The following is a 129,823-nucleotide window of genomic DNA, read 5'->3' on the forward strand; positions in this document are numbered from 1 at the left end:
TACAGCAACAGCTACCATTTGTTATGTGCTTGCTTTATGCTTGACATTCTGCCAGGCACTGCCCACAGGGTACTGATGTCAGTGATGGCAACGGTAGTAGCTGACTTTATTGAGCTCTTACGTGAATGGTGTCATTTAATCCTTGCACCAAATCTTTGAGGTAAATAGAAATACGTCTATTTTACAGATTGAGAAACTGAGGGTCATAGGCATTATTTGCATACGATGCCTAGAGTTGCTGTATCCATCTTCTGGCCATAAATCGAGGCATTGACGTCAAGCTGTGAGGGACAGAAGGAGAATATGGAAAGGACCAGCTATTGATGAGATACCGAATTAAAAACCAAATAATAGGGGTGCCTGGGTGGCGCAGTCGTTAAGCGTCTGCCTTCGGCTCAGGGCGTGATCCCAGCAATCTGGGATCGAGCCCCACATCAGGCTCCTCCCTTGGGAGCCTGCTTCTTCCTCTCCCACTCCCCCTGCTTGTGTTCCCTCTCTCGCTGGCTGTCTCACTCTCTGTCAAATAAATAAATAAAATCTTTAAAAAAAAAACAAATAATAACATCCACCGCCACTTTACTAGCTGACATTGATTGAGCACTTAACAAGAGTTATATTGTTAGTATCACAGCGGTTCTGGGGCGCCTGAGTGGCTCAGTTGGTGAAGTGTCTGCCTTGGGCTTAGGTCATGATCCCAGGGTCCTGGGATCGAGTGCTGCATCGGGTTCTTTGCTCAGCAGAGGCTGCTTCTTCCTCTACCCTTCTGCTCTGCTCGTGATCTCTCTCTCACTCAAATAGATAAATGAAATCTTTAAAAAAAAATCACAGCATTTCTTTGAGGAAGAACATTCTATAACCCCACTGTGAGGCTCAGAAATGTTAAGTACTAAAACAAACCTTATTGGTCCTTTCCACTCTTCCTCACTAATAGACCTTCGATTTGTTTCACCTTCCTTTGGGTAGTCGTGATTTTTGAGGGGAGAGGGGAGCAGAACTCCTTCCAATCCTGAGGAGGTGAATTAGGATTAATTTTAGCCAATCAGGGATCTCATTCCCCTTGCCAATAATTGGTTTCTGCATGGAAATGGAAATAATCCTAGCCAACGGAACTTGAACAGACGTCTCCTGAGGGGCTTCCCGGAGATATTTTCACCGAGAATAAAAAGACACTCACGGGCAGAAAGGTCTTTCCTGTTACTTAGAGTGGATGGTTCTGCACATGATGCCTAGACCATCTGTGACCCCATGGCTCAGACAAGTGGACATTGATGACAGACTGGGGAGGGCAGAGGGAGTAAATGCAAAGCACCGGTTTCCTGATGAGCCACTGAATTGAGAACCCTGTAATTGTCCCCAGATTTGTTATTTAAGCCACTTTTCATCAATTGTTCTTTCACTGGCAGCTAAATTCATCCTGTGTATTTATCTAAATACATAGGTAGGAAATGGCAAAGCCAGGAATCAAACCAAGGTCTTTCTGACTCCAAAGTTCATGAGCTTACTCACTTTATAACATGTCTCTGAATAGGTAGGATGTTTCTTTTCCTGTAGGGTAGAAATCATTTTGTATTGGCCAAGAGTATGTGTATAAATTTAGAAGAGAAACATAGAATCTTAGATGTCCTGATCCAAACTCCCACTTGGTGTAGGACTTCCCTCTTTAGCATCTCTAACTGACGATCCTTCCAGTCTACTTAAATATTTCCAGTGGAGAGGCAATAATTGTAATGGAGAAAAGTTAGACTTTGGAATCTGAGCTGGACTTGAATCCTGACAACTACTACCTTGGCCTTTTGGAGTCAAATCTGTAAAATGGGTGCAATAATCGTCCATCAGGGTTGTGGTGATGGTTAGTATGATAATAAATATAAGATTTCTGACACGAAATAGATTGTAGAGAGGTAATTATCTCATAAGGAAGTCATTCTTCTGTTGATTGTACAGTCATTTCTAATGACAAGAAGTTGAGCTCCTAACCAAACACCTGGGAAGAGGAAAACAAAATCCCCCTTTTTTAGAGCTAAAGAATTTTGAAGGGTGCTAGCCGATACTAAGAGTAGCAATTATACCATTCTATAGGCAGAGGAAGCCTTGGGATCCCATCTGACATTTGCTCTTTCAACTTCCAAATTTGGATTATATGGAAGATTGTATTTTCCCACAAAACCGCAACAGTGTCTCTCACCTCATATGTCCTTAAGCTATGATTATGATCTCAATAGTCCTCCCACGGACGAGGCTTTATGGGCTTTGTTTCTTTCCCTCAAGTCTAGGTAGGGGCTTCTGACTGCTCCAATCAATTACATACAGTAGAAGTGAGGTTATATTATTTCTGAAGTTAGTTCATCATAAAGATACAGCTTCTTTGACACGACCACCATAACCAACTAGCCCAAGTAGGGAGACCACATAGACAGGTTAATATGGAAGGGACCTGAGGCCCTTAGGTGACAGGCAGCATCAACTACCAGACACGTGTGAGTGAGTGAGCTAGCCTAGAGGTGGCTCCAGCCCCAAGCCTCTGAGTATTCCAGGTGAGGCCCCAGACATCATGGAGCACCCCTGCTGTGCCCTGTCCCAATTCCTGACCCGCAGAATCCATGGCCATAAGAAACGGTTGCTTTATGCCGTAAGTTTTCATGTAATTAGCTGCGTAGCCATAGCAACTGTGCTAGGTGACATACACACAAAAATTCAATAACATATCTGTAGGGTAATTTTTAACCACAGCTCCATAAATCATAGCTAGTATTTAATATCACAACCTATGGGCTCCGAACTTAGTATCTGTTATTTCATTTAATTCTTGCAAAATTCCTACAGGGTTGGCCCTGTTCGTATTTACATTTTGTAGCTGAGTAAACCGAAGCTCAGTGAGATTCAATAACTTGCTGGGAGTCATGCAGCTAAAGTCTATACTCCTTCCACTATGTCACGTGGCTTCTTAAGGGAGGAGTATATTTTAAATATGCAACAAAAGATAGAATCTCTAGGGTTTGATGACAGAAACCTTACTTAGATTTCACATATTTGTCCTTCCCAGCTTCCACAAAGCCACTTTCACTAAATGCCTGTAAGTACCCGCGTTAGCTTCTAGTTGGTTTCTCTGCTTTCAGATTTTCAGGATGCAAAGTCCTCCTGTACTTTCTACCACATTGAACTTCCTAAAATGCCAACGTGGGTCTGTCTCTCGCCCATGTTTATGACTTACTAGCTTCATCCGAAATCCCCCTTCTTTTCTGAAGGACTCCATCAGGAATGCCAACTCTTCAAAGACAAGGATCTTCCACTTCCTCTGTCTTTTTTTTTTAAAGATTTTATTTATTTATTTGAGAGAGAGAAAGAGTGCACAAGCATGAGTGGGGTGGGGGAGAGGCAGGAAGAGAGGGAGAAGCAGACTCGCTGTTGAGCAGGAAGCCAGAGAACGATGACGACAATGATGATGATGCCACCGCTGTGGGACTCTATCCCAGGACCCTGGGATCATGACCTGAGCCAAAGGCAGATGCTTAACCGACTGAGCCACCCAGCTGAACCCCCCCCCCTTTGTCTTTTTCATCATTGCTCCTTTCAGTGTCTACACAGAGACTGGCAGAGCGGAGGCTCAGGAAATATTTTGTGAAATGAAATCTCTTGAGAACACTATCTTATAGGTCAGTTTTCTGCCTTCTTTCATTTTGCTCCACACAAGGATATTTTAGACAAGGAATGGATCTCTTTCTAGAGTTTGTTTCCTGGGATTTAAACTAGGCCAGTGACCACAGACATCCCTCATGCCCTTCTAAACTTCTGGAAAAACAACCTAAGCATTCACATTCCCTTTGTTGATGTAGAATGAGAACAGAATGTTTTGCTTGGTTTGAGCAAAATTTATGGGTAATACCTTTCACTGACCTTACACTTGTCAAACCTTCTCCCAGGTTGGAGATAGGTTGCATCTCATATTTTTACAACAACTAATTCTTAATTCTATAAATAGTACATACATGATTTCACATTGTTTCCTTAACACCATTTCTTTCCACAAATTATGTTTCTTTTTGCCAAAGTGTATTCTCTAATAATTATTTTTAAAAGTTTCTGTGGTTGGTAAGTGTTCTGGGTTCACCTCTGTCCAAAATGGCTTTATTTCTCTCTCCCAATTATATAGTAGTTTGACTTGGTATTAAGTCCGATGTTCATTATTTTCACTCAACAATTTGAAGATATGCTTCACTGCTTTCATGTCTGATGTTGCTAATAGCAAGTCTGATGTTAGACTTCTTCTTGTTCCATTGTAGGTAATCTTTACTTTCTCTTTCAAGGTTTTTAGTATTTTCCTGTTATCCTTGATGCTCCAGAATTACACTGTGATGTGTCTAGGTTTCAGTTTTTTTAAAAAAATTACCCTTATTGTTTTTATAAGTCCTCCTCCTTGTCACTTAAAGAGTCCTTTCACTCTGAATATGCATGACTTCAATTCTAGGAAGTTTCTTGTTTTTGTTTTTTTGTTTTGCTATTTATTTTTCAGAGAGTGATTCTCATCTATCCTCTTAATTTTTTTTTAGATTTTTTTTTAAAAGATTTTATTCATTTATTTGACAAAGAGAGAGACAGCCAGCGAGAGGGAACACAAGCAGGGGGAGTGGGAGAGGAAGAAGCAGGCTCACAGCAGAGGAGCCCGATGTGGGACTCGATCCCGGAACGCCAGGATCACGCCCTGAGCGAAAGGCAGACGCTCAACGACTGAGCCACCCAGGCGCCCCTATCCTCTTAACTTTTATTCAATGGAACTCCTATTAGACAAAGGTGAAAATTTCTTGATTGGTCGATTCTTCATGCATCTTACTTTTCATTTACTATTTTCTTTTTTCTTTAATTTTTCTTATTATGTTATGTTAGTCACCATACAGTACGTCATTAGTTTTTGGTGTAGTGTTCCATGATTCATTAGTTGCGTATAACACCCAGTGCTCCATGCAATACGTGCCCTCCTCACTACCCATCACCAGCCTATCCCAATCCCCCACCCCCCTCCCCTCTGAAGCCCTCAGTCTGCTTCCCAGAGTCCATAGTCTCTCATGGTTCATTCCCCCTTCGTTTATCCCCCCTTCATTCTTCCCTTCCTTCTCCTACCGATCTCCCTGCTATTCCTTATGTTCCACATCATTTACTGTTTTCCACCACTCTATCTTTTAGCCTATGCTTTGGGAGAATGCTTTAGCCTATGCTTTGGGAGAATGCATCAGTACAATGTTCCAGCTCATTGATTTGATCTCTGTTTGTATCCATTACAAATCTTTTTTCAGTCCACTTACTTACATTTTAATTTTACCCATGGTATTTATTTCTTAAAAATTTCTTATTTTTTCATATTTACCTGTTATTGTTTCAAAACTACTTTTTCTTTTATAGATGTGATATCTTTTCTTATCATTTTAAAATTATTATGATCATTTTATACTTACGTTCTGAGTAATTTTTCTCTCAAGACCATTTGTCTGAAGGAAGTCTTTATTTGTTAAGTTTATTGTCTGTATTTCATGGTATTTGTTTGAATGTTTGATGATTCTCTTATTATATGCTTCTCTCTGTAGTTGAGATGTCTTTTTAGACTATCTGTTCCCTCTGTTTGGGCAATCTGTTTCAGAGAATCAAGGGAAGAGATAGAGCTTCTCTTTCCAATCAGAGTGGGTGAGCTGGAGAACATGCCATGAGAAGGGCACCTTGATAAATCTGTGTGCCTCTCTATTTTTCATGAATCCTGCTTGGCCATTGCCTATCACCCAAGATACTAGACTATCTCACTGCCTTAAGCTCCCATACTCATTGCTTTCACTTGAAGAGAGATACCTCTGTTACCGCATGTGGGGGCAAAAGTGATGGGAAAAATTTCAGTCTTCTGGCTTTTCTTCCTGGGATACGAGTAATTGCCTCTAAGACAACTCCTTCATCCTAGTTTTTACCTTTTGGCATGGAGAGCTCCTGTGGTGCTTTCATCATCTATAAGAATACTCTACTGTGCTCTTCCATGTGCGTCCTAGGCTGTGATTTCCTTCTTTACTCAGAACCCATCTCCTCCCCATCTTTCACACGTCCCTCTCAGTTTTTGGCCTGTCAAGAGTGATTTCAAGCATGACTATGTGTTGAATAATTTTTGTTGTTGTTGTATCAGGTATAATAGAGAAAGGGAAGAAACTGTAAACAGCAGTGGCTGAAGAAGATATAAACTTATTTCTCTATTACATAAACAAAGTTTGTAAACAGGTTTCTCAGGGCTGATGTGGTTGCCCCATGATCACCAGGCTCCAGTCTGTCTTTTCGTTCTGCCATTCTCAAAACCTGCCTTCCACTTCTGGGTGCAACATGGCTGCTTCACACAAATCATATCATTCACATTTCAGCCAGTGGGGAGGAGGAAAGGCAAAGAAGGGTGTCATCCCTCCCTCTATGGATACTTCTTATACTTTGTACGTGATACTTGTATATTCTGGGAGTCTGATAAATGTATTTTTATACCCACCATGCATACTGCAAGGAACTTTATATATGATGTTTCATTTATTCCTTAAAACAACCCTTATATTATCCCTATTTTATAGATAAACTCCACTAATTTGCTCAAAGTCATACAAGGAATAACTGGGATCCCAAGTCAGATCTGACTCCAAAGTTTACCTTATTAGGTTCTTTCCACTATGCCTATGGTTCTCAACTTTGGCTATAATAGGACAGCTTTGAAAAATACTAATGCTTGGGAACTACACCAGATCAATGAAATCATAGTCAAGAATAGTTTGTAAAAGCCTCCCATTTGATTCTGTTGTGAAGGCAGAGTTGAGTATTACTGCATTTTCTAACTAGTTTTTTTCTTCTTTTCTTTCCCTCTGTGTGCTTTATATCAAATATTTTGATTATCTGATGGCTAACTCTGCTTATGTTTTTACTTGTCTGTGTAATTTTTCATTATTTTGAAGAAATACTGACAATTCATATTTGATTCAAACTAAAAAAGTTATTGAGAAATATATCAGGCATGCAAAAGTACACAGGTTTTGAAAATCTATGTACTCAATCATATTAACAGATTACAGAAGAAAAAATCACATGATCAAATCAATACATGCAGAAAAAAAATTTGACAAAATTCAATATCCATTCATTATTTTTTTTTGAAAGCCCTCAGAAAACTCTAAGAATAGAAGAGAATTTGCTCTGCTTGATACAGAACATGTACCAAAAAAAAGAACTTACAGTTAATATCACACTTAATGATGAGAGGCTAAATGTTTTCCAGCTAAAGATTAGGAACAAATTAAGGATGTTCATTTTCACCACTGTGCTTCAATATAAAACTATAGAAGATTCGGCCCCAGGCAATAAGGCAAAAAATGAAATCAAAGGTATTCTGACTGGAAAGGAATAAAGCCATCTCTTTTTGCAGAGGACATGATCTACAGAGAAAATAACAAGATAATTACAAAAAAAACTTATGGAACTAATAAGCGAATTCAGCACACTTGCAAAATGTCAGGTCAATACACAAAAATCAATTGCATTACTATATACTAACAACAGACATGCAAAAAGTAAAATTTTAAGTACAATACTCTATACAATCCTTTAAAAAAAACCTAAGGTATATCTCTAACAAGACATGTATAGGATACGTATGCTGAAAATTATAAAACATTGAGAAATCAAAGAAGATATAAATAAATGCAGACACATGTTATGTACATGGATTGGAAGACTCAATATAGAAAGACGTCAATTCTCTTCTAATTGGTAGATAGGTTTAACACAATTCCTATCAAAAATCTTGCTGACATATTTGGTAGCTACAGACAAGATTATTATAAATTTTCTATGGAAAGGCAAAGGACCTAGAATAGCCAAAACAATTTTGAAAAAGAAGAATAAAATATGAGAAATCAGTTTACCTGATTTCAAAACTTTTTTATAGCTATAGTAATCAGGATGGTTTGATATTGGAGGAGGAATAGACACACAAATCCATGGGCTAGAATAAAGAACACAGAAATAGACTCACATAAATATATTCAATTGACTTTTGACGAAGGTGAAAAAGCAACTCAATGGAGGAAAGATAATCTTTTTAAAAAATAGTGTCGGAGCAACTACATATCCATAGACAAAAAATATGAACTATAATCTGGACTTCACATCGTATATAAAAATGAACTCAAAATGTGAAGCATACATCTATAAAACTTTTAGAATATAACATAGGAGAAAACTCCAGGACCTAGGCTTCATGCAGAGCTCTTAGACACAACACCAAAAACACAATCTATAAACAACGAAAGCCTTCAAATAGCCAACACAATCTTGAGAAATTCCTGGAGATAAGAACAAAGCTGGAGATAGCACACTCCTGGATTTCAAACTATACCAGATAGCTAGAGTAATCAAAACGGTATGGTACTTGCAAAAACACATAGACTAATGGAACAGAATACAGAGCCCAGAAAGAAACCCATGCTTATATGGTCAATTAATCTATGACGAAGGAGGCAAGAATATACAATGGGGAAAAGACAGTCTCTTCAGTAAATGGTGCTGGGAAAACAGACAGCTACATGCAAAGGAATGAAACTGGACCCCCTTCTGACACCACACACAGAAGTAAACTCGAAATGGATTAAAGTCCTAAATGTGAGACCTGAGCCATAAGGATCCTAGAAGAAGACAGAGGTAGTAACCTCTCTGACATTGGCAACATTTTTCTTTCTTCTTTTTTTAAAGATTTTATTTATTTATTTGACAGACAGACAGACAGAGAGAGAGAACACAAACAAGGGGAGTAGGAGAGGGAGAAGCAGGCTCCCCGCTGAGCAGGGAGCCCTACAAAGGGCTTGATCCCAGGACACCGGGATCATGACCTGAGCTGAAGGCAAATGGTTAACCGACTAAGCCACCCAGGTGCCCCTGGCAATGTTTTTCTAGATAGGTCTCCTAAAGCAAGGGAAACAAAAGAAAAAATAAACAAATGAGACTACATCAAAATAAAAAGCTTCTGCACAGCGAGGGAAACCATCAAGACAAAAAGGCCATCTAATGAGTGGGAAAAGTTATTTGCGGGGCACCTGGGTGGCACAGCGGTTAAGCGTCTGCCTTCGGCTCAGGGCGTGATCCTGGCGTTATGGGATCGAGCCCCACATCAGGCTCCTCCGCTATGAGCCTGCTTCTTCCTCTCCCACTCCCCCTGCTTGTGTTCCCTCTCTCGCTGGCTGTCTCTATCTCTGTCGAATAAATAAATAAAATCTTTAAAAAAAAAGTTATTTGCGACTGATATATTCAGTAAGGGGTTAATATCTAAAATATATAAAGAACTTATGCAACTCAACACCAAAAAACCCTCAAACAATCCGATTAAAAAATGGGCAGAGGACCTGAATAGACATTTTTCCAAAGAAGACATCCAGATGGCCAACAGACACATGAAAAGACGCTCAATATCACTGACTGTCAGGGAAATTCCAAGCAAAACCATGATGAAGTATCACCTTACACCTGTCAGAATAGCTAGAATAAAAAACAACAACAACAACAACAAGAAATGAAGAGCTTTGGTGAGGATGTGGAGAAAAAGGAACACTCTTGCACTGTTGGTGGGAATGCAAGTTAGTGCAGCCACTGTGGAAAACAGTGTGGAGGGGCACCTGGGTGGCTCAGTCAGTTAAGCGTCTGCCTTTGGCTCAGGTCATGATCCCGGAGTCCTGGGATCAAGCCCCGAATCGGCTCCCTGCTCAGCGGGGACTCTGCTTCTCCCTCTGTCCGTCACCCTGCTTGTGTTCTCTTTCTCTCTTGCTCTCACTCTCTCTCATATAAATAAATAAAATCTTTAAAAAAGAAAACAGTATGGAGTTGCCTCAAGAAATTAAAAATAGACCATATTCCAATAATTCCACTACTGGCTATTTACACAAAGAAAATGAAAACATTTATCTGAAAAGATAGAGGCAACCTTACATTTATTGCAGCATTACTTATAATAGCCAAGACATGGAAACAACCAAGTGTTCACTGGTAGGTGAATGGATAAGGAAGATGTGGTGTACACACACACACACACACACACACACACACACACACACACCGCTATAAAAAAGGGTGAGATCTTGCCATTTACAACCACATGGATGGACCTAGAGGGCATTAGGCCAAGTGAAATAAGTCAGACCGAAAAAAGACAAATACCACGTGATTTCACTCATACGTGGAATCTAAAAAACAAAACAAATGAATAAACAAACGAAAAGCAAAATCAGACCCATAAGTACAGAGAGCAAACTGATGGTTCCCAGAAGGGAGGGAGATGGGGAGATGGGCAAAATGGGTGAAGGAGAACGGGAGATACAGGCTTCCAGGAATGGAATGAATTAGTCACGGGAATAAAAGGCATAGCATAGGGAATACAGTCAATGACACTGTGACAGGGTTGTGTGGGGACAGATGGGAGCTACACATGTGGTGAGCAGAACATAATGTATAGAGGTGTTGAATCACGGTATCGTATACCTGAAACTAACGTAACCTGTGTGTCAACTCTACTCAAATAAAAAGTCTTTTTAAAAAGCACAATCCATAAGACAAAAAATAATTTAAGACTTTTGCTCTATGAAAGACCATGTTAAGAGGATGAAAAAACAAGCAACAATCTGAGAGAATATATTTGCAAACCACATATTTGACAAAGGACTTATATCTAGAATATATAATAAACTCTCAAAACTCAACATTAAAAAAATGGGGGTGCCTGGCTCACTCTGTTGGTGGAGCAAGAGACTCTTGATCTCGAAGGTTCTAAGTTTGAGTCCCATGTTGGGTATAGAGATCACTTAAAAATAAAATCTTCAAACAAACAAACCAACAACCCCCCACAATTCAATTAGAAAATGAGCAAAAGGTACAGAGTCATCTCCCCGAAGAAGATACACAATTGGAAAATAAACACATAAAAGATATTCAACGCTATGACACATGAGGGGAATGTAAATTAAAACCATAAAGGATATCATGACACAGCTAGTAGAATGGCTAACATAAAAATCCCAAACGCTGGTGAGGATGTACGGAAACTGGATCTCTCATACATTGCTGGTGAGGAAGTAAAATTTTAAGCCACTCTGGAAGAAAGTTAAGCAGTTTCTTATAAAATTAAACATACAAGTATCATATGACTCCGCAATTGCTCTCCTGGGCATTTCATGACCAGAGAAAGGAAAACTTCTGGCTACGCAGAAATCTGTGCACCACCACTTGCACTTAACACCCATTTATTCTATTTCACTGTGTATAACATTCCACGTATGAATAACCGCTAATCAAATTAGAATGCCGGTGATGGGCGTTTGGGTTGTTTTCATTGTTCCGCATTTCAAAAATGCTTTTATAAATATCCTTGTAGCGGTCTCTTTGAATCCATGTGTGAGCATTCCCCTAGCACGGGTATCTAGAAATGAAATTTCTGGGTCATAGATAGATACATACTTTCAACTTTATTAGCTATTGCCCAAAACTGCTCTCCAAAATTGTACCAATTTATGTTTCCTCCAACATTGCATGAGAGTTCCAGCTGTTTTTTTGTCTTTCCCTGTACCGGCTATGCCATATCTTAAAGGTTTCTACCAACCTAATCATTGCAAAATATGTAATTTCTGTTTTAACTTGGATTTCCCTAGTTATGTGTGAGGTTGAGCATATTTTCACATGTTTATTGGCCATCAAGGTTTCCTCGCCTATGAACAATCTGGACTAATCCTTTGCTCATTTTTTTTCTATTGGAGTTTTGCCTTTGCCTTATTGATATAACTTTATATTATATGTTTAAGGACATGAATCCTTGTTAGTTATATAAGATTCAAATATCTTTTCTCAATTTCTTACTTATCTTTTAGTGTTTCAATACTCTTTCACTTTCAGAAGCTTTAGATTTTCACATAATCAAATTTACAAATATTTTCCTATGAGATTTCTGCTTTTTCATCTTGGTTAAAAAAAAGTGTTTTTTTTTTAAACCACAAAGATTTGAAGAGAATCTCCCATATTTTAGTCTAATAATTGTAAAGTTCTGTTCTTTATATTCAGGACTTCAAGACATCTGGAGTTTATTTTTATGTATGGTGTGAGGTGTGGATCTAATTTAATTTTTTTCCATATGAAAGTTAATTGCCCCAATACCATCTATTGAATATTCCATGCTTCCCTTACTGAATCCAATTTAAAAATACCCAAACCTACTATGTGTTAGACATTGTTCTAGGCATTTTGAATACAGTATTAAGGGGTGCCCGGGTGGTTCAGTCAGTAAGGCCACTGCCTTCAGCACAGGTCATGATCTTAGGGTCCTGGGATCGAGCCCCACATCAGGATCCCTGCTCAACTGGGAGTCTGCTTCTCCCTTTCCCTCTGTCGCTCCCCCTGCTTGTGCTCCCTCTCTCTCTCTCTCTCTGTCAAATAAGTAAGTAATAATAATTTTAAAAAAGAATTATTGAATCCAGGATTAAAAGCAAATAAGGGTGCCTGGGTGGCTCAGTCAGTGAAGTGCCTGACTCTTGATTTCGGCTCAGGTCACGATCTCAGGGTCCTGAGATTGAGCCCCACATGGGGCTATGCACTCAGTGGGGAGACTGCTTGAGACTCTCTTCCTCTTCCTCTGACCTTCCCCCCCTCTTCTACACACCCTCTCTCTCTCTCAAATAAATAAATAAATCCTAGAAAAGTAAAAACAAACAAAAATATTACTATTGGTATGGCGAATTGTATTTCATTAAAGCTGTTAGACTATTCCTGCCCTTGTGGAGCTTATATTCCACTCAAGATATATAATAAACATCATAAATAGGTATATTACATAGCATGTTGGAAGATGATAAATGTTATGGAAATAATAAAGCAGGATAAAGGAAATCGGGAGTGCTTCCTTGAGAGAGAAAGTTCTAACTTCAAATAGGGTGGTCTGGGTTGGTCTTGTTGAGAAGCTGCCCTTTGGGCAAAGACTTGAAAGAAGTGAAGGAGATGCCCTGTGAATACTTGAGGGAAAGTAAAAATTTATACTTGTATCGTATATACTATGTGCCAGGGATTGTTCCAAGCACTTTACATATATTTACTCATTTAACACTTACAATAACAGATACTTCACAACAGCTGGTATTTATGAATTTCACAAAAATTTCTGTTGGGGTTTTTGTTGGAATTTCTTCATATATATATATATAGATTACTCTGTGGAGGATTGATAGCCTTACAGCATTGCCACTTGCCATCCATAAGCATGGTCTGGTTCTACATTTATTTGCAGTTTCTGTTATGTTCTTCAATCATTTTATGATTTTCTCAGTAAAGGTCCTACACATACTTGTTGGATTTATTCCCATGTACTTTATACTTTTGTGGTCCCCGTAAAGAGTTTGTATATATTTTCAAAGTCCCTTCCTGTTGCTTACGCTGCCCCACCCCAGATCCTGCTCTCTGTATTTTTGTTAGATAATGTATTCTAGTGACTCTGTGTGTGTGTGTGTGTGTGTGTGTGTGTGTGTGTGGTGGATGGTCTTGCTACCTGACCCTGATCTTTAAGCTGAGTTTGATTAACCCAGACCACAACATATCAAGCATGATCTAAGCCCTTCCCCTTCTTGATTTTGGTCCTATCTCCTCAATGAGTCTTCAAGCTCCCTGGGGACAGTGAATGTGAGCATGTGGGAATTACTCAAAAAGGTCTAACTGCTACTTCTCCCACAATGAGGTTGCTTTACTTTTTCTTCAATCTCTTCACTCCATTCAGCCCTCAACCATGACTCTCCCTTGATCTTCACAGTTGACTTCCATACATAAAGATGCACTTTCTCCCTGGACTCACGTCTGAGCTCTTGTTTTCTGCTAGCGATTCTTCTCCTTTAAGGAAGTGAGAGAAAAATCCTGATGGGTAGCTGAGAGCTCTTTGAGAGCAAATATGTTTGTGAGATGATCTAGCCCAGTTTTTGCAAAAGGTTGATCCACAAAACATTAGTCTATGAAATGCTCTGGAAAAAGAGGTTCTGAGCTTTTAAAAATTTTATTTATTTATTTGAGAGAGAGAGAAAGAGAGCACAAGCAGGGGGAGCATCAGAGGGAGAGAGAGAAGCAGGCTTCCCTCTAAGCAGGGAGCCTGATGCAGGGCTCAATACCAGGACCTCGGGATCCTGATTTGAGCCAAAAGCAGATGTTTAACCAACAGCCACCCAGGCGCCCCGGAGCTTTTTTTTTTTTTTTTTAAAGCAGGAAGCCTTTATACTAAATTGCATTTTTGAAGACACATGCCATATTTTTTGCATATTAAAGGAGAGGTTTCATGGTAAAGAAAACAAATTTTGTTTATCCCCCCACTTTTTAAACATTTTTGACCAAAGAACCGTTTTTGTTTGTTTGTTTGTTTGTTTTTAAAGACCACTTGTTAACATCCACATAGCTCACATGGGGGAAACCTTGATCTTGTTCACCCGTCTGCTCTTTGATGGATATAAACAAACGAAATCATCCACCCCAGACTGTCTCCTAAAGACATTTGGTGGCTTCCAGAGTAGTGTTGCAAAGCCTATAACATGAGGAAATCCCTTCTAAAATCTATTCTAAATCCTTTATTGTTTGTTTTATTATCTCATCCATTCTATCCTCCTCCCCCCAAAAAAAATTTGAGTTCCGATACAAAACCAATCGCCGTATATTTATGAAACACTCATGATGTGCAATAAAAAAATTAAGACATTGACCTTGCTGGACCGGGAAGTTACAACCACTGTCTGGAATTTCCGTATGTCCCTGCCCTTATTCCTTGATAGGGTCTGCCCTTGACCTGAATAACCCTAATCTTTCCGGAGATGGTCAGAGTGTAAGGTAGAAACAAATGGAAGAGGACACAACAGACACATGCGGTCCCCTGAGGTAGTTATTTAGAAGTCAGAAGAGCAGCAGCAAGGTGGGCAGCCTTGACTAGGCAGGTTGCACACAGAGGCTGTCTACCCCACTAACACAGAGAGCTTAGGCTTGCTTTGCCAACACCTTCCCGAGAAGGAATACCATTTTTTAAAAAGATTTATTTATTTATTGGACGGAGAGACAGCCAGCGAGAGAGGCAACACAAGCAGGGGGAGTGGGAGAGGAAGAAGCAGGCTCCCAGCGGAGGAGCCTGATGTGGGGCTCGATCCCAGGACTCTGGGATCATGCCCTGAGCTGAAGGCAGACGCTTAACGACTGCACTACCCAGGCGCCCCAGGAATATCATTTTTTTTTATCCTACTCTGAGGCATCTTACAGTAAAACACATGCACCAAAAAATGCTTACCAATTCATCAACAGCTCTATCTAAAAAGAAGGGTTAATTGTGTTAGGAATCAGATAGAAGATCATTACAGAGCCTGCTATTAGCTCTGAGCTTTCTGAAAGCCAAGTGACAATGGAGTCATGGTAGTTCAAGACTCTACCTGTTAATACACGTGGCCTCAGTTGTGAAGATGGTAGCCCGCCCCTCCTTTACTCTCTCACCTTCCTCTTCTCTTGTCTTACAGTCTGACATGATTTAAGAAAGTTAATGTGGTTGTTTCCTACCCTTTTCTAACATATTTGATATAAAGAAGACATTTTATAGCCAATAGGAAATTTGAGGAGCCATTAATATTTATCTTGTAGCCATCAGACTCACTTCACATGGAAAGGTCTCTGAGTTGGATTTGAACTCACAAACTCTCATAGGTAAATGCCACAGATCCCATTAACCAGATTATTACAGCAAGCTAAAAGGTCTTTGGGGTCCTTTTTCAGACATCATCTGCCATGAAATTCTGGAACTCTTTTCGCTTGTCTTGTCCTTTTTATTCTCCCTCGTAGTCTATTCCATTGACCTTATTTCAAAAACAACCAGTTGTTGGATGCATGAACTAAGGATGCCTTCAAGAACGTTCGGGTTTGATTGTTTTGTCTCAAGAAGGTGAGAGGAAGAGAGCTACAATTTCTAAGAACTCTGGTTTGCCTGCCTGAGTCTGGTCCCCAGGCAGATCAGGCGGAGGTTTTGGCCAAGTGAAATTGCCAATTCCCTCTTAAAAAGGGGGTGGGGGGGGCTAACACGTTGCTCATTAGAACATTCAGCACTTGCCTGTGCGATCGTTTTGCTACCCTGCAATTTCCTGTTGGTTATAAATGAAACCTTTCTCGCTGTTAATGCAGCCTGTGAACTGAAAAAAAAAAGCATATAATTAATCATAGGAGTTGGGGGGATTCATTAAGCCTGAGTTATAGGGGAGAAGCTGGACAAGGCACTAGGACCTAGAAGGCATCTATCCACCCTGGCAGGAATTTCTTGCTTGGAGCTCAGACAACAAAGGCATAGAGAGATTGGTTTTCTTTCTCTCAGCATCTCCACCCAACCAGCAGAAAACCGGTGAGTGGGGCTTTCCAGTGATTTTCAGGCAGAATGTAACAGATGCCAAGCGGGAAAAGCACAAGGCAAAGCGCTCGCTCTAGCTCTCTCTCTTTCTCTCCTCCTTCTCCTTTTCTTTTTTTTTAATTTGTTTTGCCTTATTCTATCGGATTTTTCCTTAAGCCTCTACCTGGGATTTTCCTTTGGAAAAGTGAGTTTGATGTTCATTTGTTTTCGCTGTGATGTTGATTTAGAATAATACCCCCGTGATCCTGAAGCAAAGCCAAGTGTTACCGGCATGCCTGGGGAGATGCTTGCTACTTGTCCTGAGGAGGTGGGGTCTCTCACCACTGCAGGTTGCCTGACAGAGACAATGCTGAGCTCAGCACAGGTCATGGTGACATTGGAAGAAAAGGGGGATCGAGTCTGGCCAGCCTCCTAGGCACCAGTCCTCCTTTATCGGCTGTCCTCCTGGTCCCTTGCAAATATCTCGGTGTGGCAGTGTGTAGCAGCTGAGCCCTGTGTGCTCTGTGAGTCCTTTTATCCCCATCTGTGAGATGCATGTTAATAGTTGGGTTCCTAGGCTGTGGTCACTACCTTTGCTAGTGCTCGAGGCTTCTGTTGTGTTTGGTTTCATGTTTTGATTTCTCTCTGTCTTTTCTCCTTTCTTCCTTTCTTTCTTTCTTTCTTTCTTTCTTTCTTTCTTTCTTTCTTTCTTTCTTTCTTTCTTTCTTTCTTTCTTTCTTCTCTCTGGTTCAGCAGAAGGGGAAAAAGCAAATCTGACAAATGACCATATTTCACCTCAGCTAATGCACCTGGGCAATAGACAAGTTTGGGGGTGAATTGTTGCTGTGAGGGGCAAAATGCTCCTTCAGTCAGGGTAGAAATCCAGAACAATGAAAGGTGTGCTTGTTTCGAAAAGGTCCCATATGCTTTCCAGGGACTCATTTGGGAATCTTTCAACAATTAAATTATTCCATTAAGAGGTGGGGCTGCCTTGTTGGGGAGGGATAGAGCACATATAAAAAAAGAAAGAAAAAGAAAGAAAAGAAAAGAAAAGAAAAGAAAAGAAAAGAAAAGAAAGAAGAAAGAAAGAAAGAAAGAAAGAAAGAAAGAAAGAAAGAAAGAAAGAAAGAAAGAAAGAAAGAAAGAGATTTTGTGACCAAATGGTACCAGGGGGAAAGCAGAGCTAATAACTTGTTAAATAACTGATTTTTCTAATCCCTTTTTTTCCAGCTTATTTCTTATGAATGTCGGATAGCTGCACCAGCTTGGTGGGGAAAGGGTCTGATGAATAGCACAAAGACACTAGCTATTCCCTGGAGGCTGTCCCTTTAAAGGAGAATCCCGGTTTATTCTGGGGGGCAGGGAGGGGGTGCACACGTTAGAGTAGGAGAGGGGGTTTGGAATAAAATGAAAAACCTTCCCCTCCGTAGTCATTTTACTAAGGCACAAAGATTGCTTCCTAAACTGGAGATGCTAACCTCAGCCAGCGCCTTCTATTCTCTTCAAGGGGATTTTGTCAGGCTATGGATTCATTTACAACTGTTAGTCATGTGGGCATGTGTGAGGGAACAGATGCCAGTTTTAATGTATTTAGCCCGAAGTTACAATTTGATAGGAGCCACTGTCAATAAGTCCCAGGATTTCAAGCGATTTCAAAATCCCTCCCTCTCCCCTGTTTGGAACAGTGCCCAGAGTGCCTCCCTCCCTATCTCTCATCCCAACCCCCCACCACCACCAGCATCCCCCGGCCCCTCCTTCTTCTCTATTAAGATCAATATTCCTGCAGGTCAGGGGCAAGCAGCAGATGGGTCACGGGCTTTTTGCAACCAGTTCCTTTTACAAGCAGCAGATTGCAGAACTGGATCTGGCTAATATTTGAATTCCTTTCTTTTTTTCCCCCTCCCCTTTTTTCTTTGCCTCTTTTCACCCCCTTTGTCCAACACTCAGGTCACTGAGGTTCCACCAAAATATGGAACTTGATTTTGGACATTTTGACGAAAGAGATAAGACATCCAGGAACATGCGAGGCTCACGAATGAATGGGCTGCCTAGCCCCACTCACAGCGCCCATTGTAGCTTCTACCGAACCAGAACCTTGCAGGCACTGAGCAATGAGAAGAAAGCCAAGAAGGTACGTTTCTACCGCAATGGGGACCGCTACTTCAAGGGGATTGTGTACGCTGTGTCCTCTGACCGTTTTCGCAGCTTCGACGCCTTGCTGGCTGACCTGACGCGATCTCTGTCTGACAACATCAACCTGCCTCAGGGAGTGCGTTACATTTACACCATTGATGGATCCAGGAAAATCGGAAGCATGGATGAACTGGAGGAAGGTAATGTAAGGGTGGTGGCTCCTGGTGGGGGGTGGCACCCTTGGCTGTGCTTACATTTCTTGGAGTACCCTGAAAAAAAATTCGGGGATCGATTTGTCAGAGCACCAGCTTGATGCTGCGACTGCTGAGTCTATAGGCAGTGATGGGGCCATTAGCCATTATCTTTCATGGCCTTCAGTTTCTGCTGGCGTTGGAGCATGGATGGTGGTGACAATGCATTGTGCTTGTCTGCCAGGGTGTACAAAGGAACATCTGAATTGTGTCACTTTCTCTAGATCTTGTTCATAATTCATTCTAAGTAGCATTACTGAGGCAGACCACGAACTCATTAGGGCTGCAAAATGAGGAAGGAACTTTGGTTGGGTTCACAGAAAGATAGCCAAATATCCTTTGAACTGCTGAGAGACTATTTGTGCATGGCAACGCCTGGACATATGCCCCTTAAAAGCAGGACTTCCTGGTCATATTCACGAAGGACTATACTTTTAGGTAAGTGGTCACTGCTCAGCTGTCGCTTCTAAAAAGCCCACTCCAGGGTGTGTCCCTAAGGCTGAGGTCATTGAGAGAAATACCAAAGGAAGCTGGAGGTATGTCTGGTATTTTAATAAAGACTCTTCCTATTAGAATAGGAACAGACTCACTGTACCTAAATCCCTTTAAAGCCTCTCTAGACTTTGGTATTACAACTGAATGTTATGACAAGGTTGTTGAAAACCCAACAACCTGTGTACCCATTCAAATATAAGGAAAGTCTCAGCTCTTACCAAAGCCCGCTCGTCCACGATGCCTTTTTTGTGGTTATTTAGAAAATAGATCTTGGGACACGTGCTTAGTATTTTACTTTGTCAAGTCAGTCATATTGTGGATGCCTCCCTATGCCCACTCTCAAGTGGCTATGACATGTAACCAACTGATAAGGCAAATGGCCCTCCCCCAGACCTCTCCCTGACTTTCTAGCCCTCCCTCCTCCCCTCTTCCATTCCCTGAGCACAGGTGAGTTTAGAGCAGGCAGATCTCTCGGGAAAGCAAATTATGAAACAGCCCACAGGGAACGGGAATCAGCACATTAAATGACTTGGTGTGGGAGTGCCCTGCCTCCACTTCACTGCTTCTAGGTTTCTTGTGCTCTTAGACAAAGGAGCATGAGGGCTTCCCTTGCACGAGACCACGTTCTCACACTTAGCTGCTGTTTCTCAAGTCAGGTCAAGTGATTTGGGGCCAGTTACTTATAAGTGACAGTGTCCTTATGGCTACAGGATCTGCGTCTCAGGGCTCAAGCCTGAGGTTTTTCCACATAGCTGACCTTGAAAAACAACGCTGAGAAGGCTTAGACTATTGAATTGAGTGCTGGATGGCCAGGCAGAGGTTAATCCTAGGCTTTTTCTGCACATTGAAGGATTGACTATCCTAGCCCATGTCTTGAAGGAGAGTCAGGGCAAACTGGATGGACTTGGAGCGAGATTGAGGGAGCTGTCCAACAGAGTAATTGATAGGGTGTGTGTCTTTCGTCACCGTGAAATCCATATCTCGGGTGAATTTGAGGGGTGTCTCTGTAATAATTGTCACAAACAAAGCACCTTGAATCACCCAGTGTGTCCTCATTTCCCCTAGCTGTGATTTTTTAAAGAGCGTGACAGATGACAGGACAGAATTCTGGACCCGGGGACATTGTATTCGGAGTAAGAATTAGAATGTTCTTGTGTCTGATATAAGAGAAGTATCATGCACACATTTCCCCCCACAAGTCCATTTTTTAACATACCTTGCTCAAGGACAAGCCCTTGATATTGATTTTTCTTCCTGGATATGTGTGTGTGTGTGTGTGTGTGTGTGTGTGTGTGTGTGTGTGTTTTGTGATAATCTCAGTTCAACATAGATAATAAATGTAATTTTGAAGACTGCACTCTTTCTCCTGACCCTTTTGAGTCCTGCTAGATTGGATCCCTCCCCTGGGTGCATGGTGGTACTTCCTGGGTTATGCAGAATGTAAATGAGGTTCAGTTGCATTTATTCATATACGATCTACAACCACAAGCTGCAGTGGGCCTCAAGCCCCTCCCAGTCCTGAGTACTGCCCATGCAGTCAAGGAAATTCTGCGGTATCTCTAGGATAGTGTTGAGGAAAGTGACCAATCTTCCCACTTCTGCCGAGTCAAATGGGAAAGGGCACTGAGATAAGGCAGATAAAGAGGAAAAAGGTCTTTTCTCTCCTGTTTTGTCCTTTGGAATGACTTTTCTAGGAATGAAGGACAGAAGTCCCTCACTTTGTTCACCATTGGAAGAGGTTGCCTGAAAGATTAAAAACATTCATACACATTGCTCTCCAAAAGACTTCACACTGGAGAAGTTTGGAAAGAGCCCTGGTGAAGAGTAAGAGGCAGTGGGTTCTAGTCATAGAGGCAGAAGGTTATCACAGGAAAAGAAGTCTTTGGAATGGGATTTGTTGCCAATCCAAGATCTGCCACCTGCTAGCTCGTGTGACCTTGGGGGAAACCGTTTAGACTCCCCGAGTCTCAGGTTTTCATCCGTAAAGTGGGAATAATTGCTTTGAGGATTCAATAAGACAATGAGTATGAAGTATTTACTATTATTTCTGGCATACAGTAACACTCAGTAAAGGGTATCTATGACTGTTGAGTTGTCCTCGTTTATAGCTGGTTAGCCACATGACCATAGGTCTGTCCTTATCATCTCTGTGAATAACCTTCTTTTTTTTAAAACAGCATGTTTGATGAAAACAACCCTTTTAAGGTGTAATTTGCATAATGTAAATATCACCCATTGAAGTGTACAATTCAATGATTTTTAGAAAATTTATCAAGTGGTACAACTAGCATCATAATCTAATATTAGGTCATTTTATTCATCCCCAAAAGGAACCCTGTACCAATTGACTATCACTGCCCATTTCCCTCATTGTCTCCAACCCTAGGCAACAGCTTACCTACTTTATGTCTCTACAGATTTGCCTATTATGGAAGTTTTATATAAACTGAATCATACACAGTGTGGTCTTTTGTGACTGGCTTCTTTCCCTTAGAAAAATGTTTTGAAGGGTTATCTGTGTTGTACTTTGTATTGGCACTTTGTTCCCTTTTATGGAGGAATAACATTCCAGTGCATGCATGGAACACCTTGAGTCTCTGTTGTAATATTCTTATCTGTAGAAAGAGACTAGTAACACCTGCTTTCTTTATCTGTCAGGGTGGTTGGGAGGATATAATGAGATAATAGATATAAAAACCCATTGACAAGGTAAAACTACAGCTACAAGGTATTATTGTTAATGATGTAAAAAAAAGTAATATGATAATGATGATGCTAGCGAGGGATTGGGATGGCCAGAAGTTCCCAAACCTGATTGCCTTTCAGAAACTTTCAGAGATTTGGGAAAATATCAATTCCTAGGTCACACCCCTGATCTATGGAATTAGAATCTCTAAGGCTAGGGAGCCAGAATCTGTCTTTTTATAAATCTTCCCAGGTGATTCTTATGAGCACTTACACTTGAGAAATACCAGATTAGGTGATCTTGATGGTCCCTTTCAGATAACTACAGTGGTGGGAGTTCCTAGGAGTGCAGAAGGCCTTGTTCTTGTGTTTGCTTTTTTGTTTTGTAGATCTTAAAGGAATGATGGAGCATAGAACATACTATTTCCAAATGGCCACGTTGTTAAATATTTAGACTAAAAGAAAATGAAATAGAAAAAAAATCACTCTGGCCTGTGATACTCCTTGTCTAATACCTCTAGTCTCCTGTCTGCTAGATACTGAAAGTCACAAGGGGAATGTTTTGGGCCCAAATAGGTTTATTTATGTCAGCTTTCCCACACTCCTTGGTTACACAAAGAGTCTTGGCAAAGCCATGAAGGCTGTGGTTATATATGTATTAGTCATATTCCCAGTGGGTCAATGAATGAAACCCACCACTGACTTTTCCTTTTGTCTTGCTTAGTCTTCCATCACTAAGTCATTCTCCTTCCCTTCCTGCCCAATTCCTGTCCACACTTCCTTGTTTGTGAGTACCCAGATCAATCTTAGGGCTATTGTTTTGAGCATTATTACGTGGACCACAGGACAGAATATTTCCAATTGGGACAGTCTTGTTGGAAAATCTGAGTTGAATGGCGACCCTAGTTATGATCCCGTTCCTTTGCCATAGCTCATTTGAGATGAGATGAGATGAAACCACTTTCTCACTAATTTATCCTCTAGCTATTAAAGCAGGCACATCGCCAAAGAGAAGCATTTAAAGATACCTGGGAGACAGATGCATCATTAATAGATGTGATGATACAATAAAGTATCATTTAATATTTTCCATCTTGAGTGAGGAAGCTCTGGCAAAGAGGAGAAAGCCCAGGCAGAAGTGTTTCTGCGCTGAGGAAACATGAATGCACTTAATGTTTTTGAAAATGGGGTCCTCCTGAAAGTGAAGGGAGGTAGACATTAGATCATCTGGAGCCCGCAGCTTGCTCCCTTCCTGCCCTTTCAGCTGTGCTTCCATGACTTCATTTCCTTACCTCCTCATCCTGAAGCAGGTTGTCAGTTCCAGCAAATTGTCACCTTCCTTGGCTCTGAAGCTAGCTTGCCTTCTAGACTCTCAATGGGTGGGAAATGGCCCCTGGAAGCTGCGGCAGGGTGGGAACCCAGCTGTGTAAAGGTGCAACACACCTCATCCAGCTCCAAGTGCCAGGCAGCTGGGCGTGCAGGAAGCACCGAGCTCTGGCAGCGGACACTGCAGAGGTTTGCAAAATCAGAACGAGGAAGCCTTGGTCTAAAGAAGTAACACGTTTGATGTCTTTCCAGTAGTACAAGTGGAGAGTCCTCAGTAGTGGGCCCCTATTTCTTTAACATTTAATGACCATAACAACTTTACCTCCTACAGCTTTGTGGGGATGGAAAAGAGAAGCAAATTCCTTCTTATAGACCTTTAGGGCTGGAAGGGGACTGAGATGTCGCCTAGTGTAATACCTTCAATTTATAGATGGAAAAGCTGAGACTCAGAGATTAAGTGATTTGCCTGAGGTCACACCGCTCATAAAGGCCTGATTGGGACTGGAATTCAGGTCTGTCTGACTCCCCAAGCTGCCGCCCTCAACCATCATAAATATCCTGCCCTCTGGTAAGGGATGTTTGTTTACGGGGGTGGCTATGCATGTGTGGGGACAGGGGTTGTGTGGGAAATCTCTGTACCTTCCCCCTTAATTTTTCTGTGAACCTAGGACTGCCATAGAAAAAATAAAGTCTTACAAAATATCTTGCCCTCAGTGTGCATCAGCAGGGGCAGCAAGTGGCTTCGCTGGGTGTTAACCATAGAGCTCCTGCGTGTGGCATTTTCAGCAACTGGACACCTCTTAACCAGCAGGAAATCGTTATCTTTAAGCATGAGACCTGCGCAGTGGTCATGTTATGTAACGATCATAGCTCAGTTCCAAGATGGCTGCCCTTGCTTCTTTCTTTTTTCTTTCCTTGGGCTTTTGTTCCTTCTCTTTTCATTTCGCTCCTTTCATTTCCTTTCCTTTCTCTCAGCCCTTTCTTCCTCCTTTCCTCTTTGCTCTTTCCTTCTTGTTCCCTCTCTGTTTCTTCAGATTAGGGCTTTAATGATAACGAGAGGTAGAACTTATTAAGTGCTTAGCATGCATCAGGCTCTGGGCTCAGCACTTTATATCCACCATCTGATTTGTGCCTCACTCCAACCTTATGAGGTAGGTACTGTTACTATCATTCCCACTTCGCAGACAAGCAACTGAAGCCAAGGGAGGTTAGGTAACTTGCCCAAGGACACACAACTAGGTATCGGAGACCCCATTCTGACTGACATCACATCAGCTGTTCTTTTTCCATTGCTCCATATTGGGGCCAAAAGGAGAGAGTGGAGAGACTAAAATGTACTGTTGGAAGGTGCTCAACATAGATTTGGCCGAGAGCTGGGCCCTCTGGAAAGTTCTTGGTGCCATATGATACTATAGCTGTCTACCATCATGTTCATTTTCATCTGGGGGTGGTTAATCATACTCATAGTTCAGAGGCTTAAGAGGTTTAAGACATGGGAGCAAAATAAGTCCAGAGTCCTAATAGGGCTACACAGCTGACTCTCCAGGGGAGACTGTAGATGAGTGAAATCATAAATATATAGCCTCACACATTTCTACACCACCAGTTGTCAGAGTTTTAAAGTACTTGACAAGTTCTGTAAAACATCTGACTCAAAGGCACTAACCTCTTGGAAGATACCCGTGAATCTGGTGGAGTGCTAAGGTGAGGGGTCATCTCTAGGCTGTGGGGGATATTGGCTCTGACTAGATGGGGGAATTGAAAGGGCTCCTTCACCCTTTGAAGTCACAAACTAAAGACCCTAGCCTCTAATCACTTGGGTTAGGTTGGATTAGCCAGCAAGGGAGCCAGAGAAATTAAGGTTTCTTTTGGTTGAGTTCTTTGACTACTCCATCCTGGGGGTCTTTGTGTGTGTGTGCGCGTGTGTACCGAGTGGGAGAAGATGCCCATGTTCACCTACAAACTGTCTCCTCGTCCCCCTGTCAAGACAGAAGACTAACAGCCTCTGGGACTCAGGGCAGTGTTGGAAGCCCCTCACCCTTCCCCTTCACACATACGCATAAATGTCCTCAAAAGTGTCCTTGAGAATCTGCCTGAATCTTCTCTCCGCACTGAGAAATTTATTAATTAACACGACTTAAAGGATTTGATGCTACAGCAAAACAATCAATATTTGCAAAAAGAGTGAATTATCAACCGGTGTTTCTGAAAGTCCCTGCATGGTTCTCCTGCTGAGACCAAAGGAAGAGCCATCAGACTATAATTGTGTTTAATGCTTTCTTTGCCCTGGCCAGGGTTGACTTACTTATTTCTTTAGAGTTATTACTGATGAGTTAAGCCTGATTAACTCACTCTAGTTTTCTGCAGCTCGACCTCCGGATGAACTTCTGTATACCTTGAGGCTAATGTGTTTTACGCAACAAATGCAGCCTTTTCCAATACTCTCCCCCCCCAGGCTGAGACTACCTCTCTTCCTCTTTTCTCCAGCTTCTAGTCCCAGGTGTCTAATCCCCCCCACCCGCTGCCCCTTGCCTCTGGCCCCCGTGTTTCTTCCGCTGCATTAGTCATTTCCTCTAGCCCAAGGTGAATGTGAAAATTATGCTAGATTCCTCCAATCTATAAATCTGGCTGTATGATGTATTCTCACATCTCCACCTCATTACTTGTGGCAGCCAAGGGTGAGCCTTGGAGAAGATGGCCTTGAACACACAGATCGAGTGTGTAGCGTTTAGGAAAATGGAAAGATGAGGGGTGGGTGGTGGAAACAAGGCAAAGTATTTCTCAAGGAACGGCTAGATTTGCAAACACAAGCAACAGTATGTGTGTGTGTGTGTGTATGTGTGTGTGTGTGTGTGTGTGTGCATGTTGTTATTTAGATAGTTTTTCCACTTGGGTGTGGGGGTGAGCAATAGAAGACACAACTACACACACACACACACACACACACACACACATATTCAACACCCACATTTCACATTTCAGTAATCTACTGCTAGCCATATACTCTGTGCAAAGGACAATCTGGCTTCTCGACAAGTATGTACTCTATGCCCAATATGCAAGGACACTTGGGTCACTTTAACTTGGATTAAACTGTATTCATTGTGAAAGTTCTCCTTGGTTTATACTATAACCATGGAATGGGGCTGTGAGTTCAGAAACAGGACAGGAACATTAAGAAACAGAGACATGTTAAAAACACTCCAGTAATGCCCCCTAGATATTAACAAACATCCGAGAAATTGACATAGGTATTTCAATTGCAGTAAAATCCTATGAAGCTTGAGAACCCGGCTTGTTAGATTATATTTAGATGTGTTCATTGTCCTTGAAACCCTTAACTTTATAGGATTTGTCAACTTAGGTATGCCATTATAATGAAGAATGTTTTGCTGATGACTTGCCCTTGAATTTGAATGAGCTGAGTTGTTAGAGAGAGAGCCCAATTAGAAATTGAGCCTACAGCTGGTTATTATCACCATATCTCCAAAAGTCCGACTCCAAGGTCAGTGTGCGTTAGTTTGGTTAGAATAGTCCATATATCTGCTATTCAACTAATGACTTCTTATTTCTTCCCTTAGGGGAAAGCTATGTTTGTTCCTCAGACAACTTCTTTAAAAAGGTGGAGTACACCAAGAACGTCAATCCCAACTGGTCTGTCAATGTGAAGACATCAGCCAATATGAAAGCCCCCCAGTCCCTGGCTAGCAGCAATAGTGCCCAGGCCAGAGAGAACAAGGACTTTGTGCGCCCCAAGCTGGTGACCATCATCCGCAGTGGCGTGAAGCCTCGGAAGGCCGTACGTGTGCTTCTGAACAAGAAGACAGCCCACTCTTTTGAGCAAGTCCTCACTGATATCACTGAAGCCATCAAGCTGGAGACCGGGGTTGTCAAAAAACTCTACACTCTGGATGGAAAACAGGTCAGTACTTTTTTTTTCAAAGTACTTTTCTTCTCAGTTGTTCCAAATACCTGGATGCCCACCCTGTGCCTCAGGCATCATTTCTGGTTGGAGGACTCTCCCTCCACCTCTCATCATCCCTACCTGAGATTTTCGGTCTCACTGGGAAGAAAGGTCTTTTCGGCAGACCAGGCAATGGACCAGACATCTGAGGCTTTGAAATTCAATCTGCTTCCATCTTATCAAGTCGGATGGTAACTTAGCCTCAGCTTTCTGATCTGCTAAGCAGAGGACCTAGAACCTAGGTCCGACACAGTCTTACAAATATCAATGTAGCTCTTATGTGATGCAACCTTGATCTTTCGATGCACGTGACTCAAAAAGAGATTTGCTGGCTCCTTTCTTCTTAGGCAGCCTCGTGTTGGTGTTCAGCGTCCTTTCTGGTGAAAAGAGATTGAAGTAACCCCTCATAGTCTGTGAGAGGACTCAGATACAGGGGAAGCCTTGAAGTGTCTGGTTCGTTGTCTTTGCCTCACGCTAGACCACGTTTTTTCTTTCCCCATTTTCCATGTGACATAGCTGTCTTAATTTGGTTCCACTGATGGTTTTGTGTGAGAAAGGGACTATTTCAGGATCCTAAAATTAGCCCAAGAAAGATGCTGCCATCTGTTCCTCTCCAAATCAGGTTCTTCATGTCATTGGTTATGCTACTAAAGTGCCACCTATATTAATATCTGGGAAAGAATGCAGCCAGGCGTCTCCATCAGACAGATGCACCATTCTCTTGAGCATAGGGAGCTGTAAATGTGTGACAAAATACGTTCCAAAGGAATTGGAACAGTGGTTGGTTCTGTTGGCTCTAAAGGGAAGCCTGGTCCCTCATCAGAGAAGACAACTGTGGATTATTATCAGTCCATACTTTCTACCCCTTAAAATACCTTTGGTGTTTGAACAACTAGATAGATTCTAAAGAAGCAGACTCACTATACATCAGAGTGACTGATGAGTGTTCAAATGCAGAACGATGGCTCATCCCGCAATTTCTGATATATACCGCGTGTGTCCAGATTTTAAATTTCTGGTAAAACTCAAACTCACGTATGTGGGAACTTTTCTAAATTTGTGACCTCTATCTGTTCCTCATTTTGTGATCTGAGCGACACCTGGAGGCATTGGTTGTATGTGATCTGTGTTTGTTGTACCAAAGCAATGAGTTTACCTGCAATGGGAAAAGCCCCAACTCACAAGCATCTCTCAAAGAGTATCTCTTTCCTGAGGACCAAGCACATAATAGGAGTTTCCCAGGAACAGGCTTAATCACTGGAAACCTCATCTTGGAGAAATAGAACCTAGAAATTTTGGGACCATTGGATCTTAACATTGACAGGGACCTGAGAAGCCATGACATTTAATCTCCCACCTGTGGCAAGGATATACTCTACCACCATTTTAATTTCATAAGACAGCCTATTCCACTGTTGAAAAGCTGTGAGTTTTAGAAAGATTCTCCTAATATTGGGCATAAGTCCACTTCTTTATACCTTCAGCCTCTTGAAGCAATGCATGACAAACACAAACCAGAGACATAAGACTGGGAATCGGAAGACTTGGTTTCTAGTCTTAATATTGCAACTTACTATGTGACCTTGGGCTAATCAATTCACTATCCGAAGCCTCCTGCTTCTCTGTACAAAGGGGCTGATCACACCTGCCCTACTCAGGCTCACAGGACTCTCCTGAAGATCCAAAGAAATAATGGATATGAAAGCATTCCATAAATTGAAACACAAGATGTAAATATGTATGCATATAATTCACCATTAAATGAGACAATTGCTAGGCAATTTACCTACATATCAATAAATGATAGCTCTTTCCCCTCCACTCTACCGCCATCATTCTTTTTTTTTTAATGATTTTTTATTATATTATGTTAGTCACCATATAGTACCTCCCCGGTTTCCGATGTAAAGCTTGATAATTCATTAGTTGTACCGCCATCATTCTTAGCATGAATTTCCAATGTTTTGTGGAGATATACCACTTTGTCATTTAGTGATAAATGAAGTGACACCCCTACCTCCCAGGTAAGCAAGCTCCCAGTCCAGTGATAGGTGGATTTTCATCCTACAGCAGTCCACACAGAACAGCATGTTATCTCCAATTCCTTCAAGCATTGGCTTCCATTTCTTTGGGGGACACATTACAAAATGTCAGTGTATGACATAGTGAGTATACAGAAACATTGGGGGACAGTGCTCAGGGGAGCAAAACAATGCCTTGGCAGGCATGTGTGCCTCTCTACACAGCCCACTCTCTTTAAAATGTCTCCCTCTGGGGGTGCCTGGATGGCTCAGTCGGTTAAAAGTCTGACTCCTGATTTCAGCTCAGGTCATGATCTCAGAAAGAGCCCTATGTTGGGCTCTGTGCTGGGCGTGGAACCTGCTTAAGATTCCCTCTCTTCCCCTCCCTCTGCCCCACATCCCTCCCTAAAAAAAATAAAATGTCTCTTTCTGCCTACTTGGACCCCTGGGGGTTATCTTTTAAGGCCTGTTTCAAATATCATGTGATCTCTCTAAACTTCTCTGTCTTCACCGTGCAAAGTTAAAGCAGTCTTAACTTTTATTTTTTTAATATGCAGCTCCTGATATGTTGTGGAATCTCTATAAATGATTGTTGATTGAATGGACTAACATAGATTCTCACATGGCTCAGGTAGATGTTCTGAGATGTCCCGAGAAGCCCTCTGCTCTCAGTGCCCCAAACACTCTCCTTATTCTATCAGAAAAGATAGGAGGCTTCCAAAGGAATATGCATTCCACCTGGGGAGCTCCTTCCTATTTGTTACTTAGTGGAAGTCATGGAGAGCAGAGTTTTAAGACAACATTTCCCAGAGTATATTCTAAAAATTGTCCCCATTTCCTGCTCCCCAGCATCTTTTCATAAAAGGGTTCTGTGGTCAAATAATGTGGTGAAATGCTGCAAATTATATGCCTTCTTAGAGATTCACAGTGCTCGTTGGCACATTAAATGTTCTGAGAAGTCCTGCAGAAAGGAAACCCATTTAATTTAGACCCAGGATTTCCCAATTTTATTTAACCACAAACATTTTTTATGGACTATACATATATATATTCTCCAGAGCACATGAGGAAATGTTGTTTACAGAATATGCTGAATGATTAGGAACTAACTACCCTAACCTCACTGGTAAGATTGGTATGCATGGGGTAACCCACAAATCAAACATTGTTGTGTGGTTACAGCAAGGACATTAAATAACAAAATTTGGGGGTACAGGGACTAGCCTACTAATTGCAAAATAGATGCTGAGTATACTGAAAGTTAGCCAAACTCAAAATTTTGGAGCCCAGCCCGTTCCCCAATTCTGGTGGTGACAGCTCTAATGTCAACACCTGTCAGTCGCTTTGATCACTGGTGGGTATTCTTACTGCTTGGGAATATGACCTTCCTCCGTGCGGGCTGAAGGCACACGTGTTGCAATGGCTTGGACTTGCCTGGATATTCCATGTCTGTCTTTGGCTCAATGTGGCACCAGGCAGAAAGGACAACGTATGGTCAAGGCTCTTTGTTATGGAACATTTTAATCATGAAATCAAGTCCATCACTTGGTTTCGGCCTTGCTCTGACTGGATCCCCAATAGACAAAAATTACGTGGTTTTCTCCCCCATTGTTTGAGTAATGATCAGTTCAAACAGCCCAGTTGATGATTCCAGATTTACTGTTGCTTCTGTCCTTGTGTGTACCATCTGATTGATTGGCTTACGCTGATTGACAGGAAATCTGCAGACAAGGCTGTCGTCTCTTTCTCCCTGTTTTTATTTTGTTTGGATGGCTTTTGGAGCCCTTGATCTTTTTAGGGCTTAAGTTTTGCCAGTATGGAAGACAGATTTCCTCAGCCATTGCCTCTGAGATATTTGTGGTCTGTGTAGACAGGGAGACTAACCGTCATTACTACAGAGGGGTCCTGATTTATTCCTCACCTCAGTAAGAAGCTGCTAATGAAATAAGGAGTAGTTGGCAGGGCCCTTGCTACTCCCGTGGGCTGTAAGGGATTTCTAGGAGATCAGGGAAGATATGAAGGTTTAGATGATGATGCATATTGGTGAACTCTCCAGTGAGATTGTTCTTTTGATTCTTTGACAGCTGGAGTGGTTGTTGCAGTGTGTTGACAAAATTAACCAAATATTAATTTTTATAAGCAAGCCACACATTTATGCTTAAAGATCATGGGTACATAAAAACTAGAACCCAAATTTCTGGTTCACTTGGTAGTAGTAGCTCCATAGTCTAACCTTAAATTCATTTCTATGAAGCACAAAGCATGCCTCCATTAGAGATGCAGAGCTTTAATAATAGACTCCGAGCTTTTTGGCATCTTAAACAGGGGTGCAGCTGGTCCGCACACCATCCATATTCATGCTACACATATTGGCATCTCTGGTTTCGGTTTTGTCCACATTCAAGGTCTGTGCAGTCAAAGATTTATCATTGCCTCAAGACACATGCCTAAGGGATAAGTATGGCCTTTAGTATGTGTGTTAGCTTTGTTAGGCCAGTTTTCAACTGGATGAATTCATTTCGTGTCTCGGTCTCGGTCCTTCTAGTACCAACTACTTGGACCGGGAATTGCAGGTCTCAGAATAACATGAAAGGGCTTAAAGCTGATTCCAAGATTACCCATAGCCTTGGAAGCTAGAACAGGAGTTTTTAAGAAATGTTTTGAACCATAAGATGATGAAATAGGAAAAATGAGAGCACAGAGGATGTTTGAGTGGCTGTTAAGTAGTCCAGAAAAAACTTGCCCATCTTGCTCTACTAAATAACTGGGTGCTGCAAGCACAAAGGTAATCACAGGAAATACAGGAAGACAAGTTGGATTTAACCTTGAAAATGTTGAGTGCATTTCCCAAGGTGAATGTGTCTTTACTTTGCCTGTGTAGCCAGTTTCTCTCTCCCCTGCCCCCCATCGTCTCTGCTCCCTCCAGCCACATCTGGTCTTACTTATATTCCCTGCCCTCCGGCTCTCCCAGAGCCAACCTCTCCCTCCTCCTAATGTTATGACCCTTTCAGCCAACATTGGGCTCAATAGAAAAGGCCACGTGGCCATAAATTATGCCCCAAGAGGGAGGTCATTTACCATTGACCTTCTCTTGAGCCAATCAAGGCTGGAAAGGTGATGTTTGTCTTACCAAAAGATCCCCCCTTCCCCAACCTTCCACAGATTCAATTCCTGGAGACAGGTTTTGAGAAGATTGGCTTGAGCCCGAAATGGAAAAGAGCAAAGATGGGAAGCCAGGCCAGGCTCTGTGAAAGGAGACAGTTTGCAAACAACCTTGCCATATATAGTGTATACTTCGAGGTGTCTCACACTGAGGTAGATTCTGTACTTTAAAAGAGGGACTGTGATGGAGGTAACCAAACATCAAATATGCCATCCTTCAGGAAAGAAAGGACTAAGCGTAGCCTGGCAACTGGTTATTTCTTCAGTAATTTATCCTCTTAGAGTTTTATTGTTGATGAGACGCTCTTGGCTCTGAGCAGTGAAGAGTTGGGGCTTGGCCATTTCATTTGAAAGCTTTGGCACAGAATTCCAGTCTCCTACACTGACTAGTCTGTCGATATCCAACATTCAGCCAATGCAAAGAGCCCTAAACTGGGATTCAGAGACCTGAGTTCTAGTAGTCACTCAGTTCTCCACTATGTGATACGGGGTCAATCACATCTCTTCTCCAGGCCTTAGGTTTTGAGATAAGTACATGACCTTTAAGAGTACTTCTAGCTCCATGAGAACAGAGTATTTATCTCACGGTGTTGTTTCTGTCTAGGTATTTTTCACCAAGCCACTAGTCTTCTCAATGCCCTTCAATTCTCTGGGCTCCCAGGATCTCCAATGTGGTGAAGTACTCACTTGAGTGGGTATGTTGTTTCCTAGGAGGGTCCCTATTGTATTTGCACCGTTCTTATGTTCAGATCTTTCTTGAGACTTCTGTGATGGCATGACCAACGAATATTTTCAAACTTACCATTTTGCTTTGACCTCTTTTTCTTTCCAGTGGATGATATGAGGAGTAGAGGGTAGAGGAATCATAAAACGAAACAAGCGACAAGCCAGCCTGCCAAAACTGTGACAGGGGTTGACGGTGCCATTATTAAGGTGTCTCCACCACCGTGGTGCCATTTTCAATGCTGGGAAAGATCACTGCCAATAAGGAAGGTCAGCATCAGAACTCTTTCTTGAGTAAACTGAGGAGGATCATCCAGTGTGGATTGATCCAGGGATGCAGGCCATTCTATGACCACCCTTTGAAGTAACTAGCCTTCTGTCCCTCACTCTTTTCATCCTTCTCATTGTTGTCATTCCCTCAAAGTGGCAAGAAAAGCACTGTCTCCAAATATAGTGTTGAAAATACGCTTCATGAGATATAATTCCAATACTATACAATTTGCCCATTTTAAGTGTACAATCCAGTGGCTTTTAGCATATTCACAGAGTTGTGCATCTGTCATCATGGTCAGTTTTAGAACCCTGTCATCTCATCACCACACGCACACGTGCGCACGCGCACACACACACACACACGCACACACACACACACACAGTACTCCCTGTGGACATCATGCTCCAGTTCCCAATTGTCCCATCCCTAGGCAATCTCTTATCTACTTTCTATCTCTGCTGATTTGCCCATTCTGGACATTTAATATAAATGGAATCATACAATGAAGTGATTTATTGTGGTTTACTTCTTAGCATGTTTTCAAGGTTCATCATGTCGTATCATAACAGTTCTCCATTCCTTGTTATGACTGAATAATATTCCATTGTATGAATATATCCCATTTTATTTATTAATTCATTAGTTGATGGACATTTGGGTTGTTTCCACCTTCTGGTTATTATGAATGATGCTGCTGTGAACATTCATGTTCAGCTTTTTATGTGGCTTTCATTTATCTTGGGTAAATACCTAGGAGTGTTATTGCTGGGTTGTATGTTTAAAATTTTAAGAAACTGCCAACACGTTTTTTGAAATAGTGTCACCATTTTATATCCCTATCAGCAATGAATGAGAATTCCATTTTTTCCACTTCCTTGCCAACAACGCTGGTTATTGTCTACCTTTTTATTAGGGTCATCCTGGTAGGTGTGAAGTGGTATCTCATTGTGGTTTCCATTTGAATTTCCCTAATAAGTAATGATATCAAATATGTTTTCACATGTTTAATGGACATTTGTATTTTGTATTTGTATTCTTTGAGAAAATGTCTATTTCGATCCTTTGCCCATTTTTAAGTTGAATTATCTGTTTCCTTATTATTGAGTTATAAGAATTCTTTATATATTCTGGATACAGGTCCTTTATTACATATGCAATTTGCAAGTGTTTTCTCCTAGTCTGTAGCATGTCTTTTGATCTTTTGAATGACTCTCTTAACTTTACAAGAGCATTTGTTCCATTTTGATGAAATCTAATTTATTAATTTTTCTTGTATGCAGTATGCATTGGTATCATAGCTAATAACTCTTTACCTAACACAAGGTCCTCAAAATTTTCTCCCATGTTTTCTTCTAGAAGTTTTATAGTTTTATCTTTTATATTTAGGTACCTGATCCATTTTGAGTTCAGTTTTGTGTATGGTGTGAGGTAAGGGTCAAGGTTCATTTTTGGTGTGTGTGTTAGGGGCAAACCTATATCTAATTTTCCCAGCACCATTTGTAGAAAAGAAGAGACAGTTTTTAATTTAATTTATTTTTTTTAATACTAACTCACTCCAAGACTACTGCTATAACAATGAGGCTGGCTAAGCCTCATAAGTTGAAAAAAACCAAGAGGGCTTGATAAAAGATGTTAAAAGGAACCATTATTCCTTGGCAGTGTCCCCCCCACCATGCTCTAGACTACTGATGTTCTCATCCCAGACTCATCCAAACTTGCTTGTCCCATGTCTTATTTCTTTAGGGTAGTGCTAAGCAGGACTGGGGCAAGGGATGTAGGGAAGCACCCTGAATTGCTTGGGTTACTTTTTTCAGTAATAGTTTAATTGCGATATACTTCACCCATTCAAAGTGTACAATTCATGATTTTTAATATATTCATAGATATGTGCAACCATCACTATAGTTAATTTTAAAACATTTTTATCACCTAAAAAAAATCCTGTGCCTTTTAGCTACCACCTCCTACCCCATATCCCCCCTAGCCCTAAGCAATCTCTAATCTATTTTCTGTATCTCTAGATTTTCCTTTTCTGGACATTTAATATAAACAAGTCATGCAATATGTATTTTTTTTGTGACTGGCTTCTTTCACTCAGCATATGTTTTCAGGGCCCAACCATGTTGTAGCATGTATCCGGACTTCATTCCTTTTTATGAATGAATAACATTCCATTGTATAGATCTACCACATTCATCCATTTATTCGTTGATGAATATTTGAGTTGTTTGCTTCTTTGGGCTACTATTAATAATGCTTCTATGAACATTTGTGTATAACTTTGTGGACATACATTTTCATTTCTCTCGAATATATACCTAGTAATGGAATTCTTGGGTTTGGGGGTTTCTCCTGTCCCCTTACCATGAAGCCCATGTTTCTAAAACGTGTGCCTCAAGGGATGCTTCAAACAAACAAATTCACTCTTCTTTCTGTGTAGAGATTTGGCCCACAGTTCTTGCCTAAACAATACGGAAGGAAACATGGATGTCTTTTTTGTAAGCTTTCTTAAATCTAGAGTAAATACAAAGAAGTCATTTCTTTTTTCTTTTTATCTTAGTCCCTTCCTGGCCCTTCTAATTCTCCAGAATCAAAGATGCCTTCTAAACAGAGGGGACTCCTAGTACCAAGGGTCACAGACTATCCCCAAACCACCAAAGTTACTTACCTTTAAAAAGGTATATGAAATGGGATTCCTGAATCCCAGTCTATTTTTCCTAGATTTAGAATACTTTTATTCTTGATACCATAAACCCTACCCTTTCCAGGTATTGTGATATTAGCTCCTGAAAAAAGTCAGCGTGAGTGTAGGGAACCACAGAAGGTCTCTCATGGTCTTCAACCAGGCCAGTTTTCTCCCCAGGGGGCATTCGGCAATGTCTAGACACATTATTGGTTGTCATGAATTGGAGGGGTGCTATCAACAACTAGTTGGTAGGAGCCAGGGATGCTGCTAAGCTTCTTACAATGTACAGAACACCTCTCCACAAGAAAGAATGATCTGACCTAAAAGGTCAGTAGTGCTATGGTTGAGAAACCCTGTGTTACAGGATAAAGAGCAAGGCATATGTGGCAGAAGATGAAGCTGAGAGGAAGTCAAGGGCAACATCCAGGAACAACCTTGTAAACTATGTTACAGAGCTTGGATGTTATCCTGTAGGGCTAGAAGCCACTGCAGGGTTTAATTAATTAATTAACTAATTAATTAATTAAAAGATGTTATTTATTTATTTGAGAGAGAGCATGAGCAGAGGGAAGGGCAGAGGGAGAAGCAGACTCTCTGCTGAGCAGGAGCCAGACTCTGAGCTCCATCCCAGGACCCTGAGATCATGACCTGAGCTGAAGTCAGACACTTAACCAACTGAGCCACCCAGGCACCCCACCACTGAAGGATTTTAAGCAGAAGAATAACATAATCAGATTTGCAGTTTGGGTATGTCACTCTGCTGCTTTGGATTAGAAGAAGACAAGGCCAGTAGGGAGACCAAGTAGGAGGCTGTGTGGTATAGTACAGGAAGGAGAATAGAAGGATCTAAATCCAGGCAGTAGTAATGGACATAGAGAAAGAGAGAACAGATTCAAGAAATATTTGGGAGGTAGAAACTGGAGAGCTTTGTGGTTAATTGAATTTGGGTACATATTAGTTTTCTACTGCTATGTAATAAATCCCCACGAACATAGTAGCTTAAAACAGAATCCATTTATTATCTCACGATTCTGTAGGTCAGAGTTAAAGCAGACTTGACTGGATTCTCTGATTAGGGTCTCACAAAACTGAAGTCAAGATATCAGACAGGCTAGGCTTTTATCTGGAGGTTCTGGGGGTGAATCCAGTTCCAGATTCATTCAGGTTTTTGTCAGAATTAAGTTCCTTGGATCTGTTGGTCTGAGGTCCCCATTTCCTTGCTGATTGTCAGCTGGGAGCCATGTCCAGCTTCTAGAGGCTACTGACATCCTTCTCACATAGTTCTCTCCATCTTCAAGCCAACAAGGGTACAGCAAATCCTTCTCATGCTTAGAATCTCTCTAACTTCCCCTTTTGCCACCAGAGCAAACTTTCTGCTTTTAAAGGGCTAATGTGATTAAATTGCTCTCACCTGGATGATTTTCCTTTTGATTGACCCCAAGTCAACTGATTACTAACCTTAATTACATCTGAAAAGTCCTTTTTGCCATATAACATAACATAATTGAAGGAATGATGTGCTCACAGGTTCCTACCACACTCAAGGGGAGGAGATTATACAAAGGCAAGGGTCGTTCTTAGAATTCTGCCTACCATAAGCAAGGGAGGGGGAAGACTTAGGCGACTCTGAGGTTTATGGCTGACATGTATGGATGAATGATAGGGCCATTCATTGAGGTGGGGAAATCCAAGGTGAGAAGCAGAGTTTAGATATATTGAAGTTGGAATGCCTTGCTCATCTAAGTGGAGTCTCCAGAAGGTAGTGGTATACATGGGTCTAAAACTCGGGAGACAGGTCTGGGATGGAGATACAGATTTGGGAGTAATTTGCAAACAATGGAAGTAAAAATCAGGCAAGTAGATGAGCTCACCAAGGGTTCATGTGTGAAGTTGCTGCAGGAGAATATGGCGGGAGCTATTTGCATTAAAGGGATGGGTAGGAGGAGAAGCTCAGGTACTCTTAGAGCCATAGAGAGCTAGATGAGGCTAGGTCCAGAGAGGTTAAGAGAATAGTTTGAGGCAGGAGTGTGCAGCTGTGTCAAATGTGGCAGACAAGGTCTGTTTCAGGTGAATATTTAGGCTATGAAGCCAATCAAATCCAGGTTGTTTGATTGCCAGTCATTATCACCAGAAATAGATCAGAGGGCCGGGACTGGCTCAGGAAGACCCTCAGAGGCAACCAAGCAGACAGAGTCATGACTGGGTCAGGCTGTGGGATTTAATGTTTCTTGGCGGCTCCCCATGCTCCAGATCTACCATAACTTGCCTGTCCAGGGTCCCATTTTCCTAGGGCCTTACTCTCCACTAGCTCTTGTGTTAGACATGGTTGCTCAAATGCCCTTCTGAAATAGCTTATGTCATACATGCATTTTACTATGCAGTGCCAGTCATTTGTCCACTTGTGCTCCACCGTACATTAACATTTTAAGCTCCATACCCAGATAAATCAGTTCTTTTTGGGGGTCTGATTTTCTCAGATCCTGGATCTCAGCTTATGGATTCAATTGGTAAGGCTCTAACAAATCAGTCCTCACTATCATGTTAGCTCCTATCAGTTTAGAGCACATTTCCCAAAGTGTGTTATATGTAATACTAGTCTGATCAAATGTTCTTTGATCAAATAAGTTTAGTAGCATTACATAGTATATTCCCCTCTTAGAAAAAAACTCCCATGAGCCTTTTGTAAAGAAACCCGATTGATTTTGTGTAGTCCAGTGTTCCCCAAACTTGTTTAAACACCAAATCTTTTTTAAAAAAAGAAAAAAAAAACAGTGACCATATGGTGCAATGCACTTTGGGAATCATTGCCCTCTGCCTCAGGTATTTATTTGCATTTTAATTAGGAAATCTTGAAAAGAAAAAAACGCTTCAAGGCCCAGAAGAATAATTAAATGGAAAGAAAACAGGCTCCATTATGTTTTGACAGGGGTGATAAACCCGGGCAAGAGGGGCTTTGTTGCTAGAATATCAACAATCACCACCAAGGTAACACCTATTCATCTGTGGTCAGGGTAGGGCTTGAGAGCATCTATCCTGATACGAACTCTAGAGAGAAGAGGGGAAACTGATCAGAAGGGGAGATTTCTCTAGCAGATGTTTTAAGAGCCCCCCCACCAAGGTTGTAAGAGATTAAGAGTCCTTTTGATTACAGGCATTAAAGTTGGGCTTCTCCAACCACAGTGGTAAGGAGGCTGAGATGCATTGCCGGATTTAGAACCTTCACAATAGATCTAGTCCTATAGAAACCAGCACTCCTCCCACTACCCCATGGGGCGCTGTCTCACTGGAGGAATCAGAGCCAGGTTTACTAATTAGACTTAACTGCCATAAGTAGTGCTTGCCGTATATGTCCACTGCGTGCTCTCTTTTGCACCAAGTCCATGCTTCTCCAGCTGGCAATGATTTGGCAGACCCTAGGGGTCTGAATGGCTCGCCCAGCATGCTAATATTCCTTGCAAGAGGTTTTGGGCCAGAGACCAGTACCTATTGAAGTCTCTTTGTGTCCGCATATACATGCCTGTGCCCCTGTTTCTCTTAAGTATTGGCTGTCTCATCTGATGAAGTCGTATATAAATATTTATATGTCAGGACATTTCTGGTCTTACTCACCAGAGACATCACAGCCTTGATAAAAAGCTTCCCTCTGGCAGTCTTTGACTCCACAGTTTATTTAATATGGCAGTTGATAGGTGAACTTCCTCTTGCTGTTTGCAAAGAGGATGGAGCCTTGCCTTGCTTGGAGTTCCAAGTGTTCGGCTTGTCGCCTGCTGGGAATTGATACTTGTGCTTTCCCAGGGATTCCCTGGTTAAAAGAAGTATGGGTTCTCTAATGGGCCATCCTACCCTTTAGATTTTGGATCTTCAGGAATAGTTGATACACTTCCAGATGCACCATGACTTTTGTGGGCCCTAGGTACTTTTGCTTTTGTGGACCCCTTCCTCCACTAAAATAATAATAATAATAATTTCCACTGTGTTTGTATAAAGAGGAATATATTAACATTATACATTTAAACATTTTCTTCAAACTAAGTGTTTTTTTCTGATTTTAAAAGAAATGAAATCATTTTCATGGGTCCATAAAAGTACAGTGGGCCCCAGGCACTGTGCCACTGTAGCTAATGGATAATCTGCCTTGGATATACTGGGCTGTTTCCTGGGTTAGTCGTGAGCTCATGTAAGCCGAGCAGTGAATAAGAATGCTGTGACTCAGGATTCAGATCAAGAGAGCAGTAGTTACTTGGACCTCCCAATGACTAGTTGAGAGGTAGCAAGTAGGACCCTGAGTTTGGTTCCAGCATATTTCACCCCCAGTACAAAGCATGACAAACGCCATCAGTGTCAGTATTTCCTCTGGTTTGGTGGATTCAGGGTTGGGAAGAGGGGCCCGCTTCCTCATCATCTTCAAGGAGAGACTTCTGCGATTGATGAGTGGTATCATTCATTTCCAGGCTGAAATTGCAGCCGAGGGAAAGGGGGTGTGGAAGCTGATTAGCAATGAGATAGATTTACTGCAGTTCATCCAGGGGAATCAGGGTGGGGGCTGGTTTTAATCTATGTCTATTTTTAGTGGCAGTTAATGTAGACACCACCATCTCAACCCCAACCATAATCTTCTTTAGCAATAGCTACCCACCCCAGAATGGGGTTCTGAATGTTCCTGCTGCTGTAATGTTGGCTACTAAAGAGTCTGTTGGCTAAAGGTCAACCAATAAGCCTCACCTGGAAGTTGGTGGTGGTTGGAATTGGGGATGAACTGATGTAGAAGGTAAGAATTTAGAAGGGTCCCTCTCATGGGGTTTACTTTACATAGCTGCCCCTGCTTTTGGATTTTCCTCCAACTGGGACTAGGGCTAGGACTCCGACTCCAGGGAAAATAGCTGTCACTGGGCAGGCTAAAACATTCCCAACCTCCCCCACCCCACTACTTGGCTTAACAGTCCTGGCTTTGGTTCAGTTCACTGAATGGTATGGGGTTTGGCTACTCCTCAGGGACCTGGCCAAGACCTTGAGGTCAGATTGAGTAATCTCTCTCCCTCCTTTCTTGTAAAGCAAAAAATCTGTTTAAATCAATATGTTTCCTTCCCCCCAGCTGAATGTGGCTTTCAAGGATGACAGCATCTGCTCCATACTGCCCTTGCCCTTGTCAAGTGCTAGCCTGAAGCAGAACAGAACGGTGTGGGGTAGCTGGGTTTGTGTATGTAACACATACAGCACAAATGCAAAGATACAGACCCTGGAAATCTTCACACAAAGGCAGAACTAGTGGTGATACAAAGCAAGAGTGAAATATAATTGGATAGAATTAAGGTTGATCAGAGTTTGCAGTCTCTAAGAAACTTTCCTTGGAATTCGAAGGAGAACTTGGTTTTCCATTACTCGTAATACAATAGATCAAGGGTCAGAAAACTATGTATAGGTCTAAAAAAGAAGAAGAAAAATAAGCAACAGAGACCATTTGGGATCACAAAGCCCAATATATTTATCATATGGCCTGTGTTAGCCAGTGTTCTTCAACAGAAGAAACAGAAGCAAAAGGATACACACACACACACACACACACACACACACACACAAACACACACACACACACACATTGGCCTAGGTGATTATGCAGCCTGGCAAATCTGAACAATGCAAGCAGGCTGGTAGGCAAGAGACCCAGAGAAGAGTTAATGTTTCAGTCTAGAGCCTGAGGGCATGACCCTTTATAGAAAATGTGTGCTAACTCCTGAAATAGAGGCAGGTGTAATGGAGAAGACCCTTAGGCAAAGGGCATAGAGACTCTTGCTCTTCCACTAAATAGCTGGGTAATCTACAGTAAACCACTGCCCCTCATTGGATCTTATTTTCTACTTTCATAGAGTAGATTACTCTAAGAGTTCCTTTCCACAAAGCAAACATTGTATGCACTTTACTCCTGTCTATATGTAAAGTTCTATGATTCCATAACTCAAATCTGGAAGATCCCAAATAGGCTAGCTTAAACTGCTTCCTGTTGATGTCTAGAAATGACTCCCCACTGGCAAGAATCCCAGATATCAGTAAGTTTTCATTATAACCTACAGAATAAACAAAACGCTCAATCTTTTTAATTTATCAGTGGTTTAGTTTCTGTTAAAGGTAACTGACTGTGAGAGTTCTCTATAATCATTAGAGACATCTGTTATTGGTATTATACAAGGCACTTTGGGGTACTTTAAATAAGTACCAGAAAACAGAGTATCTAGTCTTGAGGCGCTTATAATCCAGTTAGGAAGACATATGCCATAACAAGAATAAACTCTTTAATCTTTTAGAGTAGCACACAAACACCTGTTGGGGGTGGAGGCATTGGCTTGTTTATAGCTGTATCCTCAGGACCTAGGACAACGCCTAGAACATGGTATGCATCCAATACATATGTTGAATGAATGAATGAGTGGAGGATGGCTTAGTGAGTAGTAAGTACTAAAGGAAGGCAGGCATACTTAGATCAGGGCCATGTGGATGCTGATTTGGGAAGGTCTTCTAATGGAGGAAAGGGTGTGGTGAACTCAACAGAGGAATCCCAATAGCTCAAGAGTGATATTTCTGAAATACCGGGTTTCTGTACACAAAGATACACAGGGCAAAGTCCAGGTTAAGGACCATGCGGGTTTTGGACATTAAGCAGACTAAAAGTTGCCTGAAACAGAGGTCTGAGCCATGGAGTAGAAAGACATAGGATCCATCTACTACCTTACAACTGACTTAGCTTTTCCCATTGGCAGTCATTAACCTCCCTGTGCCTCAGTTCCCTCATCTGTAAAGTGCAAATGATATCTAGATTCAGAATGCCATAGATGGGAGAGAACTTATACCTCTTTTGGTCTGCTGGGTTTCAGTCCTGGATGCCCATTAGAAACACTTGGAGAACTTTCAGAGGGCCCAGTGTTCAGGCCTGGCCCCATACCGATTGGGTGAAAAATCTTTGGAACTGGAACCCAGGCATCGGTTTCAGTATTTTCACAATTTCCCCAGCCAAGTCAGTGTTCAGCCCAGGTTGAAAACCATTGTTCTAGCATGACCTTTTCATTTCATAGACAGATAAACTGAGGCCCAGAGCGGGTTGAGGAACTTTCTTCGACCAACCTCACAGGACCATTAGAAGGATAATATGACACTATAAAATTTTAGCGCTAAAGGGACCTTAGGTATCAAAATACCTGAGAAAGTGCTCTGTATAACATAAAACATTATTCATTTGTAAGAGATTATCACACCAACAGAACAAGAAAGTATTAATTGGCAACTGGGCAAAGCATCCTCTTCATCTTAAAATTACACTAGAAGGACAATGGATGAAACTTGCATCCTTTTTTATTATCCAGGTCTCCCTGAGTTGGCAAATGAGTAGATGTTCCATTCCAAAAGCTAAGATATGGATTATTGCTTTGCATTCTTGGTAAATAAAGATGGCCTACATTGCCCTAAAACTTCACATTTTCTCAGGGAGAAACATTAGCATTTTGTAAATGTAAGAGGACATGGAGCCGTAGCAGGAAGTGTTGTTTAGCCTAGTTCTCCCGTATTTCTAGCCTAGACCATCTCTTTGGGGCGCGGTCATGGCTGGAGGCAGAGGGACAAGGTTTGGAAATGTTAGCGTGCTATCAGGCATTTTTGCTTGGAAGGGCCTTCACTTGCTCCTGGCTTGAGGGACTTTGGCTTGCATTGAGCTTAAAGATGCTTTGCTTTACAGAGGAAGAAAAGCCAGGGTGATTTCCATTCAAGATACATTTCCCCATTCCTACCCTTTCCTTATTTATCAGATCCATTCTTTGTCATTGGTCCTTCCAAACAAGACTGTGAGGTTGGTTGTAAAGTACATGTTCTAGTTCCCCTGTTTAGCCCCTGTTTTTGACATATGTTTATTCTTTGTCTGAGAGACTATTTGTTGAATTATTTCCTGGAAAAAAAGTGATAAGAATGCAAGATCATTTTTTATGCAGGCCCACTGCCTGCCCCTTTGGGGAAACTTTCTGGACTACTCCAATTCACATACCTTTTTTCAATATCTATTATACTGAGAATGCCAGAGAGTTTATTGTTCACTGTTTTGTAATTATTTTGTTGTGTTAGGTCTATCTCCCCAGTAGATCCTGACTTACACTTGATCTTTCAGCCTACCCCAGAATCTAGAATATTATTTGTTTCAAAAGCAATGCTTGAGCCATGTATCTGAGCAATTACCCATTTTGTTAAAGGCCTTTTAGAAGCTCGGTAAATTGCTTCTCTGCTGGGGGAGGATAAGATGTGGGGGTGAGGGTAGAGAAGGTGGGGCAGTTGTAATAAAAATATGTTGGGATAGGGGGTGCCTGGTGGCTCGGTCGGTTTTGCGTCCGAGTCTTGATTTCAGCTCAGGTCATGATCTGGGGGTTGTGAAATGGAGACCCACATCCGGCCTGTGCTGGGTGTGGAGCCTGCTTGGGATTCTCTCTCTCTGCCCCTCTCCGTCTGCCCCCACCCCCCACTCCTCTCTAAAAAAAAATTATGTTGGGATATGACTAGTCCAGAGCAAGGTTTCCCAAAATTGGCCGTGCCTCAGAACCACCTGGGCACTGGAATTTCCAGGGGCCTGAGACTATATATTTCGAAACTCGCCCAAATGATTCTGATGAACAGCCAGGTCAGGAAAGCGCCGGCCTCGTTGTTCTCTGGTGCTCCTCAAACTTTAATTTATACAAGATTTTGCATTTTTAACAAGTTCCCAAGTGGTGCTGATGCTGCCAGTCAGAAGACCAAACCAAGCTATAAGGTAGTGGTTCTCAGCATGCGGTCCCTGGGCCAACAATATCAGTATCACCTGGGAACTTGCTAGAAATACAGATTCTCAGTTCACACTCCGGACCTACTGAATCCAAAGCAATCTGGGTCCCAACAATCCTTGTGGGTGATGTTTGTCAGAGTCTGAGAGCCACCACTATAAATAACAATAGTAATAAGGTTCAAGAGAGCAGTACGGTGGATTTGAAAAAGTTCACATCTCAGCTCTGTCGCCGGGCTTTAGGTTTTTCATCTATAAAATGGGAGTAGAAATCATACACGTCAATTCAACAAACATTTGTTTTGCCGGGCATTTCATCAGGTGTTGGGAATATATTAAGATGAGTAAGCTACATCCTGTGTTGTTGAGGATTTCACTGTTGCTTTGCCTAATGAACAAGGCTATTATAGATCTTAAATGAGATAGTGTGTAGGGAAGTGCTCTGTGAACTATGAGGTGCGTTGCAAATATGAGTTACGGTTCTAATCAAATCTGCCCCCCTTCTTTTTTTACATTTTGCATTTGTAATTGTTCTCAGTGGTCCTTGAGCTTTAGCAGACATTCCACTGGTGAAAGCTGAAAGAAGGGAGTTGAGTAGTAATCAAAATACTTGATTAGAAGAAAATATGTGTTTTCTAGTATTTAATTTTTTAATACTTCAATTTATTTAAATAAAATATTTTACGCACATACTTCATGCTTTTACAAATTCTTTCACTTCTTTTGTATAAAGATTTTATTTATTTATTTGAGAGAGAGAGAGAACAAGCAGGGGAGGGGCAGAAGGAGAGGGAGAAACAGACTCCATGCTCAGCAGGGAGCCCGATGTGGGGCTAGATCCTGGAACTCCGGAATCATGACCTGAGCCGAAGGCGGACACTTAACCAACTGAGCCACCCAGGCACCCTGAGAAGTTCTTTCACTTCTATTTACCCTTTTTAATTGTCACCACAACCCTGTAAGATAATCTAGGTTGATATGATTATCTCCATTTGACAGATGTGGAATCTGGGATTCAGTGAAGTGAAGGGACTCTCCCAAGGTCACAGGACTGATCAGTGGCAGGGGCATAATTAGAATCTGGATCTCTTGGGGCGCCTGGGTGGCGCAGTCGTTAAGCATCTGCCTTCAGCCCAGGGCGTGATCCCACAGTCCTGGGATCGAGCCCCACATCGGGCTCCTCCACTGGGAGCCTGCTTCCTCTCCCACTCCCCCTGCTTGTGTTCCCTCTCTTGCTGGCTGTCTCTCTCTGTCAAATAAATAAAATCTTTAAAAAAAAAAAGAATCTGGATCTCTTAACTCCCAGGTCAATGATCTCTCTCCCATTCCATGTTGACTAATTAAGTAAAAGTCCTTTCAGATATTCCCTATATGCTCATAAGGTTACTGCAAGCACAGATGTGAAACCAACCGAAGCCTTCTTTCAAAATCTTAAACCTATCCGGCTTTTACTCATCTGCTTGAGTTAAAGCATACAGCCCCTGTCAGAGAGACATAGCTAAACTCCTCTGTTTTGAATATCTATCTATCAGGAGCCTTATCAACTGCTGGCAGGCAGTTGGATTACATGTACATTTCAGGAATCAGAGGCTTGTATTAGATAGCTACGTTAGGAAACCAGAGTAATATTCTTGCATCATCGAAAGCCCTTTAGAATGGATTACAAATAAGAACTTACTTATATCTTTTAGTGCAAGCTGAAACTGGAGGCCTTCTCTCTGCCGTTGAATTTTGGGTTTTTTTGACACATAGCCTAATTTTCAGAGTTAAGTAGATGTTGGGGAGTTTCACCTTTGGACAACCACAGTTACTAGGACTTACATCTAAACATAGTCATTTCCTATTTGCAAATCAATGCTAGAGCATGAAATATTTTGCTTGAGCAGACAAAACTCAAAGATCAAATATGCTTGTTTTCTTTTTTTTATGGTGTTCACTTAGCCAACATATAGCACATCATTAGTTTTTGAAGCAGTGTTCAACAATTCATTAGTTGTCTATAACACCTATTGCTCATTACCACACGTGCCCTCCTTAATGCCCATCACCTGGCTACCCCATCACCCCACTCCCTCCCTTCTGTAACCCTCAGTTTGTTTCCCAGAGTCCAGAGGGGAAAACTGAATGGGAAGAACCATGAGAGACTCTGGAAACCGGGAAATAGGCTTGTTTTCTAAAGGAGATGCTTTTGAGATATGTTCTGGAGAGAGTCGTCTTCTTCATATAACAGGCAGAACAAATGGCTGCCTGCTGGTGTCTTGAGGGCATTTCTGCATTCTTCCCCAACACCCCCATAAAAACCTTACTAAAAGGATAGGGTTTCTTTTGGGGATGATGAGAATGTTCTAAAATTGCTGTGGTAATAGTTGCACACCTCTGTGAATATACTAAAAACCCAATGAATTGGACACTTTAAATGGATGAATTATATGATATGTGAATTACAGCTACATAAAGCTGTTATTTCTTTTAAAGTTTCTATTTTTAAAAATTTTTAAATGTTTTTTTAGAGGGAGAGAGAGCGTGGGGGAAGGGGCAGAGGGGGAGGGAGAGAGAGAATCCCAAGCAGGCTCCACGCCCAGCATGGAGCCTGACACAGGGCTCAATCTCCCAACCTCCAAATCATGACCTGAGCTGAGACCAAGAGTCAAACGCTTAACCGACTGAACCACCCAGGCGCCACTAACATTTCTATTTTAAAGATATTCAAATTCAGCAATATAGTTCATGTATAAACTACAATGTACCCCTATCAACTAAATAATTGTATATCACAGCTTGCGATGCTTGCTTGTTTTAAAATTTTAAACACAAAATCTCCAGGTGGCCACATAGAATAACAGAATCGAAGTAAAAAATATTACATAGGGACTGGAGATGGGCGATAGGAGAAATCAGAAAGTTTTCTCCTGCTTGTGAGGTTGGGTGTAGAGTGCCATGTGAACGTGCCTGTTAGCGGTGGCTTCTAGGAGCTGAGAGTGGCCCCCGGCTGACAGCAAGAAAATGAGGACCTCAGTCTTAGAAGGAACTGAATTCTGATGGCTTGGAAGAGAACCTGGAGCCACGTGAGAATGGCATTATAGCTGATACCTTGATTGCGGCCATGTGCAACTCTGAGCAGAGGACCCAGGGAAGCTGTGCAGGGACTCCACATCCCTGGAAACCTTGAGACAGTGATGGCTGTTGTTTTAAGCTGCTAAATTTGTTAAATCACAATAGAAAACGACTACACAAACTTGCTGTGAGAATGGGACAGGGCAGCCGAGATGTAATTGGGGGTGACCTCTTTGTTTTGCTTCTGAATTTGTGCCTTTTGCCATAGCTTAAAGGGCTGTGGGCTGAATAACCCTAGCGTAACCAACATGAAGTCTCTAAATGGGCAGTGTGGTCAACTCCAACCTCGTTTCAAGTCAGTGGACTTGGAGACGGAGACAAATGGATGCTTACTAGACAGACAATTGCAGATATAGTAGTAGAGCAAGCTAGTCATGCCCCATGAAGAGGCTCTCCTTGTCCAGAGACAGAAACTGGGCCACTAGCTAATTGGGCATATGAAGTTGGAAGACAGTATCTGTCAGGAGAAATTGGTGGTGTGGAATGAAGAATATTATTTGATTACACAAAAAATTTTGAAGAGTGCTTTATGACGAAAGATACTATAAACCAATATTTTGCAGTGTTGCACATAGACCCCATGCTTATGGGGTGGTTGTTTGAAATGCAGATTTCCTGGACCCCACCCCAAACCTACTAAAACAGATTTGCTAGTGGGTGGGGCTCAGGACTATGTTGGATGATTCATGTACGTGCTACTGTTTGAAATCAACTGAGCTAATCTTTCACCTTTTGCAACACTGGGAAGTGCTTAACACCTGGGGCATTAAAAAATACAGATGGTAGGTCCCCTCCATCTGTGTTTTTTTTAAGTGAGAGGAAGAGAAAGAGGGACAGGGATAGATATCTATAGATAGAGATAGAGAGAGAAAAGAAGCAGAAACAGCCAAAGAAGAGGAACAAGAGGAAGAAGGAGAAGAGGTGGAGGAGGAGGAGGGGGTGGAGGGTGAGGGTAGGAGGGGAAGGAGAAAAGAAATACCCAATTATTGAAGATGTGTATTGAAGATTAAAGATGAGCTCCATTATCAAAGAATAAAAGCCATGTGCATCACACAGAATATTTGACATTTCTGGGAAGCATCTTCATTCCCACTCCTCCCTCAACCCTACCATTTTCACACCCAGGGGTGACTGCTAGAGCAGGTGGAGGTGACAGGAAGCTGAGCCCAACCAGCTTGATCTGGCAATTGAATCAAAACAGGAAGGGGGCTTCAATTCCTGCTTATCGTCTTTTACTGGAATATAGTATTAGACCCCAAGACAAAGCTCAGATTGATGCAATCCCCACCCCACCCTTCTTCTCCTGGCTTCTTTTCTATAAGTCATGCTCTCAGTGTTTGGAGTCTGGCAGCTGCAAGGCTTGGTTGCTAGGTAACAATTTCCCAGCACAAAGAACCCTCAGCTGGGTAGGTTAGGTCTGTCAGTGTGAAACAGCTGTACAGAATTTTTATTTGTCTTCCTCTTGTTTTGGTTAATCACAGGGCATGGAACCAGAATCAAACTTTTCATAGAAATGAGAAATGCTGGAGGATACTAGCTCAGCTGCTGCTGCTTTTTTGCTGCTCTTCAAATCACAGCCTTTCTACTCCGGCTCAATAGAGCTACAACAAGCCTGGCAGGCTGCAGGTGGAGGAGGGTGATAAAGGGGTCAGGTGTTCGTTAGCCTCTTTAGCATCTGGGCGGGGGAGGGCAGAACTGAACCATGAGCCAAGAAGTTAACTCCCTTTCTTCACATTGACCATCATGTTCTTAGGATAAGAGTCGCTGGATTAAGTATGGGACATCCAGTAAAATTTGAGTTGCAGATAAATGATGAGAAATTGAAATGGAACTGGGCATCTGGAATTTGTGTTTGCTAAATCTGGTGACCCTACTTAGTTTGCAATCAATTTGTTGTGAATTTGGTGTGGGATGGATACGAACAGAGTAGTAGAAATAGGGAAGGACTCCATTCTGGTGCTGTCATGGAGGATTAAACCTCAACCCTGGCGTGGTATGCTAGAAGCTCAAGTTGGAGGCAGTTTTGTATAGAGTCACACAAAGAAAAGGCTGAACCCATTTCTATTGTTGTCACATTTCCTTGCAGTTATCCGTCAGATGCTAGTCCAGTGACTAAACCTGGGTGTGGTGTTCTGGGATAGAAACACATTATTGGAAATCAGGAGGCCTGGGATGTAGGACTCGATGGATGGATGGAATATTAACCAGCTGTGTGATCGTGGACAAGTCATTGCTAGTTTCAGCCCTAGTCGCCTTTTCTATACCCTAAACAGGTTGTATTAGAGCATGGTTTTCAAAGTGTGCCTCCTCCTCCATCGGCAGCATCAGCATCACCTGGAATTGTGTTAGAGATGCAGATTATCAGGCCCACACACATCTTCTGAAGCAGAAACTCTGGGGTCAGGGCCTTGCAATCAGTTTTAGCAAGCCCTCCGGGTGATTTTTTCTTAAAACCCTGTTTCCAAAAGCCCCTCCCCTGCCCCATTCTTGGTTTTTCCTATAGAACAGTGTAGAACCCCACCGCACTGTCTTCATAAATATCTGATTACAAAGGGAGGGAAGCAGAATCAAGAGGAGAAACTCAGGAAACTAAAGAGCCCTGTAGCCGGTTTCTCACAATAACTGGCATCCTGTGCTGTTGTCCATGGTGCTGAATGTGGTTGTTGAGCTTAACCTTGGAAGTCTTTGTGGGAAATGTCTGCAAAAGGAGAGGAAGTTGGATTGTTGTAGTACTCTGACCTCTGTTTCATCTCCCACTGGAGGCAACCTTATGAATTTGGTAATCACATTATGCAACTTAGTTAAGGTAACTAGGGCAATTATGTTGTTTTATAGGCTAGTGCCTTTCCTCTGGTGCTTTCCTAGTTGACTAGCAAAATAAAGGTGCTTCTAGATTGGGTAATTATATTTTATTCTGACACAGAGGGCTGTATGTAAAGTGTGGGTTTACTTAAAAGCAATGAATCATTCCCCAAATGTAACCCTGTAATCATGAATGAGTGGGGAGAACACTAAGATCTGATGTCAGTCTAGGGCCTACAGTAGGACTCACAAATCATCTTAACCATCAAGCAACCATAAGGGTAGGGAAACCCAAGAGCACTGCCTAGGCTACTCACAGAAAGCTTTTTGAATCTACTCTGGGCTATTCACAAGTGGGTGGATAGCAGGACGCAGATAATTAGAAGGGATTAGCTTAACTCTGACACTCCTTCCAGCCTTGCATACTGAGCCTCGGTTTTCTTGATCTCCTTTGGGGTTCTCATTATGGCATGAGCTCTACTTTAATAACTTTTGGAGCAAACTTTTATGTGTTCATCTGCATGGGTGCCTACTCTCAAATTTCAGTTACAGATGGCCTCGAATTACAATGGTTTGACTTACGATTTTTAGACTTTACAACTATAAGTTATATGTGTTCAGTAGAAACTGTACTTCTTATTTTAAATTTTGATCTTTTCCGGGCTAGCAATATGTGGTACAATACTCTCTTGTGATGCTCCTAGTCAACCATATGAAGCATGAGGGTACTAGCAATATATTTACAACTGTTCTGTTTTTCCGTTTCAGTACAGAATTCAATAAATTACATGAAATATTCAGCACTTTATTATAAAATAAGCCTTATATTAGATGATTTTGCCCAACTGTAGGCTGATTTAAGAGTTCTGAGCACATTTAAGGTAGGCTAGGTTAAATTATGATGTTCAGTAGGTTAGATGTATTAACTGCGTTTTTTACTTACAATAGATATTTTCAACTTACAGTAGGCTTATCAAGACATACATAACCCCATTGTAAGTCAAGGAAGTTCTGTAATTTTATGGACTCTACAGTCACTTAGGGGATCAAAGTAGGAAAAGAATAGATGCAGGGAGCCCATAGCTATCACTCTAAGGAGCCTGGGTTTGCCTAGAAAAGAACAAGGCAGAAATGTATCAAATTCCAGATCACTTTAAACTGTCACATGTAATTAGAGATTGTGACTCATTTACGTTAATCAGCCTCTTTGAGCCTCAGTTTTATCAATCTGTAACATGGATAAAGTGATAGTTAATAGGCACTGTTTATTGAGTAGTTACTATATGCCGGACATTCCCTACTTCACAAAGTTCTTGTGATAATTAGATATAGCTGTTATAAAGTGCCTGGTGCAGAACAGGTGTTCAAAAAGGGCATCTAGTAAAATTATTAATCATTTTTAAAAAAGATTTTACTCCACTTCTGAGGGAGCCTGGATTCATTTGGGCCATGCATGGTGGATCAGACTCTTGTTTGGCCAGGAGTTGATGCTACATAATGTTAGGTCTTAGCATATCTGGCCGATGTGTCCCAGGAACTGCAATTATTCTCAGAAACAAGAATAAATACAACCAATTCTTTCCATTTCTTGGCTCAGCAAACACCATTTGTGTTTGTGTATATGTACTGATAACCCTAAGTGAGGACCAGGGCAATCCTTAAGATATTTGACTCCTTCGGTTGAGGGTCAAAGTATCCACACAGGCAAAATCTCCTAAAGGACTGGGCAAGTCATTGCTGGTTAATAGTCACACAATTGTTTTGTCTTTTCTGTGAATCAAGAACGAGGGAAGGGATTTCTTGTGGCTTGAACTTGTTCCCTCTGTTCCTACAGCTCTATACCTAAATGGGATGCTCAGACCCTCTGGGGCTAGAAGGATAATGATAGAAAGGTCAGCCTGGCTTTGTTTTGCCCACAAGTCCAGTAGCTGATAGCAACAAATAATAGTAGTTGCTCTGGGGACATTAACTCCATGGGTGTTGTGATAATGGAACATTGACTTTCCTAACAGAGAAACTCATTTCATCGCATTGTGTTATCAGCTTTCCTCTATTGGAAAGAATCCCTTGATTACTGACTCCATCATAACCCCAGGCCCTTGTTTAGCTGAATCGCCAGCTCGTTCCCTTCCCTGGTGGAAGGGTCCCTAATAGTCTTCACAGGATGTTTTAAAAGCCTGGCAGTCTGAGATTCCAAAGGAGTCACTGAGCTTGAAGGCTCAGCAGCCCTCCCCAACTTGTTCCCCCTCTCCTTGCTGCCTGCCTGCTGAACTGAGCTCCCAAAGCTTTGAAATTGATTTACCAGTCATTCGTAGGTTTTCTGATGGTGATAAAAGAAGCACTGTTCTGTTTTCAGCTGTCACCAACACTTCTTCTTAAGGCTCAGCTACAGAGTTTACTACTAGACACCCATCTGCTGCCCTGCCTAGAGCTTGCCACTCTCTTTCCTTTGCCAACCAGCTAGTGTCATCTCTCCTTTGAGGGAAGGCTGTTAGAAATGAGTGGCCCAATAGGGGAGACTGAAGGGTAAGATGGCTCTGTGTGATTCTGCCTTACTTAGGAAGAAAATGAACTCTGATGTGCATAAGCAGCCACCTCGAATGGGGCGTGGATAATTGTCCAATTTAATGGGATTTTCATTAGGGGGAAGAGTAACATAATGTAGCTTGAGTGAGCCCTGCCCATTCTCTGGTTCTGTGGAGATGTTAATCATGCTGCTCCTGGCAAATCTGTCAGAGCTGAAGCCGATGATGTAACTGATTTTCCAGCAGGCCCTTTGTCTGAGTGACTGCAGCACAGCTGCAGAGCAGAGCGCCAGGGAGCTGAATGTGTTAATGGGGAAAAGGCGCTTCCCATAGTTCTTTCTTCCAAAGGGATGTTGTCACTGGGAGCTTTGTGTGTTGGTCAGCATGGTGACTGGTCTTATTACTGGTGTTTCTCAAAGTCAGGGCTGAAGGGGCATCGTGAGGAATGCAATAGATATATATGCTCACGCCAAGATGTAGACCAGCAACGTTGGACTTCTGTGATTTCAAAGCATTGTGTCAGAGGTCCCGTGCCTTCATTCAGACTTTGTAACTGAATAAGTTATACAAATAATAGGTATACTAATATATATTATTATATATGTTACATATATAATACTATATATAATACAACATGAGTGTAATAAATATAAGGCATTTTTAAAGGAATAGCAAGTTTTATATTATTTTTTGGAAAGAGAGAGGGTGAGGGAAGGGGCAGAGGGAGAGGGAGAGAGAGAATCTTAAGCAGGCTCCATGCTCAGCTTGTGAGCCCGACGTGGGGCTCGATCTCCCAACCCTGAGATCATGATCTGAGCCAAAATCAAGAATTGGGGGCGCCTGGTTGGCTCAGTCGTTGAGCGTCTGCCTTCGGCTCAGGGTGTGATCCTGGCGTTCTGGGATCGAGCCCCGCATCGGGCTTCTTTGCTGGGAGCCTGTTTCTTCCTCTCCCACTCCCCCTGTTTGTGTTCCCTCTCTAGCTGGCTGTCTCTCTCTCTGTCAAATAAATAAATAAATAATCTTAAAAAAAATCAAGAATTGGATGCTTCACCGACTGAGCCACCCAGGCGCCCCAATATATGACGTTTTTGAGCCCTTACTACCTGTGTCAGGCATAGAAAAGGAAGTACGGTAGTTAGCAGTGTGGAAGTGTGATCTTTAGACTCAAACCACTTTGGGATTATATTCTAGTTCTTCCAATTATTAGCTGTGTGATTTGGGGCAAGGTACTTACCCTTTTTTAGCCTCTTTCCCTATCTGTCATGGGGATCATTACGGTAGGGCGGATTAGATGAGATAAGCCATGTGAATAGCTTAGTGCCTAGCAAATTGTAAGCACTTAATAAACGTTAACTTTATGACCAAGTTATTTATGTCATCTCATTTAAGTCTCCCAATCAACCTGATGTGACAGGTACTATTATGATTCCTCTTTTATAGGTGAGGAACTTGGGGTTCATAGACGTTAACTTGCCCCAAATCACAAGAATAGCAATTGTTTCAGCTGGACTTGGCCTCAAGTTAGCTGACTCCAGAGCTGTTAACCAACAAGCTGTACTCCTTCAATTACAAAGGGCTGACAAGTTGGAATTTGTCTACCACTCCTTAAGGGGTTCCTCACCCGGGCTGCAAATGGGAATCATCTGGAAAAAATCAGAACTGATTGCCTCTTGGGAGGTGGAGGTGGGTGTTTACAGGGAAGATGCATGAGGGGATTTTTAAATATCTTGATAAGGGTTTGTATTATACAGGTGTATGCACTTGTCAAAACTCATCAAATGGTACACTCACAATTTATGCATTTCATTATATGTGTTATCTAAAAAAAGAAACAAATATTGAACTCTAATTAATGATATGCCTGCAGAAGTGTTTAAGGGTGAAATGTGCAGATGTCTCCAACCTATTTTGAAATGTATCAAAAAAGAACATGAGTGGATAGAGAGATAGATCTGTCATAAAGCAATATAGCAAATGCTAATTGCAGAATTTGGGTGACACAGACTTTACTGCGTGTTCGAAAATGTTGGGAAAAGAAATTAGAATCAGTTGGGGAGCTTTTTAAAAATACTGAAGCCTGGGATCCCCTCAGAGTTTCAGAAACAAAGTAGTCTGGAATAGGGTCCAGGTATGGGTTTTTTAAAAAAAAGCTTTCCAGGTGATTCTAAAGGGTCTTTAAAAGAACATAATGTATTTTGGGCTCTCAAAGCCAGTTCACAATAAGTGTCCCTGGGTCCCAAACTGAAAGTGTCCTGATGACATGTCAGACAATGGTAGGCCATCCTTCGTTCTCACGAATACATCTCTACTTCCTACACTCTGTCCCTAGCTTCAAACGTCTCCTCTAGCTGAAAGCAGCACTGGAGAGAATTGAAATAAACAGTGTCAGCTAAATTATAGGTGGAAGCCACCTCCCTCTCCCACCCACTGCCAGCCAACAGAATATTGTCCCCGGTTCTGCCCCCCACCCCAGGTCCCCACTTTGCAGCTCCTGGAGAGGCACACACTCATCTTTTGCCTGAGTGGTTGACCAGATAGCTAGAGCTAAATACACGGTATGAGATCATGGAAAAGAGAGCTCAAGGTTCCCTGGATTTTAGCTCCTGTCTTGTTGCTTCTTGTTTATCAGGAGTGGGTCTGGGATTGTGTTATCAAACAAGCATTATTTAGGTTTCTCCAAGGGGAGCAGAAGCTCCAGGATCTGAGTTTCAGCTTATGGGATCTCCTAGGGGGCACTTACCATGTATTTTTTGCCAACCCTACTTAGAGTTTCATCTTCTCTCTCTCTCTCCCTCTCTCTCTCTCTCTCTCCTTCTCTTTCTCTCCTTCTCTCTCCTTCTCTCTCTCTCTCTCTCTTGTTTTCTCTCTCCTGCCCTTCCTCCCTCTCCCTTATCCCTACTGGATTGCTGTAGAACTATAATATCTCACATACAGGAAATAACTCATGCTATGAATGACCCATAAGTTAAAGTCACGTAGAAATGGTTCCTTCCACAATCAATGCTTTAGGGGTCACAGGCTACTGATTCAGCTGATTCAACATCTTTTTATCATTGATGTAACTCATACAAGGGATTGTTTCTCCCCTGCATTTGGAAGGCATCTCCGCCAGGAGAAGCAGGGACTCCTTCATTAGACTGACATATGGCCAAAAGAAGGGTCATGTGAAATTTGTGTCAGACTATAGTGGAATCATTTTGGGAATTAGTGCAGTCACCAGTAGTTCAGACTGAGGGGAATGAAATTGGAGCCATATGCTAGATTAAGTTAAAATGGTTACTCCCGGAGTCTCCAAAATGCAGCTAGGTACATTGTTCCAATAGCCAAACCTACTAACTCTATTCTTTTTTTAAAAGATTATTTATTTATTTGAGAGAGAAAGAGAGAGTATGAATGGGGAGAGGGGCAGAGGAAGAAGGAGAAGCAGATTTCCTGCTGAGCAGGGAGCCGATGCGGGACTGGATCATGACCTGAGCCGAAGGCAGATGCTTAGCCAACTGAGGCACCCAGATGCTCCTTAATGGCTCTATTCTATCTCCAAGCATCACATATTCTGTTAACATTCCTGGCAACCCAGATTCTCTCTATGGCTTGGGCCTGCCCTTCTCCAGAGCTATATTCTGGGTTATGGTTTTTTAAAATGTGATAGATATGCCACTTCTGGCACATAATTTTTTAAAATGAGCTTCCTAGATAAGCGTTTTAAAGGTTTATTTATTTATTTGAGAGAGAGAGCAGGGGAGAGGGACAGAGGGAGAGGGAGAGAGAGTCCCAAGCAGCCCGACATGGGGCTCAATCTCATGACCCCAAGATCATGACCTGAGCAGAAACCAAGGGTCGGATGCTTAACAGACTGTGCCACCCAGGCGCCCCAAGTGTTTCAAGTCTTAATAGTTACGTTTGCTTTGATGTGTTAGGAAAAACTGGCACATCAATCCTATTATTTCATCAATATTATTGCCTAGGATGAGGTTAATTTCTGTAGGCAAAAAGAAAAAAATGGTCATTTTTAAACAAGTGTATGTGGAGATGGCAAAAATCATGAAGGCAATACTCAAATGACTAAAAATTAGTCTAAAAGACTGGTCTAGACTGGTAGTTTTCAATCCAGAGTTATTCCCCCATGCCAGGGGACATTTGACAGCGTCTGGAGACATTTTGCTTGTCACCACTTGTGGAGAGGGGTGCTACCAGCATCCAGCACCTACTAATAAACGTGCTATGTTGCACAGGAGAGTTCCCCCAGCCCCGCTGAAGAAAGAATTCTCCATCCCCAAACGTCAGCAGGGCCAAAGTCGAGAAAGCCTGCTATAGACCAGTGCTTCTCTGAAGCGCATATGAATCACATGGGTATCTTGTGAAAGCACCGCTTCTGACTCAGGAAGTCTGAGGTGAGGTCTGAGATCCTGCATTTGTGACAAGCCTTCGATGATAGCCCATGCCGCTGTCCATGGACCGCACACTGAGTAACAAGGACCTGTAACTTCCCTCTTTATCCCTCTACCAGATCCTGCCTATCGAAAGTTCCAACCCTTCCAGGCTTTGCTTAAGGTTTGGATATTCTGAGAAACTACCAAGCAGTAATGGCTGAAAGAGATTAATGTGTTTCTTGCAGTTATCAGGGCTGCTGGAGCCTTAAAACAAAAATTAACTTGGATAAGAATTTCAGGAGCTGAGCAAAGCCAGAGAGAGAGGTGCGTTTTGCTCTGGGATTCCTTCTGGGGGAATAGGCAGTGTTCTCAGTAAAAGCCAGGTGCCCCTAGGCTGTGTTTGGAGAAGCTGTCTTGCATATTTTCCCATGCCTGGTACCCAGCACTGGGCCTAGCTCAAAGCAGATGCCTAAAACATGTTTGTTGAACACATTGAGAAATTATCTGTAGGGGCGCCTGGGTGGCTCAGTCAATTGAGTGTCTGCCTTCAGCTCAGGTCATGATCCCAGGGTCCTGGGATCAAGTCCCACATCAGGCTCCCCGCTCAGCGGGGAGTCTACTCTCCTGCCCCTTCACCCTGCTCATGTGCTCTCTCTCTCAAATAAATAAAATCTTAAAAAAAGAAGTTATATATAGTCCTTTAGATAACTGCTGGAGCAGCAAAGCGAAGTATCTCCTAGGGCAGAACACTGTTGTCAGTCCCTTCGAGGCTAGAAAGACAAATGTCCTTCAGCAGCTTTCCATTTGAATGGGTAGCACTAAAATGGTTGCACCCTCCCAGAACGTTCTGCTGACCACCCCCACCCCCCGCCGCCCCGGGGTGGCAGCAAGATCACTGAATAGTTGTGTGTTTTCACTCTTCTTCATTCAAAGTAAAAAATCACTGAACTCTACCTCTGAAACTAACCTCACACTCTATGTTATTTAATTGAATTTAAATTAAAAAAAAAGGAAATCTACAGAGCAGGGTGAGAGTGGTGCATCTGGGGGCAGGGGTGACACTTGTTCTTTTCTCAGAAAGGAAGCTTTGTGGTCAGGACTGAAGAGTTCAGCCCTAGGAGAAGGAACTGGGCTGAAGAGGGGAATCATCAGTAGTGTTGGGTGAATATGCTTCGCAGTGTAGCTCTTCCCACTACCTCTGATTCTTGGAAATGTGTACTAAGAGATAATGTGATTGGAGGTCGGCCAGTCCTGCCACTGTTCCACATGTTCCCTTTCATGGGCCCACCACAGAACCCGAAAGCACCCCTTTGAGGACTATCACCTTGGATAATGCCCGTTTTCTGAAGGTTCCTGTTAAGATATATGGATTACCAGGGCGCCTGGGTGGCTCAGTCGATTGGGCATCTGCCTCTTGGTTTCGGCTCAGGTTGTGATCTCAGGGTCCAGAGACTGAGCCCTGCATCAGGCTCTACACTAAGTGTGGAGTCAGCTTGAGATTCTCTCCCTCGCCCTCGCCCTCGCCCTCTGCCCTTCCCCCTGCTTCCACACACTCTTGCTCGGTTTCTCTCTCTCTCTCTCTCTCAAATAAATAAATAAAATCTTTAAAATATATGGATTACTATGTATAGAGACAGTAGATTGATTGGTTGCCTAGGGCTGGGGAGATTGGAGAGGAATGGGGAGTGGCTGCTAATAGGCACGAGGTTTTTTTTGGAGTGATAAAAATGTCCTGAAATGGATTATGGTGCTGGTTGCACAACTCCGGAAACATACTAAAACCCATAGAGCTGTACACTTTAAATGAGTGAATTATATAGCATGTGAGTTATATCTCCATAGAGCTATTATAAAAACATATAGAGGCACTTGGGTGGCTCAGTCGGTTAAACATCCTACTCTTGGTTTCAGATCAGGTCATGATCCCAGGGTCCTGAGATCCAGCCCCACGTTGGGCTCTATGCTCAGCAGGAGTGGGCTTGAGATTCTTTCCTTCTTCCTCTGCTCACTCCCCCTGCTTGTGCTCTCTCTCTCTCTCTCTAAAATAAATAAATAAATAGATAGATAAATAAATAGATAAATAAATAAATAAAATCTTAAAAACCATAAAAACAAAAGTAAAAATAAATATATGGATTAATTCAAGAGCTAACTGGGGAAACCCCGGAGTACCACATGGGAGGGGAAAAGAGATGGTCCCACCAACAGGGAAAGAAACATTGAAACAAGAAATACAGGGCAGGAATTGGGAATTTTCCTTAATTTTTCAACTCCCCACAAACCCGTTTCTGCTCTTTTGGAATCCAACTGCCAGTGATCCCAACTGTTATCAAGTTGTTCAACATTAGATTCATTGCTTGGAAAAACAGCCAGGAAATATTTGGATGCCATGAACAAAGAGAGCCAGGTCCCCTAAGATAAAATATCCATGGCATCATTAATAAAGCATACGGTTTGGCACTCTCCCTAAGGTTCTGGAAGCTCTTTAAATTAGAACAAGCCACTGGGATCATTGTTGCTTTCTACAAAGAGCTGTAAGACCTGAGGCCTGAGAAAAATGGCTTTCTTTTACATTGAAATGGAGACTCTGGTTTTGGAAGAGGTGATGTGAAAACCACAATTATCTCATATAGCCTTGTGGCCAAAGGCTCCAAAGCCACAGAGGGAGAACCTTTGTCTCTCCACATGTGGCTTTCCATGAACCCACTGTAATTTCGGTAGTTTGGTACGGCTCAATTGGAGCATAAGTGGTAGGGCTACTTCAACAAATCTATTAAAAAAAACAGAAGTGGCAGGGCCTAGGATCTGGAACCCCTGTTCCCAGGGCTGAGCTCATGCTCGCTGAACATCCAAGTGGTATAGTTTCAAACATAGTAAAGACATCTTCGCTGGCCCTCCAACTTGTGGTTTGAAATGCTTTTTGGGAGGAAAAATGGCATATTTAACTATTGTCCATGTTTGTATCTTGCTGTGAACGAAGGCTCTAAGGAGTGGGGCATGATGGTTTGGCTAACTTGGGAAAAAATGGCCCACCATTGGGGGATGGGGCCACCAGCTAGGAGGTTGGGACTAATGAAACAAACTGGCCTTTTTTTTTAAGACTTTATTTATTCATTTGAGAGAGAGAGAGCATGAGCGGGGGTGGTGGGGGAGGGAGAAACAGGCTCCCCCCCCTGAGCAGGGAGACTGATGCAAGACTCGATCCCAGAACCCTGGGATCATGACCGGAACCAAAGGCAGATGCTTAACTGACTGAGCCACCCAGGTGCCCCAAACTGGTCTTTTTTTTTCAGTTTTGTTCTAGGCTTCTCCTGTCTGCAACTATCACCGGCAAGTCCTGGGCTTGCAAATATAAATTGAGATGGGGCTGTCACTGGGACCCAGAATTGTGAATTGGCCCCAAAGGGCCACTGACTACCCTACTGCTCAGCACATCGTTTGTGATTTGTCACTCTCTTGGGTGCTATTAGTGCCAGAGAAACCGAGGACAAAGGAAATTCTACCGGAAGACAAAGAGAATAGGTACTCAGTAGAGTACCGAATACATATGTATTTCAGAATGAGCAATTCTACTGGATGCCAATTGGAGCTAGTCCAGCATTTGGCCAGTGACTGACCCTGGTTGCAAAAAAAACAAAGCAAACAAAAAAAAAACAAAAACAAAACAAGCCCAATTTTCAAGAAAGCATTGCGGAAACTTCTCTGAACTCATCTCATTCTTTAGAGAACAGTGGGTTATTTATAAGGCATAATGATATCCTGCAATGCTCCCTTTCCTGCTAAGAAGAGATTTTATCATCTCCCCAGATTTCACACCAGGGTTCGTCTCACTTGGCTCTGTTTTCCTTGTGTCTGCAGATCTCAAATTGTCACGGAACATCTTGTCAGGGAAAGGCCAGATGGGCAGGCAGGGACGTGATCCAGGCACCACCCCCCCAGCCCTCTGCCCCTGGGAAATAAAGTGCTCGACCTATCTCCACTCCCTCAGGGCACTGGGGAGTGAGGGGGCCAGACAGTGACGCACGAGAGGGTACCTCCAACTGAGCTTAGAGCTGCAAAAACCAGGGCCAGATGAGCATTTTTGGAGATTAGGGAGCAGGAAATTCAGATTTCCATGTTGTAGGTTCACATGATGAAATCTGATACCACCCCCTCCCCTGCTCTGGAAATGAACTCAGTCCTCTCCTTGAATCTGGGGTCCCCGAGCCCCAGAAACTCAAAATGCACTTTTGGTTCATGATACATGGTCTAAGTGCTCGCAGTGCACAGGCATGTATCATGATATGTGGTCTACGTGCTCAAAATGAGGGGCATTCTCACTGCGTTTATATTTTGATTCCCGAGAAATGTTCTTCTCTGGCAATTTTGTGGTAAAGAGATTTTAGACGAAGTCATTCCAGAATCATCTTGGCATCCTCAGCACCTAGTGCAGTGTTCCATAGGTGGTGCTCAGTAAATGTCTTCTTAAAGAGTAAGCCTGATACCTGACGTTAACCTGTCCTTGTCACTTTGGAATTTGAGCATTAGGGCCTCTGGTCTCTTGACCCCCTTAGGCAGATGCTCTCCCTTCTGTGGCCTATGTCTGCCCTGTGGATTGACTATGCCCTAGGAGCCGAGACAATGTCTACATAAAGCATTCAGGGAAGATGGAAGCATTGTTAGCCAAGTAACCATGCCTTGGATTCTTCTGTGAGCTTATCTGGGGTGAGATCTAATTGGCTTCCTCTTCTTGGCCTTGGCCTTTAGATTCTTGACTTTGACCCACAGCTGGACTGATAACTTTCTATAGTCTTATTAGCTTTCCTGATTACTCTGTCTCTTTCCGGACCCATGATGAGAACATCAGTCCACAGATGTCAGGGGGAAGAGGCTTGGCTCTTACTGTATAGTTGCTTTACTGGTGATAAGTCAGAGTATAGTTCTGGGTTGAAGAATTCCAAACCAACTAACTTTCCTAAGAAAGTTAGGATTCCAAACCAACTAACTTGTTGCTCCTAAGAAAAGGAGCAATGAGAAAGCAAGGTCAGGTTATCAAGGCTGAGGTTGAGATCCACAGGCCAGGATCTGAAAGTAAAATAGAGACAACACGCTGGCTTACATTTGGTGATGAAGATTCCTATTGTGACTATGCTAACGATGCATTCAACCAATGGTTCTCAACCAAAAGCAATTTTGCGAAAGGACATTTAACATCCACGAATATTTGTAATTGTCTTAACTGTGGGGATGCTGCTGTCACCTAGTGGGTGGTGACCAGAGATACTGATAAACATCCTACAATGCACAGGACGGCCCCCACAGAGAATTATCCAATGCAAAACGTCAGTAGTGCCAATGTTGAATTAAAGACAGATACAAATTATAGATCGCAACTATATAAAATATACAGATGAAAAAGACTGGAAGGATACACATCACAGTTATAATGGAGAGTGTCTGGGTGGCAGGATTAGGCATCTTTTTTTTTCTCTTTCTCTGGTTTGCAAATTTTCTCATGTAACCAACCATATTGCCTTCAGTTTAAATTAATTTTCACCTAAATACTATACGAACATATTCCACTGGTAGAGTATTATAGTACTGCAGACTAAAGACCTCTTTGACCAACCCGGCTTCTCCCACCTCAGTCCCTTTCCCAGAGGTAACCGGTTTGCTGATGTAGACCTTTCAGAGCTCTATCTGCACGTTTGCACATAGATTATGTGCATCTACAGAAAACATATGTTATCTCATTATTTTTACAGCTTCATAGTATTTTGCAGTTTATCTGTGGACATGAGGTTGCTTCTGATCCGGGGCTATCAAAACAAATGCTGCGTTGTTCATGCTTCCTTGAACATGCTTGCCAGACTTTTCCAAAAGTAGGTATGGGAATGAAAATTTCTGGGCTATGGAAAACACACATCTAAAATTTGATCCCAGCTCAGTGGGGAGTCTGCTTCTCCCCCTCCTTCTGCTGCTCGCCCTGCTTGATTTCCCTCTCTCTCTCTCTCTCAAATAAATAAATAAAATCTTTTTAAAAATTAAAAAAAAAATTTTTATCACCTACTACCAATTGCCCTCCAAAGAGCCCACATATTTAATTTTCTGACACCCTCACCCATACTTGATAACTTACTTTGTTTTTCACATTTGCCACTCAGATGGTTGCGAAACTGTATCTTGCTTTTGTTTTAATATGCATTTCCCTTGTTACGGATGAGGTTGAGCACCTCTCCATATATTTGTCGAACTCGTTGCATATTCTCTTCTGTGAACAGTGGTGTCCACATCCCTTGCTGACTTTTGTATTACAAGACCTTTCCAATAGTTTTTAAGAAAAAAAGAGAGCAGGGTTCGCTTTTGTAAAAACACAGAAGTCAGCCAACCCAGCATCTTCTCTGTCCTTTCTACCTAAGATAGAGCCTGAATCCCACCCAGGCCAAAATAACCCTGTCTTGCTGTTTCTGAGAACCCAAGAAAGCAACTCTATTAGGAAACACATTACCCGGGCCCGTTCTCACCACTGCTCCCCATTGCCCTGCACTGTGAGCCTTTGCTATGCCAGCATCTTAACACTGAGTAGCCAGCGGGTACTGCCAGTCAGATTCACTCCAGGCAAATACAAATCTGATATGTGATGAGGCATAAAGGACCATGAAAGGCAGCGTGTGAACTGAATGGTATCTGCTGTCCGTGCAAATGGCAATTAGGACCATTAAATTTCAGTTAATCTTCATTAAGAACATCTGTTGTCTAGCCCACATGAGGAAACCAAAGATGGGGTTGGGTAATTGTGACCACTGCAAATAAGCAGTTGTATCAACTAGTTTCCCACCCCACAGGCATAAACTGAAAGAACTGTGGCAAGGAAAATGCATAATATGTGATATGTAGTGGCTAAAGAATAAAACTAGAGAGAAGGCTTCTTCAAGACTCTTGGGCATTATTTGAAACCGGGGTACCTGGAAGCCATGCCCCTTTGTGGTGAAGAACTTGATTGATTTCATCCTGGTGAATTTCAGGATCAGAAGAAGGGGCCCCAAAGACCCAACCAGAACTGGCCTTTGGTCAAGTTGGGCCTTACCCAGTCTGGTCTTTCTGCTCCCCTCTGTCTATTTTGGTTGCTCCATCCCACACACCCTCCTACTCTGTCTCCTTGGGGCCCTACTCTCTGCTGGGGGACTGTCGATATTAAGCACTTCAAATCCCTGCTACCAACATGTTGCTTGCTTGCCATCCTTCTGCCTCACAAGTGGAAGACATTTTCTACCTCATGACTCTCCCAGTTGCCTTGTGTCCGTGGTGGAGTGAACTGTTATCACCAGTTTCAGAAGAAGTGTTAGGGGAAGGGTAGGGACTTTGGGACCTTTGTCTGAGTTTAGGTAGGTTAAACTCTTTCTGACCATCGACTGCCATGTTGATGGTTTTCTTTTTGAAGTGAGTGGGGGTCAGGTATCTCACCTTGGTAGGCTGACCACAGTTGTAATTCTGCATTTGTTTGGGTGATTATTTTACCAATATCAGTCTCCCCTGATAGTCTGTAAGTAACAAGGGAGCAGGAACCAGGCCACTGTATCCCCAGCACCTAACACAGTATCTGCCACGTAAGTGTGAAATAGAATTTGTTGACTAAAAACACAAACAGTTGTGGCTCTGATGTTCTTAGAATGAGAGACAGCCAGGTGTTCAGGCAGGCGGGTGGGGAGAGGCATTTGGGAGGGGTAGGGCCTCTCGCTACCTCTCTACTGTCACCCCAGGGAGACATCTCGCCCTGGGAGTCCACAATTCACCTTTGTGAAAAGCTGTCCCCAGCTTCAGCCATCCTCTGAATCTGCCTACAGTGCTCTCATTGAGGAAGGTTGGCAATGATTGAGAATGAAGCTTGCCTTTGATAGTTAACTATTTCTTGTGCTCTCTAAGCCACTGTCTTCTCCAGGACTGATGCTCGTCAGCAGGCACAGGCCCATCTTGCTCCTTGGGGCCTAGGGATAAAACTGTGCCAGCAAGCTGTAGAGCTGGGATGATGGTGGGCAACCAAACAGCTCAGGTACTGTATTTCCACCGAATTTGAAACTAGGACATACTGGCGCATTTCTTGAATCCTCACTGCTGCAGGAATTGGCCAATATATCTCTCTCTTGCCTCTCAAAGAGAATTGACATGGAAGGCAAGGATGGAGGATGTGGCAAAGATGCTGGAAATGGAGCAAAGATAGTGTGTTGTGAACAAACTTTGACTCAAGCCTTGATTCAAGAGAATTCTTATGAACAGAACTAGTGAGTCTTTCTCCACCTCTTCTCACCATCCCATTTACTCTCTTCAAACCCTGCTCTTTTCCCACGATCCTTCTCTTGACGTCTTATCTATTGCCCAGAATTCATGCAAGGTCTTAATACCTCTGTTCCTCAACAGCACAAATAAGAGTTTAGCTGAATCCCCAGCCTGTCCTATGTGACCCAGGATCTTGATGCAGAAATGAAGGGCAAGCTGGATGTATGAGTACATTTTCTGTATCAGCTCCTCAGTTGCTAACTGGAATAGCTGTTGTTCATAAAACCCAGAGATTTCCAGGGAGACCATTGCTAATCCCATAACCTCAAGACACAGATAGAGCAGTTGGCTTGAGTATCACTAATTTCATTTCCATGCTTATGTTTGCCATCATTCATTCAGGGAAAAGAGCAAGTCAGCTATGATAAGGGTAAACTGTGGATTAGCATTGCATATCATAGCTGTAAATTTTACTGTAAATGAAATGCACAGATGATTTAAAACCAGTTACAGAAGAAACAAGAAGGGACAGTGAGCCTTTGATGGAAAATAACTTTGTTATTTGCTTAGTTGGGTATTTGGGATTCGTTTATTTTTCTCATTTTATAAGGAGATAGTTCCCAATAGGCCTGAGGATTGGATTTATGATAACAGTTAAGGAGCTTAGGTGAAATTAATAAAACCAAACTTCAAAATATGTTGAAATGAAAGTTAAGAGTTTGAAGTCTAGCTGTTTTTTTAAAGATTTATTTATTTATTATTAGAGAGAGAGATAGCACGAGCAAGGGGAGGGGCTGAGTGAGAGGGAGAATCTCAAGAAGACTCCCTGCTGAGCCACGGAGTCCGATGCAGGGCTCCACTTCACAACTCTGAGATCATGACATGAGCGTCTGACAAGAGTCAGATGCTTAACCGACTGAGCCACCCAGGCGCCCTTGAAGTCTAGCTCTTTTAAAGATACTGACAATTTCCCTTTAGAAAGTGGTCTTTCCAACTCAGAACATCTCAGAGACACAAAGCTCATTGCTTTTTAGTGTCTTTTGAAAATGCACACACATAACATATTCATCCATCATCATTTTTATGTGAGTCAAGCAATCGAAAGTATAAAGAGAATATGTGAAAGTCCTTTCTCCTCCTCTCCAGTTACTCTTTCTCAGTGCAGAGGTGACCACTCTTAAGTGTCCAATGTGTATCCTTCTAGCCCTTTCTAAAGACATTTATATCAGTGGTTCTCAACCAGAGCAATTTTGTCTTTCAGGGGAGCATTTGGCAATGCCTGGAAGCATTTTTGGTTGTCATAGCTGGGGGTGGGATGTTACTGTCACCTAGTGGGTAGAAGCCAGGAATGTTGCTAAACTTCCCGCAGTGCACAGGACGGCTCCTCCAAGAAAAACAAAACAAAACAAAACAACCCCACAATCATCTGGGACCCCTGGGTGGCTAGTGGGTTGAGCATCAGACTTTTGGTTTCAGCTCAGGTCATGATCTCATGGTTGTGGGATCGAGCCCTACACTGGGCTCTGCACTCAGTGTGGAGTCGGCTTCAGATTCCCTCTCTCATCCTCTGCCCCTCCCCACTCGCACACTCACACGCTCTCACTCTCTCTAAAATGAATAAATAAAATCTAAAAAAAACCCACAAAAAATAATCATCTGACACCAAATGTCAATAGTACCAAGGTTGAGAAACCTTGATTTACACATAGAGATGGAGGTAGAAATAAATATATCTATTCTTAAATAAGATCACATAATCTCCATTTGTCCACAATCTGCTTTTGCACCATTTGGAGCTCTTTCTATGTGGGTATATACATTCCCACTGCATTCCTTTTCAACAGTTGCATGGTATTCTCTGGTATGGATATATTGTAGCTCATGAAATAGTCCTCTATTGGTGGATATTTAGGTTGCCTCCAATTTTTGCAGTTACATACAATACTGTAATAAGCATCTTTGTACATATATCATTAGATTCCTAGAAGGATAATAACTGGGTCATTGATTATATGTATTTTCTTTTGGTACATTCGGCCAATTGTTCGTACCCAAAAGGCTTTATAAATGTTTACTTCCATCGACAGTGTTTAAGAGTGCTGTTTTCTTATGCTTTCTGCAACATTTTCATCAGTCTTTTAGATTTTTACTAGTCTGGTGGGTAAAAATAATATATAATTGCTGCTTTAATTTGCATTGCCCTGCGACTATAGAGATTGAGTGAGAATTTTGGCCATTTGAAATTAATTAATTAATTAATTAATTGCCTGTTTGTTTACTTTGCCCATTTTCCTATTGGATGCTTTGTTCTTTTTAAAAAACATTGATATGATATATTTTAGAAGGTAATCCTTTGTTGAATAGGAAGCCGGTATTCTCAGGCTTATAACTTGTATTTATTTATTTACCACTTCTTTTTTTGTAAAATGTTAAATTAAAAGCCTCTCATTTTGGCATAATCAAATTTATTACTCTTTTACTTTGTGGCTTCTGTGTTTTAGATCTTGTTGAAGAAGGCCTTCCTTACTTGAAGATGATCAAAGCATTCTTCTCTATTTCTTCAAACATTCTTATTGTTTTTTCCTTTTATGTTCATCTCTATGTTTTGTGTTTGTTGTGAGCTATAGGGAAGTGTCTACCTTTTTTCGAAAGAGATAGGCAAGTTTCATCCCAATTTATAAAATAATTAATTATTTCTCCACTGATTGGAAGTGCCATTTTGACTCTCGATTCATCTATGAACTCGGTTTCATGGATTTATTTCTGCCTGTTCCTGGCATAATACTACCCTGTTTTAAATACTATAGTTTATTTTGATGTCTGAAGTTGTAAATCTCCGCTGGGGATTTTTTTCCCCCAAGATATCATGCATTATTCTTATACATTTTTCTTCCATATGAACTTTAGAAACAGATTGTCAATTTTCATAAAAGTGCTACTGAGATTTTTATTTGGACTGCCTTGAATCGCGTATCTAAGTTTAAGGAGAAATGACATCTTTAAAATATTTTGAAAATGAAAATATCTTTTATTTTCTTCAATAAAGACTTGTATAGTTTTTACCAACTAGGTCCAAGACATTTTTTATAGATTTATCTCTAGATATCTTATCATTTTTCTTGCTCTTGTGAATAGAATAGTTTTTCTTCTAAACTTTTTAATAATTGACTATTGCTAGAGTATAAGAAAACTATTATTTTGTATGTTGATCTTGTATGTGGCCATCTTGCTAAACTATCTTACTGGAGCACATGGATTTTTGTTCATTTTCTGCAATTTTCTGAGTAGATAATCATCAGTGGCAGGATTGTGGCCAATGAGGTTTATCTGAGGCACAATTATTGCTAATTGAAAATAGTGATCATTTTCTCTTCTATTTTGCAAAATTTATACCTCATTTTTTGTTCTTATTGCAAGTTCATTACTTTATAAGGCTACATGTTTAAAAGTTCCTTCCTATGGTGAGTCAAAATCTGTTCCGAACATTTTTTTGTCCAGTAGTTCCAGTTCAGTCTTCTAGAGCTAAACAGAATAAGGCAAATCATTCTTCTGCAGGATAAGACTTCGAATATTTAAATATGTTTATCATGTCCCCCACATCTTCTGTTTTCCAGGATAAGCACTTCTATTATCTTTAATATATGTATACTTTTCCCATTCTGAGTCATGTTTCTCCAAATGCACTCTATTTTCTCGATGTTCCTCTCAAAACATGGTGCCCAGAGTGGAAGAGAGCTCAGATATTGTCTGACCATTGCAGAGTTCATATAGAGAAACTAATTTTACTAATTTGCACACAACGTTCCTCTCAATGTCTTGTAAGATTTCAATGTTAGAGCTACCTGGTTTTAACATACTATTTTTTTTTGCAATGGAATTTTTTTTTATTTGAGAGAGAGCATGAGCATGGGGAGAGGCAGAGGGAGAAGCAGAATCCCCGCTGAGCAGGGAGCCCAACGTGGGGCTCAATCCCAGGACCCCGGGATCATGACCCGAGCCGAAGGCAGGTGCTTGACCAACTGAGCCACCCAGGTGCCCCTGCGATGGAATTCTTTTGCAAATGAAATCTTAGCCAGAATCCTAATTCTTTTTTTTTCTTTCTTTCTTTTTTCTTTCAGAATCCTAATTTTTAAAATACTGAAGAGTGGAGTTTCTCTTGTTGAAATGAAAGGAGGGTGGGAGGTTACAGAACATTCATGTCAACTTCCTTCTTGTTCCCCAAGGTAGCCCAAAAAGCATCCCAAGGATCTGAAGAGCATAGTTTGGAAACCATGAATTGAGTCCGATTTCTTCAGAGGACAATGTGGCCCAGAGAGGCAAAGCAACTAACTAAGGTCACACAGTGACTTAGCGAAATAGAACTAAACTTGGGTCTCTTAACTCCCATTCCAGAAATCTTTTCACTGTGTCACTCTATTCCTCACTATTAACTCTCACACCTTAATGACTCCTATTAGCCTTGGGATCAACTAAAACCCTAGGGCTGCTGTTACTATCCATCTTGCTCCATCATATACAGTTGATTTTTGGAAATCAAAATGTGGAACTCTACATTTATTAAGTGTATTAAATATAATCTCTCCTGGAACCCAAAGGAACATTAGAAATCTTTGCTTTTTGGCACATAAGTCCTGCCCTTTAAAAAACTTTCTAAATTTTTTTTTTAATTTTGTTTTCAAGTGATCTCTACACCCAACAAAGTGCTTGAGCTCATGACCCCAGAGCAAGAGTCGTGTGCTCCACCCACTGAACCGGCCAGGTGCCCCAAAAAACTTCCTGAAATCTTGATTCTGTCGTTTACATCAATTGATTTCTTTTGGTAGGGCTGTTCAAGTAAAGCTACAATTCGTTACACTCACATTACACCCCCAGTTCTTCAATTTGCCAACAAATGTATAGTCAAGACCTAACTTCAAAAACTTCAGACTTATATTTTATGGCATTTCTGCTCCTTTATCTGGAGAACTCCTACTCATCTATTGAGACCCATTTCTTTTTCTTTTTTTTTTTTTTGAGACCCATTTCTAATGTCACCTCCTCTGTGAAGTGTTGCTATGCCCTCATTCTTCTTCTTTGGAGCAGAATTGATGGGTCCCATGTTTATAACACTAGAATTTCAATGACTAACATACTTTACAATTTTATGAATTCCGGAAGGGTCTTATGTATTATCTGCATCTCCAGACCTTGAGCCTGGGATGTCAGGTGGACTACAGTGACTGCCTACTGAGAAGGAGTGCACGTTGGGGAGGAACTCAGCGCTAGCGTCTTGTGAGGGGTTAATGATTACTGCCATGGGCTCAGGAAGGAAGTATTTTGCCAACCCTGGCCCAGGGCATAGTCAGTACACAAAATATGTTTTTTAGACTATATTTTTATATCCCCCACAGATGTCTAGAAGTTTTATCAAAAGAAAAGGTAGCTGGGCATGGCTTGTGCTGACCCTTATTTGTGTCTAGCGATCCTAATTTCTCTTGAGTGCTCACAAACAGTATTCTAATAGTCCTTTTGCAGTATTTTTCTGGGTATCAGCATCAAGTTAATTACTGGTTTATATTTTCTGAGATATACTTCTTTCCCTTTTCAAAAAGTAGGACAACATTTCCTTGTCTTTAGCCTTCTGGCGCCTCTTCCATTTTCCAAGAACTTTCCAGGTGGTGGTGACTCACTTGGAGAAAATGGCCCCATTCACTCGGACCTTTCAACAGCATTGTTTGTCATGGTCAGGGGCCATGACTAGGAGAGCTGTTTCTTGGAAAAAGTATATTTGAATTGGGCAAATCAGAGACTGAAGTCAGGATGGCCAATAAATGTGTTATTGACAGAGGCCTGGCCTAGAAAGACAGCCAAGTCTAAGGAGGCAGTTTTCTCTGAACCATGGCCCAGCAAGCATTTCAGATGGCTCTCCCTGTCTCTCTTCCCTTCCCCTTCTCTTGGCTCCATGCTCTCCTCTTGCTGTAGTTTGTCTACTCTGAGCTGAATTTGGATGGCTGAAGCATAACCTCAGCACAAAAATGACCAGAAGAATGCACATCTGCCCTTGAGTTCCGGATGAGGGCCTAGGTCAGTAACTGTTAATGACAGAGATAATAAGCAAAACAGGAAGCAATTTCAAGAAATTGAAGATATTAGGTTAATAACAGATGTACTTGAAGCTGTACGTATGTGAAAAAGAGAGATCAGCTATGGAGACACACACACGAATACAGCAAAATGGTGATTTGTTGGAATGCTAAAAAAGGAAGTGTTCTGTGAACCTACTAGATGCCCAGTCCTGCGCCAGCCTGGGAGGGTGCAAAGGCACGATCCTAAAGATGTTGCAATAATTAAAACAATTTTTCCACCTTGATAGGGGAATAACAAATAGCCAGGGTCTGATGTTCAGTTGGTTTTTTTTCCAAACCTTTGCTTGAACAAAATTTGGAACCAAAGTATAAGTGAATTTTTGAAAAGGCTAACCTTCAGTGACCGGGAAATGAAATTCATCCAAACGCTCTGTTCCAACCATCTATTAAATGACCCTTGATCTACTGTAAATGTGGAGAAAATGAGATTCAAGTGACCATAGCTTGTCTCCCACACTCCACTTAGAGCTTACTTTGTAGAGGCTGCAACAAGCCTGGTTTTCATTGGGACGGGGAAGTGTCACCATGCAGGTTCCATCCATCTAAGGTTCTTGTCCCCTCGATGTGGATCTTACCACTTATCTGGGTAAGAGGGAGAGTGAGAAGTAGGCCCCCAGCCCTCCAAGGGGTTGTCCTGTTGCTGTAAACCATTGAAAGCCTGACTCGTGATCCCAGTAGCCCATGCAAGGGACAAATGTAAACAGGGGCTGCTTTGCTCTCAGTGGAAAGGTTTGAGTTGAGCTCCTTCCAGGCGATCACACTGGCTGCCATTTTATACAGTCTATTTCTGTCTTCCTGTACACATCCCTCAATTTGCATTCCTTTTTAAACTTGCCACTAGTCCTGCCTCTCTGTGTGGGAGGTGGAATGGATTTGAAGAGGGAAAAAAAGAAAGACCTTTTTGTGAGGAGGGGGAGAATACAGAACTTTCACTAGCTGTTCCTCTTGGGTGTCTTCAGAGAAGCATTTTGTCTCCCGGCCTCCTTGAGGGTTGTCACAGAAGCTCTCTTTCTCACAGGAATCATCCTAATTTCTTTGTGTATTTGACTTTTAGCTGTGTTTGAACCAATTTGGCACTTGGTGCTTGGCATAATGGAAAGATGAACTAAAAGAAAGTGGAAATGGAACGTTAAAGATGGTTTACATGAAGAGAGTGATTTGAAGGGCCCGTCAAAGGCTCTCAGATATCCTTTACCAAATGTTTAGGGATAGGAGATGTCTACTATTAGGGCTTTATTCCTGAGGGTTCAGTTATAGTCCTCTCTAGGCATTACCTACAGCCCTGGCAGGATGCAGATTAAGCTATGAATACTCTAGCATCTAGAAATTCGTTTTCAGAAATGTGCAACCAACTCATCCTTTCCCAGCAACCAGTTGGATAGGTTGCCAATATATTGGACTTGGATTATTTCCCCCATTCTTAAGGGAAACTAATTTAATTGTGTAAGTTTTCAATCTTAACAGGCTCAAAAAACAATTGCTATGAGTTAAAACTTGGAACTGTGAGGCAATTTAGCTGATTGTATAAACAAGGTCCCAAAGTCAACTTTTCAGACCATTAAATGTAGGTCAGAGGCAAGAAGAGAATTAAATTGTGACAGAAGGAACTCAACCAAGGATTTTCCATGAGACTGACAGCTCCTCGAGGACAAAAGCTGTATCTTATTCTTTGTTACCTAACGGTTACCATGGTGGCTAAATTCTCATAAGCATTCAGTGAATCTTATTGAACAAGCGATTGAATTGAAAAGAACTTTTTGACTAAAAATCGATCCTGGAATGCATTACCAAGTCATGTTAGGGAGTCCTTTGTTGCACAGCTTTTATAAAAGGAGATAGGTACAGCTATGCCCAGGATGTGGAAGTGAAATGCTCTGTGTGGGCAGAGAAAGACAGTGGATTTCCCCTCTAGCTTGGGTGCTGTGAAGCAGGATGAAGATAGTTCACATAAGATTCTCTGTCTCTCTCTGCCTCTGTCTGTCTGTCACTCCCCTGCCCCTGTGTGTCACTACCTCTTTGTCTCTGTCTCTCCTTTGTCAAAATCTGATTTACTTTACCAGCTTGGCTTGGTCCCACCTCATCCACTTTCATTTCCCCTTAGGTCACGCATCTTTTGCAAAATAATTATAATAATTTGCATTCATAGAGCATGAATGCTTTTCATGGCACTTTCATACACACTATCTTTTTGTTCCAAATTGAAAGAAAAACTACAGTCATAGTCATACCAGTTCCACTTTTTTAGATGAGGAATAAAGTGTTGGAGTGACTTGCCCATGATCACATAGCAGTGTGTGACTGAACCAGGACTAGGAGCCAGTCCCTTTGCACAAATATCACCCTGAGTCTCAAAATTCAGAAATAAAAGTTTGTTAGGAAGACAGTAGTTACTCCTACTTGCCGTCATGGTTATAATCCTCATACTTTCTGTTGTTTCAAATTCTTTTTTGTATTCCTTCCTAGGCGTATGAGGCTGACACTTGAGAAAGGGCCAAACCAGACATTATCTCAACCACGGGGTCTCAATTTATCCTTGGTGTGTTTTTTTTTTTCTTCTTCAAACATGAAGTACATGCTTGGCGAGATTTAAGACAACATTGTGCAGGACATCTTTCTGTCTCTCCTTAAACCAGCTGACATAGAAGTCTTTTGAAATGTGCTGCATCAGAGAGCGTCTTCTCGGTCTTTCTCTTACAGATTTCTTTGACAGTCACGGAAGGAGTACCTCTTGTACTATTGATATTTCATTGAGTCTTTTCCTTCTTAGGGCTGGCAACTTTCTCACACAGATTCAAGAGGCAACAGGTCTAGGGTAATTACCAGCCCAAACCCTATTTGGTGTCCCAGAATGGAATGAGTAAAGCAGTGTTGTACTGAAACCATGGATGAAGTTGGACCTCAGAGCCTGGGAAAGATGCCAGGACTAGAAGAGCCAAGGGCTTTGCAAAAACCAGAGGTCTAGGCAGGCTGTGAGTCATTAACCAGACAAGCAGTTAAGAACTAGGAAATAAGCTTCTTAGTGGGGTTAAAGTAAGGCCAAGGGTCAAAAACTCAATAGCGATGAACAATAGTAACAACAAACCTCCCTGGGAAATGAGACGAATTCTGCCTTAGCCCAATAGCCTGCTGAAATTGGGCTGGCTCTAGAGAGTTGCCAGCCTGCCATCCACGGGTGAAAGCAAGGAGGCCATCTTTACAGCTGGGGAGTGGAGAGTGTTGTGGTCATAGCAAAAGTAACATCTTAACAGTTGAGAGATGCCCTAGAGCAGGGTTTCTCCAGCCTGGTACCATTGATGTTTTGGTCCAGATCATTCTTTAGTTCTTTGTTGTGTGGCTCTGTTCTATGCATGGTAGGACATTTAGCAGCATCCCTGGCCTCTACCCACCAGATGTCGGTAGTAACCCCACCCCCAGGTTGTGACAACCCAAAATGTCTCCAAATATTGCCCAACGTCTTTGGGGGAGTTAGAGGGAGGCAAAATGGCCCTGGGCTGAGAACTGCTCTAGAATCTATGAATCATGAAAGCTCATTGGCTTTGAACTTTCTAGGATTCACTGGCTTCTAATTATCTTTAGAACAAGGAATTTAAGGTTGCAGGCAGAGGCATCTGCAATTCCATCCTTCCCAAACGTCCTTTCACATCTAGTGCCTGACTCATCTCTTCCATTAGGCACTATGCAGTTCCTAAGAACACTGAACCCTCAGAATTTTCCTCCAGTCTTACTTAATTGCAAACTCAAGGGTAGACCAACTCCTGGTTTTCCTTCTTGATTTACATGCAAATTAGGACACGTGTGAAATCACGTTTTTTTTATTTTTTGCAACGGAGTTCAAAAAGACATGGTAAGTTTCTGTTTCCTTATGATTTGCCTTGAGCTTTTACTTCTTCATTTCCATTTCTTTCCTACTTTCATGCTATGATATCCTCTGCAGCAGAAGTCTGCAGCTGATGAGGTAGGACACCCAGCGGCCAGAAATGAAGAAAGAGAGAGGGTGGGGGAAGAACTGGGTCTAGGACTCTCTGCTCTGGAAAATAGTGGCAAGGAACATTGTACCCACTTATTTATCTTCCAACTCAGCCTGTTTTCTCATCACCGCATTGTACTGACCCTTTCTTCAAAATGTGAAGAAGCAGTCCATGCAGTTTTGCTCCCGATTGCTGCCTTTGTGGTGGATTTTCGCATTTGTCAGTAGTAGGAGTCCTATAAAGGCTTGTCAGAGCGGCACTGTGGACTGAGACATGACCCAGAAAAGACCATAAGGTATAGTGCAAATGGCCCCAGACTAGGAGTCCAAACCCATGTTCTATTCTAGTCTCTGTCTTCCTCTTTGTTGACATTCGAGCTTGCAAATTACCTTACCTTGGCTGAACCTCAGGTTCCTCGTGTGTAGTCTTAGAACCACCCATTTGCCTACGTGGTAACTCTATGGCTCAGATGAGACAATGAGGTGAAAGCAGCATGAAACACGTAAAGGCTTTCACACATGCAAAATGGTATCATTGTTGCTTAATTGCAGTTCACACCTCTTCAGTTATTCTTGCCCAGATGTCACAGCACCCGCTGGGTGGATGTCACGTTCAAGGCCATGATAATAGTTCCTTTCTCTTGCCTGCAGTGACAGACCTACTTGCCAGGACTTCCTCTTCAGATTTACTCTCTACTTTCTTCCCTATGCCACCCTGCTCCATGCCCCGGGAGGCTGACCCATGTCCACAGGCTCCCTCGTCTTCTGGATTCCGGTTGTGTTTAGCCCATGGGGAACCCTGGCAGAGAGGAGAAAAGTAAGGTTAGGCTGTTTATTTCCTGGCCCCTTGCCTGAAAAGTTGCTGGGCGTCTTTGGACTGAAAGTCACAGCTCCAGTCAGGGAGCTCTTTTCATATCATTTTCATGCTCTCTCCTTCCTCTGGGTTCTGGTAACTGCCGCCTTCCCTCTCTCTTTCAGGAATAAGGATGATAATGGACCCCACCTGGGACACTGCAGTATCCCCTGTGGCTTCTTTGTACCCTTCCCATACTTTTGTAAACAAGCCCCTTTGTTAAACTATTCAGTTTATCCACTCGGAGTGTGTCGTGGGTTTCTTACTGGGATCCCAACTGGTACACCCAACCAAATCTCTTTCTTTTCTTCGCCCCTGATCTGTTTTTAGTACTAAAATCTAGTGTTATAAAGGAGGGACGTTATGTAAGGAATGCAATCGGTTTATGGCCATTAACATTCTGTGCAGCCATGTTGAGAATCAGCTCCTAAGTCACCAGCTCAGAACATCTGCAACTGAGCTGTATGTTCCTTACCAATTGGATAGTCCATGGTCTTTGTCCTTTCCCCAGCGAACCATTGAGGCACATTTAGAGGCCATGACTCTCGTGCCTACTCTCTCCCACAAAGGTCATATCCTTGCTAAATTCCAGCATCCTGGGAGGCAACCATCTGATGCACACTCCAGTCTCTGGTTTGCTGTAAATCAGTTTGCACCCCTTTGCTTCCCTTGGACTCAGTTTGCAGAGAATGAGCTTACATCCTTTTGCTTCCCTTGGACTGGAGTCTCAGGAAGCCTGGGAAGGGGGGTACAGTTAAGCCTCTGGGATTCCACCGCAGCTGCCAGCATTCTGGCCCTGGTGTCTCTGCTCATTAACTGTGTCCAACTTGGAATGTTTCAGAGACTGTCAGAGCTAGAAGAGACCTTGGAAATCAACTAGTCCAGAGGTTCTTACGTATAGATGGACTTCAGGGAAATATTTAAGCCCTGAAACGATAAGAAAAATTAGCTATCTACCTACACATATGCATTTTTCTGAGAAGAAGATTGATAGCTTTCATCAAATTCTCAAAAGGGCTTGTGACACAAAAAAGACATGGACCTCAAAAGGCTCCAGACCAGCACTCTCGCCTCTAGCAGGGGAAACTGAGACCCAAAGACAAAGCAACTTATATGATTCCACAGTGAGCCGAAGGCAGGATTTAACCCAAAATCTAGGAAGACATTAACTTCCTTTTTGAAACAAACCTTTCCTTCCTCTGCTGAATTCCAAAGCCATATTCCCACCATACTTTGTGCACAGCAGACACCAGATAACTCGTTAAATGCAACTGATAACTGCAATGGGCCTTACAAGTACACTCTCTTATTTTAATTGACCCTGCTGAACAGAATCTAGAGTTGTGTGGGGCTCAGGGCCAACCTTAGAGCTTAGTGGTGCCAAGGGATCAAGCAGGGTTTTTCCACCCCAGTTCTCTCTGATGAATGGAGTTCTGTCTCGTCCCTGTTTCTCTGAGCCAACTTGTCCCCAGGGCCCTGTGGAAGGGCAGGTGTCGGTCCTGGGCATGGACTCAGCGGCCCAACTCCAGCGCCTCTGCAGCTGTTCTCATCCCTGTGAGGCCCCAGTGGGAGCTGACACAGAGACTCTTGGAAAATGGCAAAGAAAAGCTAAGGAAAAAACACCCTTGAGCATTGAGGGGTTGCCAGGCTTCCAGGGGAGCTGGCACTGGTTAGCTCAGGTTATTAAATCACAACCAGCTTCTGGTAAAATAGGGTAGAAAGTCTTGCTCCTTCCCATCTCCCCTTCTATGGTCTTCTTTCCCAGGGCACAGATGTTTTCATATTACCCAGAGTGCCCTACTGGATTTCCTTACCCAGGTCTCCCCACCTAGGAAATAAGGGCCTTTGCTGTGTAACTTAGGTATCTGGTGTGTCAGAGTAAAAGAAGTCTTGAGTCCTAGTATCAGCTCTGTAACTAACTAGCACTGCGGTCTTGCACAAGTCACTTAACCTTGATAGGCTTTCATGCTTCGTTCATTTAAAAAAAAATGGGGCTAATGAACCAAATGAGGTAATGGAGGTGAGATCACTTGACAAATGCAAAGCAACAAAAGGTCATCGTCACCTTTGGCCATTCAGAGATAAATTGTTTTAAAGGTAGAAAGAATAATCTGGAGGGCTGATAGCCTAGCTGAGATCTGGACTTCAGTTTTGTGGGGGAAATTCCAGAATGAAGGTGAAGGGAGAGTCACCATTGGCTGTGAGAAATCTGTTGACAGAAACTTGATCTATTCCTGAAGTTTCGCACGCTACTTTACATCCCAGAGACCTATGAGAAGAGCTTCTAAGGACCAGTCACTCTTCACCAGGCAAGGAAAAAGAAAAGCCCAGGCAGGTCTAGTGCTGGAGAATCAGAGGGAGTTAGCTTCACTATGACTTGCTATAGAAATAGGTAGACCAGCTTGCAGAGGGGCATAGAATTCCCAGAGGGTGGCACAAGATAGTGGGAATAGAACATCCATCTCTCCCACCTCAAGCAGCCAGTCAACCCTGTCTCCCAAGGCCCTCGGGATGGGTCACACACTAAAGCTAAGCCCCTTGAGGCAAGACAAAGGAAATCAGAGACATGGTCAGTGCCTTCAAGAAGTGGATGCTCTGATGGACGGAAGTGAGATAGGACAAGCCCCATAAGGCAACTACGGTGCTTAAGAAACGGTCTTTAGTGGGGGAGCAGCTTGACGCTGCGTTGTTTTATACAAGTAACTGGAAAGTGAATAGATCCCAGAACTTAGTAAACAAGTCAATCTTCATCTCTTACGACTTTGCCTAGTATGTGGCGTAGAGGACAGTGATCACTAGCGGTCTAGAATAACCTTGTCATACTGTAATATCTTTAATTAGGAAACTAAAATTTGATTATTAGGATCCTTCGACTCTTGCTATTATTGATGATGATATTTTTTAAATGTTTGACTTTTTACACTTGAATTTAGTGGAGATGCCGTGGTGAACAAGACAGATGTGGGCTCTGTTGGTTTGGAGTTGCCATGGTGGTGGTGGTCTTGGTGGTGGTGGTTCTAGTTTAGATCAGGAGATAAGGACGCCCTCTCTGAATAGAGGAAGGTTGACTTCTGCCTCAGCAATAGGGCTGACCAAGTATTCTAAAAAGCCTCCCTGTTACAGTACAACTAAATCCTAGATAAATTATAACGAACTACAACTATCAACTGCTCTGTTGATATATAATTCACATACTATACAATTCACCCTTTTAAAGTGTATAATTCAATGATTTTTGGTATATTACATTACTTAAGGGTTTTAATTGTGGTGAAAAATATATATTACAGAGATTCGTCAATTTAACCATTTTATGTGTGCAATTCAGTGGCATGACTTAACACTCACAGTGTTGTTCAACAATCACAACTATCTAGTTCAAGAACTTTTTTTGTCACCCTAGACAGAAATTATGTAATTATGAAGTAATAACTGCCCAATCCCCCTTTCCTCTAGCCTCTGGGAACCGCTAATCTACTTTGTGTCTCAATGACTTTGTCTATTCTAGCTATTTCATGTGAGTAGAATCATACAGTGTTTGTCCTTTTGTGTCTGGTTTATTTCATTTGGCATAATGTTTGCAAGGTCCAGGCTGCATGTGTCAGAGCCACATTCCTTTTGTGGTTGGATTGTATGAGTATAGTGTGATTCCTTCGAATGTATTTTGTTTACCCATCCCTCCCTTGATGGACACTTGGATTGTTTCTACCTTTGGGCTATTGCAAATAATGCTCTAATGGACACAGCATACAAGGATCTATTTGAGTCACTGTTTTCAGTTCTTTTTTGTATATACCTAGAAGTGGAAGTGCTGGGTCTTATGCTGTGATAATGTTGTTTATAAGAAATATATATATTTGGTCTTTGTCCTATTTCTTTCAAAGAGCTCCTAAAACTTACCTTGGAATATCCTAAGGGATGAGTGACAAAAGTGTCTTTTGTTATGTTAATGAGGGGACTGGGAGGGGGGCGCCTAAGGATGTGGGCTGGTTAAGGAGAGAATCAACCAGTTGATTAGTAGTGGAACTTTCGGTCCCACCCCCAGACCTCTGGAGAGGGGAGAGGGGCTGAATATTGAATGGGATCACCCATAGCCAATGTATGATATAATCAACCATGCCTATGTAAGATGCCTCCACAAAAAACCAAAAAAGAGTGTTGGGAGAGCTTCTGGGTTGGTGAACGCATGCAGATGCAGGAAGAGCCGCACATTCAGAAGGCTTGGCAGCTCTGTGTCCTTTCCCCGTACCTTGCCCTATGCATCTCTAAGGAAGTGCAAGCTAATAAGAGAAAGGCAAAATATTCATTCCCTTGGCTATCGTTATCTATAATAGATAAACTGAAAGTAAAAGACAAGACTGTGTCAGACCTTGATGCTAAGCCAAATGCAGATTTCAGAGAGTCTGAACTTGGGCTACTCGCCTCAAAGCTGCTCCCACCCCCGCAAGGTAAAAATTGTGCAGGGACGACAGAAAGCCCCTTTAAGAACTCTGGTCACCAAGAAGGTAGTCAACGTGGGGGAAGGGCCAAACCAAGAAACTACCGGAACCAGGGAGTACAGTGTGAAGGAATTGTTTCATTTTGTGGATCAGTATCATCAGCTTCCTGAGGAGATTTTATGGAAATGGATTATGAGAGTGACTAATTTAGGAGCTGTGTCTTTGGGTGTGAATGCTGCAGAGTGGAAGAGCCTTCCCTTGAGAGTTTGCAATGCAAAGCTGTTCTAACATAGGTCTGGAGTTCAAATCTATGGTCCTCATGTCACAAGGAAAAACACCGCTGAGAAAAGGTGGCCCCATGTTGTTAGTGCCTCTTTGGCACCTGACAGAAGCAAATTCACATCTTTTTTGGAAGAAAGCCTCCCCAGCCTAGACCCCTCAGGATTCCCCAAGACTTAGTTCAACGAAATAGGAGCTCACATAAAAAAAATATATATATATCTATCAAACATAAAAGAAAACAAGCCACCACAAGGGAGAGTTAGCACAAACAACAGATTTGGATTCCCAAGGACTTCAGATACTAGAATTAATTAGATACGGGACACAAAACCACTCCAGCTGGATTGTTTCGAGAAACAAAACATGTAATCAAAATGGAATAAGAAAAAGAGATTATCAGCTATGACCAGGCAAATTTGGGGGGAAAATGAAATAGAATTTAGTGAATGGGCCAAACAGCAAATTAAATACATCTGAAGAGAGAAAGAGTGAACTGGCAGATCTGAAGATTTTTTTTTTTCCAGAATGGAGCACTGAGAGATAAGAAGGTAGAAAATATAAAGGTGAGGTTGAGGCACAAAAGATAGAGTAGGAAGGCCTAATATGTGCCTCATTTCAACATGACCCCGCGGAGAAAGATCTAAGATGTAACAAGGAAGGGTGAGTAAATAAACTGGTAAATATGTAGGTAGATCTGAATAATATTAACTGTATAAAGTAATTAAAACAATAATGACTAGTTCGTGGGGTGAAATAAAATAACTAAGAGTCTAAGCAACAACAGCATGTAAGCTGAGGGTTGCACGGACTTAAATACATGATTCTTTAGATCTGACTCAGATTCTTTAGATCCAGGTGGAGGGAGCTTCCAGGGCGAAGGCCCAGAAGCAGGAAAGGTCTTGGTGTGTTTGAGCGGCAGAAAGCAGGCAGTCTGACTGGACCCAGCTAGCATGGGTGGTATAAAAGATAGATATAAAAGTATAGGTATAAAGGTATAAAAGTAGAGCTAAGGTCCAAAGTTTGGAGTTTGTTCTCTCTATGATGGGCCGGCTGAAGGATTTTAAACAGAGAAGTGATATGCCCGATTAGCGTTGTAGAGTACTGCTATGGTCACAGTATGGAGAGCCATAGGAGTGTATGTGTAGAGGGTGGTGGGTGTGTGCTGCCAAAACCCTGGTTATGAGGCTACTGTACTAGATCTTGGACTAGGCCAGTGACAACAGGGAGGGGGAAATGTGACTGCTAGTAATAAATGACTTCTAAGTTTCTGGTTTGGGCAACTGGAAGAATTGTGGTACCATTCAGACGAGGGGGAGAAATAAGAGTTTAATCTTGGACAGATTTAAATTTGGGGTGCCCATTCCTCCATCTTGGTTAAGTGAAGCTATCAAGCAAGCAGTTGAATATGAGTCTAGAGTTCAGTGATAAGAAGGGCCTAGAGATATTAATGTGGGAGTCATCGGTATACAGATAATATGTAAAGACTTGGGGGCTAGCCATGATCGCCTAGTAAATAGGGGAGAAGAGAGGAGGTCTGAGGACTGAGCACTAGGGTTTTCAAAAATGGAGCTGTCTGGAAGAAAAAGAGAATCTAGTAAAGGAGGTTGAAGTGGGAGAAAACCCAGAAGGCTGTGGGATCCTGGAAGCGAAGAGGGGCAAGTATTTAAGGACGAGGACTTGCTCAACTTACACCCAGTGTTGCTAGGAGGTTGAGTAAGATGAATCCAGAGACATGACCACGGGATTTGATAACATGGAAGTCATTGTTGACCTTGACAGGAGCAGCCTTGTGGAGTGAGGGGAATGGAAGCCTGGTTGGGTTGGGTCAAGGGGAGAACTGGAGGTGTGGAAGAGAACATAAGATACTATAAATGTAGAGGTACTTTAAAAACAGTAAAAATATTTTACAAATGCAAGTAGCATTGTTATTTTATCACCAGAGATTTTAGGGACATTCAAGACATTGAATAAACAAACTTGTGCCAATAGAGGTCCTGCAGAACCAAGGAGCTGTTTACCCAGGCAAAAATGTTGTCATGAGAAACCACAAGTAAGACTTCAAGATAACCACAGGAAAACAACGCTGATAAGAAAGCCAGGGTGGTCTCAGAAACGTTGTCTCAGCTTACCAAGCCAACCATTGTGCCAACCTCTGGAGCCCTACCAGGGCTGCAGGCAGGAAACGTTCCAGAATAAGGATGGCAGCAGTATTTAGAAAAAGCTGCATCCGTAATGTTTACTGAATCTTTCATTTACTCATCTTGCAAAGCTTGCCAGCCACTCTCCATGCGCTGGGCACACTGTTGGCAAGACTGGGAAATCAGTGTGATTTGTCTTCCTCCCCGCAAGATTCCCTCTTCTTTACCGCCCTGGCCGCACCTCTTCCCATAGACGCTCCGCTCCCTGCCCTTCTCCTCACCCTGCCTCGCACCAGTAGGCAACTGTATGTTTTGTTTGCAAGGCTGGTAGATGGATCCAAGCACTTGTGCTTTGGAGAGTTAGAATCTGGGACCGTAGTCGATGAGATGCAGGTCTTTTTTTCTAGGGCTATTGAGAAAAGACCCGTTCCTGCCTTGGTGCAGGTACCCGGAATATCCTTTACTGCCATCTCCATCAACCTGCATCCCACGCATCCCTCAAGACTCAGATTCTTTGGCATCTTCTCCTCTGTTACCTTCTCTCCCGCTTCTCATGATTAGAATTGTTCTCTTTGTCCTCTGTGCTCCCCTTGCTCTTCGTGTCTCTGTAGTAGCGCTAACAACAGCACATCTCGTATTCTAATTATTTGTGTGGTACTGACTTGCTTATTATGCTGGTGACTCGGAAAGCAGGGACCTTTTATTGTACATGTATGTATCTCTCACAGAGTTCCTTTGCCATAGGAAGAGCTTCATGAATGAATATTAGTGGAATTGAACCTTCAGTGAAAATATTTGGCATGTTGAAAGTGAGTCTCATACATATACAAGACCTTACTTCCCCAGCATTTCTTGCTGAATACTTAGATCATGAAATGTAGGATCTACTCTGTGAGGGCTGACTGCCAAGGGCACCTGGGTGGTTCAGTCACTGATAGCATCCAACTCTTGGTTTCGGCTCAGGTGGTGATCTCAGGGTCGTGGGGTTGAGCCCATATCGGGCTCCGCACTCAGTGTGGAGTCTGCTTGAGATTCTCTCTCTCTCTCTCTCCCTCTGTGCCCCCAACCTCAAAATAAATAAATAAATTTTAAGAACTACCTGCCAGCATCTGGAGATGTGGAGAGTCTAATCAAGCTTATATCAAGCCACGGAGATAACTTGTCATTCGCAGCTAATACACCTGCTGGTTTTTTTTTTTTTTAAGGAAGAACGTCTAGTTAATAGTTCAATGTTAAGATGAGTTGATTTTATTGCTTTTGTGCTGGCAGTTGATTAATTACAAAGGCAGGCATCATGCTTTTGTGTTCTTGTCCCTGACTTAAAGACCCAGGTGTGACTCAGGCAAAAGCTGATGTCAGTGATACCCTTGGTCTCTGAGGATGCTCTGAGTGGTATCATAATGATTATTAGATTTACCGCATCTGTTGCCACCTCATGACAGAAATTTTATCTCAGAAAACTCAGTTGCAAAATTACGCGTTTGCCATGTAAGCTAAGGTAGACTTTCTGTGCGTTACCTTCATGGAATTTTACAAACCAGCTGTGAGTGTGAGTTTCATTTGGAAATTATTCTGACACTCCATTCTTCTCCTTCTCCTCCTTCTTTTCTTCTCCTTTCTTCTTTTTCTCTCCTCCCCTCCTTCTCCTTGTCCTCCTTCTCTACCACATACTCGGTTGTCAGTTACAGTAATGAATAGGAATCTTCTTATCCAGGAACACCTGGGTGGCTCAGTCAGTTGAGCGTCTTCCTTCGGCTCAGGTCATGATCCTGGGGTCCTGGGATCGAGTTCCATATTAGGCTCCTTGCTCATTGGGGAGCCTGATTCTCCCTCTGCCTGCCATTCTCTCTTTCTTTCTATCTCTCACTGACAAATAAATAAAATTTAAAAAAAAGAATCTTCTCATCCGTAGATTCAAAATACGATCCATACAGATGCTTTCTTTTTTCAATCTAGTAAAATGTTCTAATGAATATCAGGCATTGATTAGGACAAAGGGGAGTCTCCCGTTTTAAGCTCTGTGCAAGCCTTTGACACCAGGGCTTTAGGGAAAGCATGTTCTCTCAGACAATTGCTTTGTCCTGAACTGACTCAGGACACCTGAGTGCTAGTCTCAATTCTGTCATGAGCCGTATGTGTATCTTTGGGCCACTTTGACTCTCTGTGCTTTGGGTTCCTCATATTTAAGATGGAGACCCTTCTATTTCCCCATCTTTGTAACAAAGGCAGGGAGAGCTGTTGTGTCTCAGTATCCAAGACCTTTGGGAAAGCTGGGTATTCACATGCACAATGTGAACTTGTCTACATTTGGGAGCCAGTAAAATGTAGGGAGGGATCACACAAGAAACCTGATGCTGAACAGCTGGATTGCAAAATGAATGTTTTCGAAGCCAGCCACACCATTGTGAGTTTGTCAGAAGCATAGGGGGCTTTGCCTTTCTTAGAAGCTCCCCAAAGGGGGGGTTATCCAAAGGCTTTTCCCAAAGCCTGGGTGGGGGCAAAAAGGCTTGGGGTTGGAGGAGGGTGGGTCATTGTAACAGCAACCCCCAGAGCAATCTGTGAGGGCTTGTTGTCTTACAACAGGATATCATGGTGTGTCACTGCAATGACTGCTTTTGAGCTTTTGGTTTTTCTTCTTGGGAAGCAATTTCCACAAGCACCTCCAAAATGAGTGTTCCAGTGCCTTTTGGGGGCAGGGTTGATGTTTGAAGTGTTTGCTAAACTCTTTTCATGGCTAGTAGTTGGTCGAGATTTTCTAGTTCGTTTTGAGCTAATCTCATTATTTACATTTTCATTTAAAATCATTCATTTCATCTAAATTTTCACCTAATTAGCATATTTATGCAAAGAAGAACTTCTGAATGCATAATCATTATTCCTTTCTTATTCTTAAATTTGTGTATTTGTGTTACCTTCCAAATCCTTTCAATGCTAGTTCCTGTTGTCTGCCAAGATTAATTTCTTTTTTGTTCCTACTTTTCTGCCTTTGTATATCCTTACAAAGCCTCCTTCTTATTTTCTTTACATTTGGTTGAGGCAAAAACAGCCCTCGCTAAATTCTCACTCTGTGATAAGCACTCTACCAGGAACGATGGGGAGATAGAGAGAGAGAGGGATAAACTTCATTGTTACATTCAGGAAACCTGGGAAGGACGAGGGGAATACTCATAAGAATACAGGCAGGTCTGTATTCAGAGTGCTACGTCCTAGAGGCCACTCCCACAGGGACACCCAAGAATGAGGCTTCCCTAAACCCGTCGTGACCAAAACTAAAGTCAGGGCCAGGGCCAAGCTTGAATGTGGGGACTTGGCAGAGATCTTCAGGGCCAAGGAGGCATCAGGGGGTAAACAATTCAGAGACACACCATGTATCAGAGCTAGGGGCTCCAGATTTTGTGGCGCCAAGGTCCAAGATATCAGTTGGAGTCCGCAGCAGAGTGCAGAGCCATGGAGCCTCTGTCATTGGATTTGCCACCAGGACAATATGGAGGATGCTGATTGAACTAATAATGCCAGCCAGTGACTGTGTCATTTGGATGTGGTCGTAAGAAGCTCCCATGGCACCTACAGATACTCCCATCCTAGCATTCATGACACGACACTGAGATGCTACATCCTAGCATTCACGACACTACGTTGAGTATCTCAGTCCATCAGATTGTGAGCTCCATGAACTGAGTCTTACACATCTCCATTTCCCCAGTGCCTGAACTAGGCACGAGTGCTTTGTATTACTGAGTGGCCCAAAGCACAGGCTTTGGAGTTGGATAGATCTTTTGTTCGGCCTCACTTCTTTTCACCTGAATAATTTGCTTATTGTCTCTGGGCCTCGGTTTTCTCATCTGGGAAACAGTGATGACAATAATATCAACCTCTAGAATTTGGGGGGAGAGTAAAACGAGATGAAAGATTTGGAAGTACTTAGCAGAGTGCCTGTCACAGAATAAGGAATTCAATTAGTGGTAGCTCTAATTGTCATTACGTGATCACGGAATGAATGGGAGGGACAAGTGGGCTGAAGAGGGATGTTGGCCTGTTTGATGAGGTCAGGACCCAGGGCTGGGAAAAGGCTTAATAGGAGCAACACAGGCAGTCCTCCAAGTCTCCCTCCCTTATCTTGGCATCTCCTGGATGATTGGGAGGCCGAGACAATGGAGATATCCTTAAGCATCTCTTACTTTGTGTAAATCTTGCAATCATCTTGGCTGGGTGGGTGAGGATTGAATAGACCCTGAGTGGGGGATGATGTTATTAATATAAACATTTTTTCAAATGTGAAATATTGCTCTCTGCACCCAGAAAGCTGTTATTAGTTTGTGAGCTCTGTGCCTTTGGAAAGCCATTGCTGGCAGCTTGAATGGGTAGCTTAGAACAATTAGAAGCTTCGAACACTTTCAAGCTAAGGATTGGGATAAGAATGTTTTGACTCTATGGTTTCTCCTGGGATTTCCCTGGTGTGCTGGACTAATTATCAGATGTAATTAGGAAGCTGAGAATTGGGGAGACTGCGGGGAGCAACATACTTTCCCAGGGACCCTCATTTCTTTGTGCAGAAAACAGGTTGGGGGACTATCTCTCTGTTGTGGAGAAGCAGCAATGCATAGGGCACTAGAGGGCAGGAAGGATCCTGGGAACATGGCTTTACCAGCAGAGCCTCAAGCCTATGGGGACTCATTGCTCTTGATTAAGTTTTAAGTGGTCAGGACAGTTTTCCCCCCTTGATTAAGTTTTAAGTGGTCAGGACAGTTTTCCCCCCTTGTTCTTGGGGGAGGAATGGTATTCTGGGCCACTTCCATGTTCTTGGTCCATTTTTAGCAAAAGTCCAATCCTGGGTCCAAATCAGTAAGGAATTTGTGCCCCTCTTTCAAAACTTATGAAGATGAAGAGAGGAACTTCCACTTCTTGGTCAACCACAGAGTCTATCTACTGTAGGCTGCAGGAGATCTTTCTCATCTGCCTTGGCTTACACCTTTAGCTGGGTGTAAGTTGGGCTAGGAGCACTATGTCTTTGAAGCTCTGAGGAAAGGTAACATTTGCAGGGCCATCTGCTTGTGAACTTTTATTCAAAGGCAGGGACATTCCCTTTGGGCATGGTCTTGAAGTTCTTCTTCTTCTTCTTTTAATGGAGAGAGCTTGAGCAGGAAAGGATGGAGGGAGAGGGCTCTGCACACCCAGTGCAGAGCCCAACTCAGGGCTCGATCTCATGACCCTGAGATTATGACCTGAGCCAAAACCAAGAATCGGATGCTTAACTGACTGAGCCATCCAGGTGCCCTGGTCTTGAAGTTATTCTTAATGCAATGGAAATGAGACTACCACATATGAAACATGGAAAGACAATGGCATTCCTTTGTATCTTTACTCACCAGGAGCTGTGATACAGACCATGAGCCTGGTAGTTTAAAAAATGGAGATCCCTGGAGGCTAACGATGATGGCCCAGATGTGAAACTTTTTCCCCCTGCCAACATGATATGAAGTTTATTGTCACAAGATAATCACATGCCAATCCAATGTCTTTGCTCTCTCCACAGGTAACCTGTCTCCATGATTTCTTTGGTGATGATGATGTGTTTATTGCCTGTGGTCCTGAAAAATTTCGCTATGCTCAGGATGACTTTTCTCTGGATGAAAATGGTAAGCACAACCACTGGATTTTATTGCTTCATTGTTCTCCCTCCTTCTATCCCTTAGGATTTCCATGGGTTCATATGGCCCAGAGAACATCCATGCATGGACCCTCAAGGGCAAATATTGTTAGTCTTTCTCCTGTATGTTTGCATACATGAGTCACTAAGTGAAAGGTTGATTGAATGTCCCAGATTCCCAGCCTCCAAACTCAATAAAACTCACTCTCTGCCCCAATAGTCACCATATTTCTCGAACCACGTATTGTGTCACGTGGGGTGACAGGCGCAATCAGATTATGGGAAAGAACATTTGGAGTCAGAACTTGGATATTATATGTATACTTTTTTTCTAGTCAACATCCTCCAGCAACCTGGCTCATGTTGATGGTTCCATTTTAGAAACATTTTCCACTGTGTTCTTAGTGTCAAATCTTTCCCCTCTTCTAAGCTAGTGTCAAGCTTTCTGGCTTGCTGCCCCATTCCCCCTGCTTTGTGACTCAAGATTCCAGAGGTTGTTAATCTCAGGAAGGAGGTAAATATCTGCCCACCTCCCTTTGCATGAGTCCAAGTTCCATGTGGAAGTTAATGGTGAATTAGCTCACACAGTGACGAGGTTAGGATATGATCCTGATGGGAAGACACATTCAAAACATCCTTCCCAATTATGAGCGGTAACATGTGAGAAAAACAAACCAAGCTGTATTAATATAGACTTCACCAACCGCTCAAGTGACAAGGACCCTGACAGAGGTGGCATTTCTGCTGTGTTCACTTTGAGAAGAGACAAATGGCCATGAAATAGCTAAACAAATCCCAGGCTATCTCCAGTTTCCTATACCCTTCTACATCTCCAGCTCTGGACCGTGATCACTAAAGTTCATCAACCAAAACAAGAAGTAAAACAAACAAAAATAAACTTTCTGAGTTCAGTTTCAAAAAAACTGAGTTCTTTTTCCAAAAAAACTCAGTTAACCAGAAACGATCCCCTAATCTTTCTGGGTAATTGATATTTCAATATATCTTTAAGTAGGAGGCGACAAGGAAGTGTCCAAAGAAGACACTGCCCTCTACCTAGCCATGTGGTTCCACTTTGAGCATCATGGCACAAAGTTGGAAAACCTACAGGGAAAAAAGCACTAGACTGGGACTTAGAAGACTTGGTTGTAGTCCTTGTTCTGCTATTTTCTTGCTTTGCGGCCCTAAGCAAGAGGTTTATTTACACTCCTTGTCGTCTCATCAGCAAAGTGAGTATGATAATTCTCCTAATGCATTAGCACAATCAGTGCCCCCAAATTACCACAGTAGGGATGCTGAGTGAGCTGCATAGAAAAGGTACCCCAAGCGTGGCAGACTGAGGTTGAGGCAAGTAGCAGAAACATTTGGCAGACGCCCCTACACACCCAAGGGCTTTCTATAAGCTCTGAGCCACAGAGTCACTGCTGGCTCATTTATGTATTAAACCAGCATAGGGATTTATGATAATGTGCTTTGAAAATCAAAAAGAGCTCTATAAACGCATGGTGGTGGTGGTGGTGGTAGTGCCCATTTATAAAAATGACATGACATCCCTAATATGCCTATTACAATACATGGCGTGTAATGAACAGTAAATGGTTACTCCCTTTTCTTCCTTTAAATTACTCATGAATGTTTCATCTGTGTGGCTGCAGCCTCTGAGCTGTCAATCTCTTCTCCAAGGAAATTAATTAATTATGTCAACAGGTGCTATTCTGAGACGTGGCTGGGCGCTCACAAATGATCGAGTTGACTGTTTAATAACCCACCCAACCTGTTTTTCAACTCCTTCCCTTGTTTCCATAATCCAGGGATTTAAACACCTGGCTTGGCCCAGATGACTTCTGAAAGTTTCTCTCATGCCTCCTCCCTCAGAGCCGTCATTCCTCCGAACAATGAGGACCACCTTGGAGTCCCGAGCTGTTGGGTACTTTGGCCTGTGGTGGATATTCCATTTTCCAGAAGTTGGTAATATGCCAAAAGCTCGTTTCTCCCCTGGCTTTACTGAGCTGTCTGTTCTTTTCTACCAGAATGCCGAGTCATGAAGGGAAACCCATCGGCCGCAGCTGGCCCAAAGGCATCTCCAACACCTCAGAAGAGTTCAGCTAAGAGCCCCGGCCCTATGCGCCGGAGCAAGTCTCCAGCTGACTCAGGTAACGACCAAGACGGTGAGTGCTCTTCTCCTAACTGTGCACGCTGACTTCATTTACAGAGGCCCCCACCCTCTGCATGCGGGGGAATGAGTTTCTCATGAACACCACTGTGTCGCCATGACACCAGTTCTCCCAGTTCAGAGACGAGCAGGCAAACTTGTTTGGAGTCATGGAGACACAGCCACGACCCCCGATTCTACTCAGATGGATGCAGACCAGAAATCTGTCCTCTTTACCGTGCTTGCTGTAATGCTTATCATCATGTTCGTTCTAATAGTCATCATCTTCAGCGTCATCCAGCAAGAAGCATAGTCGAGGAAAGAATCAAGTCAAGCATAAACTTGAAACAGAAAATCAAAATCGAAAACAGAAATGTAAAAAAAAAAAAAATTGCCACCCTGAAGTGTCAACAGAGTTGATGTGCTTGACCTTCGATTTTGACTTTGAACTTTTTAGTTCTCTTTTTAGAACAAAAAGAGAAACGAGGTAATTTGCATCATTCCCACAATGAGAAAAAATATATACATAGGCCAAGTTCTGAAAAGAAACACAGAGCTTTGTCACACAGGACTTAATTAGTGGATAGTGAGTGATCAAAAAAAAATGTGGTCTATGGATCACTGCCAACACATGAACTATTTATCAGTCTGTGACAAGATTAGAAGCTTGTGCCAAATGCAAATTATGCCACTAAGCAAACATTTACTTCAGCTGACTCTTTTTTCCTAGCATGATTTTTTTTTTTTTTGATAAAGGCAGCAGTGTGTTCTTTTAAATTCTGGTGCAAAGGCTTGCACCCGCAGTTTGAGTGACACTGATCTGAAAGGTGAAAGGCCACAGAAGTTCAAGTTTAGAAGCTTAGTAGAGTCAGGCACAGACGGTGTGAGTTCTTCACGGGAAGGAAATCGCGTGGTCCGGCAGACTCACATTCGTCGTCCCAAGGCTCAGGGCTCACCATGAGAATTCTTCTAGCCTGGAGTCTGGGAACTTTGGGGCAGAGAGCCCAAATGCTCTTTATCTCTTTTTCGGTTTGAGGCAGCTCGAGCAGCCTATTGGCTTTGAAATGCTCATGGCCTAGAAAAGCAGCCTGGCCTGCCGGCCTCACACTGCCAGGAGCACGCACATCACCGGCCCTGTTTTTTTTCCTCAGGCAGAAGGAACTAAACGAAGAGGCAGCTCGAGCTTTTCATACTTTCATGTCTTTGCTCACCCCATTTCCCTGCACTTGGAATGCCTTCCCCCGAGCTCTACCACTCCTCTCTGCTTGAAAACGTCTGTTCATTCAACACCTCCAATAGAAACAGTTCCATTTTCTGCAATATCATAGCATGTTGTTCATGCATCTGGGTAATAGTCACCACACTGTGTTGTAAAGTCTGTATTTACCTGTCTACTCCCCCCACTAATACTGGGCCCCTCAAGGGTAAGATGCCATGTTCATTTTGTATCCTCAGTGCTGAGCACAGTGCCTGGGTCCTAGTCGATGCTCAAATAATGTTTGGAGTGGACAGACGCCTAAGAGTGCCTATTTCACCCAGCGTGGTGCTAGATACTTAGTTAGCATTTAGGGAATATTTGCTAAAGGAACAAAAGTGCATGTGTTCGGTGATATTTTGGTGAAGTTTACAAAATAGCACATGCGTCTATCTAAGCAAATTTATACTACACTACAGAGACCTAGGTTTTAACACTTGGGTAAAAAATGAAATTATTTGTAGAAATTCTAGGCAGAGCCTTGCAGAAAAAAAAAAAGGACTTTAAACACTTGGTCAAGATTCATAAAGTCTGGCAATAACTGCTTAGCCAGTCATTTTTTTCAGAAATATCACTGACCATTTCTGGGATTTCTAATCTATATTACTTATCTCTTGCTATGAAACGAATTACCCTCAAACTTCATAGCTTAAAACAACAAACAGTTATTATTTTATTGTTTCTGTGGGTTAGGAATTTTGGATTGCTTAGCTCTGTGGTTCCGTCTGGCTCAGGATCTCTCATATAGTTGAGGTCAAAGTGTTGGTGGGGGCTGCAGTCTTCTGAAGATTCAACCGGGACTTGTAGGATCCACTTCCAAGATGGCCGTCAGCAGGATCTTCTCCCAGCGAGTGAATCGGGAGAGCAAACAAGGAAGAAGATGTAGTGCCTTTTATGATCTAGTTTCTGAAGCCACATACTGTCTCTTCTGTTTTAGTCTATTCATTAGAAGCAGCCATTAAGTCCTGTCCACATTCAAGGGAAGAGGAATCAGTCTTCACCTCTTGGGTGGGGGTGGACCTGTTTTTAGACTGCCAAGAATTTGTGGACTTATTTTTAAACCACCACATAACCTATTAGTTAAAAATGCTGAGGCGGCGGCAGCTTGAAGTCAATAGATTCTCTGCAGACTGTATCCAGGTGGGTTATTCAGCACATGTGAACACAACCACCTGTAATTAAACACAGCTTAAACATATGTCAAATTATTGATCACCAGCATGCTACCTACAGAATGTCCCTTCTAGAAACTATGCACCTCACTGACTCTAAGATATTAGAGACAGAGAAGGAATACATTAGGGCTCAATGAATACTTGGCAAATTAAAAGGAGTTATAATAGGTCCCAACCCAGGCGAAGGCAGGCAAGATCTGCTTTTGCTCCTTCAGAACTCCCTTGCTAAAAAGAAGGAATGAGGATAGATTCACACACACAAGATAAAAAGTGTAACCAATTTGAGGCGGGGAAAGGGGACTTGACTTGGCAGATATCAGAACCGCAAACAGCCCTCGCTCCCTACCAGCAAAAAATCTAAAGTGGTGTTCTCAGGAGAGAGAATGTAAATCTTTATTTCAGATAGTTCGTGAACATAAATGAAGCCAAACTCTAGTCTAGCTAGCCTTAATGGCAATTTCCAGAAAGTTTGAGCTCATCAAAGATGATGTGTCTAGGTCTTCCGTGTGATTTCAGCCCCAAAGCGTAAAAGAATCTATGTAACATAACCTTGTCCATTGCATGGCAGTTTAGAGCCATGTCCAGGCCATCCACTTAGTGAACATTCCACAGGGGCAAAGCTGATCTCAGGCAAACAGTACTTTAGGTAAGGTTTGGATTTAACATACCCATTTCCCCCATCCCACCTCCAAGTCCTTCAGGACCATTCCAAGCTGGGAAGTGGAGGGGGATAGGATATGGAAGAGGCGAGGGAGGCCCGGTGACACCATTTCCCAGCTTTTTGACTTGGGACAAGTTTTTTACCTTATCTAAGACTCGGTTTCCATTTTGGTTAAGACAGAATTTGCATGTCTAATAGGTAAAAATCATTTTCCAATATTATCAGCTATTTCCAATGTATTACAGAGTTGTGCAATAGCTTCCACAGAACCAGAATTGGATAGCCAGAAGGATGAGTTATAACAATACATAATTTTGCAGCAGCAAGTGTAAGGTTTTTCTGAGCTCTCAGCAAGGGACGTGGGCAGGTTAATACACATTTAACCAAAGAATAATCGTGTGGAGTGGGGCTGAAATTCTTTGTTCTTTTCTAGGACATGGCAGTGCCGCCCTGTTTCCATCCTGGGTTAGTCTGTCTTGGATCTGGGACTTGTGGGATGGATTCACATTTTTTTCATTCAACCTGAGTAACTCAAGGTTGAGGAAGATAGGGCATTTCCAGGGAATTTTAACTACCTTCCTTTGAAGGCAAATGACAGCCAAAAATGTTCCTCTGCAGCAGGGACTCAAACCAAACGAAACATTGGCTCAGTTCAGGTTCAGCTAAAGGAATGTTTTGATGTTCTAGTTCATTAGAAAATATATAGGTTTGATTCTGGTTTGAACAAGTTTGCTAGATTTTCAAATATTTTTAAAAAAGAACAGAGCAATGGAGTTGGGAGAAAGCAAATATTTATTTAAATCTATAAAATAAAACAAATCTTTCAGAGGAGGGTACTAGTGAATGAATAAGAGAAATGAGTCAATTAGACATCCATCCATATATATATGTACATTTGATCCAATTCATGGTTCAGTTAGTATCTGGGTTCGGTTTGCCTTGAGGTTTAGTAAATCGATGCAATCTGGTCTGTAATTTGCATCATAATTTGATTCCTTGGTCCTTAAGTTGTCTTTTTTTTCTGTTCTTCCCATGAATAAATCAAACTCTGTATACTTTATTCCCTTTGATTTCAATCCCCACTCCTGCCAATACTGAGGGCGCCCCAAATGCAATGTCTGTTGCGAAGCCCTCCACGTAAGTTAAGGAAGGATTCGGTTGTCTACATAATATTGCTAGAAGGAGCTCTCGTTCTCGCTGGGCAGAGCTGATGGACTCTTAGCATCCAAGTCCCATTAGTCATGACTGCCTTTAAAGTAGGACAGGGAACTGCGGTAAGCAGATCAAATCTGAGCCCAGAGGTCTCCTATGGGGTGTTTGAAGAAAGCTTGTATAGTGCCCCCATTTTGATTAACCCAGGACTTGCCATTTTGATGGGCAAAAAGGCGAGCCTGCCCTCAGAGCTACAGGAAGACCCTTCTGGAGCGCCTCTTGCTGTTTGCATTTCAGCCATGAATGTGTTAACGTTTCCTTTTCTGCAACTACCCCCAATTGAATTGAATTGAATTAAAAGGACAAAGTAGCTAGTTGCTGGGAAGGAATCTTTTCTTTTTCTTTCTTTCTTTCTTTCTTTCTTTCTTTCTTTCTTTCTTTCTTTCTTTCTTTCTTCCTTCCTTCCTTCCTTCCTTCCTTCCTTCCTTCCTTCCTTCCTTCCTTTCTTTCTTTCTTTCTTTCTTTCTTTCTTTCTTTCTTTCTTTCTTTCTTTCTTTCTTTCTTTCTTTCTTTCTTTCTTTCTTTCTTTCTTTTTTTTCTGAAGGAGCCTCCAAGGAAGCTAATTACCCACCCTGGTAGGCTGAGAGAATTGTAATGTGATAATTAGTTCGCTGTTGTTCAGCAGTAAGTCATTGTTGCAGCAACTCAATATTCCCCACCCTCCTTCCCCCAACCTCTGCGTACCTAGTCCTGAAAGTCAAATCTTCCCTGTTCCCAGAGCCCCGAGGAAGAATGGATTCGCTACCAAAATATGCAGCCTTTGTAAGGGGAGGTCCAGGGACACAAAACAGCGGTGAAGGTGGGGGGGTTGTCATGGGAGAATTGTATCCAGGAGTATTTCTCTTCTGAACCTAGCAGGCTGCTTTGAGTCGCCTGAGGAGGGACCTGGCTGTTCTGCCCATCCTGGATGGGGCTGTCTGGACCAGCTCTGTCCAGTAGAAATATAATGTAAGCCTAGTAGAGCATTTTCAATTTTCTAATGGCCACAATTAAAAAGGTCAAAGAAACGGGTGAAATCCGTTTTGATAATATATTTTACTCAACTCGATATATCCAAAATATTACCATTTTGACATGCAATCGAGGTAAAAAAAAATTCTAAGGAGATATTTTCCATTCTTTGAAAACGGGTTGTGTCTTACACTGAGAGCACGTCTCAGTTCTGGCTAGCCCTGCTTCAGGTGCCCAAAAGCAACGTGTGACTAGTGGCTAGTGTACTAGACAGCACAACTTCCCTAAGAGAGGTTCAAGATAACGATCTTCGACATAGATGAGATGCTCTGCACTTTGCAAAATACTTCCAAATCCGTCCCCTCAGTTGTCACTCATAATAGCACCATGAACGAGGTTGTGAAAGGAAGATCATCCAGTTTTTGTTCTTTTAGACTGGGGGACTAAGATGGAAAGAGGTTCAGTATCTTGTGGTCTTCTCAACACCGTGCAACTATTTAGTACCCAAGAGCTAGAGCCCAGCTGTCCTGACTTCCAGGCAGGCAATCCTCACACTGCCCTTAAGGCAAGGTGTGGGAGCTCCAGAGTGGCAAATAGAAAGGTCTCTGTTGGCTGGTCCTTGCTTCTCTGCTTCCTCCCACCTTCCCTCACCTCCAGGCAAGGGATGTGGAGAGGCTGGGGAGCGGAGTGGCGTCTGTGTCATTCTCTTTGTGCTGCATCGAGCACAGCTATGAGGAATTAGGCACCTCTGTTTCCAGTGCCTGGTCCTAGACCTTCCTTTGGCTCCCCTACTGTCACTCCAAAGGGAAGTGGTACCCTTGGCAAAGTTGTGGGAAGAGAAAAACGTCCCTTACCCCTCCCCCATTCTGAGTCTTTCTAAAACCACAGCCTATGTCTAGTTTCAGTGGAAGAACTGCCCTACATCTAAGGCAACATTTCCGTCATCATTGGAGGGCCACTTAGGAAATTGTTGAAGCAAGCAATATAATGGGGGCCACTGAGCATGCTGCAGGGTATGGGATGTGGTGGTGTCGACCCACCTCCCTGTAATAGGGGTCCTATCAACCTGCAGCAGTCTGGGACTTGTGTTTAAATACGATTGAATCTCTAGAGTTCTGGTGGGATACCTAGTAGTGCGAGGTGCTACGGGGAAAAGGAATAAGACGAATTCCCTGTCACTACGAATTGGGGCACCATTAGGCATATAAATTTGATTAAAAAATTTATTTACAAATACTTATATAGTTCTTATTATGTGCCAAGCAACTGTTCTCACCACTTTGTATGTATTAACTGATTTAATCTTTACAACAACCTTACGAGGCAGGCACAATTGCCCCCATTTTGTAGCTGAAAAAGCTAGAGCGTATGAGAGCTAAGTGACCGGCCCAAGACCACACAGCTAATCGGTGGGAGAGCTGGGGTTTGAACCCAGGCAATCTGGCTCCACGGTCCACAATTTAACCATGGCTCTGTAGTGCTAAATAGGAGTTAACAGTAATGGTTTAAGTGCCCAGTGAATGGGAGATGCAGGCAGTAAGTGCTAAGGGAAGTCTTCCTGGAAAAACTGGGGCTTGTAGGAGGGATATACTTCAATTGATAAGGAAATGGATTATTTCTGACGGGGGGGAAAGCATGAACAAAAGAGCAGGGGTGGTGATGAATATAGCATATGACGGTACAGGGAGATGGCTGTTAAATCTACATCTCCAGCCCCAACCTTCCTTCTGGCTGTTAATCCCATGAATGCCTACCAGACAATCCTACTTAAATATACCAAACACGATGTGTCTAAAAACAAAAAACATTTCCTCCCCTCAACTCCCTGTCTGACGATAGAATAAATTCTATTCTGTTCCCCGGATCCAGTGTCTTCACGTTATCTTTGATTCTTCCTATGCTTTCATCCTTCAAGCCACCATACGCTGCTGTTGTGGGACCTGCGAAACATCGCCACATCACTCACACAGGAGTCCCTTCCTTTCCCTCATCACCTGATGGCAGCGTCACCCCACAGACTCCGAAGTAGCATCTCTGTTTCAAATCTCAGTCCCCTCACGCATCTGGTGCGGTGCTGCCATATTTCTCATCCTAAAACGCATTTCCATCGTGTGACCCCCACCCCCACCCCCTGGCTGCTGCAGAACCTTCAGTGGCTCCACATTGCATTTGTGGACCACCTCCATGGTAACGGCTGAGAGAGTAAAAAGAGAAATGCAGGGGGTCAAGTGCAAGGGCTATGTTTTTGGAAGCACAGCCATAGAAAGCAGAAACCAAAAAGCAAGGGGCTTCACTTGGAAAAACTTCAATCCTCTAATGCCTGACCTGCTAGCCAAAGAAAGTCCTCAGCCCATAGAGATTGGTAAATCATCCCCGTAGAAGGGGGTTTCCAAACTCAGTGTTTATAGGTTGCATAGTTACTCATGTAGTTCCATTTCTAGTAGTGGCAATATTAAGAGAAGAAGATGTCATTACAAAACCCTTTCTATGCACTAAGGCACTTGGCTAAGGATTTCATGTATAGTCTGCCATGTAATCTTCAAAACAACAATGACTGAGATAAGCAGTCTTTTCATTCAAATGTTACAGATGGGGCAACGGAGGCCTACAGAGGTTAGGGGACACCTGAGGTCACACATCCAGGCTGAGCCACAATTTAGAAACTTGACTGGTTCCAAAGCAGGTGTTCTTCCTGCAGATTAAGAGCACAGTGTTTTCTAGTTTCTACCCCATGAAAACAGTAGTGAGCATAGACAACAGGCTCACTCTGCCAGAAACATGTTCTCCACAAAACCACCTTCAACAGGAAACAAATGTTGTCAGCATTATCAAGTTGGAGAACACAATCCTGGCACTCCAGCAGCCTTCTTACAGATGTCCTCTTCTTGCGGGACACTGATCTGTGTCAAAATATTGCAGGAATGGGTGTACATATTTGTTTTGCAAATTCTTCTCTCCTCATTTAGAAGATTCAAAGCTGCATGCTGCCCAAGACTCTGTAGGAAATAGATTTAAAATTCCACTTCCAACTCTTGAAGTGACGGTATCTCACAACCTATGATTGAATTTGGCCTGGGAACCAGCCCTCTGATGGGATCCGTGAAGACCTATGCCTGTGCCCTCAGTTCTGGCTTCCCTTGTGGATGGGTCTAGGGAGAGGGGCACAAGCTTTTCCACTGAGCAGAAACAATTAGCCAAACGAGTCCAGACACCCATCCCAAGGGTGTCTTTGGAATGAAAGTGTAAAAACCACAGGCTCTGTCTCTTGGCCTTGTTCTGAAGTAAGTTGAAACCACCTTGGTTCTACTTGGATGGCCTTCCAGAAAAACTCTCTGTGTATGTAGGGAGAAAACAGGGTGTGTTTGAACTGGAATGAAGGAACACTTAGAGCATCTCAATATGAGGAAAAATGAAGAAATGGCTGAATTATATATTGAGATCTCCCTCCACCAGGCATTAGGGAATGAGAGGAGACAAGACAGAAAACCAATCACCACAAGGTCATGGTGGGAGGCATATCATGTGCAAATCCTCGAGGCCACCATCCATTGAAGAGAGGCAATTTTTACCCTTTAAGCAAGTCCTACTCTCTCTGAACCTCTATATTCTTGTGATTAAAAGGAGACCACCAATTCCTGGCCATCATTTCTTGGGGCTATCAGGAGAATCATGTGAACTCAAAAATGGTAAAATGGTGTGAAAACAATTGTAGAAATCCAACTGCAATTATTAAGACGGCTCTCAAATTATTGTCATGGCTATTTTTTTTTTAGACTGGGGTTATTTTTAGTGAGCAATATTTCAAAATAGACATCCAACCAAAACCAATAGGCTTGGTTTTGAGTTGAGCTCAAGTGTTGGGATTAGATGGGAGGAAAAGCCAGAGCTAAGTGAATGAGCATTATCAATTTGGTCTCCTGGCAAAGGTTGAGTGAAAAGCAGATGCCAAGCCCCCCCTTCCCTTGCTGTGCCATTCTGGCCGTCCAAACTTGAACCCATAAATTATAATAACTTGTCTAACTCGCTGCCCAGACAGTTCTATAATTGCCACACCTGGGACTACTTACACCTACGTTACGTGCAGCTGCATCCCAATTTTCAGGGATCAGTCCAGCCTCCAGACAAGGGAATCCATAGGCTAGGAGCTCAGCATCAACTCTGCTTACCTGGTGACCATACTCTGTCCTTGGCTGCCCATGCCAGAAATTGGACTCTTTCCTTGTTCTTTGGGAACTAACTCAACCTGTCTTATTCCTCACTCCTGGGAACCCATTTTCCCCCATACATGTAAATCTCTGTAAATCTCAGCCTTGTTACCTTACCAGCTATCTCTTGTTTGGGTTGGTCCTCCTCCATTCTGACAGAGCCGAGAATTTGAAGATAAGCACTGGGGCAAGGGCAGACCTAATGAGTCAGGGAAGCTATGGAGACAAGACTGTATGCTGAGCCAAGCTTGGCCATTGTGATGCATAGCTGAGGGGCAGCAGCTGAGGGGAGTAATGGATATAGCACAAATACCATCCTTCCAGAAAGCTCTGTGATGTGATGGAAGTTATATGCCATGCTGGCTGCTCTGTCTGCTTCTGTTTCATGACATTGTCTATGATATCCAGTCATTTTGGTGAATAAAAGAAGGTTCTTGCTCAATACTTTCTAATCTAAATTAGATAAGTGGAATAAAAGTCCAGTAGATGTGCGTAAGCTCTGGCGCTACTTCTACCTTGTCCAATTCCTCTCTCTTTTCTCCACCCCAACTTTTCTGCCCCCTCCTTCCTCCATCAGAAAGTTGTCATAGGAAGGAGTCCCAGAAGCAATTCATTTATTAAAGCAAAAGCAATGTAGCAAAAACTGAAAACAAACCAAAACACACATAGGCTTTGGAATCAGAGAGACATGTGTTCAAATCCTGACTTTGCAATCCCCAACTGTAGCGAGCCTCTCTTTCCTCATTGGAAATGAAAAAGAGACTGTTTTTTGGGGGGAGAGGGTGCACGCTGACACTGAATAAGCATTAATTATTATCTTGGGTTTTATTAATAAGATTGATAAGATGACCCGTTGTACCTTGTTGTAGAGGGAAAAATGAGAAAAAAAAGAATGAAAGGATTTGGACTCTGAGGAAATAAAAGTGGCCACAGTGAAACAGGGCTGTGGTTCTGAGCAGGGAAAGGAGAAAGACAGGTCAAAGGGGACAAAGTCTCCTCCGGTGCATCCCCAAATGGCAGCTGAGAATTAGAAGCTCAGAGACAAGAGCTGAGGATATTTAGTAAAGAAAAATGAAGGACGATAACGGATGTCAAGCAGTGGTGTTATATCCGGCCACTCTCACGATGAACTGTCATGGCTGTCCGTGTGGACTGGCCGATGCGAGACCGTGCATAGTTCTTCCAACCGTATTTGTATTTTTTTCCTGCTTCTTCTCTTACTTGACATTTTTATGAATTGGCTTCAGAATCTATATCAAATGGCACCCTCCCAGGTATTTCTTCCCATGTGTGAATGTATTTTTATCTAGTCTGTAGACACAGGGGCTCCATCAGCTTGCGAGGACTTGACATCTGCTTGTGTGTGTCTATGTTCTCTCATGCCTCCGTGGCCATCTTTGGGTTTCAGTCCATCAGGAAGTCTGGGCAAGTGTTTGCATTTTCCAACACTGAAGTGAGTGGCAGTTAAGGTATTAAAAAACGGATTTTCAAAATGCTTGGTGAATGTGGATGACAAAATAAAGTCTTTTATTATAGGTAGCTTAAGACTGACTAGCCGGGGGGGCACCTGGGTGGCACAGCGGTTAAGCGTCTGCCTTCGGCTCAGGGCGTGATCCCGGCGTTACGGGATCGAGCCCCACATCAGGCTCCTCCGCTATGAGCCTGCTTCTTCCTCTCCCACTCCCCCTGCTTGTGTTCCCTCTCTCGCTGGCTGTCTCTATCTCTGTCGAATAAATAAATAAAATCTTTAAAAAAAAAAAAAAAGACTGACTAGCCGGGGAATGGCAGAGAGTAAACAAAGACACACACACAGAGAGACTAGAGAGAGACGTATTGATAAAATATAGATTTATGTATTACCCTGACCGTTTTTGAGTGAAATAGTTTTCAGGGATATTGGGAAAAGTACTGGAAGTTGCACAAGAACCTGTCTGTGCAGGTTTACGGCCAATAACTAAGTGGAAACCGCCTCACCCACAGACATGCTTGTGGTTCACAATTTTCTCCATTTTGGCAAGACCAGTGGGCTCACCCTCAGCTAGATAAGCATGTCGGTGAAAAAGATCATTCTCACATTGGGAGTATAGTAACCACCGCTGTGTAGCATGGCTGACAAATGCTGGGGAAGTACGATCTGTTGTTGCCGAAGGATGCATCGATCCCGTGGAACAAAATGCCAGAACTTCCCTGGGGATGCCTACATCTGTGAGACCTCATGGCTGAGGTCAAGGCTCTTTGGGAAGACTTGCATTATGGTAGCTCAGACCGATCTCCAAGATGGTTCTCTAGCTTGAATACTACAGGTCAGGTCCTGCTAGGGAGGCCTTTCAGGCACTGTAGGTGGTCTAGCAACTCCTTCCTTGGCCTGTAATGGACTACTTTGCCCCACTGTAGCTCACACACTTTTGCCTTTTCCACGATGCCTCCTTCAATCACCAGAAAGCCTGGTGCCCTGGCCAAGCCTAGTGCCCACAGTCTCCATGCTGGTTGGCAGAGATCACACTTTTCTGGCGTGGCTCACCAGTGCATGCACATAACCCCCTAAGCTTATCCGTCCTCTAGGTCTCTCTCTTTTGCCTTGCCCCTTCTCTCCCTCCCCTTTGCTTTAAAAAGGTATCATCACCTCTCACCTAGACTCATGCATTGTCTTCTTTTTTAAAAAATGATTTTGAATAAGAATTTAAAGAGAGTGGGGGAAGGGGCAGAGGGAGAGAGAGAGAGAACCGTAAGCACGCTTCTTACCCAGCGCAGAGCCTGACACAGGGCTCGATCTCACGACCCTGAGATCGTGACCTGAGCCGAAACCAAGAGGAGGACGCTTAACCAACTGAGCCGCCCAGGCACCGCTGGACTAGTGCATTGTCTTCTAACCAATCTCTTTGTTTCTACCCTTACCCCAGCCCAGCCCACCCCAGCTTTATCACAACAACTGGAGTAATAGTTTTAAAATGCAAAATTGAGAGTATCCCTCTCAGATTTCTTTCACAAATGAAACCCAAACAAAAGGCCCCACAAAAGGCCCCCACGGCCCATGCCATCTCCTGTCTCATCTCTTGGGACTCACTGCTGACACTCTGTTTTTGAGCCATTTTGAGCTATTTACACTCTGTAAATGTATGGTATTCTTTCATACTCCCATGTCCTTGCCCCTACTGGTACAATCCTGAAGTCTACAATATCCTTTCTGCCCTCTGCCTAAGCCGTTCCAATTCTTCTTTTTGTGATGGCTTTATTGGGACACAATTCACGTACGAATTGACTCTTTTAGAACATACGGTTCAATGGATTTTAGCTTAGCCATCGAGCTGTGCAACGGTCACCACGAGTGCCAGAACATCTTCATCCTTCTAAAATAAACTCTGTACCTATTAGCAGACACCTTTCATTTCTCCCCACCTCCCCACTCCAGCCCTGGCCAGCCCCTGGCAACCATTAATCTGCTTTCTGTCTCCATAGGTTTGTCTCCAATGATCCCAGAGTCATCTTTCAAGATTTTTTTTTCAGGCATTGCCTCCTCCTGTGTGTTTCCTAGGCCCGATTTCAAAACTTCTTCTCTGGGCTCCAATAATTACATGGCTCTGCCATAGTACCTGGCCCACCGCATTCTTGCGGCTCACCACAGGAAGTGACTTACTCATCTCTGAAACCCCAACGTCTAATACTTGGCCTCATTTTGAGAAAGCACCCCGTAACTACTGGCTAAGGGGATGAATGACTTTCAGGAAGCCCTGACAGGGAGAAAGGCCTGTCAGTAAGTGGGTGAGAGAGGCATTCTCTCACACACAGCTCAAGTCAGTCAGGGGACACCTATGTGCCCAGTTTTTAGCTTACTTGCACTGGGGTAAACTCGGCCACCACCCCACTGGGGTCTCTTCTATTTCTACAACTGCTACACAGGTTCCAGAACCTAAGAGAAACATGATCCTAAGTGAAGATGAGGAACCATGTCTTCAGGAAATATTCATGATACAAACAGTTGAAGCTTCATGTGTGGGACTAACAGCAACATTCTCAGGCCATCCTCTTGCTTAACTTTTAGAATTTTCTATTCTCCCTCCCTCTCTTTTCCTCTTGCCTTCCCTTCCTTCTTGTTTCTCTCCTCCTCTCCCCTCCCTGCCCCCCCCATACCTTTGGGATATTTAAAAAATATCCTTTTATTTTTAAAGCGCATTTCAGAATATCTCTGATGAACAATGCTGGTCCTTAGCTTACAAAAAATTAACTTTAGCATGAGATGTCTAAACACAAATGCACTCGAAAGCTGTTTAATTGTTCCATTTCCATGCATCACATTTTTTTCCACATGATTGGATCTTGAAAAAGCTCATTAGCAAAGGGAATAAAAAACCATTTGTAAATGCAATGGAATATCAAGATGGTCCATACTAAACCACCCCCTTTTCAGCATTTTGTTGACCTGGAGAGAAATGGGGGTGCACCCTGACTCTGGCCACCGTTGTCTGCCTTCCTCTGTCTCTGTGCCTTTCTCCCCGTTTCAAACTTCCTCATTCTTTCCTTCTCCTACTCTCTTACCTCATCTTCCTGGTCTCCCCTCTCCACTCCTGATCTCTTTCTTTCCCTCGTTTTTGATTCCCTCCTCTGCCCATCTTGCTCTGCAAACCTTTTTGTCTCACACTTTTCTCCTCCACTTTCTTTCCTATTCTTCTTCCTGAGTAGTTTTCTTTTTTCTTTCCTTCTGTTCCTTTCAGCCAGGATGAGGCAGGGAAGAGAGAGTGGGGCATGGGGGTGGGTGGGGGGAGGTGAGCAGGAACAGAGAGAGTGGAGAGAGATTGACCATGGGGCTGTCCTGTACCTGCCACACCATCTGTGACCAGAGGGGATGTGCCCCTGGTCCCAGTCACCCATATTCCCTTCCCCTTTAAGGTAAGGCACAGAACCTCTTTGTGCCTCACTTTTTTTCTGCCTCGTAACATTGAAACCAAATCATATGTTCCCAGACTACCTCCCGGAGATGGTGTTAGGGTCAAACTTGGGAATGAATATGAGAAAGGTTTGAAAAGAACCAGAGCCCTGTAATTGGAAGCACTCAGGGGAGAGGGTGGGAGGATTACGGCCCTGCACTGCTCCAGGATCTAATTAACTGAGGATCGCAGTTCTGGCCTTCCTGAGGAATGTGTTTCTTCTCACCTTTGTTCTGCTCATCAAATCACTTGGTTGTCTGTGTACCTTGCTTGAATGTTCTTAGTGTCTTCGGAGGGGAAGGATAACTGGTTCCTTTGTATGCTGTTGATTCTTATCCCTTCCTTTTCTCTTGCCTCGGGCTAGCAAACGGGACCTCCAGCAGCCAGCTCTCTACCCCCAAGTCTAAACAGTCACCCATCTCCACGCCCACCAGTCCTGGCAGCCTCCGGAAGCACAAGGTATTATGTCTCTTATACCTTACTAAACCCCTTTGCACTCGGACTCCTTTGAATGGCTGGGTGAGGGTCTGTTCTGCCATCTACTTCCGCCATGCATCAAGGCCAGAATTTCCCTTCCTCTGGTCCTTGAGCTCGAAGCCCTGGGAATGCCAGCAGGGGCCATGCTTCCAGTCACTTTCATTGATTCCTCTGCTCACCCCCTCCCCGCCTCACGTTTACCTACTCCCAGTTACACTTACCCAAAAGGAAGAGGTAACAAAGGTCCCAAATACCCCTTCTGAGTTCATGGTGTCCCCAAATGATGGCTTGGAGGATGAGCTAAGTGATTTTCACTCCAATTCAGAGGCAGAGCAAAGAGGGCGTTGAGGGCAACTTATGTCCCCAGGCACTAGTCGGTAGAAGGGACAAAGTCAGCAGTTAGAGAAAGTTAGCACTGAGTGACTCCCTTTAGATTTGCTGTTCATCAGACTATGAATAGACTCTAGTTTCGCTATGTACGCTTCATTACCAGGCACATTCTGGTTCAGTGAGGGAGCAGAGGGTACATACACGCCACACTGGCCCTGCCTGGACACCGTTTACGCCTCTAAGTCATTCCAAATAAATATCCCGCTAAAATAAGAGAAGTTTGTAAACTCGCTGGTCCCACTTTCCAAGCAGATTCCCACCCAGAAATCTCTTCTGATAGAAAATCTGGAGTGGGAGCGGTCACTGCCTCCAACCTCATCTCTGAGGCCATGGGAACGTGGTTTCTGCTCTGAGGGCCACACTCCGGAGCGGCTTCCTCTAGAATTCTTTTGTCTTCTCCCTGCTTATAAGACTCGGTGTGAGATGGAAAAAGGCAGAAAGTCACCTGTGTGGCCAGCTTCATCAAGGAACCACAGATGGTCGGAGCTGAAAGAGATTTTAGATGGAGATAAATTACTTTCATTTGATTCTCTCGATCATCTTGTGAGGTCGACCTTTTGTAGGTGAGGAAATTAAGGCCCAGAAAGGTTAAGTTACTAGGGTGACACAGCTAGGGGGTGGCAGACATAGGACTGGTGCCCAGGTTACCGCCACCAGTACTCCCGAGCCAGGTCATGCTAGCTTGCGAGAACTGATTGTGTACGTCCCTCCCCAGCTCTGTGTTCAGCGACGCCATGTTGGTACCAGAACTCAGCCGTGGTGGGAATATTTGCACCATGGAGATCAGCACACACGACACATCAAAGCTGTTGTTTTCTCCCCCGGAAAGTCGGTTGTTAAACGTGTAACAGCACACCAGTGCCGACATTCACTTTCATTTCTCTACATTAGGATATTAATTTCCTGGCTAATCTGACCATTACCCGTTCCATCGTTCCTACTTCCTGTTCCATTCCTGTAATGGCCCCTGTAAGTTTCTGGTATCGACCCTGACCAGAACCTTCTAATTGTCCTGCTCAGCTATTTGGTTTTCCCAAAGGACGGTCTGCTGCACTGTCTGTATGGCCAGTGTTACCTAGAGGTTGTAGCATGGATGAAAACTACTCTTGCTGTCAGCTCCCAGTTATTCTTCTGAGCAAAGCTTGTTAAGACGGACATTCCAAGATGGGAGTAGCCTACTCCTGTTGTTTCACTCTCCAACAGAAGCTCCTACGCTATACTGCTTCTTGCTGTGTCTTTGCCCTATGCATTTCTGCCCTTACCGCCCCTCTGAGAAGATGGACCTGCCCCAGCACCTTCCATCAGTACCTTCCCAAAGGGATGGGGCAGCTTGGGTGTTTATGTGGCCTGCTCCCTTGAGTCGTTCAGCTTTTCACTTGACATGTTCAGTTCGTTTAGGCTGAGGACCCATCGTCCATAAGCTCATTGAGGTGAGTGCTGGCATTGTTAAACCATTTCTCCTGGTTGGGTTTGTGTGGCTTTGTGTGTGTGTGTGTGTGTGTGTGTGTGTGTGTGTGTGTTTTGTTTTGTTTTGTTTTGACTCAGTTCTACAAACCAACTTAACCATTGAAGGACTAGAACAAGCTATAGGAGGCTGCACTGTCAGAGCCTCCCTGTGGGATTTTCAGTGTGTCCTTTCATTTTTAAAATGACTCTTTTTTTTATGACAGTGAAGCACACAAACATTAAGTTACACATTATATGATTTTCTAGAGCAAACTTTTAAAAAACCCTTGGATGTTGGTGTACTTCTTACCAACTTTTTAACTTCCTCCTTTGATATCATTTCAAATGTACACAAGAGTTGCAAGAATAATATAAAAAAGTTCTGTATGCTCTTTGCACAGATTCACCAGTTGTTTATATTTTCTCCCCATTTCTTTTATTTTTTGTGTTCTCTCTCTCCACACCACACACACACACACAGACACACGCACACACACACTTTACCATTTTTTTAACCATCTGAGATTAAGTTGTAGACATCATACTGTTTTACCTCTAAATGCTTGTGTGTATTTCCTAACAATAAAGACATTTTCATTCCTAACAATAGCACAATGATCAAAATCAGGAAATTTGCACGGGTGAGACACTCCTATATACCCAACAGCCCATACTCAAACTTTATCAATCGCCCCCAATAACATCCTTTCTCTGGCCCAGGATCCAATCCGGAATCACACATCGCTTGTGGTTTTATGTCTCTTTGGTCTCCTTTAATCTAGAAAAAAAGTTCTTTGACGGTGTATTGTAGAAATGGAGAGTGCAGGCCAGTTCTTTGGTAGAATGTCCTTTGATTTAGGTGTGTCTGATGTTTCCTTGTGATTAAGTCCATATTACGCATATGGGGCAGAATTGTCATCGAAGTAATGTTGTGTCTCTCTTAGTGCATCCAATCAGGAGCAACGGCCTCATGCTTAACACCAACAATGATGCAGGATAAACTGGTTTTTCTGAATAAGCTAAAAAGTTTCATGACCTTGGCGTAGTCCCCCTGGGTCTCAGGACTCAGCTTCTTGCTCCTCCTTTTACATAGCTACCTGAGCTTTAGTTAGCACCATCAAGGTCCTTGGGCGGTGGGCCTAAGCAGTTCTCATCTGAACTTCCATCCAAGTGGATCTGAAAGGTGTGAGTCATGGTGGAGACAGGAAGCAGGTGGCTGAGGCCATGACTTTCCTCCTGCGCAGTTGGAAACAAACTTGAAGTCCCAGCATCCCTTTGGTAACTTTTGATGGCCGTGGCAGGGCCCTAAGCTGTAATCAGCCTCTTGGCTTCCCCTCTTAAGCAGCTCATGGAGAATCCTCTTTAATGCAGCTGTGAGGGGGTTAGCCAAAGTCCGCATACTCAAGTGCTACAATATGGACACAAAGTAAGTCCTTGGATAGTTAATGAGAACAACATTCTGCATTTCCATACTGCTTTATCTTTTTGCACAGTCATTTTCCTATTTACCCTTGTGATAACACTGCGAAAGAGATAGGACAGGTAGCGTTTCCATTTTGCAAACGAAGAAAAGGGGGTGCTGAGGGCAAAGACAACCCCAGTATGATTCAACAATTTGGAGATGGTAGCACATTAAAGATGTTCAAAAAGCCTAGAAATATAGGGAAACTCTTTTGTTTATTTAAAAATGTTTTCCAGATTAGTGATTGCACTCATGCCTTTAAATGTGGCATTTGGCTTGCAAAGTTGTCTAGAGATCGGAGGGAAATATATTTGACATATTATTTGAAAATATAGTTAACATTATTTAAATACACATTTTCTTCTATGTTTCTAGACCTTTTTCCTGTCGTCCTATAAATGCTTGGAGAGATAGTTTGACCAATAAAGCAGGGTCTTGATCCTTAAATAACAGACACCACTCCAAGTGGATTTTGGTAATCAAGAGTGGACAAAAGGACCATAGGAGCACAAAGACGGGTGGGAAAGGCCTCTGCCTGGGGGAGGGTGGGAGATGGGGCAAGTTTTGCAGACTAGGTGACATTTAAGTGGGACATTGAAGCCCGGGTAGGCTTCTGATGGCTGGTGAAGAGAATGGGCACTCCAGCATTAAAAAAAAATAATCAGCAAGAAGAAAGCCACACCATCAGAAAAGTACAGGGCACATTTGGGAAAAAGCAAACCCAAACCAGAAGCCAGGTTTCTCAAAACTCCTCTCTGACTTCCTTTGGACTATAAGCTCCTTGGACCAGAAACCAAGATTTTGTTTTCTCTAACGCAATAATATCGCCAGCACAGCTGTATTTGTTACAAACATTTTGTTCTGTAGGGCTCCAAGGGACTAAGCAAATGAATTTCAGGTGCAAATTATTTGTATTGTTAAGCAATATGCGTGTTTCTGTATTTCTACATAGCGATCGACAAAAACACAGAATTGAGATAACTCCTTTTCCTGAACATTGTTCTATCCACACAAGAAAATATCTTTTGAATACGAAATAAGTGGATGAGGACAGAAGTACAGAAGTTCATTCCCAAGCCTAGTCCTATGGACTCCCTCCCCCACAGCCTGCCTCTCACCTTACCCAGCCCAAGTCATAGCAGCTACAAGTGCAGTCTCCTCCTGATTCTATCCCTAACGTCCCCCTGCCTTCTTCTGAAATATGTCTGAAATAATCTTCTATAATTATTTCCACCAGCCAACCAACTACACCGAAGTGTCTGTTACATGAATAATCAAGAGCAAGGGTGAATGCTGAAGCCCAGGGTTCAGTGTGGTGGGACTCAAAGTGGCCTCCGTAATGAAAAGGCCCTTCTGTATTGCCTGAAAAATGCCCAGGGAGTTCACGAACTAGGCAGTGTCTGTCTGTTTTTCTCTTGCTGTGGTCTAACTAATAAAACACAAAATGCAATGATCTGACTTAGAGAATTTTAGAACCAGAAGGAAACTGAAAGATTTTCTAGTCCACATCTGCCTCAACTTTCAGATATAGAAGCAAAGGTCCTGTAAGGGGAAGTTAAATAGCCAGGATAGGGCTGGAACCTAGGTCTAGTGACTCTTAATCCTGTGCTCTTTCTCTACAGTGGACTTGCATTGTGTGTAAGTTTGACTAATGGAATTCATCAACAGTCACAGTAGAGTCATAGAACAAAACAACTACAACACTGTCTCTTACATTTGTACACATCGTTACATGCTGGGTAGTACTATGTCCATTATATACCGATGCATGCATTTTGCTGTATAGGGTAGCATTCTCAGGAATCACGTAATCAATGTTCAGTTGTCAGCATAAGGGATTTTCAAAGGTACGATTTTTTTTTAATAACAGCTTTTTGAGATATAGTTGACATATTGCAAAATTCACTTTTTAAAAGTATACACTTTAGTAGTTTTTAGTATAATTATGAAGTTGTACAAAAATATAGTCATCACCATCAAAAGTAGTCATAGCCCCTTGCCCTTCCACCCAACCCTGGCAACCACTGGTCTACTCTCAGTTTCTATCAGTTGGCACATTCTGAACATTTTCTATAAATTTCCCTCTGAACGCTGCGTTAGCTTTATCTCGTAACTTTTGGTGTATTGTTATTTCATTTTCCATTATCTCAAAAGTCTTTTCTAATTTCCCTTGTGATTCCTCCTTTGACCCATTGGCTATTTAGCAGTATGTTGTTTAATTTCCACATATTTGTATATTTCCCAAATATCTTTTTATCATTGCTTTCTAATTTAATTCCACTGCAGTCAAAGAACATACTTTGCAGTCCTTTTGCATTTATTGAGACTTGTTTTGTGACCTAGCAGAATATTCCAAGGGAGAAGAATGTGTGTTCTGCTGCCGTTGGATGGAATAGTCTATAGATGTGCAGTTGTTTGTAGTGTTGTTCAAGTCTTCTCTTTCCTTGTTGGCCTTCTGCCTAGTTATTCTGTACATTATTGAAGGTGGAGTATTGAAGTCTTCAACTATTCTAGATGAGTTGTTCATTCCTTCCTTCAATTAAGTTATTTTTTGCTTTATGTAGTTTAGTGCTCTGCTGACAAGGCACATGTATGTTTATGTTTTCAGATATATTGACCCCTTTTATCACTAGAAAATGTTCTTATTTGTCTCTAGTAATAATTTTTGTCTTAAAGTCTATTTTTTTCTGTTATTCGCATAGCCTCTCCAGCTCTCCTTTGATTACTAACTGCATGGTAAAGTCTTTTTCCATCCTTTTGCTTTTAACCTATGTGTCTTTAAATTGTACTTCTTTCAGGCAACAGAAAGCTGGATCATGTTGCTTTTTGTAAAATCCATTCTGCCGATCTCTGCCTTTTCATTTCAGTGCTTAATCTACTTATGTTTAATGTAATTACTGGTAAGGTAGAAATTACATCTGCCATTTTGTTATTTTCTACATGTCTTGTGTCTTTTTTGTTCCCTTATTCCTCAATTTCTGCTCTTTTTTGTGTTAGATGTTTTTTCTAGTGTACCATTTTAATCTCCTTGTTGTATTTTTACTAATTTTATTTTGAGTTATTTTCTTACTGGCTGCCCTGGAGAGTGCAATTAGCATCTTAGTGTAATCTACTTTGGAATAACGTCAACTTAATTTCAATTGAATATAAAAAAAATTTACTATAGTAAGGCTTTATCCCTTCCCCCTCCTTTTAGGCTCCTATTGACATACAAATTACCTCTTTAAGCATAATAAGTCCATCAGCACACTTATATAATTACTATTCCATGCAGTTGTCTTTTGAACTGGATAATAGAAGAAAAGAGTTACAAAAATAAATGTGTACTGTCTTTTGTATTTACCTATGTATTTACCTTTACTAAGTGTTCTTTCTTATGTGGATTTGAATTACTATCTATTGTCCTTTTATTTTCCCCCTGAAAGCTTCTCTTTAGTATTTCTTAGAGGCTATGTCTGCTAGCAATGAATGTGCTGTCTTTGTTTATCTGAGAATGTCTTGTTTTCTCTTTAACTCTTGAAGGATAATTTTGCTAGATTTTCTTAAATGCCTTGATCTGATAAGGCTCTCTGCCTTGGTTGAGATGCTGTGTGTGTGTGTGTGTGTGTGTGTGTTTGTGTGTGTGTGTGTGTGTGTTGGGGCATGATTTCAACGCTCCATCAGGCAGTTTATAATTTTGCCTTAGTCTTCATTTGCTGCTTGTGCAGGGCCTCAAGGCCAACCAGAGGTGAGAGATTAGGACCTTCTTAGGTCTTTTCTCAGAATACACCCAGTCCTGAACATGTGCCATGTCATAGAGATTCCTGGGAATATGTGAATATGTTGGAGCTTTTCAAAGTCTCCCATGGACATTAATTCTCTAGCTTTTCCTTTTAAGGTTTTGAGCAGCTTCATTTGCTCCAACAGTTTCCTCTACTTTAGGCAGCTGTGATTTTAAACAATTGCAGCTGATTAATGCTCCCTGAAAAGGTGGTCCAGAGTGAGCGTGCTCTGCATCAGGTCAAATAAAGAGCCCTACGAGTGGGAGTTTCCAAACAGGTCAAATAGTGACAATTCTCTGGGAATGGGGCATTTTGGGGAGGTTTCAACTCATTCTACACCCTCTGGTCACTACTAAGTTGCTGTTTTTCAGATACTGAAATTGGGAGGCTGTTGGGTTTCAAAGCTACCCTGGAGTTGGGGAAAGGGAGAAGGGGGAATAGAATAAGCTAAAGCACTACACATTTTGGTATTCTTACTGAGATTCAGCCATTTTTCTTGAATAAACACTTTTTGGATTGCTGAAAGCTTTTGGTTAATTTCCAGAGTTCTGAAAAAGTTGGCTTCGACAATTTTTCCAGTGTCACTGTTGGAGCAGATTTTCGAAGAGTCTTTCTTTGCCATTCTGGAAGTCTAGAGCTAAAAGATACTTTTGGCTATGTTCACTTTTCACTTTACTCAAGTACAAGGGGACTAAAATCCCTTCAGAGAAGTGACCCCAATTGTGTGCCACTTGGCCTGAGTTCCATTTTACAAATTTTTATTGAACTCCTATTATTTCCTCAGTCTTTCACTTCCTGTTTATCAATTGCATAAGAGATTGTGTTTGTTAGTTTAGAACAAGGGTGCTAAATACTGCCTATGGCCTGGTTGTTTGGGGATGCCCCCCCATGTTAGAAAAGAAATGTTTCTTATTCTTTAAAGAGTTATAAAACAAACGAAACCCAAACAAACAAGACTGCATGACAGAGACCATATACGACCAGCAAAGAGAGCCCAAAATATTTACTATCTAACCTGTTACAAAAAAAAGTTTGTCAGCCCCTGATTTACCATGAGGGGATGGCGGGTTGGTGAGAAGTGAGTCTATTTGCTATAGTTGCCTTTCTTGTGTTTTTTAATGATTAAGTAGTCCCTTGAGGGTCTTAAATAACAGTCTACAAAGTGGAAGAAACCTTACATATTGTCCTTTCCAATACTGAATTTTCTTAATGAAGATACCAAGATTCAAAGACTTGTTCAATGTCACGGTACTAATTACACAGGACTAAAAGCTGAGGTTTCTGAATATACTTTGCTCCTCTTTCCATTGAAGCTGCCTAAAAATTTTCTTACCCCTTCTCAGCAAAAAAAAAAAAAAAAAAAAAAAAAAAAAAATTCTTTTTAAAAAAGATTTTATTTTTAAGTAATCTCTACACCCAACATGGGGCTCGAACTTACAACCCCAAGATCAAGAGTCACACCCTCTACCGACTGAGCCAGCCAGGTGCCCCATAGCAAAAAAGCATTCTAACGTTAGATAAATAAGTCCCTCTCCTCCTTCCTCATCTTCATATTTTTCCTCTGGCTCACAGAAACTGTATGCTCCAATTTTTTGGACAGTTCTCTAAGTTCTTTCTTTGTATTATACCAAGGAGGATCTCATAAATATCCACAGAGTTGACCCTACATTTTTTGGTTCCCTTTAGTATCCTGCTGATACTGTGAAAGATTACAGTGGTTTTCAAACTGCTTCATTTGGAGATGGGTGAGATTCTGCCTCCCCCGTGTCCGATTCAATCACAACAGCTACGCTTTTATTTATTTTATGTATTGGGCTTCCAAACAAAATTTCATTTGAATAGAAGATTTAGAAGAAGAGAGAGAGATTAAGAGAGAGGGAGACAGAGGTTTGAAAATCGCTGATTTAGACTAATGGGTGAAGTAAGTCCAAGAGGAATCACAAGTACCTCCAAATACAGCTCTGGGGACAGTGGGAAAAACCAATGCCATATCCTCTCCCCATCGCCTCAAGATGTAGACAAGCCCTGGGCAGTATTGGAGCCATGGATCCTAATTCCTGGTGCAAAATGGAAGAGCATCAGGAAATAAGTTGCAAGTAGGCAGATGGGGTTCATTTTCTGCGTTAGGCATTTATTCAGGACCTGGCCGTTCTCCGGGAGCCTGAAATGAACTGACACATATATTCACAACTGATTTTTGACAAAAGCACAGATTCAATCAAAGGAGGAAAGATAGTCTTGTCAATAAGTGGTGCTGGAGCAACTGAATATCTATAGGCCAAAAAATGACCCCTAACCTAATCCTCATATTTTATGCAGAAATTAACTCAAAAATGGACAATAGATTTAAGTGTAAAAGAGGTAAAAAGGAAACATAGGAGATCTTGTGATCTTTGGCTAGGCAAAGAGTTCTTAGGTTTGACAACAAAAGTACCATCCATAAAATAAAAAGAATAATAAATTGGACTTCATCAAAATTAAAAACTTTTGCTTTGTCAAAGACCGTGCAAAAGGTATGGAAAGACAAGCTACAGAGTGGGAAAAAATATCTGCAAGCCACATATCTAACCAAAAACATATATAGAAGATAAAAAAAACTATTAAAACTCAACAATAAGAAAGAAAAAAAAAAACAATTAGAAAATGAACAAAAGACCCGAAGAGGGGCACCTGGTGGCTCAGTTGGTTAAGCATCTGACTCTTGATTTCAGCTCAGGTCATGATCTCGGGGTGGTGAGATCGAGCCCCCGAAAAGGCGGTCCTTTTGGGCTCCACGCTCAGCATGGAGTCTGCTTGAAATTCTCTCCTTCTCCCTGCCCCTCCCCTTGCTCATGCTCCATCTCTCTCTAAAAAAAAAGACCCGAAGAAAAGAAGAAACGTTTCACTGAGGAGGAATTACAGATGTCAACTATGCATGTGAAAAGGCGTTTAACACCAGTAGCCGTCAGGAAAATGCAAATTAAAGCCTTAATGAGATACCAAACGAACCCCCAAGAATAGCTAAAATAAAAAGTAGCAAAACACCAAATACTGGTGAGGACATAGATAAACTGGATCACTAATACTTTCCTGGTGAGAATGTAAGGAGTACCCCCACTCTGGAAAACAATACTGCAGTCTTTACAAACTAAGTGTGCAATTGCCATAGAACTCGGCAGTGGTACTCCTGAGCATATCCCAGAGAAATGTAAACTAATGTTCACACGAAAACCTTTATAGGCATGTTTATAGCAAGCTTAATTTGTAATAGCCCGTGATGCCTTTCGATGGGTGAATAGTTAACCAAACTGTGGCATAACCGCACTGTGGAATGCTGTTCAGCACTATAAAGGAGTGAGCCTGCTGACGTGTTCAACAACTTGTACGAATCCCCAGGGAATTATGCTAAATGGGAAAGGCCAGTCCCAAAAGGTTACATACCATAGGGTTCCATTTATATAATAGTCTATGAATGACGAAATTGTAGAGATGGGAAACAGATCATTGGTTGCCATGGGGGGTTTAGAGGTGGGAGACGGGGGACTGTAGCTCTAAATGGGGTAGCTCGAGGGAGCCCTTTGATGAGGGTACAGGTCTGTATCTCAGCTGTGGTGATGGGCACACAAATATACACGGGTGGTAAAATCGCATAGGACTAGGCGCGCGCAGGCGCAACACGAGTGCATGGAAACTGGCAAGATGTTATCGTTGGGGGAAATTGAGTGAAGGGTACATCAGCACAAGTATTCCTCCGGATACTTTGGCTTCCTCTGGATCTGTAATTAGTTCAAAATAAAAATGAAAGGAAATACTAATAATAAAAAAAAACCCAGTCATCTGATGTTGCCCATTTCAGAGCCCAAGATGGCAAGAAAAGGAGTTAACTTTATCTCTTATCTTCTTACAGGATCTGTACCTGCCTCTGTCCTTGGATGACTCGGACTCACTTGGTGATTCCATGTGAAGGAGAAGAGAATGTTCAGAGTCCAGAGTACAAATCCAAGCTTACCGTTACAATAGGGTACTTCTGCTCAAGTGTCCAACAGGGCTATTGGTGCTTTCAAGTTTTTATTTGTTGTTGTTATTTTTTAAAAAACACACTGTAATATGTTGGGTTTATGTTCCTGTGAATTCTCCTCTGGGCCACTGATCCACAGTTACCAATTATAAGAGATAGATCGATAACCATCCTTCGGGGTCACTTTCCGGGGATGCAAAATGTGCTAGTCCATGACCTTTCTATTGAAAACTTAGGCGCCTGCGTTACTTCTCCCGTGTCTCACTTTGCTCATACACGACAGTCTTCCTTCTGTAGAGGGTTGTTTACATACATAGCACTTAAAATGCGTATGTGGGAAAGAAACTCATTGGCAAATCCAAGAGTGACAAACACAAGTGCCCCTTGTCTCCCGATCTCAAGAATGCTGGAGGTTCCTGGGAAGGCAGCAAGGCAGCTCCCCAGCCTCGCTCTTCACTCCCGACTGAGCCCCCAGTTTGCCGTCTAGCACCGACTCTGGCTGTCAAGGGGGAGAAACACCAGCAGCTTGTAATTCTGACGCCAGGTGCTTGGGACCCCGGTGCAGGGCTAGTGAAAAAGAGACTAGCAAAACTGAGAAACACTGGAGGCGTTTCGGTAGACTTTCTAAAGCACAGTGAATTGCTTGTCAATCTCTCCAGTGGGGCAATTTGGAATCAATAAGCAATTAAGAGTTGGCGGTGAGGGACTTCATGTGCCCGATTCCTCTAGGAGGCTGTCTAACATAGCGAGTTATTACACAAACTGTATGGTATCCATCTATCTCTGTTCTATTGAATGCCTTGTAAACAGCCAACACTGAAAACACTGTGAGAATTTGTTTTCAGGTCTGACACCTTTCGGTCGCTTTTTATAGCAAGAAAACCAATATCCTTTTTATAAAACTTCGTGTCTGTACTTCAGGAGCCAACTCTTCAGGCTCCTTTTTTATAAACTGGTGATTTTTCTTTTGTCTAAAAAACACATGCAGAAAATTTACCAAAAAAAAAAAAGAAGAATAACGTAGTTTAGAAATCATGCTGTCACTGCCAAACAGAAACCTCCAGGAGGAAAGAAAACGAATAGCAGAGGCCAATTCAATAGAATCAGTCTTTTGATAACTTTTTAACAGTTACGCTTACATTAATAATTTCAACGTGGACCAGACATTCTAATTATATTTTAAAGGAAATGTTATGGCATATTTTAAGCAACTCTTTTTTATCTACAATCCTGATATTTCATACTGAAGACACAGAAACCTTTCACTTGTCTTTAACACTAGAAAGGGTTTCTCTTTGCTAAGGACCGATCATTCGAAATAGTTCTCAGTCTTTGAGGTACCGGTTCATAACACTGCTTTTTGTCTGTGATCATAGCCCATAACGGCGAAGACAACTAAATTTAAGGGAAAGCCATGCATGCCAATTCTGTGTTTGCTTTTAGCAGATATGAAGATTTTTTTCCTTATTGCTTTGTAATTGTTCAGATAGTTTGCGAGGTGCAGCATTCAAAGCCAAGCTGCTGTTTGGCTCCTGTTCCTCCGCTTGAAGTGGAATGAGCTTGGGGTGTGTGCATGTGTGTGTGTGTACCCGCAGTTGCTTCAGAATCAGGAGATACTACAGGATACCCCCCCACATGGATCCGTGGCAACTTGGTGGCATTGCTGGCATGCACTGTGTGGAAGGGAACTCGGTGGCAGAAGGGGTAGCTCAGATGTCCCTAGACAAGCTTCAGATGACCTTAGCTACAAGAAATAGGTTCGGTTCAAGAGAAGTCCTGATGATGGTAGTACTGATTCCTGGTTAAATTGGTCACCGAAGAACCCCAAAGCGTGAGAATTGCTCATTACCCCTCTCCTTTACGTGTAGGCTTGTTGGAAACCACGACAAAGCCCATTTTCCTTACCCCCTACTTCCTTCTGGAAGCTCAAGGTTTTTCCTTAGTGCCTCCCAGAACAATTTGTAGTTAATTGGGAAAAAACTGGTACTAGGGATGGTGGGGGGGGGCAGGGACAGTGTAGAGAGAGTAGTAGATGGTCTATTTTTCATCTTCAGGCCAGACCCCCAAAGATTCTACTCTCTCCAGATCTCATTTAGCCTAGTTCCTTCCATTTAAGATGAGACGGAGGCTGAGTCCGCTAACCCACAGACTGGTGAGGAGGAGGACGAGAGGAGGAGTTCAGATTTTCTCCTGTCCAGGCCCTGTGCTACCTCCCTGAGCACTTCCTCGCTGGTGGCGTGTGTACTAAATGGACACATTTTCTTTAGAGCGACCTTTGATCCAACAGTCTTCAGTCATAAAAGTAGATTTTCCATCTCTCTTTTAATCAATTATAAGAGAACGTTTCTGTACTGCCACTTCACAGGGCTTGGTCTTGTTCCAAAATGCAAGCCTTTAATGATTGCATTTTAAATTAGTCCATTTTCAAGGCAGAAGAAAAAAATTGTAACTGCGCGCCTTCACCCCTGTCATTCATGCTGGATTTTGCCCAATCCGGTTTTACCACTAAAGTCCCATTGTGTTACCTTCTGTGCACTCAGCAAATATCAAGTCATTCAGCAAGCATCTGCCACCACTCCTCCCATCCTCCCTCCCTTTTTTACGCATGTGCGTGCCCACACATGCACGTGCACACACACACACACGCGCGCGCACACACAGTCCATCTGTTGCTTGTTCCTACCTCCTGATTTTTCTCCCTTACGGAAATAGAAATAGGGACAAAGAAGGGGAAAATGTATATATGGGGGCTGGGCTGAACAACTTCATAAGTAGTGTTAACTAGGGGTAAATTGAGAGAAAATTTCCTTTTCTCTTCACTGTTTTGGAAAGGATAGCCATTAGCATGACTGCTTTGTGTCCTTAAGGACTTTAGTATTAGCCTAGATTGAATCATAGAGTTTTCTAGCTGGAAGGAACCTTAGGATCACATCATCTACTCCAAATTCCTCATTTTCAGGCCAGGAACGGAGATGCAGAGGTGGAGTAATTTCCCCAGGGTCACACAGCTGGCCAGGGGCAGGGCTGGGATTAGAACCCACATCTCTTGGCTCTTACTCCAGGACCTTTTCCCTCTGAACTGTATTGCCTTCCACTAGGCTCCTGAGAATTCTTTTCCAGGGTCATGTTGCATCTTGGAGCCATATGCTGCTGCCCTGAGCTCAGTGGGAAATCCACCCAGCAACCTAATACGACTCTTTCTCCCTGTGTTCACATGGTTCCCATCCACATGGACTGCAGATGTCCCCAAAGGGAAGGAGACATTGAGGACCTACAGGAACAATGAGGTCCCTGACCTTGTCCACCCAACACAGAGGATCACTGCCCCACCTCGACGAGCCCTCAGGACAGCCCTCTGAGCTCCTGCCCTGTCCAATTGAAATGGGGGAAGACTGATTTTTCCCTGTCAGCTCACCTCATCTCATCTCCTACTGGTTGGGTCTTCGTTGGATAGAGGGAAATGTTTCTTGTTCCTAGAGCAGGGAAAGGAAGGAAGAACAGAACCATAGCTTTGTTCATCCTGACATTCCAAGACGGCTTTTTGTAGTTTTTAAATGACTGTGGCTGCCATTCACTGACAATGATTTCTTTTAAAATATGGGAGAGAAGCTAGCTAGAGAAAATAACTTGGTCTCGCTGTGGTGGTTCTCATCCACAATGTTCCCATAGCCATCCGGCCCCAATGGGGACAATTTCCAGGTATAAGCAAGGGGCTTTGTGACTAAAACGCACCCTGGCTGATGGTAAACATCGGCTCCTTGTGTTTGCACGAAAAGAGCAGGCTATGTGCTCTGCCTCCCATGCTCATCTCGTGTACTCTGCTTGCTCCTGGGTCCTTCCGTGGCAGAAACCAGGGCAACAAGGTCTGGACACGTGGTTTGCCTCGCAGCAAGGCTTCTCCTGGGAATGAAGGGGTATTCATTAGTTCAGGTCCCAGAAACTTCCTTCCGGGCTTACCCCACTTCTCAGGAAAGTCTCTCTTCTTCCTGCGTCTCCTCCCCAATTGGAAGGAACCAAGGAACCTTAAAGTGGACATAGAATTCTAAGAAGAAGGAAAATAGAAGGGGTTTGAGCCCCCTAGATCCTTCTTTGAATCACCCAGCCCAAGTCTTAGAGCAGCAATCTGGTGCTTGCCTTAGACAAAATTGTGTCTACTTTCTCTAGTCCCTTCAATACTCTGGCAGGACATGCTCTCAATCCTGCTCAGATTTGGTTCTAAATAGCTTTTCTTGTTTAAAAACAAATCTCCCTGGGACAAGGGAATAAGCGTGCAAGAGCTAGAACGTTTTCAAAGGTCAGCCTGCCAAGACACATCTCTGGATAGATGCCCCGGGACAGGGTGGTTCGAATGACCTCTTTTGCTACCCAAGTTGCTATGGGGACTAAAGGGCATTGGAGATATATTTTTTGAAGAAGGCCATTGGAATCTGTCTTTGGCCATAAAGGGCCACTTGAATCTCCAATTCCAGGCCTCAATCAGGCATTGTCCTCATTGCATTAAGGGATTTGGCTCTTAGGCCTAGGCTGGTTTCATTGGTAAACCGTCAGTATTTTGAAGCTCATCTGAGATGAGGGGGCATTAAGGGTCCTATGTTTTGGGACCTGGAATCCAGAGAAAATGAAGTTCCAGACATCGATATGCCAGAAGTGATCTGAGACCTCCTGTGTGGCCATGGGGCTATCACACTTCTGCCACTGCCCTAGGAAGGGGACCTCTTAGATAGCATTGTCCAACGGGACATTCTGTGATTCCATATGGGGTTTCCTCTTCCTTATAGGTGTGGCCACCTGGACCAAGGACACTGCATTGATTCCCCACGTCTATCTTTTGGTGGGAGAAGCCTCTCCAACAGGCTCTCTGGCTTTTGGTGGCCCAGACCCAGTCTAGTGCTGTTAATAGTCAGTGGATTGCCCTAAAGGCTGTGATTATGGACCAAGACAACACAGGCCATTTCTTAAAAGTGAATTCCCAATTTTATTCTTCCTCTGGTTAGCACACCTCACTTCCCTAGTAGGTAAAAGGCCAGAGGTTCTTGTCACACAGCAGCCAAGATGCATGGGTGGGGAGGAAAATGCATTTCTAAACCCACAGAGTGCTGACTTCAGGGGTCAGCCTACTATGAGCTGGGACTGTTAGCAGCTCCTCCTAGCCCCTTCCACTTTTTCTTTTCAGAGATTAGAAGGCTTATTCTCCATCAGCCTGTCTTTCAGTATGCCTAGTTGAAGAATTTTGCTCCTCCTGTCTCTCCAGGAAAAGGAGACTTTCTCCCCTGTCTCCTCCACCCTGGTCCCTAGAGCTTATCTCCATCCTCGAAGCTGTAGTGTGGCCTTGACATTCCACCTCTTGGTGTTGCTGTTGCTTCCTGCTTTGTTTCTCATTAAGGATCCATGCAGACCTCCCACTTTGGCTGAGGTGGTGTGACACTGGCTATCACAGGACAAGACTCTGGAACCCGCTTCTAATTGCCTACCTTTGTATCCTTTAGTTTATAGGCTTCGACATCTTCTGGAATCAGATGCCATCTTGTCTTATCTTAGATGCCTGGGGTTGGGGCATGGGGAGTACAGAATTCCCTTTGGGAATTAAGGCATCTTCCTGCTCCTGATTAGAAGGACAGGCTAGTTGGGCGAGGTCAGATGGCACAACGGAAGTCAGAGCAAACACCTTGTGAACTAAGGTATAAATGTGGGGGCATGGAAACTCCTCATTTCTGGATTGATAACCTGAGGAATCAATGTCTTTTCTCCACTCTCTACCTCCCCTGTGTATCTCTTCGTCTTCTCCTTCTCTCTCTAATTCACTAGATTTGCTCTCATTTTTATACTCTTGTTATCGCTCTCTCCTTCCAGAGTACAAACACCCATCCCCTTGTCCCCTGCAATCTTCTCTCTTGTTTGTTGTCTCCCATTTTATTCCTTCCTTCTTCCACGTCTAGGTATTGGGCACATGCCTCTTGTAAGCCCTGGGATTTTGCCTTGGTGATGCGAAGTTATTTCTGGACTTGACCAGCGCTGATCTCACTCCAGTCCAGTCAGAAGTATGGTGGTTGAAATCAATCTTATCCTGGCTCCTTCTTCACTACATTCAGTTGTGATTCCCCAAAGCAGATCTTCACAAGCAGTTTCCTTACAGCTCCTGTATCTTTGGGTCTTTGCCTTCCAAGCACTGTACAGAACTCTCTGTGGTTCTTTTTTAGTCTGCCATTTTGTGATGCAGTGAAGTGTGCTCAGAGAAATTATCAGCTGAACAGAAAAATCCACCCATGGATTCTTATCAGCGAAATACTATTAACTGATTTTGTTTGATTTGCTCATAGTTTAAAAAGCTGCAATATAATATAATGAGAGACCACAGGTCATTTCTGCTGTGGTTTGGTTTGGCCGGGTGGGGGCGTTGGGTCTGGGGGGGGAGCAACTCGTTTCAGGTTTTACCCCATGACACATTAAGCTGTCTGTAACAACCTTATGTTTGGGGCTTGCCAACTGTTGAACTGTTTTAGCTAAACTGATAGGCCATTGGGGTTGATTTAAATGGAAAGGGCAATTAACAAACCCCTACCATAGAAAGAAACATTCACTTAATTAAAATGTATTCGTCCTTCTGTTACTAAATTCACCTAAACATTTACTGTTGCCTCCAACTGTTCCTATCCCTGTGCAGGCAGTCCATATAAGAGTAATTAGCGGGCCTCAAGAAGTCAGTTTGTAGGTGCTAATTTATTCAACAGGGTGCACAGCCCTTGGGGATGTCACGGCTTGGCAATGCCAGATGGAATGCCCTTTCCGATGGCTTTTCTTTAGAAGTCCTCTTAAAGGGATTTGAGCAAGTAAGAAGTTATACCAAAACGTCTCCCATGTATGGTCCTGCAATATATTGCAGCTTGAAGCCAATGATCCCTTATGACTTGTACACAACTAATGCATGTTTTGATTGAAGTTTGCATTTCTCATGTGTGGTAAGTTCTTTAAAAAAAAAAAGTTTCGGGTCACCTTTTTGTGCCATTAAACTTGTACAGAAAATGCTTTTATGGCCATTTTCAAAGGGAGAAAGTTGAAAATGGAAACAGCCCGCCCTTTCTGCCCTATAGCTGTAGTTAGAACTCAGTAAGTGTAGCACAAACAGCTGTAATTGGTGGTTGTAGTATTAGAGGCGTTAGCTTGCTAGTGACTAGCTTTGGAGAGTAAATGCATGGTATTGTACATCACATTTCTTAAATAACTCATTTTAACCTCTGAAAAGAATATATTCTTCCCTGTGGTCCCTAGTCCCTGCCCCGCCCGCGCCCTCCCCCTGCTCCCAGGTGTCTCACAGTTGTAAATAACTGATTTGGGGGCCCACGCTTTTTGCCAAGTCAAGGCAGCAAAGAACAAACAGGCCAAAAAGGGGGGAAAGGCATTTCTCAACAGTCTCCTCAGCAGCTAGTGACCATTTCTCAAGGAATGACATTATGATCAAAGACTCAACTTCCCTTTGCATAAAAAAATCGGTGGCAGCTGGAGAATGTGTTTGACCATTTGCTTACATTGCGGAGTTGAAAAGTTCTCGGAATCGTGTGTAATTGAAAGACAGTGGACAATGATGTTCATTTATCCCTGCAGCAGTTTTGAGGTATTTGGAGACCTCACAAGGCTCTGCTTGACCAACGAGCAATACTTATAAAGAAAGAAAAAGAGAAACAGAGAAAGACAACAGATAACTTAGGGACTTTTTAGCTGCCTGCTTAGAAGAGTTAGAGCCATAAAAGACAAGGATGTGCGCATATATGCATTGCCCCCGGTTTCCCAGGCAATGCCTAGCCTTGCTCTCAGACTGTGATTCTCAAGTAGTGTTCCAAGAAGGCACTCTCTCCTTTTTGGTTTGCTGTTCCCACTTGGACTGGCAGGTTTGATGAGGCTCGTGTAAACCAGCCGGAGCAGGCCCTTTTCATCTCCTGTGCCTGTTAATATCCCTCTCCCCCCTCCATGATTTCATGAGGGCTCTCTTTGGTTAGAGGACTTCAAAGTCTAGAGCAGTTTCCCATGTGTGTAACGTGTTGTGAACTGTGAATGCTGCAGATTCACGGCATTCAATACCAGGCAGCCGAAGAGCTGCTCTTGCAATCATTTTGGCTCTCAAGCTCTGTTCTTCATCTCATTCTCATTTCTGTGTACATTTGCAAGATGTGTGTAATGCCATTTTCCAAAAATAAAATTCGATTTCAATATTTCTGGCTGACAGTGTCTTTTTTTTTTTTGAAGCATTGAGCTGATGATCATATAACCACAAAATGTATGAGCTGAAAGAAAACTTAGACGTTCATCGGTCCAACCCCTTTATTTTATAGATGAGGAAGCTGACGATCGATATATGATGGAAACGCCATAATGAACAGCACAGCACATTTACAACATAGAAGATCCCGATTTCCCTTCCAGAGTCAAGCAGGAATCAAATGGCCTCTTTTTATGTATAAGATGCTTTGACCGAGGTCGGTCTTGGTCATCAGAATAGGAGGTCACTTCTAGTCCTGTGTTTGCAGAGGCCCAAGAAAGACTCCACGTGGGTTCCTTACAAATACCTCTTCCTGCAGTCCCTACCTGCAAATTCCCAATCCATTGATGGTGCAGCCACTCTCGGGGAGAAGGGACACCTGAATATCTTACCTTCAAGCATAAGTGACTAATTAAATATTGTTCTCAGATAAGACTTTTTTAACTGGGGGAATGCAAGACACTGGGCTTGTGAAGAGGTTGATTGAAAGGGAGGAGGGAAAGTTTACAGAAAGAGGAGGCTGAGTTCTTGGAAAACAGCTTGAGTGGTCTCACAGTGAGGGCCAACCCTGAAGCTCCCACCTGGGCTGTATTTAAAGAGGCAAAGATGCCAGCATCCTGGGTATTCCGAAGGACTGAGATGGTTAGGAATTTTCCTTTCCTCTGTACAACATTTTATCAACTAGCCCCATGCCATTACTCTGGATGAAACTGAAAAAAAAAGTGAATGGAGATGGGAATTCTCCTAATACACACACACACACACACACACACACACACACACACACACACACATATATATTGGCTACAACAATCAGACTGGCCAGGTTAACCTTCCTGCCCACTATTGCCAGACCCTCCTTCTCGCTGATCTCTCAGGACGTTGCTTTCTCCCAACTTGGTCTATCCTGGTCTCCACTGCAAGTAGATTCTTTCTAAAAGATCGTTTTGCCGTTGTCATTTCTCTGACTGGGAATTTATGACAGTGGTCTACCGCCCATCAGATCAAGTCCAACTCGTCCATGCGGTTTTCATTAAGACATCTCTGGAGTGCTATGTTCCAGGTACTCTGCCAATTGCTGAGCCTTGGGTTTAAGAGTTTCAGTCCAGGGAAGGCAGACCTGTAAATAAATGAGTCGGGTGCCAAGGAGCAAGTACTACGGGAACACCAATGATGGGATAATTAATGTCTTGGGATGGCGAAGGTCAGGAAAACTTCACAGAGCTGGCAGCATTTGAGAGCAGACTCAGAGTTTTTCGGGTGGAAGGACGTGTTCCCAGCAGAGGGAAGAGCATGAAGAATGGGAGAAAAAGCAAGACCCTGTCTGAGAACTGAAAATTACCCGGGGTGGCAAGGGTATAGGTCCAGTATATAGGGTTCTGGGAGGCACGTACAAGTGCATAGTCTAGAATTACAGTTTGGGTGGTTGATCAGTGGTTCCCAAGTGTTGGTACAGCAACCGATGGCAGTCTGTAATAAAGTTTTTACCAGACTGTGGTGAAAAGAGAGAACGAAGGATAATATAGTGTGGGGGTTTTTTTTTTCATAGAAATAAATTACTCCATGCAGAAGACTTGAAGACAGGCGCGTGCTGGTTTTTTAATGTCCTAACAAGGCAACATAAAAAGTAAGTAAAACCGGGAGGGGCTCAAATCCAGTCTAGCTCTCTTTATTTTGTTTCTTTTTTCATTTTGATCATCTGTGAAGTTTGGACGTATGGCAGCCAATGGTTTAGACTAAAAGAACGGACAAATGGAGAAACCAGTGTGGGCTGAGTTCTAAGGGAAAAGATGTGTGGTATTCAAAGGAAGTTCTTTCTTTAAGCCTAAATATTCTCCCCTGTTAGCCCTCCACCTTCCCCACCCTCCCTTTGTCCCTCTCTGTTCTTCCCTCAGTCCTTCCCACCTCCCTCTCTTTTTTCTCTTTTTATGATTTCCTTCTTTCAACAATTGCTGCTGAAAGCCTTCTCCACTCCAGGCTCTGTGCCAGGGGCCTGCGGATACGGAGATGAAACAGGGTTTTCTGCCTTCAAGGTGCTCACATTGCAAAGCAGTGCATCAGCGCCCCCTGGGAACATGTCAGAAATGCAAATCCTTGGGTCCCATCCCACATATACTGGATCAGAAACTCTGAGAGTGGGGCCCAGTGATTCCTGTTTTAACAAGCCCGCCAGTGGATTCTGAGGCCCTCTCCCATTTGAGAAACCCCCGCTCTTGTGAATTCCACTTCCTTTTTCCCCAGGACTCAGTGAGGACCTAAATAGCATATATGATCTCTTGGGCCATTTGAATTTGAGTTTGCATCTTGACCAGAAGAACAAAGACTCAAGAGGCTAGTAATTCTGGTCAGATCTCTGTATGTTTAGTTTACTGATGAAAGACGGCCTTTTCAAACTTGAGAAAAATCTTGCATAGGTAAAGACATACCGAGAATGAGTCTTTGCAGCCGTTCCAAGAGTCTGGATGGAGACAGGAGGAGACCCAGAATTAAGGCCAGATCAAGGGTGGTAGAGAGGAAAGATGGGGTCAACGTGCTGTTGATACAGACGTGTCAGGATGTGGTGGGCCGGACGGATACATGGAGGGAATGTGAGAGAAGGAAAGCCCGACTTGACTTGAGTAATTCTATCCTGGCTTCCCCTGTTCCTAGACATGGTCCTATGCTCTGGACAGCTCGGTAGCCTCCCTCTATCCACCTCACCCCCTGACTTGGGCCCTGGCTACTCAATGGTCATTCACACTTCACTCTTGCTGATAGATTCTACCCTTCTTTCTCTGCCCAGAAAAATACCCTCTGAATGCCCTTCCACATTCTCTCCACCTGTCTAAATCTCAGAGGTAGCCAAAACCTACCAGCAACGGAACTTAAGGCATATTTATAAGAAAAACAAACCCAAACATGGAGGAAAACTGGCAACTTTTCTCTCCTGAACTTTCCAGGGCAGTCCTGATCTTATGTAATTTTTTCCCTCCGTTTCCAAATAAAGGTGATTTGTTAAACATATAACTAAATGTGATTTCGTTTTTTAGACCCTTCTTAAAATTTTTGTATAAATACACTCACAAATTGGAAAACATCCCTTGTCAGGACACACATCCGCACTGAGGGTTTGGAAAATCTGATTCCTTTCTGGGAGAGGCTTTCCCCAGGCTCCCTTATCAACTTGTCTGGCCCCCCTCGCCTTCATCCCCTTGCCAGTGTTAGGAGAGACACTGCTCTTCCATCTCTAATCCTCACTTTTCAATACTCCAAGAGGGTCTTTCAGATCATCTGATTATATCAAGCCTGATTGCATCAAGGAGACAGTCTTGAGTAAGCAGGCAATTTCTCTTTGAACCCCGGAGACTGATGATTTTCTCCAATCAAGAAGAGTTGGCTTAAATTGTTGTGATCCCTCTTCCTTTTCCTCCACCTGCATGGCCCTGGATGATTCTGAAAATACCCGATTTAGAGAGGGATAAGTCCTGGAGGTCCGCATTATGTACCACTATTTACTATCACCACTAACAAACCAGTTGTGCACAGAACTGCAGAATGTCAAAGGTGGATGGGCCCTTAGAAACCACTTGTCCAATGTTTCCCAGACTTCCCCAGGGATGTGAGTCAATTGGGCTACTTGCTTACAAATACGAGTTCTGGGACCCCATCCCATTTCTACTTCATTAGCCTCTCCAGGACAGCAGCCAGGCAAACTGCGTTTAACAAGACCTTCAGTGATTCTTTCATCTGGGAAGTTCACAGCACTCCCCCAAACTTTACTGTGGTTGGAATCACCTGAAGATCTTGTTAAAATGCAGCTTCTGATTTACAAGGTTTGGGGAGGGGCCCAGAGTCCACATTTCCAACAAGCCACCCGCTAATGCCTCATGCTCCTAGCCCTCAGACCATGTTTTCAGTAGCAAAACCTTACGTTCATTGTTAGAAGAGGAGGAAACTGAGGCCCAGGGCAAGAAAGAAAGTTGCCCACATTCAGACACTTGGCCAAGGTTGACGAGCCCGGAGGACTCCAGACTCTCGGGCCAGTGCTTTTTCCATATGACCAGGCTGCCTATCACGAGCAGCCGCTAAAAGCAGCCCAGCTGCA

The 129,823-nt window shown here is 42.8% G+C and overlaps 1 protein-coding gene and 1 pseudogene across 1 annotated transcript; both read left to right on the forward strand.

Moving 5' to 3' along the window:
• The first annotated feature begins 18,359 nt into the window (after positions 1-18,359).
• Positions 18,360-117,434, forward strand: DCX (doublecortin). The gene is made up of 7 exons (XM_045788433.2): positions 18,360-18,738; positions 26,877-27,217; positions 89,312-89,414; positions 91,453-91,590; positions 106,320-106,414; positions 107,714-107,791; positions 117,378-117,434. The coding sequence occupies exons 1-7, from the start codon at positions 18,375-18,377 to the stop codon at positions 117,432-117,434; spliced, it is 1,176 nt and encodes a 391-aa protein (XP_045644389.1). The 5' UTR covers positions 18,360-18,374.
• LOC123786200 (U4 spliceosomal RNA) lies at positions 69,266-69,390 on the forward strand (annotated as a pseudogene).
• Positions 117,435-129,823: the final 12,389 nt, after the last annotated feature.

The sequence above is a fragment of the Ursus americanus genome, chromosome X, assembly GCF_024610735.1.
Source record: "Ursus americanus isolate L20-20 chromosome X, mUrsAme1.1.p, whole genome shotgun sequence".
Classification (NCBI taxonomy): Eukaryota; Metazoa; Chordata; class Mammalia; order Carnivora; family Ursidae; genus Ursus; species Ursus americanus.

Excerpts from the sequence above, each read along its gene's own strand:
- DCX (XM_045788433.2), top strand. The coding sequence starts at position 18,375 with ATGGAACTTGATTTTGGACATTTTGACGAAAGAGATAAGACATCCAGG. Across the intron at positions 27,218-89,311 it reads ACACTCTGGATGGAAAACAG|GTAACCTGTCTCCATGATTT; the intron begins GTCAGTACTTTT and ends CTCTCTCCACAG. Across the intron at positions 89,415-91,452 it reads CTTTTCTCTGGATGAAAATG|AATGCCGAGTCATGAAGGGA; the intron begins GTAAGCACAACC and ends CTTTTCTACCAG.